This window comes from Prunus avium, chromosome 1, assembly GCF_965620075.1.
Source record: "Prunus avium chromosome 1, drPruAviu1.hap1.1, whole genome shotgun sequence".
Taxonomy (NCBI): domain Eukaryota; kingdom Viridiplantae; phylum Streptophyta; class Magnoliopsida; order Rosales; family Rosaceae; genus Prunus; species Prunus avium.
Window position 1 is genome coordinate 2,653,126 of NC_142284.1, and position 139,500 is coordinate 2,792,625.

Consider the following 139,500-nt stretch of genomic DNA (forward strand, 5'->3'; position numbering starts at 1 on the left):
AACGTAAGCCAATCTTAGAAAACCTGCAAGTTCACTGAGTTGTTCATTTTTCAGATGAAGCTACGCGTTTACCAATCTGGCAAAAATTTAAAGCTAGATTAGTGATGGAGATTGGGCCACATCTCTATGACCCAATATTGTTTAACTATTTCCTTTATTTTCACTGCTGATCTTGGGTCTCTTTGTCTTCTTCCATCTCTTTGTTTACAACTCTCTGTAATTTTTTTACCAGCTATCTGTCTGTACAATGTCTCTGTTTTCTTTGTTTCTAGTGGGAGAAGGAAAAAAAGAGACACCCATGATCAATTCAATCTACACTTTCCAAATTAATGCAACTTAAAAAAAAAAAACACACACACACACACACACGCAAGATAAAAGAGAACAGATAAACAAGGAAGAAATATCAGTGAAATCAATCTCAAGCTAGAAAATCCAGAATTTTAATATGGGAGAAAACTTGTTCTCTCTAGCTTCTTGAGCACACTTTCTCTACTGTCTTAGCCAAAGCTAAGAAAGCCACGCATATAAAAGTGAGTATGTAGCTTCATCCTTACAAAATAAAGTAGAATTAATACAACAAAAAATAAGACAAGTTTCTGCCCAAAATGTTTCAAGACCTATTTGACAGAAACTTATCTACACTACTATTACAACAAGGACATTAACATAATTTTAACAAAAGCATTATCTTCTGATATCAGCTGCCTTGGGACCACTTCTTAACCTTAGAGTTGGATACATCCTCTTATCACCTTAAAGGCTACGCACTCTTCTGCTTTTTCTCTATATTCTGGTTGATCCTCAACCACCTTTTATGATCCTAAACAAAATTAAGAAAATGTTTGCAGAAGACGATCATGAACTCGATGCTAACAGTGACCGCATGAGTGAGTTAAAAGCATTTGATGCGACAAAAGCTGGCATCAAGGGACTGCTCGATACAGGTCTCACAAAAATCCCAAGTATTTTCTACCCTTCATCACGACCAAGCTTTGACGAAAAGAAGCTGCGAAGTGATGATGTCCAGTTCAGTGTTCCAATCATTGATCTCAGAGGCATCCAAAACGACACAGTTTCACGTGCCTGTGTTGTAGAGAAAGTTCGACATGCAAGTGAGAAATGCGGTTTCTTTCAGGTGGTGAATCATGGAGTTCCTGTTGATATTTTGGATCAGATGATCGATGGCATGCCCGGATTCCATGAGCAGGACAGTGAGGTTAAAAAAGAGTTCTATCGAGGGACTTTGGGAAGAAGGTGTATCATATGTCCAACTATCATTTGTACCAATCTTCTGAAGCTAACTGGAGGGATACGTTTGTGTGTTATGTGGCTCCTGATCCACCCAAACAAGAAGAATTGCCATCCGTGTGCAGGTAAGCATGGCACTAGTCTAAGAAGACCTTTACTTTTTCCATATCTGCTTTAATTGATCATCATGCATCTAAATAGAAGATGCTACCAATTTAACTCTCATATAATATGAGGGGTGATCTCTTGGATATGAGGGATGTTAATTATTCTATCTATTTAGTGGAAAACTCATGAATTTTCTACTCGGGGAGGGAAAATACAACTTGTTGTCTACCTTGGTCTTCTTAGGCATTTCATCGAGCACATTGCCCACAATATTGAGATGATGTTTACTTATTAGGAATGAAGTTATGAATCACGAAAGTTATGAATATGGGAGAATGTAGCACAACCCAAGTTTTCTCATTAAAAAAAAATACAAAATTATACAAAATTTTACCTGCAGGGCTAATTATGTGCATTTGTAGTCTTTTACAAAGGCATGCTTTCATAACTTGATAAATGAAATTCATGAGCACTCTTGATGACTTGGGGATGCCGAGAAATAGTGAATGAGTACTCAAAGCAAGTGATGGATTTGGGGTCCACTTTGTTTGAGCTGCTTTCCGAGGCTCTTGGGCTTAACCCAAAACAACTTGAGGACATGAATTGCGGTGAGGCGTTTCTCCATCTGGGCCACTACTACCCTGAACCAGAATTGACCATGGGCTCCTTCATCACCACCATACTTTACAAGACCAAGTGGGCGGTCTCCAAGTGTTACATGAGAATCAATGGGTTAATGTTCCTCCCAAGCAAGGATCTCTAGTTGTCAACATTGGAGACCTTATGCAGGTGTGTTTTTTTAAAATATTTTTATACAACTTACAAGCGATATTGGGGAGGGGGAAATCAAGCCTAGAACCTCGAGTGTATAAATAAATACTCTTAACTACTTGAACTACACTACACTTAACGTCTTTTAATAAACTTAAAATCTTCTGTTGCTTTTGTGCAGCTAATCACAAATGACAAGTTTATTAGTGTGGATCATAGAGTTATAGCAAAGAATGTAGGTCCAACTTGGCAGCTGATCACTTGGCCAAGCTTTCTTCCTCGAGGATGCGCTCCTTTGTCTGGGTTGACCGACCCCCATCCTCTCTGACCGGCATTCTAAACAAGGATGGCCTACCATGCCCACCGCCACAAAATGGTTAGACTGATGCTGGTTGGTTTGTGACGTCTTTAGGCTTTTTGAAGCAGCGTCTCTTTCTTTCCAATCTGTATCCACAAGCTATGTTCTCTTTGATGTTTCATTTGCTTGTAGTCCCCTGTCATTGGACTCCTGCCTGTTTGTATTTGGTGCTTTTCTTGCACTCTGGTTTTATTCAAGTACCAGTTTGTCCAAAAAAAAAAAAAAAAAAAACGAGTTTCTGTGGCAAGTTTTTTCAGGCCATACGTTCTGACAGGGAATTCAAAAGTTTACGGACCAATCAAGGAATTGCTATTAGAAGCTGTTCCCCAAATTTACCGAGAAACTGATGTTAGAGATTATATGAAGCATTACCTCTCTGGATGTGGCAAGTAATAATACCATTACAATCTTCTGAAAGCTGAAATGTAAAAAATATATGATTTGCAGGTTGAAATACAAGTCATAATGACCTTTTATAGGTAATAACATAATTATAAATTTTTTTAACTAAGCATTTCATTTTAAATGGATAAAACAATAATGTTATGCAACCAACAATAGATGTGAGTTAGGTCAGTTGGTTAAGGCAGCGTGCACATTCTCTTGCACCTGAATTTGATTCCTCTCCTTGTACATTAGAGTAATTTAGAATATCGTCTTGTAAAAAAGAAAAAACAGAAGAAGTTATGCAACTAATATGATTAAAAATTCATCGCCATTTTCTCTACCTAATAAAAAGAATCTGTTGGCAGGCTGCACGCACAATAGAAGGGTCCAAGAGACTAACGACAGACCAAATAACTGGGAAATAATTTTCGTGGAACTTATTGTAAAGTTGGTTGAAAGAGAAAATTCATCTCTGACAATAACTTCTTGTCAGTTTTTCTTATAGTCCAATATCTAAGCTAGTTGGTTGAAAGAGAAAATTCATCTCTGACAATAACTTCTTGTCAGTTTTTCTTATAGTCCAATATCTAAGCTTGTGCATTTAATTTGAAGGAAAAGTCTTCAAGTTTGAGTACTGCTGGATAGCAAACTGATGCTGGCACCTTCTAATTGAATGGTCAAAGTTCCTGGTCACTGGCTGAAATTGCAATTGCCAGATTTTATAAGTGAATAATTTTATAAGATTGTTTGAAAATAAATTGCTGGGGAAAAGATTTCTTGGCACCAGGTATTGATATTTGGTTGCTGGTTTTGTTTGGTCGATATTATTATTATAACCAATAATTCTTCGAATGCGTGTATTTATCTCATGCATATCGTATCCAACACCGTATGCGATATAGGATACGGACCTAAATCGGATTGGGACTAAAGTATAAACAATTTGCAGAAGTCGGCTCTTTCATTTAGTCCTCAATCAGAAAAGGTTTTAGTTGGATAAGGCTATGTTTTTATGCTTGGATTGTTTAAGGGGTTGTCCTATCTTCTTCTTGAAAACATGGTATTGGTGCTGTAATTCGTGATCATCATGGTTGACATTTCAAATTACTCTATTTTTAGGACATTCTTCTCACCATTATTATGCCACAGAAGAATGAGACTAGGGATGACCTAAATTCCTGTCTAGTTTCCGACCCTAATGGGAGAATATTTGGAGGGAAATCTCGGAGGTAGGTATGGGAATTCCTGAATTTTAAAATTTCCCGGTCAAGGATGGGGCTGGGATGATATTGTTATCCCCATTCTTGAACCCGGCCCGATAAATAATATATTTATTTTAAAGTAATGTATAATATAAAATAATATAACCATGTGTGATTATAATATAATAAATAACTATATGGTAAAATATTTATTTTGTTTTGTCATGTTGAGATTATTTTGATTGGTTGATTTAAATTTTATAATTTAATTGAATGTAATTGAGTGGAATGATAATTTAAGGTGAAATGGAAGTGTTATATGTAAGATAATATTTTATTAAAACCAGAAATTCGTAGCTGGGTTTGGAAGGTAGCCCTAAGACAAGGATGGGGGATTCTCCGAAAATTCTTACCAGGGACGTAGACGGGGACGGGGATGGTTGCCATCCCCAGCCTCAAACCAGCTAGTTGCCATTCCTTTGAGGCACATGCATCGTTACCATCCCTAGCTATGAGCAGTCTTGGAGACCATATGAAATCAATTTAGTTAAATAAAGAAGAGCATATGGAAAAAATAGACTTAATATAAAATCGGAACAATAGGATAAATTGAAGGCCTTTTTTTTGTTAATTAATTTGCATAGAACTGTTTTTTTTTTTTTTCTCTACAGTTTTCTATTCTACAAGTTTGAAGATACAGAGAATGACGAATAACATTTCAAGTTTTCTCTTCTTTCATGATTCAAGTATGTGTTATTTCCATGAAATATGACAAAAAGTACAGCCCCCCAGATTTCCGCCGCCAAAAGAAATGTCTCTATCCATGGGAAGAGTTTGATGCGCACACGATAGGTTTCTTTTGATGACATTTCACAGAAAAGGAAAGCAGCGGAATTTCTTGTTCGTCTTATCTAGACATAAATGGTAAGATGTTAATTGTCCTCTACAAGAAGAGTCAAACATGCTGCTTATACGCGTTGGCTTGCCCTTGTTGTTATGAGTCGACATCCTGGATGAGAAAGTTTCTGGTGTCTTGAGAGTTTGGGTATGATTTTGTGTGTGTCTCCATGAGGGTTTGAACATAAAATTACTGGTCTGCAAATAAAGACCATTTTCAACTAAGCTAGACCCGTTAACGCTTTTGTGTTTGTTCTCTATTACCTTACGCTTGTGCATTCATATGTTTTGGGCATCGTTACATTCCTACGCGTATGACATAAGTTTTCCTGAAGCAATTTCACGTTAAGGTGGATGTTTCACGCAACGATTCAAGTTTCTGTAAGTACGACTAGGACTGAACATAAGAATCTTCATGTATATCAAATATTATATACCCGACACTACTTAGGCAGTTATTTTCTGAATTATGAATTGATTAACCCTTGCGTTCTGGATCTTCAACCCATTTACTATTCTACAGAGGGACTAAAGTAAGTATAAATAATTGAAGTAAATGAGTGTCGGCGCGCGATGCATGTTTTTTTGTTGACTAAAACCAGATGATCAAATAATGTTATGTTTTTCAAATTCTTAAAATATCCCTATTACTTTTTTTATTGTCTAATTTGTTGTGCTGGCTTTGTTTAACAGATTATTTTTTGCAAATCTTGGTAACTTAATTTACATAAAAATATAGGTACATTATTCTTTAAAAAAAAATACATGTACATTTACTCATACAATCCTTTTTTTTTTTTTTTGTTGGAATTTACCTATACAATCTAAGTAAATTAGTATACTTAAATTTTTTTGAAATTCGTAGGATGGACGGGTCTGTCTCTTCCTAAGAAAAAAAAAAAAAAAATCAAACTATACGTAAATGATTTACCTATACAATTTAGGTAACTTAGTGTGAATGTAGGTAAATTTGTCAAACCTATGGGTACACTAATTAAACTAGTCTAAACAATTACGAAAAATATATTGCTTTGTTGATGTGGTAAATTTACAAAGTTGCTATTGTTTTTTTGGGGTCAGAAAACTGATCAAACCAAAAAACAAATTGAAGATGTTTTCATCGCTGATCAAACTGAATGCCCATTATTAGGGATTAAGGAATAGCTAAAATGTAAGGGATTTCAAAGGCACGTGTTGTAAAACATTTATAATACATATTTGATCATTCCTGGCATTGAATTCAAACTTTGGGATGAATGACTTATCTTCTTGGGAATTCCTGTGGAGCCTATAAATACCGCTGCACATTGTTGGACAAAAGCACTAATTAGCTCCTCCTCCTATAAACTTCCTTGAGCTTTGTTCCCCATCATCCTCCTATATATCTCCTTATACTCCTCTTCTGCTTCTACTTTCTAATTAGCGAAGGGCTTTTACAGTTTTATACTTAAGAGTCTATTTGTTAATCACGTACATTGTTTTGATCCAAAAAAAAAGAAAAAAAAAAGAAAAATGGTGGCCGTAACCAGAGCAGATGAGAGGCTGGGAAGTGGTGCCAAACTCAGTATCCCAACCATTGATCTTAAGGGCATCGATAGCAACTCAGTTTTACGAACTGAAGTTGTCGAGAAAATTCGAGATGCATGTGAGAATTGGGGTTTCTTTCAAGTTCAAAACGGAATTCCTGTTGAAGTTTTGGAGAGGATGGTGGATGGGATACGTGAGTTCCATGAGAAGGAGAATGAGCTTAAGAAACAGTTGTGTTCAAACTCAAAGGATTCTGGGAACAAGGAGCAGTATATGTCCAACAATCGCTTTTTCAAATCTTCACAAGGAAACTCGAGGGATTCGTTTGTGTGCTATATGGCTCCTGATCCAACCAAACCAGCAGACGAATTACCCTTAGCGTGCAGGTATGCATGGCACTATATATGTAACTTATAATACACTCTAGTCTAACCATGCATTCAGGGTTGGAGAAATTTTCTTTTCTTTGTGGTGGTAACATGGAAACCTGAATGAATGAGGACTTTATACCTGGTACAATATTAATAATATATATATACATCACAAGACGGGTTTTGCATTTGTACGTCAAAAAATTTACGTTTGGCACCCCATATTGTTTAGAGATGGACATGTAATCCGTGATTCTGATTTACATAGTCTACCCAATCTCTACATGCAAAATAATAGATGTCTTGTGAAAATAATTTCCTTATAATACATAACTTCAAGGAAGTTGATATCCTCTTTTATACATAAACTAAAATCTGTACATGACTCCCCTTGCATGGTTAGTTTATAATTTGCACCTTCTAGTGTTTTACCATTACTTTCATCATTTGGTAAATGAAATTAATTAGTGAACTTGATGACTTCGAGTTGCAGAGATATAGTGAATGAGTACTCAAAGCTAGTGAAGGATTTGGGATTTACTTTGTTTGAGTTGCTTTCCGAGGCTCTTGGGCTTAAGCCAAACCAACTTAAGGACGCGTACATGGATTCTGTTGAAGGGCTTTCTATTATGGGTCACTACTATCCACCATGTCCTGAAACAAAATTGACTATGGGCACCGGCAAGCACACTGATGGCTGCTTCATCACCGTACTTTTACAAGATCAAATGGGTGGCCTCCAAGTTTTGTATGAGGATCAATGGATTGATGTTCGCCCCATCCGTGGAGCTCTTGTCGTCAACGTTGGAGACCTTCTGCAGGCAAGCTCATTATTACAATTAGATAGCCAAATTTTTCATTGCATGAAATCTATATCAATACCAAATAATAAAAAAGATTATATATATGAAGTTTTAATAAACTTATGTTTTGTTTTTGTGCAGCTTATCTCAAATGACAAGTTTATTAGTGTTAACCACAGAGTTATCGCGCAGAGTGTAGGCCCAAGAGTTTCTGTGCCAACCTTTTTCAGACCACATGCAGAAAATCCAAAAGCTTATGGACCAATCAAGGAGTTGTTATCAGAAGAAAATCCCCAAATCTATCGGGAAACTAATGTTAAAGATTATCTGAAGCACTATCTCTCAGAACTGGTAAAAGGGAACTCCGCATTAGATAATTTCAAGCTATGAAGGATAATAAAAGCGCTTTGCTTTTGGTTCTCGGTACCGTTGTTAGTTTCTCTGTCGTCGTGGCTCTGTTGGCTGCAGGCTGTGCCTCTGGTCCTATGGCTAGGATTTTTATTTTTCAGTGTCCTTTTGCTTTTTATGTTAGGTCCATTTGTTTGGTCGTCTTATTTGTGGTCTCAAATTCTGTCCGAGTCAATTATTGTTATGACGTGTTGCTCTTCTAATAAAAGTACTTTTGGAAACAAAGAAAGATATATAGTATATAGTACAACTTTCTTCTGGTGTGTGATGACATCAGTTTTATAATAAACACCGATGCTAAAGTTCCTTATGTGTGCCAAAAAAGTGTTGACCCCAATGTCTAAACATGCAAGGCATCGGCAGTTTTAATAGTTCTGATGCTAAATTCGGTTTACAACATCATAATTTTAGACTACAATGATGCATTTTTTGATTTACAACGTCACAAAAATCAGTAATATTGATGCTACTTCTAGTTATAGGCATCAGTTGTCTTATGAGTGATGTTGTTTTAAATTTTAAACCTTAGTTGTTTGTACAAAATTAAGGTTGTTACGAACAATATCATGGTGTGTTGCCCATTACACATCAAAAAAACATATATAAATTTAAATATATCTAACACTACAATTTTTCCAACCCCACATATGACAACAAGTTTTGTGATTTATATATAACAACATTTTTCTTCATTTATCAACCTTGAAATTTGAGTACAAAAGAGAAATATAGTCTAACAAACCAAATAAATATAAATTAAAATTATATAGCCAAATTTCTTCATTCGTGATTATTAAAATTAGATAGCCAAATTTTTCATTGCATGAAATATTCTATCAATACCAAATAATTAAAAAGATTATATATATTAAGTTTTAATAAACCTATAACTATATGCGTTGTTTTTATGCAAGCTCATCTCAAAATGACAAGTTTATTAGTGTTAATAACCACAGAGTTCTAGCGCAGAGTGTTGGCCCAAGAGTTTCTGTGCCAACCTTCTTTAGACCACATTTAGAAAATTCAAAAGTTTATGAACCAATCAAGGAGTTGTTATCGGAAGAAAATACTCAAATCTATCGAGAAACTAGTGTTAAAGATTATCTGAAGCACTTCCTCTCAGAACAGATAAATCCGCATTAGATATTTTCAAGCTATGAAGGGATAAAAGGGCTTAGCCTTGTCGCAGGTGCACTGAATTATTTCTCACTCTTTACTCTGTTCTCTATTTTCTTTCATCGTGGTCGTTGCTACCGTCAACTCTGTTGGCTGCTGGTTGTGCCTCTGACTAGGGCAAGGATTTTTTTAGCCTCCTTTTGTTTTCTATGTGGGGCCCATTTGTTTAGGCCTCTTATTTGTGGTTTGGTTTTGGTCGCGAGTTTGTGTGTTGGTCTTGGTCCTCCTCTTTTATTTTTGGGTATTTTATTATAGACTCATTTCATGTTAAAAATGTTGACAAAAATCCTTGTATTACGCTTATTCAATCGAGACCTAATTCGCATTTAATACTTTTTTTTCCATGACTATTTTGCTCTATATAATCCTTGATTTAAGACATTGTAATGGCTATATAAAAAAAAAACATAAAAACATACACACCAATTTGTAATACACATAATATAGATATAATTTACCTAAACAAAAGGTCAAAATGAAGAACACATTTATAAATGAAGAAAAAATGCACGAGTAGAAATATAAAATTAGGTTGCCTTAACAATAAGAAGATAAAAAAAAAAAATGTATATGTAATATGCATAAAACTCACACATTGAATTCCCTTTTCTTAGGTAGACTACGACACTCGAATCTATTTTGTAGGTAGTTAACATAAGGATTCGGATCCTCTGCTATATGCTTTTCTCTACCATAATCTACTTGACTTTTATTCTTCACGTGCCACTTCATTAAAATTTAATCTAAGGGTATTAAACCGGACACATTGTCCTTAAAATAAAAACCCAATAAAAAAATGAAAAAAAGGCCCTAATTGGAGTAACAGAAAACTTAATGTCCTCTAGCATTTCTTCTTCGTTTCTTTTCCCCTCATTTCTCTGCACTTCTCCCCCCAAAATCTATCGATCTCTTATCTTCTCTCTATTAGGGGCAGACAGCGCAGAGAAAGGAAGAAGAAGAAAACAAAACAAAAAGAAGAATTGCTAGAAGACGGTAAGTTTTCTGTCAGTCCAATTAGGGCATTTGTTTTCATTTTTAATTATGAGTAAATTTAGTCTTTATTTTAAGGATGATGTCCCAAGATTAAAGTAATTGGATTAAATTTTAATGAGGTGGCGTGTACTAGATAAAAGTCAAGCAGATCATGATAAAGAAAGTCATGGGTATGAAGTTCTCTCCACTACTACAAAAAACACTTTGCGCGACGAATGATTTTTGGTCGCGCAAAGGAAAATTTCGTCGCGCAAAGTTTGAGCGACGAAATTTTGGTTGCGCAAGTTTTGTCCCGCAAAACTCATAAAGAAAGGGTTTGCGCGACGGCGAAAATTCTTCGTCGCACAAAGCCATTTTGCACGACGAAGGATAACAACTTGCGCGACGAATCATGACGACTTTGCGCGACGAAAATAACAACTTTGCGCGATGAATCCTGAAAACTTTGCGCGACGGACAATAACAACTTTGCGCGACGAATATTAATTACTTTACGGGACGAATATTATATACTTTGCGCGACGAATAATATCTCCTTTGTGCGACGAAAGTTCATGTCGCGCAACTGTACTTTGCGCGACGAATGTTAACGTCGCGCAAAGGTTTGCGCGACGACATATTCATTTCTTTTAATTTTTGTTTTTTGAAAATTTTAAACTAAAATAAACTAATTTAATAGTTTGCGCAATGAAATATTTTGTCGCGCAAGGTTTTTGACATTTTTTTAATTATTATTTCTCTTATATCAATTTCATTATATTAATTTTTTTAAATTTAATTTAATTGTATGATTTTATTTTTCTTAATTACTTTAATTTAAATTGACATATTCAAAATAAAATTACATAAGAAAAATAGTGGTCAAATTATCCAATATACATAATATTCAAAATGTACACTTAAATTAACAAAGTACAATAATAAAATCTACAAGCCTCTTATACCAAATCCTCAACTTTAGCCATCAAAGCCTCAACAATTCCCTACAAAAAAAAAAAACAAATATTGTCAAATAACAAAACAATAACATAAAATAATGACAAATAATTGGCATAAACTCAAAACTAACTCCAAAAACACATATTAATGAAAAAAATTTAAAATTTACAGAGAAGTGAGTGTGAGAGAATTAGAGAAGATAGTGAGAGAGAGATGAGAGAGTGAGTGAGAGTGAGAGATGATGAAAAGAGAGATGAGAGAGTGAGTGAGAGAGAGAGAGATAGTGAAGAGAGAGATGAGAGATTAAGTGAGAGAGTGAGTGAGAGAAATGGTAGGATTTGGGGAGTGGGAAAGAGAGAAATGGTAGGATTTAGAAGACATTGAGAAAATGGTGGAGGAGTTATTTTGCTTTTAAAGAACATATCACTTTACGCGACGAAACAATATATTGGTCGCGCAAAGTGTTTAAAAAATTTTTAAAAAAAAATTCCCATTTTCGGTGCCCGCCAAATTTTTTCAGTTTTGCGCGACGAATTTCTGGTCGTCCAAACTTTTGCGTGACCAAAATATTCCCGCGTCCCATTTTTGGTGCCCTCCAAATTTTTAGAGTATACTTTGCGCGACGAATATTTATATATTGGTCGTGCAAAGTCGAAAAAAAAATTTAATTTTAAAAATCCCATTTTTGGTGCCCGCCAAATTTTTAGAGTATACTTTGCGCGACGAATATTTATATATTGGTCGTGCAAAGTCAAAAAAAAAATTTAAAAAAAAATTCCCATTTTTGGTACACGCCCAAATTTTGAGAGTATATTTTGCGCAACGAAATACCAATTGGTCGCGCAAAGTCTTAAAAAATATTTAAAGCTAGTAATAAATACATATACTATTCAATTTCTTAAGTGTTATACGTACAAAATAAATAAATTTAAAGCTACTCAACGATCCAACCGTCAAACTTGTTTGTTTATACTTCGAGATCATATACACCAAAATTTAGAAAAAATAAACATTAAGAGATCAATTAATGGGACAAAATATTTCGACGGATATAAACGAAAAATCATGATTTAACGGTTATTTCAACCCTCATTTTGATGATTTTTACCAGCTACATTCCTTGATGCTATATGAATACAATGACTGCATTCAATCGTCAATTTAAAATATTTACACTAGTAGATACCACAAAATCGTATGTTATATTTGATAAAAGTATAAATAAACTCTTATTTGTTAGTGAATATATTGTTTTCATGGCATACGCATTCTACAAAACTAGTTTCAACGATCCAACCGTCAAATTTGTTTGTTTACACTTCGAGATCATATACGCCAAAAATCGGAAAAAATAAACATTCAGAGATTAAGTAATAGGACAAAACTTTTCGACGGGTATAAACGAAAAATCACGATTTAACGGTTATTTCAACTCTGATTTTGATGATTTTTTACAGCTACACTCCTTGACCCTATATGAATACAATGGTTGCATTCGATCGTCAATTTAAAATATTTACACTAGTAGATACCACAAAATCTTATGTTATATTTAATAAAAGTATAAATAAACTCTTATTTGTTAGTGAATATATTGTTTTCATGGCATACGCATTCTACGAAACTAGTTTCAACGATTCAACCGTCAAATTTGTTTGTTTACACTTCGAGATCATATACGCCAAAAATCGGAAAAAATAAACATTCAGAGATTAAGTAATAGGACAAAACTTTTCGACGGTTATAAACGAAAAATCACGATTAAACGGTTATTTCAACTCTGATTTTGATGATTTTTTACAGCTACACTCCTTGACCCTATATGAATACAATGATTGCATTCGATCGTCAATTTAAAATATTTACACTAGTGGATACCACAAATCTTATGTTATATTTAACAAAAGTATAAATAAACTCTTAATTGTTAGTGAATATATTGTTTTAATAGCATATGTATTCTATGAAACCAGTTTCAACGATCCAACCGTCAAACTTGTTTGTTTATACTTCGAGATCGTATACCCCAAAAATCGGAAAAAATAAACATTCAGAGATCACGTAATGGGACAAAAATTTTCGATGGTTATAAACAAAAATCACGATTAAACGGTTATTTTAACTCCGATTTTGATGATTTTTTATAGCTACACTCCTTGACCCTATATGAATACAATGACTCAATTTGATCTTCAATTGAAAATATTTACACTAGTGGATACTACAAAATCTTATATTGTATTTAATGAAAGTTTATAAACTCTTAATTGTTAGTGAATATATTGTTTTGATGGCATACGCATTCTACGAAACTAGTTTCAACGATCCAACCGTCAAACTTGTTTGTTTATACTTCGAGATCATATACGCCAAAAATCGAAAAAAATAAACATTCAGAGATCAAGTAATAGGACAAAACTTTTCGATGGTTATAAACCAAAAATCATGATTTAACGGTTATTTCAATTTCGATTTTGATGATTTTTTACAGCTACATTCCTTGACCCTATATGAATACAATGAACCAATTTGATCGTCAATTTAAAATATATATTTTCTAACAAAAACCCAATCCGAACTACAATAATATATTTTTCTAACAAAATAATTTTTTTATTTTTGTATAGACTTTGCGAGACGAAGATTATTATTTCGTCGCGCAAAGTCATCCAAATTTTTTTTAATTTTTTATAAAATTTTAGTAAAGACTTTGCGAGACAAAGATTATTATTTCGTCGCGCAAAGTCATCCAAAATTTTTTTAATTTTTTAATTTAAATTTTAGTAAAGACTTTGCGAGACAAAGATTATTATTTCGTCGCGCAAAGGCATCCAAAATTTTTTTAAAATAATTTATTTATTTATTAATTTTTGTAAATACTTTGCGAGACGAATCACTATTCGTCGCGCAAAACTCTGTGCACCGAATTCTATTATTCGTCGCGCAAAGTTACTTTTCGCGACGATTCTTTGTCGTCACGCAAAGTTTTGTCGTGCAAAGTCACTTTGTGCGACAATTTGTTTTTCGTTGCGCAAAATTGAGTCGCGTAAGACTTTGAGCGACGATGATTTGTATTTGTCGCGCAAAGTGACTTTGCGCGATGAATTTTGTTTCGTCGCGCAAAGTTTGGTCGCGCAAGGGTTTTTTTTTAGTAGTGCTCTCACACACATACATAACTAAAATGTCATGGGATTCGAACCTGAGACCCCTGGTCTACAAGATCAGGCTCTTTTCTACTCGACAAGACCCCAGTGGCTTTACCGTTCATTTTGCTCTTGATTTTCTACACCCATTAATATGTTTTCTTTGGGTGATAGTATAAACTAAAGGGGATGAGATTTCTCACACACACGCACACCTAACTAAAATGCCATAGGATTCAAACTTGGGACCTCTAGTCTACAAGATCAGGCTCTTTTCCACTCGGCTCCCTATTGGCTTTACAGTTCATTTTGCTCCTGATTTTCTCCACCTAATAAAAAGAAGAATTTGTTCGCACTGCACGCACAATAGAACGTTCCAAGAGACTAACAACATACCAAAAGAATAACTCGGAAATAATTTTCTCGGATCTTATTTGAAAGTCCGTTTAAAGAAAATTCATCTCCGACAATAATAACTAAGCGTATGTAATTTTTCTTCTAGTCCAATTAAGCTTGTATATTAAATTTGAAGGAAGAGTCATAAAGTTTGAGTAGTGGCATGTAGTAACAAAATTTTCTTGGTCACAAAGTAATCAATTAGCATTACTTTTCTGGAAGTAAAACTTGGCTGTCGGATGGGGGAAAACGTTTTGACTTTGGACATATAGCAAACTGATGCTCTGGCACCTTCTAATTGGATGGTCAAGGTTTCCGTTCACTAGCTGAATTGCGACATGTTATAAGTGAATAAAGGCTTTTTATCGCAAATGGTCCTAAAGTTAGCGAAATTATCACTTTTCGTTCTTAATATTTTTTGTGACATTAATAATCTTTAACGTTACCTAGTACACATCAAAATAGTCATGCCATTAGAAATTTTGTTAAATTATTGATGTGGAAGGTAAATAGGCTCCACATCTTCAATGACGTGGTGACACATGAATAAAATAAAACATATTTTTAAAACCATTAAAAAAAATTAAAAATTCGAAACAAGTTGAATTTTTTTTCCCATCCCACTCTGCCCTCTCTCTACGCTCCCTCTCCCTCTTTTATTTTTCTCGCCCACCACCCCATCCCCACCCGCAACCCATGCCACAAATCATGATTCATAAATGGTGCCTTACAGCCTCCCATCTCAACCTTTTTCCAAATTCACACAAAACCCATAAACCAAAACATCCAAATAATTCAATCTTAGCAGAGGGAGAGGGAGAGTAGAGAGAGAGTTGACTAGATGCGTTTGGAAAAAAAAAGAAAAGAAATTTCAACTTTTTCCTAAATTGTTTTAATTTTTAATAGTTTTTCATAAATGTTTTTAATTTTTTTTTTAATCTTATCCACATATCACGACATCATTGGAGATGTAGAGCCCACTTGACCATTTGTGATAAAAAGCCGTGAATAAATTTATAAGATTGATTGAAATAAATTAGTAGGGAAAATATTGTTGGTACCAGGTATACCTAGTATTGATATTTGGTTGTTGGTTTTGTTTGGTCGATATTATTATATATTATAACCAATAATTCTTCAAATACATATAATATAGTATTTGGCTAATACTGCTAAATTTCAGAGAGATGGTCAACGGCCCACTACTAGCAACACTAATATTATCACAAAAGATCTCACTGATATTATAAATGAAACCATTCATTTTATGTTATATTTTATTTAGTAAAGTTTCTAATATGGGAATGTAACTTTATATTCTTTTCTGAACAATCACTTCTGAATATGAATTGATTATAAGGTGTTGCTTTCTAGATCTTCAATCGAATTCCTGCCTGAAGTATAAACAATTGGAGTAAATAGGGTCGGCTATATATTATTATTATATGCAGCCTGTCTTTTTCGTGATAAATAAAATTATATTTGGCTGCACAGGAAGGGATCTATGGCCTTTTTATCCTTTTTTTTTTTTCATTTTGGAATTCTTGTGCAGCCTATATTATATATATATACAGAAATTCTCTTGTACGGATGTTTGGATGTTATTATCGTGCAGACGCTATGTATTTTTTATTACACCTCTTTTCTTTTTTCCCTATTTATAATAACATCCGCATAATAATAACACCTCTTTTCTTTTCTTTTCTACTTTTTAATCACGTACGTTGTTTGATCCAAAAAAAAAATGTTGGCCACAACACGAGCAGATGAGAGGGAACTGGTGCCCAACTAAGTATCCCAACCATTGATCTTCAAGGCATGACTGAACACTAGAATCTTCCTTTATATCAAATATTATATATTATTGTACCGGATACTACTGGGTTAGGCAGTTACTTTCTGAATTATGAATTGATTAACCCTCGCTTTCTAGAACTTCAACCAAATTACTATTCGGAATAGGGACTAAAGTATAAATAATTGAAGTCAATAAGCATTGGTCCAATGACGTGCTTTCTTTGAATTACGTTTTTATTGTCTAATTTGTTGTGCTGACCTTTTTTTTACTGTCAATTTCTTTTTAATAATAATTTCAATCAAATTTTTATCTTTAATCAAAATTAGGTGTTTTGGGATATACTCATTGGTGTATAGGCAAATTTAACTACGTGATTATTTGTCAGAATTTTATTTAAATACAAGTTTTTAAGGTGCATATGCCTCTACGTATATTATGGAACTTGCGAAATTCCTAGGATGGGTGGGTCTTTGTCTTCATATTTTTTTTTAAACTTACGTTACCTATACACAATCTAGGTAAATTAGGTAACTTACCTTACCTATACACATTATGTATATATATATAGGTAATGTGTCAAACCTATACGGCTACACTAAATTTTTCTAAAAAAATAACGAAAAAAATATAATGCTTGATATGGGAACTTTTCAAAACTGATATAGTTAAGTTGTCATCGCTAAGCGAATTGAACACCCGTTATATGAGGAATAAAACAAAGGCTGAAAAGAAAGGAGAATCCTGGTCATGGGGCATGAGTCATTACAGGCATTGAATTCCAACTTTTGGTTTTTCTTGGAAGTTTAAAAAATAGGTGGCTGAATGACTTTTTTTATTTGGAATTCCTTTGCATGCAGCCTATAAATATGTTGCTAGACATTATAGGACAAAGCACTAATTAGCTCCTCCTCCTACAAACTGCCTTAGTAATATCTCCTTATACCCCTCCTCTTCTGCTTGTACTTTCTAATTAGCTAGTCTATTTGTTAATCACCTACATTGTTTGATCTGAAACCAAAAAAAAAAAAAAAAAAAACATGGTGGCAGTAACAAGAGAAGATGAGAGGCTGGGAAGTGGTGCCCTCAGTATCCCAACCATTGATCTTAAGGGCATCGATAGCAACTCAGTTTTACGAACTGAAGTTGTCGAGAAAATTCGAGATGCATGTGAGAACTGGGGTTTCTTTCAAGTTCAAAACGGAATTCCTGTTGAAGTTTTGGAGAGGATGGTGGATGGGATACGTGAGTTCCATGAGAAGGAGAATGAGCTTAAGAAACAGTTGGGTTCAAACTCGAACGATTCTGGGAACAAGGAGCAGTATATGTCCAATAATCGCTTTTTCAAATCTTCACAAGGAAACTCGAGGGATTCATTTGTGTGCTATATGGCTCCTGATCCAACCAAACCAGCAGACGAATTACCCTCAGTGTGCAGGTATGCAGGGCAAAATTTTTATTTATGTAATATTATAATACACTCTAGTATAACCATGCATTTAGGGTTGGAGAGAAATTTTCTTTGTGGTGGTAACATGGTAACATGGTGTTACCATGCATTATAACATGAATGAATGAGGACTTTATATTTGGTACAATATTAATAATATATATATACTTATTGTAATAGGGTGAATTGGTAACATCACAAGGTGGGTTTTACTTTCTTACTTTAAAAAAATCTACGTTTGGCATCCCATATTATTTAGAGAAGGATATGTAATCCGTGGATGTCCTCAGAAAAATAATTTCCTTATAATACATAACTTCAAGGAAGTTGATCCTCTTTTATACATAAACTAAAATCTGTACATGACTCCCCTTGCATGGTTAGTTTATAATCTGCACCTTTTAGTGTTTTACCATTACTTTCATCATTTGGTGAATGAAATTAATTAGTGAACTTGATGACTTCGCGTTGCAGAGATATAGTGAATGAGTACTCAAAGCTAGTGAAGGATTTGGGATTTACTTTGTTTGAGTTGCTTTCCGAGGCTCTTGGGCTTAAGCCAAACCAACTTAAGGACGCGTACATGGATTCTGTTAAAGGGCTTTCTATTATGGGTCACTACTATCCACCATGTCCTGAAACAAAATTGACAATGGGCACCGGCAAGCACACTGATGGCTGCTTCATCACCGTACTTTTACAAGATCAAGTGGGTGGCCTCCAAGTTTTGTATGAGGATCAATGGATTGATGTTCGCCCCATCCGTGGAGCTCTTGTCGTCAACGTTGGAGACCTTCTGCAGGCAAGCTCATTATTACAATTAGATAGCCAAATTTTTCATTGCATGAAATCTATATCAATACCAAATAATAAAAAAGATTATATATATGAAGTTTTAATAAACTTATGTGTTGTTTTTGTGCAGCTTATCTCAAATGACAAGTTTATTAGTGTTAACCACAGAGTTATCGCGCAGAGTGTAGGCCCAAGAGTTTCTGTGCCAACCTTTTTCAGACCACATGCAGAAAATCCAAAAGCTTATGGACCAATCAAGGAGTTGTTATCAGAAGAAAATCCCCAAATCTATCGGGAAACTAATGTTAAAGATTATCTGAAGCACTATCTCTCAGAACTGGTAAAAGGGAACTCCGCATTAGATAATTTCAAGCTATGAAGGATTATAAAAGCGCTTTGCTTTTGGTTCTCGGTACCGTTGTTAGTTTCTCTGTCATCGTGGCTCTGTTGGCTGCAGGCTGTGCCTCTGGTCCTATGACTAGGATTTTTATTTTTCAGTGTCCTTTTGCTTTTTATGTTAGGCCCATTTGTTTGGTCGTCTTATTTGTGGTCTCAAATTCTGTCTGAGTCAGTTATTGTTATGACGTGTTGCTCTTCTAATAAAAGTACTTTTGGAAACAAAGAAGATATATAGTACAACTTTCTTCTGGTGTGTGATGACATCAGTTGTCTTATGAGTGATGTTGTTTTAAATCTTAAATCTTAAATCTTAGTTGTTTGTGCAAAATTAAGGTTGTTATAAGCAATATCATGGTGTGTTGCCCATTACACATCAAAAAACATATATAAATTTAAATATATCCAACACTACAATTTTTTCCAACCCCACTTATGACAACAAGTTTTGCGATTTACATATAACAACATATTTGGCAGGCTGCACGCACAACAGAACGCTCCTAGAGACTAACGATAGACCAAAAGAATATCTATTTTCGTGGAACTTATTATTTGAAAGTTGATTGAAAGAGAAAATTCGTCTCTGACAATAACTTCTTGTCAGTTTTTCTTATAGTCCAATATCTAAGCTTGTGCATTTAATTTGAAGGAAAAGTCTTCAAGTTTGAGTAGTGACAAATTGGCTGCTGGATAGCGAACTGATGCTGGCACCCTCTAATTGAATGGTCAAAGTTCCTGGTCATCACTAGCTGAAATTCCAATTGCTGGGGAAAAGATTGTTTGAAAATAAATTATTGGAGAAAAGATTTCTTGGTACCAGGAATTGATATTTGGTTGCTGGTTTTGTTTGGTCGACCACAATAATTCTTCGAATACTCATGCATATCGTATCCAACAACGTATCCGGACCTAAATCGGATTGGGACTAAAGTATAAACAATTGGAGGAAATAAGGGTCGGCTAATATTCAATAATTATTATCATCATCATTAATAATTTTTTCACTCAGTAATCAGGATTGTATCGTATTCTATTATTGTTCGATGACATGCTATATTGCTCGTATTCAACCACAACCAGGGTATCAACGTGGGAACCCTCTTTCTCCTTATCTCTTCCTTACTGAATTGATGCTACTAGGGCAGATTGTGGTCTGGTCAATTGCATTTTTGGTCTCAGGTTTAAAAAAGAAAAACAATTTGCAGAAGTCTGCTCTTTCATTTAGTCCTCCATCAGAAAAGGTTTTATTTGGATAGGGCTCCGAAATTGCCTATGAGACACATGCATCGTTTGGACGTCTTCGGAAGTTTTTCCGTTCTTTATTTTATTTATTTTATCATCTTTCATGAGTCTCTTCCATGGGAAGAGTTTGGTCCGCACACCATAGGTTCCTTTCGATGACATTTCAAAGAAAAGGAAAGCAGCAGAATTCTTGTTCATCTTATCAAGACATAAATGGCAACATGTTAATTGTCCTATACAAGAAGAGTCAACATGCTGCTTATACGCGTTGGCTTGCCCTTGTTGTTATGCTGGATGAGAAAGTTTCTGGTGTCTTGAGAGTTTGGGTATGCTTTTGTGTGTATCTCCATGAGGATTCGAACATAAAATTACTGGTCTACAAATAAATACCATTTTCAACTAAGCCAGATCCCATTGACGTTTTGTTCTCTATTACCTTATGCTTTTGCATTCATATGTTTTGGGGATCGTTACATTCCTACGCGTATGACATAAGTTTTCCTGAAGCAATTTCATGTTAAGGATGTTTCACGCAACGATTCAATTTTCTGTAAGTACAACTAGGACTGAACACAAGAATCTTCATGCATATTAAATATTATATACCCCACACTACTTAGGCAGTTGTTTTCTGAATTATGAATTGATTAACCCTTGCGTTCTAGATCTTCAACCAATTTACTATATATATTCTACATAGGCACTAAATTAAAGTATAAATAGTTGAAGAAAACGAGTGTGGGCGCGTGATGCATGTTTTTTTGTTTTTCATTCTTTGTTTTTTTGTTGACTAAAACCTGATGATCAAATAATGTAAAGGAGTTGAGAGAAATCTTGGCAAATGCAAGGAAAGATGTCTCGGTGAATGTCTATTGGTGTATCATTACAACTGTAGCTTGCGCCCCTAACATCACCCTCCTTACTAGAGAAAGGAAGAAGAAGAAAACAAAACAAAAAGAAGAATTGCTAGAAGACGTTAAGTTTTCTGTCAGTCCAGTTAGGGCATTTGTTTTCATTTTTAATTATGAGTCAATTTAGTCTTTATTTTAAGGATGATATCCCAAGATTAAAGTAATTGGATTAAATTTTAATGAGGTGGAGTGTACTAGATAAAAGTCAAGCAGATCATGACAAAGAAAGTCATGGGTATGAAGTTCTCTCTCACACACATACATAACTAATAATGTCATGGGATTCAAACCTGAGACCCCTGGTCTACAAGATCAGGCTCTTTTCTACTCGACAAGACCCCAGTGGCTTTACCGTTCATTTTGCTCTTGATTTTCTACACCCATTAATATGTTTTCTTTGGGTGATAGTATAAACTAAAGGGGATGAGATTTCTCACACACATGCACACCTAACTAAAATGCCATAGGGTTCAAACTTGGGACCTCTAGTCTACAAGATCAGGCTCTTTTCCACTCGGCTCCCTATTGGCTTTACAGTTCATTTTGCTCCTGATTTTCTCCACCTAATAAAAAGAAGAATTTGTTCGCACTGCACGCACAATAGAACGTTCCAAGAGACTAACAACATACCAAAAGAATAACTCGGAAATAATTTTCTCGGATCTTATTTGAAAGTCCGTTTAAAGAAAATTCATCTCCGACAATAATAACTAAGCGTATGTAATTTTTCTTCTAGTCCAATTAAGCTTGTATATTTTTTTTTTTTTTTTTTTTTTTTGGATGAAAAAGGGGGCGAAGCCCAACAAACAAGCCTAAACAGGACAGACTAGCCGAGATCTAGTCACCCTTGAGGCATCATCAGCCAATAAAGAGCTCACCCAAACAGGAGGAGTCTCGAAGGCAAAAAATCCCAGGTCCACATTGTAGCTCCAAGAGGCAAGACAATCAGCCACACAGTTCTTTTCTCTATAAATGTGTTGCACCACACAATTATCAATTTTCTTCAAGAGATCCCAGCAGCCAGTAAGCAACCCAGCAAGGGGGTGGCACTCAGCCAAACTAGTCATATGAATAAGTTGGGTAGCAATGGCAGAGTCCATTTCCACGACAAGGTGAGAGCAACCCTTAGCCACAGCAGTCTTGAGCCCAAAAAATAACCCCCAAAGTTCTGCTTCCAAGATATTACCTTTACCTAAGTTCACAGTAAAGCCACCACACCAATCCCCCTCAGGATTTCTAATTACACCTCCAGCACCAATCAAGCCAGATGCAGTATTTCTAGTACCATCCACGTTCAGTTTAAGGTACCCAATCGCAGGGGGTTCCCAAGCAAGCATTACTTGGACTTTTTGGACCTTTTGCTTTGGAACATTTGATTGGATCCAATCCTTAGTCGCCGCTAGGATAATTGTCAGAAAGGGAAAAGGCAGGTCAGCATCATCCTTGAAGATATGATGGTTTCTCCACTTCCAAATGAACCAGCAAGTGAAGATAAACACTAAGTTCCAAGGGATACGCTCATGCCATTTAATTTTAGAGCTTATGTTACTTAAGAGCCAGGGTTGAAAGTCAGCAAGGAAGAACTGGGGATTCTGCAAGGGAGATAACATAGAGTTCCAAACCTCACTACCTTTCGTACAGTCCCTGAAAATATGGAGGGCATTTTCAACAGGCCACCCACAAGACTTGCAAGAAGCGTCAGTAGTTAAATGCCTCCTCGCTCTTTGGTCATTGGACAAGACCTTCCCTTGGAAAACCAACCAGAGGAAAATCTGCAATTTAGGGGGGATCTTCAGCTTCCATAGAACTTTCCAGAAAGGGTTGATCCAATCCTCACCTAGAAAGAGAAGTTGATAAGCAGACTTAACAGTAAAAATACCATTGGCAGATGGAGCCCAAATATGAGCATCAGATAAACTACTATCAAAACCAACAGGCACATTAATAATCAGCTGGACCAACTCCTCACTTAGCACACTTCTGAGTTGCTCAATATCCCACCATCCATGCTTGGAAAAAGTGGAGACAGTACAATTTATGTCATCGATGTTGATAGGATTAGTCTGCAGCCATAGAGGCTCATTGGTACACCAAGAGTCCAACCAGAATCTCACACTATTACCATTACCAATTCTCCACCTTAAGCCCTTTCTCAGCAGCTTAGACCCATGTATAGCACCTCTCCAAGTTGAAGAACAATTCTGCAACACAGTCGAGGAGATATCCATAATTGAGTGACCTTTCAGATATTTTTCCTCAAAAATCTTCGCCCATAGGCCTTGGTCATTGGAGTGAAGTCTCCACCCAATCTTGGCTAACAACGCTTGGTTCATATTGGCAGTACTCTTGAACCCCAATCCCCCTTTACTCTTAGGCTTGCAAGCAAGATTCCACTGGCAAAGATGAACCTTTTGTTTTTTCTCGCTGCCCCCCCAAAAGAAATTCCTATTAGCTTTGTCAAGGTCCTCACAAATACTGACAGGCAACTTAACAGTTTGCATGGCATAGTTAGGGATTGCAGAGGTTACTGCTTGCACCAGAGTAGCACGGCCCGCATAAGAAAGCAATTTACTTTTCCATGAGGCCAAACGTTTGTGCACTTTATCCACCAGACTGAAGTAGGTAGACTTATTAGCTCTAGTATGGAGGATAGGCATACCAAGGTACTTCCCCAAGTTATCAGTGAGGGGGGAGCCACATATAAGACTGATCTTTCTGGCCAGCTCCTTACAGGTATTAGGAGAGCAGTAGATAGCAGATTTGTCATAATTGACAGCTTGCCCAGAAGCCTGACAAAACCAATCTAAACAGTTTTTCATAATGCGAGCTTGGGGAACACTGGCTTCAGCAAATAAGATTAGATCGTCTGCAAAGAAAAGATGAGAAACAGATGGGCCAGATTGAGAAGTTTTAACAGGTTTCCAGCCTTTTCTTTTAACAGCATCAAAGATAATATGAGAGAGCTTTTCAATGCATAAGACAAAAATATAAGGAGAGAGAGGGTCTCCTTGTCTTATACCATTACTAGGAGTAAAGGCATCAGTCAGCTCGCCATTAACACACACCTGGTACTTCACAGAGGAGATGCAAGCCATGATGAAATTTGTAAGTCTAGCAGGAAACCCAACTTCCAGGAGCACACCCTGAATAAAACCCCAATTCAACCTGTCATAAGCCTTAGATAAATCGATTTTCCAAGCTATAAAGCCTTTCTTACCCTTAGACATCTTATATTTATGCATAAGCTCCTGCGCAATAAGAATGTTATCAGTTATTTGTCTCCCAGGGACAAAACTAACTTGGTTAGGGCTTATCACCTTTGTCATGATAGGCCTTAGCCTTGCAACGATGATTTTTGAGATAATCTTGTACAAAGTGCAGCACAAGCTGATAGGTCTAAATTGGGTCATAGACTGAGGTTGCTCAACTTTGGGGATTAAAGTTATCAAGGTAGCGTTGAGGTTCACAGGTAAAATACAATCATGGAAAGCCTTGTAAACCATGTCAAAGATATCCTTCGCACATACATCCCACTGATGTTGAAAAAAACCAGCTGGGAAGCCATCCACACCAGGGGCCTTGAGACTCCCAATATTAAAAAGATTATCCTTAACTTCAACAATATTAACAGGATTCACCAATTCACACAAAGTCACGGCATCCAGCCTAGGGAAGAGGTTAGGCAACACAATCCCACCGTGGGGCACATGGGGTTGGTTAAAGAGAGTGGAGAAATACTTAACCGCAAGCGATTTGATGGCATCAGCATCTTCAATCCAGACACCATCCTCATTCTTGAGGCGCTCAATTTTATTTCTTCTCCTTCTGATAATGGTGGTCATATGGAAGAATTTTGTATTTCGATCCCCATCTTGTAACCATTGAACCCTGGATTTTTGTTGCCAGAAAATGGCCTCTTGATCAAGTAATGCATTAAACTCCTTAGTTAAAGAAACATCCAGCTCGCTAAGAAACAGATTAGGCCCATGACATAACATTTTTTGGATCCCAGCAATGCGAGCAAGTAACCGAGCCTTCCTTTGCTTTAAATGCCCAAAGGTAATAATATTCCATTGCTTAAGAGGATTCACTAGGGATAAGGATTTAACAAAGGCAGAATCAGCACCTTGCCCCCAGTTTTTACAAATGAAGTTATTGAAATCCTCATGCTTCATCCACATAGCTTCAAAGCGGAAAGGCCTATGAGTAGGAGAAGGATGAAAGCAAGACTGCATGCAAATTTTAATTGGGGAATGATCAGATTTTGTTCGTGGCAGGTGCTTCACATTGGCCTCAGCAAACTTAGCTCTCCAAGATAAGTTGCAGACGGCTCTGTCAATTCTCTCAAAGATCCTTTTGTTAGTCCAGGTGTACTTAGGTCCAGAGAAACCCAAGTCAACCATAGCATGGTCATCAACCCACTTTTTAAAGCCATTAAGCCTACAAGGATTCCCTCCAATTTTATCATCAAAGTGCAACATTTCATTAAAATCCCCAGCGAGCAACCAAGGAAGATTGTGACAGTCAGCCACAAAGCTCAAGTACTCCCATAACTTCTCCCTTTTAATCCCACAAGGTTTAGCATAGATCGCGGAAAACAACCACGGGACCATACCAGGCCAAGTCACACAGGCAGTAATAACTTGATCATGGGTACCAATAATATCCACATGCACTTTAAGATCATTCCACAGAAGCCATAAACCTCCAGAGAAACCTACAGGATCAACAACCTCAGAACAAGAGAAACCCAAAGATTTAATCATAGATAAAGCCTTCACACCACCAATCCGAGGCTCACAGACAAAGACAATATCCAAATGATGGGTATGGATTAAATCCAGCATAGTAGTTCTGAACTTGGTGCAGGCAGCACCTCTAGCATTCCAACATAAAATATTCATTAAAACCACCAAGCAAAGAGCACGTTACCTCAGGGCTAACCCTTAACAATCAACAATCATGCCTCTAGCAGTATTAGAGGCATTACTGTCTATATACCTATCAGAGTCACTTGTTTGACCTTCAACAATGTCCATCTTTTCATTAGAGGCTTCTCCAAGAGTAGAAGCAGCACCTAAAGCAACAGAGGTAAGCTCAGTGCCAGGCTCCTCTCCAGGCTGCAAATCCGTATCAATTATGTTGGGTGGCTGGTGCCCAAAAATATAAGTCCCTGTCTCATTGTACGAATTCTGGCCACATACCCAATTAGATAATTGTTCATTTACAGAGACTATTTTAGCCGTTCGTTTACCGCCGATCACAGCTTTATTCCTCGTAGCCAAAGCCACATAAGTAGTCTTGAGAGGGTTAGCCTCCTTTTGAGTCACAGCATTCCTATTAGCAATCACATGGTTGCTGTTATTAGAGATGTCATTCAGGGCCTGTCTATGCCCATTGGCATTAGCCTTAGATTTAGTCCACACTTTCTTACCAACACCAGCATTAAAGCCTGAAGAACCAGCTGAAACCAGATGGTTCTTACCTGTCAGAACACCCTCGGTGTCCTCGGCATTGTCCACCAAGTCATCCAGATTTTTGAGAGCATCAAACCGTGAGCCATGAGTTTGAGGACTGCCACTTTTTCCCCCTAGATCTTTCCCAGCAAATTTAGTCTTTCTCCTGGTTGGTACATTCATCCATGGACCTCTCACATTCTCCTCAGAACCGTCAATGATTTCTTTTTCTGTAGCTGTGTCAGTGCCCATTGGCTCTACAGTACTTGTGCTCTGCGCCACCCCAGTCTGATCGGCAACTATAGTTTTCAAAGGGCAATTTTCCCTTTTGTGGCCATACCTCCCACAGAGGTAACAAATGTCAGGGAGCCCTTCATATTCTATGTTATACCACACCTGATTAATCTTCACAAAAGCATCTAACGGCTGTGTTAAATCAAGTTCAACACAGATGCGGGCAAATTTACCTCGATTTTGAGATGTGGTCAGGGTATCAATCTTCAATAATTTGCCTAAGAGGTTTCCAATTCGCTTTAGAGCCCAGATGTCAAAACACTCCAATTGCATAGCAGATACTCGAATCCATGCTGCCATACGAGAAATTTGTGCAGTGGCAGGGCAAAAACCAGACCTCCATTTTTGCATCACCAGATATTGCCCAGCAATGATCCATGGGCCACCAGTCAAAACAAAATTGAGGTCCTCTTCCAGGTCAAATTTCACCACAAAATAGTCATTCACTAAATCAATTAATTTCCATCCCCCTTTCAGACTCCATTTCTGTTGCAGTCGAGCTTGGAGATAATTATAGGTATGCGACCGGCCCAAAAGTTTTATGATTAGCGCATTCTGCCAAGGCTTGCATAACCGGGACATGGCTCGGTCTGAGAACTGGATGCACGGTCCACGTTCTTCTCTCGCTATTGTCACGTCTTCCTCATCATTAAGATCTTCATGCTTATCCTCCAGACCCGTCACATCAATACCCACATTCCTTACCAGGTTGATTTTGCTCATCAACGTATCACGAAAGCTCGTAGGTTCATGATTCAAGGCTGGGTTCATGTCAGTGTTGATTGTTGAGCTCAAAATTGGTTCTGTCACATTCTCACTCTCGTCGTCTCGACCATCCGAAGTTCGGCTGCGTTTGGAGAATCTGAAACTCTTACAGAAGATTCCAGGGGATCCCTCAGTCATCTGTGGCGAATGGATCTTCTTACGAGCAGTTCCTGTTGGTATTGGGGTCTCACAGACCCAGCGGAGTGGCCGAGAGGACCACCAGAAATGGTAGCTCCCAGACCGTGAAAACAACAGTGCAGATCTCACTGGGTTTATCAGTCCGCGCGTGGAGCGCGTTCCTTTCGATGGTATGGAATATTAAGCTTGTATATTAAATTTGAAGGAAGAGTCATAAAGTTTGAGTAGTGGCATGTAGTAACAAAATTTTCTTGGTCACAAAGTAATAAATTACATTACTTTTCTGGAAGTCAAAATTGGCTGTCGGATGGGAGAAAACGTTTTGACTTTAGAACATATAGCAAACTGATGCTGGCACCTTCTAATTGGATGGTCAAGGTTTCCGTTCACTATCTGAAATTGCAATTGCGACGTGTTACAAAGTGAATAAAGGCTTTTTATCGCAAATGGTCCCGAGGTTAGTAAAATTATCATCTTTCATTCTTAATTTTTTTTCTGTGACATTAATAGTCTTTAATGTTACCTAGTACACATCAAAATAGTCCTGCTGTTAAAAACTCTATTAAATTGCTAACATGGAAGGTAAATGGGCGCCACATCTCCAATGACGTCATGACACATGAATAAGATAAAATATATTTTTAAAACCATTATAAAAAATTAATCCTTACAGCCTCCCATCTAAACCTTTTTCCAAATTCACACAAAACCCATCAACCAAAACATCCAAATAATTCAATCTTAGCAGAGGGAGAGGGAGAGGGAGAGTAAAGAGAGAGGAGAGGGAGAGTAGATGGGGATGGAAAAAAAAAATTCAACTTTTTCTTATATTGTTTTAATTTTTAATAGTTTTTCATAAATGTTTTTAATTTTTTTTTAATCTTATCCATATGTCACGACGTCATTGGAGATGTGGAGCCCACTTGCCTTCCACGTCAGTAACTTAACAGAGTTTCTAAAGACTGGGACTATTTTGATGTGTCCTAGGTAACGTTAAGGACTATTAATGTCACAAAAAAAGATTAAGAATGAAATGTGATAATTTCGCAAAACTCAGATACCATTTGAGATAAAAAGTCATGAATAAATTTATAAGATTGATTGAAAATAAATTAGTAGGGAAAATATTGTTGGTACCAGGTATACCTATTATTGATATTTGGTGGTTGGTTTTGTTTGGTCGATATTATTATTATTATAACCTATAATTCTTCAAATACATATAATATAGTATCCGGCCAATACTGTTAAATTTCAGAGAGATGGTCAACAGCTAGCTCACTACTAGCAACACTGATATTATCACAAAAGATCTCAATGATATTATATTAGTAATGGAACCATTCATTTTATGTTATATTTTATTTAGTTAAGTTTGTAAATGTAACTTATATTTTTCAACAGATACTTCTGAACAACACTTTCTGAATATGGCTTGATTATAAGGTGTTGCTTTCTAGATCTTCAATCGAATTCCTGCCTGAAGTATAAACAATTGGAGTAAATAGGGTCGGCTGTATATTATTATATGCAGCCTGTCTTTTTCGTGATAAATAAAATTATTTTTGGCTGCACAGGAAGAGATCTATGTCCTTTTTATCTTTCTTTTTTTATCATTTTGGAATTCTTATGCAGCTTATTTTATATATACAGAAATTCCCTTATACGGATGTCTGAATGTTATTATCATGCGGACACCACGTATTTTTTTATTACGCCTTTTTTCTTTCTTTCCTGTATATTTACAACGTGTGGACATCTATATATATAGCTCTACTTATTAATCACGTACGTTGTTTGATCCAAAAAAGAAAAAACGTTGGCCACAACACGAGCAGATGAGGGGGAGGGAACTGGTGGCCAACTAAGTATCCCAACCATTGATCTGAACACTAGAATCTTCCTTTATATCAAATATGATATATTATTGTACCAGATACTACTGGGGTAGGCAGTTACTTTCTGAATTATGAATTGATTAACCCTTGCTTTCTAGAACTTCAAGCAAATTACCATTCGGAATAGGGACTAAAGTATAAATAATTGAAGTCAATAAGCTTTGGTCCAATGACGTTTTTATTGTCTAATTTGTTGTGCTGACCTTTCTTTTAACAGATTGTTTGCAATTTTGCCAATGTAATGCTCATTACTGTCAATTTTTTTTAATAATAATTTCAGTCAAATTTTTATCTTTAATCAAAATTAGGTGTTTTGGGATATACTCATTGGTGTATAGGCAAATTTAACTACGTGATTATTTGTCAGAATTTTATTTAAATACATGTTTTTAAGGTGCATATGCCTCTACGTAGATTATGGAACTTGTGAAATTCGAAGGATGGGTGGGTCTTTGTCTTCATATTTTTTTAAAACTTACCTTACCTATACACAATCTAGGTAAATTAGGTAACGTACCTTACCTATACACATTATATAGGTAATGTGTCAAACCTATACGGCTACACTAAATTTTTCTAAAAAAATAACGAAAAAATATAATGCTTGATATGGGAACTTGTCAAAACTGATATAGTTAAGTTGTCATCGCTGAGCTAATTGAACACCCGTTATATGAGGAATAAAAGAAAGGCTGAAAAAGAAAGGAGAATCCTGGTCATAGGGCATGAGTTGTAAAAAATTAAAAATACATATTTTGTCATTACAGGCATTGAATTCAAACTTTTGGATTTTGTTTGAATTTTAAAAATAGGTGGATGAATGAATTTTTTGATTTGGAATTCCTGTGCATGCAGCCTATAAATATGTTGCTAGACATTATAGGACAAAGCACTAATTAGCTCCTCCTCCTACAAACTGCCTTAGTAATATCTCCTTTACCCCTCCTCTTCTGCTTGTACTTTCATATAGCTTGTCTACTTGTTAATCACCTACATTGTTTGATCTAAAACCCAAAAAAAAAAAAAAAAAATGGTGGCCGTAACAAGAGAAGATGAGAGGCTGGGAAGTGGTGCCCTCAGTATCCCAACCATTGATCTTAAGGGCATCGATACCAACTCAGTTTTACGAACTGAAGTTGTCGAGAAAATTCGAGATGCATGTGAGAACTGGGGTTTCTTTCAAGTCCAAAACGGAATTCCTGTTGAAGTTTTGGAGAGGATGGTGGATGGGATACGTGAGTTCCATGAGAAGGAGAAGGAGCTTAAGAAACAGTTGGGTTCAAACTCAAACGATTCTGGGAACAAGGAGCAGTATATGTCCAATAATCGCTTTTTCAAATCTTCACAAGGAAACTCGAGGGATTCATTTGTGTGCTATATGGCTCCTGATCCAACCAAACCAGCAGACGAATTACCCTCAGTGTGCAGGTATGCAGGGCAAATTTTTATTTATGTAATATTATAATACACTCTAGTCTAACCATGCATTTAGGGTTGGAGAGAAATTTTCTTTGTGGTGGTAACATGGTAACATGGTGTTACCATGCATTATAACATGAATGAATGAGGACTTTATACTTGGTACAATATTAATAATATATATATACTTATTGTAATAGGGTGAATTGGTAACATCACAAGGCGGGTTTTACATTCGTACATTAAAAAAATCTACGTTTGGCATCCCATATTATTTAGAGAAGGATATGTAATCTGTGGATGTTCTCAGAAAAATAATTTCCTTATAATACATAACTTCAAGGAAGTTGATCCTCTTTTATACATAAACTAAAATATGTACATGACTCCCCTTGCATGGTTAGTTTATAATTTGAACCTTTTATTGTTTTACCATTACTTTCATCATTTGGTAAATGAAATTAATTAGTGAACTTGATGACTTCGAGTTGCAGAGATATAGTGAATGAGTTCTCAAAGCTAGTGAAGGATTTGGGATTTACTTTGTTTGAGTTGCTTTCCGAGGCTCTTGGGCTTAAGCCAAACCAACTTAAGGACGCGTACATGGATTCTGTTGAAGGGCTTTCTATTATGGGTCACTACTATCCACCATGTCCTGAAACAAAATTGACTATGGGCACCGGCAAGCATACTGATGGCAGCTTCATCACCGTACTTTTACAAGATCAAGTGGGTGGCCTCCAAGTTTTGTATGAGGATCAATGGATTGATGTTCGCCCTGTCCGTGGAGCTCTTGTCGTCAACGTTGGAGACCTTCTGCAGGCAAGTTCATTATTACAATTAGATAGCCAAATTTTTTCATTGTATGAAATCTACGTACTAATACCAAACAATAACAAAGATTCTGTATGAATGAAGTTTTAATAAACTGATAATTATGTGTTGTTTTTGTGCAGCTCATCTCAAATGACAAGTTTATTAGTGTTAACCACAGAGTTATCTCGCAGAGTGTAGGCCCAAGAGTTTCTGTGCCAACCTTTTTCAGACCACATGCAGAAAATGCAAAAGCTTATGGACCAATCAAGGAGTTGTTATCAGAAGAAAATCCCCAAATCTATCGGGAAACTAATGTTAAAGATTATCTGAAGCACTACCTCTCAGAACTAGTAAAAGGGAACTCCGCATTAGAACATTTCAAGCTATGAAGGGACAAAAGGGCTTTGCTTTTTGGTTTTGGCTACAATTGTTTGTTGCTCTGTTAGTTTCTCTGTCATCGTTGTCGTTGGTGCCCTCGACTCTGTTGGCTGCAGGCTGTGCCTCTCATCCTACGGCTTGGAGTTTTTAGTGTCATTTTACTTTCTATGTTGGGCCCATTTATTTGGGCGTCTTATTTGTGGTCTAGTTTTGTTGTTGCTTGGTGACGAGTTTGTATGTTGTTGGTGTTGGTCCTCTCTGATTTTTACAGCAGCTTGTGCTTCTCTCTTGTGGTCTCAAACTGTCTGTCTGAGTCAGTTCTTCTTGTTACGTGTATGCCCTTCTAATAAAAGTACTTTTGAAAAGAGAAAAGATATTTGTGAAGTTGATGCCACATATAGTACAACTTTCTTGTAGTGTGTGATGGTTTGGTTTGGTTAATAGGGAAACAAAGAGTATGGCCTATCATTTGAAAAATTGGAATATTTTTTGCTCACCACGTTAATTCAATGTGTACTCTTATCACCCTTCTTAATACGTGACACATGTTCATTGACATAACCATATAGTTAACTCTTTGCTTTGTATTTTTGGAACCATAGTTATACTTATGGACAAGTGTCAAGTGTTGAGAAGAGTGATGATTGTATAACTTGAATTAAAGTGGTGAGCAAAATACTCTCTTAAAAAACAAGGGAATAATGGGCGGATGAAAGAAAAAAAAAGATGATAAAATGATACACTAAAAAAAAGAAGTTCCCAAAATCTACCGGGAAGCTGATTTTTAAGAGTATATGATGCATCATTCCTAAGAAAGATCAAAAGGAACCTGCCGACTATTATAGTACATTTCAAGATATGATGATGCTATCTATTTGTATGTGAAAGTCCAGCATAAAATTTGCTATAAAATAAAATAAAAGACTTTGTTAGTCACCCTTTCAAACTTAAGCTCATCTAAAATCTATTAAAATCTCAACTGAATATATGATGTAGAACATATGGCAAAAGCATTTGAAGATAAGTTGGAGCGTCGTGTGCACAAGGAGACAATCGCGAAGCTGTAGGTTTAGGCCCCGAGCTCATAATCGGGCCCATGACCCATCGTTTCGAAGAGAACATCACAAGTAAAATTCATCGCTTTTCCATCTTTTTCGAGCGTTTGACGTCGCTTAATTAGTAGCCCAAAAAAACATTTTAGTTTTTGAGCTAATTTTTTGAATTTTCCTTCTTCTTCTTTTTTTTCCTTTTTAGATTCCTAGGGTTTCTAATAACTTGAGGTAGTATTTCAACAAACTCTGGCTAAGTTGTTTGGGGTTGTTATTCCTATTATCATTCAATAAATTTGAAATTTTCTAAATTCTGGTGGATTTCAGACTTTGATTCTCTTTGGCTAATCGTTTAATTGTCTTTCGTATTATCATTAACTTAACTTAAAAACAATCTTGATGAAAGAGATATACCTTGAAATAATCAAATCATAATTAACATAAAAATCTCAAAATAATATTTTTCTTTCTAATACTATAAGAGGTGCTACATTCGATTTCCACCCCCTAATTCCTTTGAAAAAAAACCTGAAAATTTAAATAATCAGTGCTAACATACAGTCTTCAAGTTCATTTGTTATCTTTAGTTGCGAATCTATGAATTTTCTTCCGAAGGTTGCCGTGTAAAAGTTCTAAAAACACCTGTCAAATAAAACTAGAAAAGAAAACCACCCATAGCAATGAAATAATGCTATTATCATTCATAATTTATGAATGGAAGAACATTTTTTTATTAATTTAAAAAGTCACTGACGCTATGTATTTTTTATATTATAATAATATAGCGTCATTTATATATTTAATATTTGCCTATATATTTTAGTGTTTCCTTTTGACTGGGTGGTGCTGCTGGCCGTTGTGGCGTTGGAATGGAATGGAAGCGGGGCTGCCGCTTCCGTCTGTTTAAAAAGAATAAAAAATTTAAACCTGGCCAAAACGATAAAGATTTGCTGCCTTGCTGGCCTTCATTCAGAGTTTTCCACAAACAGGTGGCGGGCGTTCCAGCACCAAGTGGTCAAGATGACTGACTTTTGAGGTATAGTGCGGAGGTGGCGTTCGCTTCTCGAGGATTCAACACGTCAAACTTAGGACTCAGCACACTAATTTGAGGTGTTATCCAAAGGGATGAATTGACCCCGCCGTTTTCCCCAACGTGGGTCTTCCTCTGACGATGGCTAATTAATCAGCAAATAACAATAACAAAGTGTCATTTATTATATACCAAGATTTTGTTTCGTGCTAGCTAGTAGTAATAACTTGAACGTAGCTCATCTCTTATGTGTGAAGATGGCTGTGGAATTAATTGGTCAGTCATTCATGCCGGCCACTGAAATGGAAAATGATCTGTAATTTGCCAAAGGGAGGTTTCCTGGTCCAAACTTGAAGATTTGAAGTTTTAGAAAGTTGAGGCTTCCAGTTCGGGATGACATATGTTTGTTGGATGTACTCAGTTGGTATTCGTGATGACATATGTTTTGGGATGTACAAATTCGACTACGTAGTTATTTAATTGTTTTAAAGTTGAAATTAGTGGGTCAAGTTTGTCGATTTTTATCCTATTTTCAAATTTCATAATTTCATGGTTTGAAATTAATTTGTTCAATTCAACCAAAAAAACATTATAATTCTTAATCTCTATAGCTCCCTAATACAAACTATATGTAAATGATTTACCTATACAATCTAGGTAAATTAGTATGAATGCAGTTGAATTGTCAAACCTATACTGGTCTATGAACTTTTCACAAGTCCTCATTTGAGTCCTCAAACTTTCAAATCAATCAGTGTGATCTTTAATCTGTTGGTCCACACATTAGTTTGGTCTCTCTAATTTAAAGTCTCCGATAAATTTTATCATCTGACCAACTTTGAAGGGGTATTACATAAAATACAACTATCTACTGATGAAACAAAGTAAATCTCACATATTTTGCTCAACAATGCTATATGCTCTCCTTGATGAATCCCAATGTGGTACCCTAATTGTAGAGAATATGGCCTTGTGAAGCAAAAATGTGAGTTTGAGGGCTAAAATGACATATATGTAAATGTGGATTAGGCCAGTTGCCTAAGGCAATGTTGACGCCCTCTTGCACCCAAGTTCGATCCCCCTCTCCATACATTAAATTGGTTTAGAATCGTTTTGTACAAAAAGAGGCTAAAATGACCTATATTTAGATGACAACATACCTTTAAATTGAGTCTCCCAATGACATGTGAATTTTAACGGAAGTTTTGTCAAAATGCAACAACAGAGACCAAATTGATGTGCAGGCCAAAATATGAAGGACCACATTGACTGATTTGGGAGTTTGATGACTAAAATGAGAACTTTTAAAAAGTTTAGGATCACTTGTGATAAAAGAAAGACCAAGAAATATATGAATAGAATGCCCATTAAAATATGAGTTAAATAAGTTAAAAGGGAAAGTCTTAAGAGATATTTAGTAGGGTTAATTACTGTAGACGTCCTTGAACTATGTCCCCAGTTGCAATTGGGTCTGTGAACTAATTTTTGTGGCAATGACATCCTTTAATTAGACAATAAGTTGCAATTAGGTCCTGCCGTCCAACTCTGTCAATTTGTCCGTCAAAATGAGGGGTAAAAGCATCCTTTCGAGTCTGAAGAGAAAAACTGAAAAAAGTGAAAAAATAAATAAATTAAAAAAATAAACTTAAAAATATATAATAAAAATAAGAATCCCTCTCTCTTTCCCTCTCTCTCCCTCTCTCTCGCAACCCAACCCCCACCTCCTAAACCCATCTCAATCTTCATCTATAACGTCCAGAAAATCAATTACCCAACAAATATCAAACTTGAAATTTCAATACCCACATCAAATCTCAGCCCCAAATAGCTGAAACTTTATACTTTCAACCAAATCAAATACACCCATAATGGCTACAATTTCAGATCTCAAATAACCATAAACTCTTGGGCAACACATGACAACCTTTGAGATTTGGGGTTGAGAGAGGCCATGGCTTCTCAGAAAGGCCAAAACAGAGTCTGCTATGTCTGGGGATTTCAACTTGACCACCCTGAAATTGCATCTTCTGGGGACAACCCACATGAGTTTATGAGGTAAGTGACTGTGAAATTGTTTTGGGTTGGTGAGATTTCGGTGGTGATGTGAGGGTTTTAGGTCCCCAACCACAAAGCTTCTAGTTTTGCAAGCCAAGTGTGACTCGGTGTCGGGTCGGATCTCGGCGGTGGCGTTAGGGCTATGCATGGTGTTGGCATGCCAGCCGAGGTTGTTTGTGGCGGATGTGGGATTGGGGGCGGCCATGTGCCTGTAGGGGCTGTGCGTGTTGCAGACGGGGCTATCGCTGTACGTGGAGGCGTTCATCCCGGAGGGCTGCCAGAGGCTGCTGGATGTGGTGAACAACAAGTTGATTTTGTTGGGTTTTTTGGTGAGAAAAAAAAAAACCCATTATTCAAAATCAAAATTTGGATTTTTTTTTCTTTTTAATTAGAAAAGGAGGTTAAAGAACCCCAATCTGCAAATGAATGTTTACTATGAGGTTGCGCACCATCCGATCTGCAAATGAAGCTGGCCATCGTGAGGTTTACAACAAGACACAGAGCTGACCATCGTGAAAACTCCAATATACCCCTCACAACAAGAGCACGTGCCGTTCACATGGTCAAACTCGACTGATTCTGTTACGGTAGGACCTAATTGCAACTGATTGTCTAATTAAAGGATGTCATTGCCACAAAAATTAGTTCACAGACCCAATTGCAACTGAGGCCATAGTTCAAGGACGGTTACAGTAATTAACCCTATTTAGTAATATACCCTTTCTTAGCATTGAAACTATAAATAAACCCTATACCATTTAATTTCTATAAACAAACCAAAAAAAAACCCAAAAAATGATAGCTGACCCTATTGAATTTAATTTTGATTATTAAATTACTTTGATACCCTATTGAGTGTTTTGGGCTTTTTTATGAGGCTTTGGGGTTGGGTTTGTTTTAAGAAATTAATGGCAGTTTTGTAATTTAAAAGAAGTTAAAAGCATTTTTGTTATGTTGTAAATGGGCTTTGGGTGTGATTCTAAAGTCCATTTAATATAGGTTTTTTTTAATATAATTTGGGCTCCTATATTGGGTATAATAGTGAATCTCCCAAGTCTTAAAGCATTTACAAATAGGTTTCCTAAACTACAACTTCAAAGATGCTTCCTATTTACATTCTAAAATATAAAGACTGGGAGCTCTTAGTGTCTCCATATAATTAATATTGCTTTATTTTAATAATTTATACATTTATTTAATATTGGCTATTATTTGTTATTATATCACTTTATGTAGATAGGGAGCAATTATGATCAATTAAAAAAGAAACGTCCCCTCAGTTGTAACACAATATTAATTGGTTGCAAAGGCTTATAGCTCAAGTGTTTAAGAGCAGTTACATCTACATCCGACATCTTTTGTTTGAATCTCCCCTAGGTCTATGCCAATATTGATCGCTTGTATTTATATATATATATATATAAATTAAAGCTTTTATGACTCCCTAAATTAGAGAGTATGATTATAGTTAAAATTTTGAATGAGGACATTTATAAATGATATATGGAAATTAATGTTCTAGAATTTGTAAAATTTCTTGTTTAGCTAATCTAAAACTATAATGGATTTAAACAGACAATTTAACGTTTGGTAGTGGTTATATTGGTGGTGGGTTTCTAGTGGTAAGGAGGATTTGTGTCTAGACTTTTTTAATTTTTTAATATTTTGTTGTCAAAAGATAAGAATTTCATCTACAGTAAGAATATTGAAAACCTGGGGCGTCCCACAGAAGAACCTCCCTGTTCGTCCACTCGCAAAAGAGGCTGCCGCGGGCAGCCTTGAATGACCATTTTTTAAGTTGAAAGGGTCTAAATCTGAATCACCATTTTTTATTATTTGGGAATTCCGGTGCAGGGTATATATATATTGCTGTACATTGTTAAACAAAGCACTAATTAGCTCCTCTTACAAACTGCCTTATATTCTTCCTCTTCTGCTTGTATTTTCTAACCAGCGAAAGGCTTTTACTTGTTAATCACGTACGTTGTTTAATCCAAAACCAAAAAAAGAAAATGATGGCCACAACAAGAGCAGATGAGAGGCAGGGAAGTGTTTCCCAGCTCAGTATCCCAACCATTGACCTTAAAGGCATCCATAGCAACTCAGTTTTACGAACTGAAATCGTCGAGCAAATTCGAGATGCATGTGAGAAATGGGGTTTCTTTCAAGTTCAAAACGGAATTCCTGTTGAAATTTTGGATAGGATGCTGCATGGAATACGTGAGTTCCATGAGCAGGATAGTGATCTTAAGAAACAGTTGTGTTCAAAGGATGCTGGGAACAAGGAGCAGTATATGTCCAATAATCGCTTTTTCAAATCTTCACAAGGAAACTCGAGGGATACGTTTGTGTGCTATATGGCTCCTGATCCAACCAAACCAGCAGACGAATTACCCTCAGTGTGCAGGTATACATGGCACCACAAATTAATTAAATTTTTATATATGTAACATTTTATACAGTCTAGTCTTACCATGCATTTAGTGTTGGACAAATTTTCGTACATCAAAAAATTTACGTTTACCCGGTCATTACATGCAAGATAATAGATTTCATGAGAAAATTTATTTCCTTATAATACATAACTTCAAGGAAGTTGATCCTTTTTTATACATAAACTAAAATCTGTACATGACTTTATTCCTGCATGGTTAGTTTATAATTTACCCCTTTCAGTCTTTAACCATTACTTTCATCATTCGGTAAATGAAATTCATGAGTGAACTTGATGACTTCGAGTTGCAGAGATATAGTGAATGAGTACTCAAAGCTAGTGATGGATTTGGGATTTACTTTGTTTGAGTTGCTTTCTGAGGCTCTTGGGCTCAATCCAAACCAACTTAAAGACGCGTACATGGATTGTGCTGAGGGGCTTTCTATTATGGGTCACTACTATCCACCATGTCCTGAAACAAAATTGACTATGGGCACCAACAAGCACACTGATGGCAGCTTCATCACCCTACTCTTACAAGATCAAGTGGGTGGCCTCCAAGTTTTGTATGAGAATCAATGGATTGATGTTCCTCCCACGCATGGAGCTCTTGTTGTCAACGTTGGAGATCTTCTGCAGGCAAGTTCATTATTATAATTATATATATAGCCAACTTTTCATTGTACTAAATCTATCAATACCAAATTATAACTTTGCGTTGTTTTTGTGCAGCTCATCTCAAATGACAAGTTTATTAGTGTTAACCACAGAGTTCTAGCGCAGAGTGTGGGCCCAAGAGTCTCTGTGCCAACCTTTTTTAGACCACATGCAGAAAATCCAAAAGTTTATGGACCAATCAAGGAGTTGTTGTCAGAAGAAAATCCTCAAATCTATCGAGAAACTAGTGTTAAAGATTATCTGAAGTACTACCTCTCAGAACTCGTAAAAGGGAACTCCGCATTAGAACATTTCAAGCTATGAAGGGATGAAAAGGGTTATGCAGGATGTGGGGTCCATTTGTTTGGACCTCTTATCTGTGTTTTAGTTTTGTTGTTGGTTGGTGGTGATTCTGTATTTTGAGTCAATAATCCTCTCCGAGGGTCTCAAATTGTCTGTCAATAATCCTTGTTATTAGCTAATAAAAGTACTTCTTCAAGAAAAATAAATACAGTCGTCAGTCGTGAAGTTGATGCCATAGCACAACTATCTAGTAATTTGTGATTTGGTTGATAGGGAAAGTTACCGCATAAAAATTGCTTATAAAACAAAAGTCCATTTCATGATGATTGTATATTGACTCTTAGATTAGCATACCCAAAAAAATAAAAAATTTCATTTTATTGAAATATAATTAATGCATATGCTTTTGACGCTAACTTAGATCCCGTTTCGGATTATTTTTTTTCACCAAACATTGACTTCACTTTATATTAACTCAGTAATATCGCACTCAAAACCTTACAACCTTAAAACTTCAGTCGCTTTTGGATTGTTCTGTTTCACCAAACATTAGCTTCACTTTATATTAGTTTGATAATGTCGCACTCAAAACCTTGGAACTACAGTCGCTGTCATTTGGTCATGCCAAGGTTCATTAAGATATTTGTAAAGTGGACTAAGGATTTTATTTTATTTTTCAGTGAAAGGAAATGAAAATTTTCATAACCAAATTAAAGAGCATACGACTAATCATGGGAGTCCAATTACAAATTCAGCATAAAATCCAGGGATCAACTAAAACAAAATAAAAACCCAAACAAAACATAAAGGTTCCAGGCCCAACAACAAACAAGGCATTCGATTATTGTTTAATTAACAGTAACCTCTGGGTGTTCAACAATTACTGTAGAGCTTTCTCTATAATCTGGTTGATCCTCACGTTGACTTCAAAAAAGTTTTATAGAGAAAATGGAGGCCACAATAAGCGCAGAATGAACTTGCAACTGGGCTACTTACAGCGACCGCGCAAGTGAGTTAAAACCATTCGAGGATACAAAAGCTGGTGGTGTCAAGGGATTGCTCGATACAAAAATCCCACGTATTTTCTACTCTGCATCACAACATGAGACGGAGGCAAGTGATCATGCCCAGTTCAGTATCCCAATTATTGATCTCAAGGCATCTCCCAAAACGATGCAGTTTTACGCGCTGGCTGAAGTCATCGGGGGAGTTGTGTGAGAATGTGAAGGTGAATTTTTCCTATTAGAAAGTTGAGAAACCTAATAGGGACTGTTTATAAGGAGTTTGTCTACTTCCCCCATTGCTAATTGGTTTTGGGGTGGAACCTCAACTTTTTTAATGATATCAGAGTGGGTTAGGCCGCATGTGAAAGTCCAACGGCCACAGGTGCTCCACGTCACCTAATATGTGTTATTCATGTGTTAGGTTTGAAAATTCGCCACACATACGGGGGCGTATGAGAATGTGAAGGTAAAAAGTCTCACACTAAAAAGTTAGAAAACCTTGCAAAGATTTATAAGGAGTTGGGCTACTCCCCCATTGCCAATTGATTTTGAGTTGGAACCTCAACTTCCTTCAAGTTAGAGATGCAAGTGAGAAATGGGGTTTCTTTCAGATTGTAAATCATGAGATTGCTGTTAATGTTTTGGATAGGATGATCCATTGGATACGTGAGTTCCATGAGCAGGAGACTGAGCTTAAGAAAGGATTTTATTCAAGGGAGTTTGGGGAAGAAGGTGTTTTATATGTCCAATAATAATGATTTGTACCAGTCTTCAGAAATTAACTGGAAGGATACGCTTGCATGTTATGTGGGTCTTGATCCCCCCAAACCAGAAGAATTGCCCTTAATTTGCTGGTAATTAAGCAAGGTAATAGTCCTTTACTTTTGTATGATAAATTCATTTATCACTATAAAGAGTAGCGCTAAATATTTATATTGTCATACTGTGAAATGCATTCGTACAAGAATGATCAATAGTAAAATCATGAAAAAAAAATCTTAGAAACTCCCCAATGATAAAAATCAATGTTTTTAAAACTGCGCCTCAGAAGCGCCTTGAGGGCCGCTTTAGAGCAAGGCGATGGTGCTTCAAGCCATTGAGAGCCTTGACTTTTGCACAACAAGCTTATCCCTGAAGCATACGCTTTTCTTCAAAGCATGCGCTTTTTTCATGAGGCATGTGCCTTTTCAAATTTTGTATTTTAAATTTAAAAAAAAGGATTGAGGAAGAAGAGAGAAGGTGGGTGAGCGAGAAAGGGGCTAGGAATGAGAGGCCTTCTTCTCGGCATCTGTGAGGAAGCCAACAAAGAGATGAGGATTGAGGAAGAAGAGAAGGTGGGTGAGCGAGAGGGGGCTTGGAATGAGAGGCGGCTCCTGTTAGGCCTAGGGTTTGAGAAGAAAAATTGTATTTATATGTCGATGAAAAAAGGAGAGCTGGGCTTTCGATTGGGCTTGTTGGGCTTGGGCTTAAAACACTGATACAACCAAATATCACTAAAGGGAACACGGAGTTTTTCCTTCACTTCAATTTATTTTAATTACCGAAAAAAAGATATAACATTGAACCACCTACATCTTTTCCTTTCGCTGCACCCACTCCTACATCTAGAGGTGTCAAACGGGCTGTGTCGGGCCGGCCTGTCCCATTTAAACTCGTGCTTTTAACATTTTCGTGTCGTGTAGGGCCGGCCCATTCAATTTACCAGGTCGTGCCGTGCTGGCCCATTTAATAAAATCATTGATCCCAGCCCGGCTCAAAGCCCATGTCCATATTGAAACGGGCCGGGCCGGGCCGGGCTCATGCTGTGCCCGTGCTCGTGCTCGTGCCATACTCGGGGCCAAGAACCAACCCATTTAATTTGAATTTTTTTCACTTGATTTTTTTTTTCCACTAGATAATTCAAATTATAAACTTTGAGAATATAATTAGAGGCAATAAATGATGAACTATTTGAAAACATTAATCAATCAAACATCCAAACAATTTGAAGGGGCGGAGGGCAAAAAGTGTCCAACTCCACAAAGTCCTCTTCAACTTTTCATCTTTAAACAACTTGTAATTTTATATGTGAAGAAATGTCTTGCTTTGATTATAAGAGAAGCGTATATGTCATATGTATTGATTAGATATCAAGTCCAATGTTGTTTAATTAATTTGTAGTTGATATGTTTAATTAATTAAGAATCCAAGTAATTTCCCTAAAATGAAAGACATCAAATATATGTTTATAATTATTAAAAAAAAAAAACATATAAACAATGACATTAGATGTCAAATTATTGCATTTTGACTTTTTTGAGAAGGAAAAAAAAAAGCTAAATGGGCCGAGCTTGGGCTCGTGCCGTGCTTGAAGTGAGCTCGGGCCAAGCCCGGCCCATATCGAGCCATGGCCTGGCTCGGTCCATTGGACCTATTTTTTGATCCCGGCCCAGCCCAAGTTTTCTTGCTGTGCCGAGCACGACTCATTAATATTCGTGCTTGTGCCGTGTCGTGCCTCATTTAAACGGGTTGAGCTTGTGCCGTGCTGGACCGGCCCGTCCCGTTTGACACCTCTAGGCTACATCTACATACCAATAACATGATTTCACATATTCACCCTCTTCATCAAGTTCTATTCCTAACAATACAACACCTCATTTCTCTATATCTGAAATTAATAATCATTCCACCCCATCACATATTATAACACCATTGACTATGAACAATAACACGACACCACCTGCCCATCCAACCACTAATCCTCCCATTCATTCGCCGACTTCTCCAGCAGTTGATCTTGCACGTATACATCGACCACCCATCAAGCTCCTCGACTACCACTGTTACAATGCCCATGTCAATCCATCTTCTTCTCCTATGGTTAACAAAGGTACCCGTTACATTATCTCTCATTACCTCACTTATTCTAATATTTCTCACCCTCACAATATTTTTTTAGCATATATCTCTACTGTAGAGGAACTCCATGCTCTCGAATCAAATTCCACTTGGTGTGATGCTATGCATGATGAACTCCACTCTCTCGAATCAAATTCCACTTGGTCACTTGTTTCTCTCCCTGCCAACAAACACCTCATTGGTTGTAAATGGGTATACAAAGTCAAACGAAATTCGGATGGTACTATTACGCGATTTAAGGCTCACCTAGTTGCTAAAGGTTACACTCAACTCGAGGGTGTTGATTACAAAGAAACTCTTTCCCGTTGCAAAATTGTTCACTGTTCGGGTTCTCCTTACAATTACAGCCTCCAAGGATTGGACCCTTCATCAATTAGATGTCAACAATGCTTTTTTGCATGATGACTTACATGAAGACGTCTATATGCAGCCTCCACCTGATTATATCCGTAAGGGGGAGAATCTTGTTTACAAGTTACATAAATCGCTCTATGGACTTAAGTAGGCTTTTAGGCAATGGTTTGCCAAATTTTCACTGGCCATTTTTAACACTGGTTACATTCAATCCAAAGCCGACTACTCTCTATTTTATAAACAAAGGTACCTCCTCAGTGTTTATACTAGTGTATGTCAATGATGTAATTATCACAGGTTCAGATGCAAATGAGATTTCCAAGCTTAAGAACTTCCTACATCAGCGATTCAAGCTAAAATACTTAGGCAATCTAAAATATTTCCTTGGGCTTGAGGTGTCAAGATCACGAAGAGGCACTTGTTTGAACCAACGACAATATGCTTTGGATATTATCAAAGACACAATTTTATTGGGAGCTAAACCTAATCCTTTTCCCATGGAAGAAAATCTAAAGCCCAACAATACTGATGGCAATCTACTTAATAATCTAGCCTCATACTGTCGCTTGATTGGAAGACTTATTTATCTAACTGTTACAAGACCGTGTATTCTTTTTGCAGTTAATATCCTCAGCCAATTCATGCACCAACCACATATGAAAGCTGCCACACGTTTAGTTCATTACTTAAAGGGATCACTTGGTCCAAGTATTCTGTTATCCTATCATAATAAATTAAAATTGTGAGCTTTATGTGACTCAAATTGGGCAAGTTGCCCTATGACAAGAAGGTCAACAACAGGTTATTGTGTGTTTCTCGGAACAAGTCCAATTTCATGGAAAATCAAAAAACACCCCCTTGTATTTAGGTCCTCATCAGAAGCCGAGTATATGGCAATGGCAGTAGCTACATGTGAGCTACAATGGCTACGATATCTTTTACAAGATCTTGGTATATCACATTCTTTTCCTAGTACACTTTATTGCGACAACAAGGCTGCCATATATATAGCAGCAAGTTGAAAGAGCAAGTTGAATCTTTTAGACATACATGCTCCAACTTGAGGGAGAGTATTAGAAATCAAGGCTTAATTGAAAGAAGACTTTAGATTAAAGTTAACGCTGTATAGATGTCTTACTTGGACATAAATTATTTTCCTTTTCTATGTAATTACCTTAGACATAGGATCTAGAGATTTCTTTCCTTTTGTATTCCTTAAGCTTTGTTATATATTTGTAATCTTTGTACAATGATCAATACAGAAAACATTCACCATATTTTCTTATATTTTTCTTGATCGATTTTTCTTTTTAATCTTTTTTACGGTAAAGCTCATTCTAATGCACCTCTAGTTTCTGTTTTTCTGGTTGTAACATATGATTTGAGTTGAGCTTATTTATTTTAATAAAAAAATAACTAGTTAAAAGATATAACACCAACAAGTTAAGGGCGGAACTATGTTTGGGCTGAGATGGGCTCTAGCCCAGTGCTATGTTTAGTTTAGAGTAGAGGCTTAAGGGGCTTAATTATACAAGCCAAATCTATGTAAATAAAAAATTAGCCCACCGTCTTCTCTAGAAATAAGCCTACCTCCATGTAAATTCATCAAGTATACTCCCTTCCCAACCATTGGATTGACTTTGGAGTCCTTGTTTCGAGAACCATCAAACGGACCAGACCCAGGTCTTTTGGCAGTGACACAACTATCCAAGTGATACTTTCTTGTTTTTCTGTCATATCTACGTGAAGCTTTCCAAATTTTAAAAGTGTAGGATATTAATTTAATTCAAATCTTTAAAGCTTTCCTTTTCATTCTCTCTTCTCTGAGTTCTTCATTTAATTTTGCTTTCATCATTTTTCCTCATTCTCTTTCCTCCTCCAAAAGATGGCAAGAATTAATTTGTTTCTTCACGGAAACATCAGAGCTTTCATCATTTTTCCTCATTCTCTTATCTCTTTCTTTTTCCTTCACTTCTTCACTCTCTTCTCTGTGTTCTTTGTTGTTGTTTGTTTGCTAATTAAATGACTTCCATTTTTATTTCTACTGATTTGTGTTTTTTTGGGGTGGTTTGTTGTACTTACTTTTGTTGCCCCGCCCCCGCCTACCAACAAAAAATTCTAGACATGATATTTGCAGAAATGGTCCCTCAATTATACCCATATTTACAATTTGATCACTCAATTCAATTATTAGTTGCACAGCTAAAGAAAAGGTACAAAACACTGACACCTTAATTGGCATTGGGACCACTACAAAAGGAACAAAGCACTGACACATTTGTTTGCTCTAACCCTTTCCTAATCTTATCTTTCAACTGTGATATCCCTTCAGTCCACACGAGATACATAGCTGCAAAAAATGGTAGTGACAAGCTCCAAAGGCAGTGAAGCTGTTGGCGTTGGATCCAACTATGACAGGACAAGTGAATTAAAGGCCTTCGATGACTCAAAAGCTGGAGTGAAGGGACTTGTAGATGCTGGTTTGGCTAAAGTCCCAAGAATTTTCATTCATGACCAAAAAATGATCATCAACAACGAACCAATTAGCCCCAATGAGGGCTCCGGGTTCGGCATCCCAGTCATAAGCTTAGAAGGCATCGCCAAAGATGCAGGTCAACGTGCCCAGGTCATAAACCAAGTTAGACAAGCTTCTGAGAAGTGGGGGTTTTTCCAGGTGGTCAACCATGAGATTCCAGTCCAGGATCTGGAGGAGATGATTGATGGGATAAGAAGGTTTCATGAGCAAGAGCAAGCAGTGAAGGAGGAGATTTATTCGCGCGATTATACCAAGAAGGTTTTGTATAATACCAATTTTGATCTTTATCATGCACCAGCTGCTAACTGGAGGGACACCTTGTCTTGTGTTTTGGCTCCTCAGGCTCCCAACCTTGAAGAATTACCTTCAATCTGCAGGTATTTATGCGAGGAAATTGTTCTTATGCCATGCTGCCAATTTTTTAAAATTCTCTTTTTTTAATTTGTGTTTCAAATTAACATTTTTTTTTTTTGCATTTTATACAAACGATCATTAAGTTATTCTAAATTATTCTAATTTACTTGTAAACCAATGATTTTATGTTCGAACCATAGCATTTTGTAGTGTTTAACTCTCATTCCTTTGTAGTTTATACGCTTGTATGGAAATATATATATATATATATATATATTTCTGATTTTACAACTTAATTTATAAGAGAACTCAGTTGCAATAATTAGATCATACATCCTTAACTTTCTTGACCGAGGGCTTTGTCTTGTAATTTCTTTTTCCGTATGATTATAAAAATAAAAAAAATAAAAAACTTTCTTTGAGATATTTTAACGATAGCAAATGACCAATTTGCAGGGATGTAGTGGTTAATTACTCGGAGAAAGTAAAGAGTTTAGGGGCCACTTTGTTTGAATTGTTGTCTGAAGTGCTTGGGCTAAAACCCAACCACCTAAAGGACTTGGGCTGTGCTGAGGGACTATTTTTTCTGGGTCATTACTACCCAGCATGTCCTGAACCAGAATTGACGATGGGCACAAGTCAACATTCTGACAGTAGCTTCCTCACAGTTCTCCTACAAGACCAAATTGGTGGCCTGCAAGTCCTCCATGAAAATCAGTGGGTGGATGTTAAACCAATTCATGGAGCTCTAGTCATTAATCTTGGAGACATGTTGCAGGCAAGTTAAATTAAACCAAATTCTAATGTGTACTTATTATGTACGTTGATAATTTCTAATGTGTTTTTTTGGTGCAGCTAATCTCAAACGACAAGTTCATAAGTGTGAATCACAGAGTCTTGGCCAAAAATGTAGGTCCAAGAATTTCTGTGGCATGTTTTTTCAGGCAGCATCTTCCACCGGAAAATTCTTCAAGACTGTATGGACCAATTAAGGAGTTGTTATCAGAAGAAAATCCTCCAATTTATCAGGAAACTACGATGAAAGATTTTGTTGCGCATTACTACACGAAAGGGCTGAACGGGGTCCCTGCACTGGAATATTTTAAGATATGAAGCTAGGCCATGGATATATATGTAGGGTCTAATTAAGTTTATGCAGCAATGAATCTATATATGCTCTTGTTAAAAAGGAATGCAATAAAGTTTTCTTATGGATCAGAATATTAGGGCACATTTGATATCCATTTTATTTTTAGTTTTTAGTTTACATTTTTTATGTAGTATAAAGGAAAATGATAGGGAGAATGGAATTGAGGATGAGATTAAGAGAAAGGATGAGAGGGGATGATGGAAGGAAGAAGTAATAAAAGTGAAAACAAAAACTTGAAATGAAAACAATTTCAAATAGATTTCAGTTTTTAAATTTTATTTTCATTTTTGTTACTCCTCCCTCTCATCTTCCCCTCTCATCTTCTCTCTCAAATTGTGGGAAGATGAGAAAATTGTGGGAAGTCTCATGTATTTGACTTCAACTAGGCTGAATATTATGCATGTTGTGAGTCTTATTAATTGTTTTATGGAGAATCCTATAGAGCTTCATCTTGCAACAGCAAAAAGAATTTTTCGCTATTTAAAAGGTACGATTGATTTTGGTGTTTTCTATAAGAAGGAAGCAAAGTTTGATCTGTTTGGTTTTACAGACAGTGACTATGCGGGAGATCAAGATGATCAAAGGAGCACTTCAGGATATGTGTTTATGACAGGTTCAGGGGCAATTGCCTGGTCATCTAAGAAGCAGCCGACTATGACTTTATCAACAACCGAAGCTGAATTTGTTGCAGCAACATCCTGTGCATGCCAAGCCATTTGGCTAAGAAGGTTAATTGAAGAACTTCATTACATACAGCAAGGTCCAACGTTAATATATTGTGATAATGTTTATGCTATTAAGCTTCATCCAGTTTTGCATGGATGAAGCAAACATATTGATGTGAGATATCATTTTCTTCGTGATCTCTACAAGGATGATGTTATTGATCTAATTTATTGTAAAAGTGAGGACCAAATTGCTAATATTTTTACCAAGCCTCTCAAGCTGCATGTGTTCGGGAAATTGAGAAATTTTTTGGGAGTTAATTCTTTGAAGGATGTTGCTAGTTGCTCCTGATGGTTGAAGAATTGAAGTTTTACCTTTAAACTGATTGATTGCAGAACATTTAATTTAAGGGAGGATGTTAAGAATATTTATTATTCTATTTATTACGTTTATGATTTGATTGGCCCGCCCTTTTGACGGTAACTACCATCATTGGTTTTGGGTAGGGGTGGGCTCAGTTTGGTTTGGTTCGGTTTTGAGGCCAAACCGTGCGCCAAACCATGAACTCCGGTTTGGAGAAAATTCAAACCGTGCGCCGAACCAATGTACCGGTTAAGCGATCATCTCGGTTAACCGGTTAGCTCGGTTTGGTTTGGTTTGGTTTGGTGAAAACCTGCTTGGAAACATGTAGACTCTAAATTCATTCAAACTCAAACATTCATTCACCATTCACATTACAACATATTCAAATTCATTCATTCAATCAATCTTTTCAATTCAAACTAAAACATATGCATCGTTCATCATTCACATCCATCCAAAGTTTCAAAGTAAACCATATGCATCATTCACCATTATATAAAAATATTGACTAAGTATGAAAAATGGGTTTTCGGAATAATCATTTTCTCAAGATAATTTTTGGCGGCTTTTATTCCTCACACATCAAATAAGAAAACTTGATTTTTTGGAATTTTAGTATGAAGTATATATTGACTTAATGAGCCATCATTTTTAGCCTAAATCGTATTTTGCACTAAAATCGATTTTTCATAATTTGATTTGGTTGGAATTTGATTTTCTAGTATTTTTATTTGAATCCAAATGGGGGGTACTTCCTTATTTACATTGTAAACTTAAGTAAATGGAGTAATATAAAAATAAATAAAAGTAAAATGACAAAGACATTTACTTAAATGTTGAAAATGGAAATAAGGTTGTATTATAATTATTTAATTACATATAATTTAACATACCTGGTTCGGTCCGGTTCACCGATGGTTTCTGAAATTGAAAACCAAATGCCAAACCGTGAAGGCCGGTTCGGTCTGATTCATGCACCGTTGGCCAAAAAAAGAAAAAAAAACGAAACCAAACCAGACCGACCGGTTTGGTTCGGCCGGTTTGGCCGGTTTTCGGTCCCATATGCCCAGCTCTAGTTTTGGGTTAATTTTCAAAAAATATTTAAGAAATACTATTAGAAATATTATTGCGGTTCGTTTCTTGCTTAACTCAGATAATGTAATGTGAAACCTACAATATAAAAAGTATTATTATTATTTTTTAAATGTCATTGTAACATTTGTAATATCTAGATTTGGCTATGATTCGATGGGAATTTGCCAACCAATAGTTTCGACAAATAGTCATCGTCTATGAGTATGACAAATAGTCATCATCAACCAATAGATTCATAATTCAAACTAGTTGCCTGCCACGTGATTGACTCTAGTATGATTTACGTGATTGACTCTAGGTTTTTACTTTTCGTTGGTTGCTGGTCTTTCTAGATTTTTCTGTAAAGCAATTATTATGAAGCTAGCTTATATGTAAGTCCTATTCTTTGTGGAACTTCACATGTTTCCTTATTTTCTACATCTGATGGCCAAACATTATTGACTTTAGTAAGTCCATTAACATAAGCTAGCATATGTAAATTTTCATATATATGATGCAATTGCAATAGCCTTCAGGCAAAGCTTCTCTTCTGCATTTAAAGCACTATAAGTTACCTGATTTAATGGTGTCCGGGAACTCAAGAAACCAAGACCGTCTTCAACAGCTAAAGGCCTTTGACGATTCTAAAGCTGGTGTCAAAGGGATAGTCGATGGTGGCATCACAAAAATCCCACCAATTTTCGTCCGGCCAACGGAAGATTCCGCAGGCGACGGCCCAAGTTCCGGCCAACCAACCCAAACCCAATTCAGTATTCCGGTTGTGGACCTCGGTGACACTGCCGGCAGGCATGATGACGTAGTTGCCAGAGTCCGGCGGGCTGCGGAGACCGTTGGGTTCTTCCAGGTTGTGAACCATGGAATACCCAAGAGAGTGTTGGAGGAGATGTTGAAGGCCGCGCGTGATTTCCACGAGCTGCCAAGGGAGGTGAAGGCTGAGTACTATAGGAGGGAGCCGGGCGTGACGGTCAAGTTTGTGAGTAACTTTGATTTGTATAAGTCAAGGTTTGCTAATTGGAGGGACAGTCTGCTTTGTGCTATGGGTCCTGATCCTATTGATCCTCAAGAATTGCCTGTGGTTTGCAGGTACATTGAATGAACATATAATTGGTGAATAAATTTGATGCCTCTACATGATTGATTCAATTGATTGTATACTAATAGTTTGTTAACATAACATGCCATATCGAGTGTGTGTCTAATAGATTAATAGTTTGACAACATATTTTTATATCGAGTGTGTGTCTAATAGATTAATAGTTTGACAACATATTTTTATATCGAGTGTGTGTCTAATAGATTAATAGTTTGATAACATATTTTTACCGAGGAATACTATATTTAGTGTTATGTATATTCTAGCTTTAAAAAGTAGTATGATTTTTAGATATGTTATAAATACGGAACATTGATTTATGATTATTTTTTTTGGTTTAATTTGCAGAGACATAACTATGGAGTACTCCGAACAAGTTGACAAACTAGGTGTGACTTTGTTTGAATTGCTATCAGAGGCACTTGGGCTCAAATCTGAGCACCTTATAGGCATGGATTGTGCAAAAGGGCCTCTTATTGCTAGCCACTACTATCCTCCATGCCCTGAGCCTGAGCTGACAATGGGAACTAGCCAACACTCAGATCCTTCTTTTCTCACCATCCTACTTCAAGACCATGTTGGGGGGCTCCAGGTTCTGTGTGAAAACCAGTGGATTGATGTTCCTCCTGTGGCTGAAGCTCTTGTAGTGAACATTGGAGATCTTTTGCAGGCAAGGCAACCACCCTAATATATTTCTCAGCTTACAAATGAATTGTGACATTGAATTTAGCATTCTATTTTGAAAATATAGTTTCTAATGCTTCTGTTTTGGTGCAGCTAATCTCAAACGACAAGTTCATAAGCGTCAACCACAGAGTCTTGGCTAAAAATGAAGGACCAAGAATTTCTGTGGGATGTTTTTTCAGACATTTTTCACTCGAGAATTCGTCGTCAAGTAAACTTTACGAGCCAATCAAGGAGTTGACATCAGAAGAAAATCCCCCAATTTACAGACAAACCACTTTGTATGATTTTCTTATGTACTACTACAAGAAAGGCCTCAATGGGGTCTCTGCACTTGACTATTTCAAGCTCTGAATTAGGCCATGTATATATAATATATGTTTATGCAATAATTATTAATCAGTCTCTTATGTATCACAAATGTGTGCTTGAGTTGAAAGGTCTAGTACGTTTTAGTTTTCAATGTTACAAATAATACAATACACTTTCCTCATAAATCTGAATATTAATTCATGGACTTTGGAAATTTAGCTTCTTTTTTACAAGAAATATTTGTTAATTCTAAAAATACAAATATTCAACCGAAGGAAAAAAGAAAAGAGACTAATATTTTTTGAGTACAAGTGAAAGTGATAGTCTAAATTAGAGACAGAGGGATTTCACATACAACTAAAATGCCGTGGAGATCTCATTGGCGAAAGAGACTAATATTAGGAAAACAAGAAAGGTGCTTTTCTATACATTCAATTCAACATCACCAACCAATTCCAATTGCTTCATTTAACATCATTGTGACTTTATCTTGACAGCAACATTCCAATTTTTTCAGAAAGTGAGCATAATGAGAGCAAAGACTAACGTAAATTGCAAAGTTCATATGTGGCACAAAATAACTGAGGAAATGACATGATCAAATCCAATCAAAGACTAATATGTGGCACAAAATACAATCAAACACGTGTCCTTGCCTTAAAGAAAAGCCTCCGCATTTCCAACCAAGTGCTAAAAAAGTTTGCAAGATTTTATATCAGGAAAAATAGGCGCATGAAAATGATCTCCGGGTACACAGCAAACGGAGACCGTCTGCAACAGCTAAAAGCCTTTGACGAGTCCAAATCTGGTGTCAAGGGAATCGTCGACAAAGGCATCACAAAAATCCCACCAATTTTCGTTCGGCCGCCGGAATTTTCTGGCGGCGACAAACCAAGTTCCGGCCATCGAACTCGAACCCAGTTCAGTGTTCCTGTTGTGGACCTCGCCGACACAGTCGGCCGGCGTGCTGACGTGGTTGCCGGAGTTCGGCGTGCCGCAGAGACTGTTGGGTTCTTCCAGGTGGTGAACCATGGGATACCCAAGAGAGTGTTGGATGAGATGTTGGCGGCGGCGAGTGGGTTCCACGAGCTGCAGAGGGAGGTGAAGTCTGAGTACTACAGTAGGGAGCTGCTGAGGAAAGTCAAGTTTGGAAGTAACTTTGATCTGTATCAGTCAAGGTTTGCTAATTGGAGGGACAGTTTGCTTTGTGTCATGGGTCCTGAGCCTCTTGATCCTCAAGAATTGCCTCTGATTTGCAGGTATGTCCTTAAGAGTATTGGGAAAAGTTCAAATTTTGGTAAAGTAAAATGGATGGCAATTTATTCTCATCCCACTTGGTACATGTTGTTTTTTCTTTTCTTTTTTGAAAAATCTAATTTGCAGAGACATAACTATGGAGTACTCTGAAAATGTTCACAAAATGGGTGTCACATTGTTTGAATTGCTATCGGAGGCACTTGGGCTCAAACCTGACCACCTTATTGAGTTGGATTGTGCAAAGGGGCATCTTATTATTAGTCACTACTATCCACCATGCCCTGAGCCTGAACTCACAATGGGCACCAGCAAACACTCAGATCCTGACTTTCTCACCATCCTACTCCAGGACCAAATTGGTGGCCTCCAAGTTTTGTCTGAGAACCAGTGGATTGATGTTCCTCCTGTGCCTGGAGCTCTTGTAGTCAACATTGGAGATCTCTTGCAGGCAAGCCCTCTAATAATTCCTCTAACAACTATGTGAAAACCGATTTTCTTTTTCTTTCACAAAGCTATATATTGTGGAACTGTTCTAATATATGGGGAGGGAGATCGAACTTGAGTGCAGGGGCTGCACACTAATTTGGACAACTGGCCTAATCCGCGTATGGAAAATCGATATTTTTTATAGTTGTGACCAAATTCCGTGAAATGATTGTTGCGTTGTAATTATTGCAGCTTGTGTCGAATGACAGATTTAAGAGCGTAGAACATCAGGTGCTTGCAAACCATGCAGGGCCAAGAGTATCCATTGCCTGCTTTTTTACTCTGCATCTTCACCCGTCGACAAGGTTGTACGGCCCCATAAAGGAGTTGTTGTCAGAAGATTGTCCGCCTGTTTACAAAGAAACCTCACTGAAAGACTTCATTGCCTACTACGATGAGAAAGGGCTTGATGGAAACTCTGCACTAACACATTTCAAGTGCCAAAGGTAACAAACAATGAATTAGGAAACTCATGCTATATTGTTCACTCTTGGATTGATGAGTTCAGATTACTAGTAGTAGGCTACTTAGATTTGGAATAACAGTTCAATTTGTACGAATTGGATACGAATGGCCACCGTATACGGAATCCATTGAAATTAGGCACATAATGCATTGAATTTGTTGCTGTTTGCATATTTTCCTTTTATCTTTTTTTGGTGGTGTGGTTTGTAAGTACCAAATGTGGTGAAGATGTTATATAGGCTTTTACCATGTGCTTTTTGCAGAACGCACCACAAAACAAAACCAATTATATGATACCATGCATCTTTTTCAATTTAAGACACATGTGTAAATTTGGGTTTAAACAGTATACAAGACGAAGACCAAAAAAACAGAGAAGGAAACGGACAAGTTTTCAATCCGATATGTGTTTGTAGACTATATAAAATTGGAAAACAAAAACATACATGTTCAAGGTCAGGCAATAAAGAAATCACATTCACATACGAAAGAGAAAATTAGTAAAAACAATAATTCTTGCTAAGACCATGTATTAGCTAGCTCAATCCAACTATTTTTTTTATGTAAGCCATACCTCACACTCCCTCCCAAAAACAGAGCTTCTTTTTGTATTTTCAGTCCAAACCTTATTATGAGATTCTTGATAAAGTCCAGAAAAAGCTCTCTTCCTGGAAGAGTCACACTCTGTCATCTATGGCTGACAGAATTACCTTAGTGCAATATGTTACTTCAGCCATCCCTATTTACACTTTGCAAACTGCCCAATTGCCTATGTCGTTGTATAACAAGCTTGATCAGTTGAACCGGAATTTTCTTTGGGGCCATACTGATGATAAGGCCAAGGTTCACTTGGTCAATTGGAAGACGGTTTCTAAACCAAAAGCCACTGGTGGTTTGGGTCTAAAAAATGCTGTTTTGATGAATAAGGCCTTACTGGCTAAAACTGGTTGGAGGCTGCACCAAGAAGATCATTGTCTTTGGGCTCAAGTGTTGAAAGCCAAATATCTCAAGGATTGTGATATTCTTTCTACCAACGATAACCATACTTCTTGTAGCTCTAGTGCTTGGAGGGGTATCCTTTATAGTGCTCAGATTATTCCTCATGGTACCAAATGGAGGGTGGGTTCTGGTGATAATGTCAGATTTTGGACTGATAATTGGCTTAGTTGTGGGCCTTTGGACCAATATGCTACTATTGACATTTCTGAGGATATGCTGCAATTAAAGGATAGTGACTACTTTGCAGATGACACCTGGAATGTTAATTGCTTACTGGAGTGTCTGCCTACTTATATTGTGCACTAGATTCTTTGTGTTCATGCTGGATTTCAAGAGAGTGGGTCTGATAGATGCATCTGGAAACTCACTGCTAATGGTAAGTTTTCTGTTAAGACTGCATATGGTATTTCCTCCATTAATGATCCTTTGATGTGGTCTTGGAGCTTTATTTGGAAACTTCATGTGCCTATTAGGATTAAGACCTTTCTTTGGGTTCTTTGTCATAAGAAACTCCTTACCAATGTGCAAAGACAGAAGATGGGGTTTAGTCAAGACACTTCCTGTCTCAGTTAATTGGAAAGGATTTTTGGGAGGATGATGAGGTTCCTAATATTTCTGTGATTGATTTTGATTCTTGGCTACTTAAGAATTTAAAATCTCATGTCACCTTGCATGGTATTCCATGGCCGTTGGTCTTTGCAGTCTCTTTGGTTTGTGTGGAAATGGCGATGTAAGGTAGTCTTTGAGTAGAATTTCTCGACTCCTGCTATCTCTCTTCAAATAATCATGAATTATGCTATGGATTGGTTTACTATCTGTAATCATACTCCTGATCTTGTTGCGAAGCAGCTGGTCCATTTGCATTGGATTGCTCCCAAGTTTGGGATTTGTAAAATCAATACTGATGGTAGCAGAAAAACTGAAACTGGGTGTATCGGTGCTGGTGGTATCTTGAGAGACTCCGCTGGCAAGTGGTTAAATGGATTTTCTGTGAATCTTGGTGCTGGGACCATCCTTGAGGCTGAGTTGTGGGGTGTTTTTTGGGGTCTCAAATTGGCATGGGATACAGGTTACAGAAGTGTGGAGGTGGAATGTGATGCTAGTTCCGTGGTGGCAGAATGCTCCTATGTCTGATCATCCTCTCTTTAGTCTCATAAACTGCTGCCATCTGAAGCTTCATGATGATTGGGTTTATTCTCTTACCCATGTTTATCGCGAGCAAAATCATGCTGCTGACTTATTGGCTGCCAAGAGCTATGATTTCCCTCTTGGACCCCATGTTTTTGCCTCGGAGCCTGCCTTTCTTTGTACTGTTCTTGCTGCTGATGCTAGCAATGTGGCTAGTCCTCGTCTAATTCCTATGTAATTTTTGTTTCTTTTTTGGGCTCTAGCCCTCCTTAGCACCAAAAAAAAGAAGTACAACAAAATGGTCGCACTCAAACAAACAAAGACTTCAAGAACTAAAGTCCCCCTTATTATTATTATTATTTTTTATGATAAATACTACGAGGTGTCTCTACATCCCAAAGATAGGATTAATCTCAGTTCGGGATTCGGTTTGCCTTTGGCCACCAAGTGCTTCTAATGAATTTCGAACCCCTGTCATTGAGGCATCAGGTAGTTTTCCAGCTGGAGATGACAGTTTACCAACCGCACCGCTGTGTATAGTTCCCCCTATTTCTTTTGATGATGAATAAAGTCTTCATACTGTCGAGGTTTTCTATAAATAAATAAAAAAGGCTGGTGTCAAAAGGATCCGGACAAAGGCATCACCACCAAACATTATTGAATAGTATATTGTAAACTGCCGACCAAAACACATTATTGGATTTGAGTAATATTTAATAAAAGCATGCAAACATTTCCTAATGAAGCCTTAACCAAAGTTTCATTTTGATTTCAAAATCAAGTACAAGAACATGGTGTCCCCGAATTCAACAAACCAAGCCCGTCTCCAACAGCTAAAGGACTTTGACGAATCAAAAGCTGGTGTCAAAGGGATCGTTGACAAAGGCATCACAAAAATCCCATCAATTTTTGTCCGGTCACCGGAATATTCCGCCGCCGGCGACCCAAGTTCCAGCCAACCAACCCGAACCCAGTTCAGTATCCCTATCGTGGATCTCGCTAACACTACCGGCCTGCATGATGACGTGGTCGCTGGAGTCCGGCAGGCAGCTGAGACTGTCGGGTTCTTCCAGGTGATGAACCATGGGATACCCAAGAGAGTGTTGGAGGAGATGTTGGCGGCGGCGCGTGGGTTTCACGAGCTGCTGACGGAGGTGAAGGCTGAGTACTATAGTAGGGAGCAGATGAGGAAGGTCAAGTTCAGGAGTAACTTTGATTTGTATCAGACAAAGTTTGCTAGTTGAAGGGACAGTTTGTTTTGTGTCATGGGTCCTGAACCTCTTGATCCTCAAGAATTGCCTGACGTTTGCAGGTATATATGATTCTTCATAATCCTGTAGTTTTTTTCTTTCCTCTTTTGGTAATTTATAGAATCCTATAGGCTGCATATCTCAGTAATGTACTATGTGTAATGCTAAGATAACGAAACATTTTTGTTGTTCTGACATGATATGTTGTTAAATTAACAGTTTTTATAACGTAAGTAACGTGTGTATATAGAGAATGGTTTGTGGACCAAACTCTCTAACTTGTACAAGTAATTATGGTTTTCATACATATGTTAAGAAGCGGAGCATTGATTTGTGGAAAGTTGAAATTTGGATCTAGTTAAATGTGTGACAAATGATTCTCAATCCAGTTGGTGCATGGTTTTTTCTTGTCTCTCTGTTGATCTAATATGCAGAGACGCAACCATGGAGTACTCAGACCATGTTCACAAATTAGGTGTCACATTGTTTGAATTGCTATCTGAGGCACTTGGGCTGAAATCGGACCACCTTTTAGGCTTGGATTGTGCAAAGGGGCATGTAATTCTTAGCCACTACTATCCGCCATGCCCCGAGCCTGAACTGACTATGGGAACTACCACACTCAGATCCTTCTTTTCTCACCATACTACTTCAGGACCAAATTGGTGGCCTCCAGGTTCTGTATGAAAACCAGTGGGTTGATGTTCCTCCTGTTCCTGGAGCTCTAGTTGTGAACATTGGAGATCTCTTGCAGGCAAGCCCCTTTCTGTGTTTCAGCATGGTTCTTTACTAATGATCCTCTAATTGCTCTGATGTGTATAGTATAGTATTTGTTTTTTTTTTTTCCAGCTATTTCAGGAAATTCTGTCTTCTATAAGATTGTTCTGTTGTGTCCTTTTTACTTTGTGTTGATAAATTGTTCTATTTAATGTTCTTGCAGCTTGTATCCAATGACAGGTTTAAGAGTGTGGAGCATCAAGTGCTTGCTAACCATGCAGGACCAAGAGTATCTGTTGCTTGTTTTTTCACCCTGAATCTTTACCCAGCAACAAGGTTGTACGGCCCCATAAAGGAATTGTTGTCCGAAGATCATCCGCCTCTATACCGGGAAACCTCACTGCAAAACTTCAGTGCTCACTACGACGGAAAAGGGCTTGATGGGAACTCTGCACTAACACGTTTCAAGTGGCAGAGGCAACAATGAAATAAGTCACTTGTGCTGTAGATTAGTGGCTGTGAACATATGTTAAGAGTTCCTTCAAGTGGCAAAGGTCACAATGAAATAAGGCACCTATACCATATGCCTAAACTTTGCATTATGTTACAAACAAACCACTTATGTTTGATAATGCAATGCCCCAATTGATGCTTGTAGTTTGTAAAGGCTGAAGCAGATTTGCTTGCACAAATGGATCACCATTTTAATCTTTTGCACAATTTTGCTCACTAAAGTCTGTGGCACTCTCTCTCTATCTCTTTCTCTCGCATCTTCTTCTTCATCTGTAAAACACCCCTTTTCTGCAACCCCTTTTTGGTTCCAGGGGCTTCCCTGGAACTAACCCCTTCGGCTAATAAACTGGGCGTGTCTCTAACCCGTCAAGTTGTAGAGAGGTTTCCCCCCCAGTTTTTGCTGGGCTTTTGACTTTCTTGCAGTTGAAGCATCTGGTGGGATCTACTATCTTATGGTGGTGTGGGATCGTGTGTGGTGCTAGAGATGCTATGACTTTTATCTAAAGGTCAAGGTGGAATTTGAGTGGTAAATGCTCTTTCACTTTATGGTGTTTTCAGATCCAAAAATGGATGAGAGTTGGTTCTCTGACATGATCTCTCAGTACTGCCACTGGTTGCAGAGTTCCTATTGATCCTGTCATCTTCCTCTCTGAGTAAGCTTGGTTTAAAATGTCAGTGGAGTTTTGCTCACTGTTCTTGCTTAAAATGTATTGTCTTGCTTAATTGTTTGGTTTATTGTTTGCAAGAACCCTCCTCTAGGGCAGTGTTCTTCATGTATATTTTGTAATTGCCTCTATTATGAATGGATCTGGTTATTTCTCAACAAAAAATAATAATAATTTGAACCATTCAAATGATTTAAATATCATCCCAGACGTAAGCCATGAGATAATCGAACGTGCTTTCGTTGACTGCCGATAGATTTGCTTCACCTTTTTTCTCAAGATTACGTAGTTTTTCCTTTCCTTCAAATCTTAAGCAAACCATTTTGACCAGACTAGAATATTGTTATTAGTATATTTGACCATCTTCAGATCCAGCATTTGCACACCATCGCAATCTTTTCGTATAGACTACATTACAAGACAGGGAAAAGAGAAAGGAAAATGACAAGTTTACCTTCTTTATTGGTTGGTTGCCTCATTAAGAGAAAAAAACCTTACTTGTAACGGAATAGTAAAATAGTATTATTTCCGAGAGTTTCTCCCGTTATAGGTAAGTTTTTTTGCCATTAAAGAGAGATAGAGAGCAGAGAGGTTGGTGGATTGTGTAGTTGGATGTAAATCCCAAACACAAAAACACAAATTTTTAAACAAATCAGACTTTGTGGGCCAAATTGCATTAGCAATTGGCCTAACTTAAGCCACCTCAACAGAGATGAAAGTACGACCATATTTTGTAACTTAATCTGAAAGATCAACGCTTTATCAAGTTTTCTTGTATCGAGCAGATAATGGATACCTCAGTTCTTGGCCACAGAACATCATCACATGATGAAAACCAGTCTAAATACGACCGAGCCAAAGAGCTAAAAGCTTTTGATGACACAAAGGCTGGTGTGAAAGGCCTAGTTGATGCAGGCACGCTTCATGTACCCAAGATATTCATAGGGCCACCCAATGAGCTCATCACTCACTTTCCCACATGTCACCAACCCAACCTGCAAGTTCCTGTCATTGATCTCCAAGGCATCAACGGTGATCTCCAAAAGCAGATTGTAGATGAAGTTAGGGCCGCGTCCAAAACATGGGGCTTTTTCCAAGTGGTCAACCATGAAGTCCCATTGACTGTGCTGGAAAATATGATCCAAGGAGTGCACAAGTTTCATGAGCAAGATCTCGATGTGAAGAAAGAGTTCTATACCCGTGATCTAGAAAGAACCGTCAGATTCAATAGCAACTTTGATCTCTACCAATCAAGAGCAGTTAATTGGAGGGATACTCTGGCTTTTGCAAGTGCTGCTGTTGATCAGGACCCCAAACAACTCCCTTCGGTTTGTAGGTATTTGCTCAAAATCCCTTTCAATTTCATTGCTTGTGTTCTCGATTGCTGTTGTATTATTTTTTGGTGGTCTAATTTAAACAGATTAACTTGGTGATTTTAACTGATTGGCTTGTCTCCCAATAATTAAAAATTGCTCCTTCTGGGAACTGTGTTCATATGTGTTCTCACATCACAAATATATTCTACTAATTAAATTGTAATGTTTCCTTTGAGTCAATGGGGTCTAGTCAAGTGGAAATTAAAGTGCCTTGGTTTGCAGATCAGTGGTCTCAGGTTCGAACCCTATGGCACCTTAGTAGGGTGTGTTTGAGAAACTCCCCTCTCCTTGTAGTTTAGACTATCGCTTGTATTAAAAATAAAATATAAAAACCCAACTTTTCAGCTTCTTTTTACACATTTGTTCACTCCAAATTGCAGAGATGCAGTAATTGAATACACAAAGCATGTCAAAAGTTTGGGAGACCAACTCTTTGGATTGTTATCAGAGGCTCTTGGTCTCAAGCCTGACCACCTAAGGGAATTAGAATGTGCTAAAGATTATACCCTTGTGTGCCACTACTATCCAGCATGCCCAGAACCAGAACTTACACTGGGAAGTAGCAAGCACTCAGATCCTTCTTTCCTCATAATTCTTCTTCAAGACCAAATTGGTGGCCTCCAAGTTCTTCATGACAATCAATGGGTTAATGTTCACTCTATTTCAGGTGGCTTAGTAGTAAATATTGCTGACTTCCTTCAGGTTTGTTACCAATGCCAAGCTCATTTTCATTTTTTCTGCAATTCACCAATTTTTTTCTAAGGCTTCCTAAATTTGTCCAGGCTATATCTAATGACAAGCTTCAGAGTGTTCAACATAGAGTGCTTGCAAACCGGGCCGGTCCAAGAGTTTCCATAGCTTGCTTTTTCACAGGACAGAGAACTAGAGCACTTGCCAAGTCCTATGGTCCAATCAAAGAGCTTATATCAGAAGAGAACCCTCCTCTGTATAGACATTTCTTGATAAGTGAATATTATGCCAAGTTCTTTTCTCAGGGGCTTGATGAGAAGTCTGGTCTTGACCATTTCAGGCTTTGAAGCCAACAATTTCAACTGGTTGACACTTTCAAGATGTAATAGTTATGGCTGAATTATGTTGTCTGATTACCACATTGTGAAGTTTCATGTACAACAAACAGTGATTGCTTTGTTAAAATAATTTCTGCCTAACTTCATTTCTTTTCCTTTTGTTAAAGTCTACAGCAGCTACAGATCCTCCTACATTGCAAAAATTAAAGCTGTCACTTTTGTGGATTTCAGTGCTTGGTTTCTTTCTGGTCTATGACAAATTTATTTTTCAGCTCATTGTCGTGTGGACAAGGAAATAATAATGACAACGGCCTCCAACTACCTAATTTCTTGTACGCCTAAATGATAGGATCACATCTGTATAAATTGCAATATCACACTAATGAAAACTCATTCTGCCAGAACTATTCTTTCATTCATATCCTACCTTATTTTACACTTTTATCTAAAGGTCAAGGTGGAATTTGAGTGGTAAATGCTCTTTCACTTTATGGTGTTTTCAGATCCAAAAATGGATGAGAGTTGGTTCTCTGACATGATCTCTCAGTACTGGTTGCAGAGTTCCTATTGATCCTGTCATCTTCCTCTTTGAGTAAGCTTGGTTTAAAATGTCAGTGGAGTTTTGCTCACTGTTCTTGCTTAAAATGTGTTGTCTTGCTTAATTGTTTGGTTTATTGTTTGCAAGAACCCTCCTCTAGGGCAGTGTTCTTCATGTATATTTTGTAATTGCCTCTATTATGAATGGATCTGGTTATTTCTCAACCAAAAAAATAATAATTTGAACCATTCAAATGATTTAAATATCATCCCAGACGTAAGCCATAGATAATCGAACATGCTTCCATTAACTGCCGATAGATTTGCTTCACCTTTTTTCTCAAGATTACGTAGTTTTTCCTTTCCTTCAAATCTTAAGAAAACCATTTTGACCAGACTAGAATATTGTTATTAGTATATTTGACCATCTTCAGATCCAGCATTTGCACACCATCGCAATCTTTTCGTATAGACTACAATACAAGACAGGGAAAAGAGAAAGGAAAATGACAAGTTTACAGATACCTTCTTTATTTGTTGGTTGCCTCATTAAGAGTAAAAAACCTTAGTAAAATAGTACTATTTCCGAGAGTTTCTCCCCATCAAAGAGAGGTAGAGAGCAGAGAGGTTGGTGGGTTGTGTAGTTGGTTGTAAATCCCAAAGAAAAAAACACAAAAAATTAAATAAATAAAAAAATCAGACTTTGTGGGCCAAATTGCATTAGCAATTGGCCTAACTTAAGCCACCTCAACAGAGGTGAAAGTACGACCATATTTTGTAACTTAAATCTGAAAGATCAACACTTTATCAAGTTTTCTTGTATTGAGCAGGTCATGGATACCTCAGTTCTTGGCCACAGAACATCATCACATGATGAAAACCAGTCTAAATACGACCGAGCCAAAGAGCTAAAAGCTTTTGATGACACAAAGGCTGGTGTGAAAGGTCTAGTTGATGCCGGCACACTTCATGTACCCAAGATATTCATAAGGCCAGCCAATGAGCTCATCACTGACTTCCCCACATGTCACCAACCCAACCTGCAAGTTCCTGTCATTGATCTCCAAGGCATCAACGGTGATCTCCACAAGCAGATTGTAGATGAAGTTAGGGCCGCGTCCAAAACATGGGGCTTTTTCCAAGTGGTCAACCATGAAGTCCCATTGACTGTGTTGGAAAATATGATCCAAGGAGTGCTCAAGTTTCATGAGCAAGATCTTGATGTGAAGAAAGAGTTCTATTCCCGCGATCGAGAAATAACTGTCAGATTCAATAGCAACTTTGATCTGTACAAATCAAGAGCAGCTAATTGGAGGGACACTCTGGCTTTTGCAAGTGCTGTTGTTGATCAGGACCCCAAACAACTCCCTTCAGTTTGTAGGTATTTGCTCAGAAACCCTTTCAATTTCATTACTTGTGTTCTTGATTTTGTTTTATTATTTTTTATGTTATTGGTGGTCTAATTTAGACTGATTAACTTGGTGATTTTTACTGATTGGCTTGTCCCCCAATAATTAAAAATTGCTCCTTCTGGGAACTGTGTTCATATGTGGTCTCACATCACAAATGTATTCTACTAATTCAACTGTAATGTTTCTTTGGAGCCAATGGGTCTAGCCCAGTAGAGACCCATTGAAAATTAAAGGATATTGGCTTGCAGATGAGTGGCTTCATGTTCAAACCCATACTGGCACCTTAGTAGGGCGTGTTTGAGAAACTTCCATCCCCTTATATTTTAGATTATCGCTTGTATTAAAAAAAAGAAACCCCAACTTTTCAGATACTTTTTACACATTTGTTCACTCCAAAATGCAGAGATGCGGTAATTGAATACACAAAGCATGTCAAAAGTTTGGGAGACCAACTCTTTGGATTGTTATCAGAGGCTCTTGGTCTCAAGCCTGACCACCTAAGGGAATTAGAATGTGCTAAAGATTATGCCTTTGTGTGCCACTACTATCCAGCATGCCCGGAACCAGAACTTACACTGGGAAGTAGCAAGCACTCAGATCCTTCCTTCCTCACAATTCTTCTTCAAGACCAAATTGGTGGCCTCCAAGTACTTCATGACAATCAATGGGTTAATGTTAACCCTATTTCAGGTGGCTTAGTAGTAAATATTGCTGACTTTCTTCAGGTTTGTTTACCCAATGCCAAGCACATTTTCATTTTTTCTGCTATTCACCAATTTTTCTAAGGCTTCCCAAATTTGTCCAGGCTATATCTAATGACAAGCTTCAGAGTGTTCAACATAGAGTGCTTGCAAACCGGGCCGGTCCAAGAGTTTCCATAGCTTGCTTTTTCACAGGAGAGAAAACTGGAGCACTTGCCAAGTCCTATGGTCCAATCAAAGAGCTTATATCAGAAGAGAACCTTCCTCTGTATAGACATTTCTTGATAAGTGAATATTATGGCAAGTTCTTTTCTCAGGGGCTTGATGAGAAGTCTGGTCTTGACCATTTCAGGCTTTGAAAGCAACAATTTCCACTGGTTGACACTTTCAAGATGTAATAGCTATGGCTGAATTATGTTGTCTGATTACCACACTGTGAAGTTTCATGTACAACAAACAGTGATTGCTTTGTTAAAATAATTTCTGCCTAACTTCATTTCTTTTCCTTTTGTTAAAGTCTACAGCAGCTACAGATCCTCCTCCATTGCAAAAATTAAAGCTGTCACTTTTGTGGATTTTAGTGCTTGGTTTCTTTCTGGTCTTAGGAGTATGACAAATTTATTTTTCAGCTCATTGTCGTGCGGACAAGGAAATAATGACAACGGCCTCTAACTTCAGCTCGAACTAGACTCTTGGCTTTACCAAAAAAAGAAAAAGAATAACCTAATTTCTTTAGCACAATTTTTCAGCTCATTTATACTCTAATCTAAATAAGGAAATAATGGCAACTATTTGTTCAATCTTAGTTAATGCAATCAGTAGTCTAAACTACAAGGGAATGGGGATTATCAACAAACACTACCAAAATGTCATGGGAGTTTGAACTTAAGACCACTAATGTACAAGTCAAGGAAATTCCATTTTTCACTGGACTAGACCCCATTGACCTTTATTAACAAAAAAAGTATTGCAACATTGAGGATTTCTCCATATACTATGTAACCATTTTCCTCCATAATACAATTCTCCCTTAGTATTTATGCAACTCATGTCAAATTATAAGCTTCAAAGTGTTAAACTGAGAATTCCTCTAGCATGTGTCTTCAATGGATGTCACCATCCAGAGCTCCATATAACGGTCCAATCAAGGAACTTGTATAAATTCAAACTTCATCAAAATTTGTCCTTTTCACAGTTTGAAAAATGCTACTTTCATTCAACCAATATCAACTATTATTTCACCAAATAATGTTCACTGATTCTTTTTTTTTTTTTTTCTTTCTTTCTAATCACGGATAAATATATGTATCCCTATATAACCGAAAACGACTAAAGATAGGTATTTTAAGGTCCGATAGAACTCCAAAATGTTAAACCCCCAACGTTAGCCGAAGCCAAATAGGCCCATGTTACTAGAGGGACAGGCTTGGGCCTAACTCTTGTGACCAGGTCCCATCGCGACCCGATCCATCATTTTTGACACAAGCAATATTGAGGAGGAGGATTTGAATATAAGATCTCTAAAGCATAAGTAATTGCTCTTAACTACTTGAATTACAAACCCCTTCGAGCACTTCCAGCAGTAAGGGTTGCCCAAGCAAAAGGTCCCCTGGCTTCCCAAAACCCATCTCAGCGATGCAAAATTGTCAGGGCAGATGTGGCCCATACCCAAGCCTGGGCAAGCCCAAAGGCGAGACTTGTCTGGGCTGCTGTTTAGGCAAGCTGATCTCATGCTGATGTCACATGATGTCAGCATCCAAATTAAATACCAAAAAATTTGAGAAAAAAAAAAAAAGAGAAGAAGGAAAAATACCAAAAATTCCAAAAAAAAATTTATATACATACGTAGCCATATTCTTCACTTCCCACGCCAAAACTCTATACAAATTTCTCTCCTCATATCTCATATGAATAGTGATTGCCCTTGAGTTGCCATGGCGATGGGTGAGAATGCATCAAAAAAATTACTATGACAGTCACTATTTACATGAACAGTAATTGCTCTTGCCTCCCTTTGCCTTTTACCATAACAAATGGGTAGAAGTGCTCTTACAACTTTTACAATCTGTTGACGTAAATAAATTTCTTGAGAGAGAGAAAAAATGATAATATCCAAATAGGCTGGAACGCCAAGGATGTTAAATTGTTAATAATACGCAGGTCCAATTGCTCTCCAGGTCCTATGTTGCACGGACACGGACACGGGGACACGGAAACGCGACACGGCGACACGAAAAATCTCAAAAAACTAGGACACGGATACGGCTAGGACACGGCAATTAAAATAATAATAAATCCGAATATACTTACTAGTTATATATATTTTTAAAAATAATTGACCAATTACTCAATACTTTAATGTCACAAGTTATATACTATTTTTAAAAATAGTCCAGCCAAAATGATGTGCTCTGCTATGAAGGAACAAAGAAACAAAAAATCAAACAGCAGTTCATAATAAAACTGAGAAAAAAATTTAAAAAATAAATCAGAGCCTCACCTCCTTCACTAGCAGTTCGTAGAGAAGAAAATAAGAGATAGAGGGAGAGAAGGAGAAAATCACGAAGAAGAGATAGAGGGAGAGAAATAGAGAATAAGAGATAGAGATAGAGGGGGAGAGAGGCCAGCACACGAAGAATAGATTAGAACTTTAGAAGATGCGGCTTCTCTTCTCCTGCTGCTGGCTGTAGAAAGACAGGTTTAGCCCACTTTTCAATTTACATTTTTAGCCCATTTAAATAAATTGTTTCAAATATGTCAACATATGTTTCAATAATTATGTTTGGACCCACATTTTTATTTTAAATTTTCAAATGGGTCCCTGCCGTGTCTTTGACTTCCATTGACCCGTGTCCAAAAGTGTCTTGACCGTGTCCAAAACGTGTCTTGACCGTGTCTTGACCGTTGACCCGTGTCCAAGCCGTGTCCGAGGCGTGTCCGGGGCGTGTCCGCGTGTCCGCGTGTCCGACACTCCGACACTTCAGCCTGATGGAGTGTCCGTGCTACATAGTCCAGGTCCATTAGGTGGGTCTGAACTCGGAGCTGGGTCATACTCATTTTATTTGCTCTGCTGATCCGTTGACTGATTGGAGATTCGACGGGTTGGGTCGAATAGTCCGACGGCATCATGCGGGGATTAAACATACGCGCCTAGTGGCGCGTAGGGAGGAAGAAAACAGTTCGATTATTCATTTCATGTTATGGGTGAAGCATGCCAGATTTGCCCACGCTATTTGACTGTAGGCATATTGGTTGAGAGAGAAAGAGAGCTTTAGAATCCCAGTTTTGGTTTGGCTGATATTATCTTGATTAATTAAGCTTAGCAACTCTCTCTCTCTCTCTCTCCCTTGTAAATTGCAGTCCAAGTTCTCTTCTTTTCACAATAATCAAACTTCCCAGTTGTATACCAAGTCTTTTCTGGGTTAACTGATTTTTGGGTTCTCTGTGTACTTTTATTCTGAAAGCAATAGTGGGTTGGTGAGGTTTGTGATTTTTAGTTTGTGGGTGATGTGGTTTGCGTTTCAATGTTAAGGAAAGATGGGTGCTTTCTCTGACCCATTAAGAATCTGATACTTTTTTTGGGTTTGGAGAGAACAAGGAAATGAAGGATTTTCCTGGGACACCTGGGACTTTGACAGGGCTTCTTCTCAGGATTTCCCAATGCGTCTTTGCTGCTGGGTCTATTGCTTCCATGGCTACCACTGCCAGCTTCTTCAATTTCACAGCTTTCTGGTATTGCTTTCCTTTCCCAACTCACTGATTTGTTTCCAATATTTTGATTACAGAAGGAAGAATAGATGGGATTGAAACACTTTTGATTCTTGAAATTTTCCTAAATAAAATGTAAGCAGAAGGAATTTAGAAGTTCCTCTGCATCACTAGAGAACCAAAACTTGAATGCAAATTAGAATTAGATGTACCAAATGTTCTGGGCAGTGTTCTTCTTTGGCCTTGTTTTGTTTATTATCAGCTCAATTTTGTGTAACTTGATTCTGTAGGCTTATGGGGCAGATTTCAGCATCTCTTGATGCATCACATGCCATTCCTGTCCCGAAAAAAAATTGTAATATTTGTTTAAGGCAATGCTCATTTTGCAGCTACCTGATTGCTTCAATGGGTCTGCAAGTCATCTGGAGTTTAGTGCTGGCATTGCTAGATGCATATTCCTTAGTGAAAAAGAAGGTCCTCCACAACCCTGTATTGGTTAGCCTCTTTGTAGTTGGAGACTGGGTCAGACTCTACAAATCCTTGACTTCCTTAGATGAAAATCTTGTGTGTCCATATAGTGCTTGTCATTTAACAGCTTACTCTTTTCCTTTTCCAACAGGTTACAGCAACACTGTCTCTTGCAGCAGCTTCTGCTTCAGCTGGCATAACTGTGTTGTACTTTAGTGACTTGAGCCACTGCAATTTTGGAGAGGAATGCCAAAAATACCAGATGGCAGTTGCATTGGCGTACCTGAGTTGGGTAACAATTGCAATTTCTTCTCTAATTATGCTCTGGCTATTGGCAACATGTTAGACGACTTGTTTGTATAGGCCATAGGATTTGTTTCATCTCATTGTAGCCCTTCTCTGTCATTTATATTTCTTTTTTTTTTCTTCAGAACAGAAACAAGAAATTGCAGTGTTAATAGAAAAGGAAACAAACTGGATATAACATAGCAGTACAATATTAAAAACTTACTCTCATTATGTTGTCTTTCCACTGGAAGAAGTGGGATTAGAGTTGGGAAACAGTTGTATCAAACTGGAATTATAAAATGGATATACATTTACTTGTAAAGTTGAAGGATTAGCAAAAGAAATTACTACTTTTTCTGACGAATTTGTCCAAATTGATGATGATGTAAATTGGTTAGTGGCTAAAAGATCCTCATGAGTTTGTAATATTATTGAGGAGAAAGGCAGAGAGTGTATGCTTTTTTCCTTCCAGTTTTCCACTATGAGTTAGCTAACAATGATTTTGCATACAATCTGTATTGTTGGTGCGGCATCTTGCCACTACACCTTCATTTTCTTTTCTAATACAAAAACAATAGCTTGCATGCTTCCAGTGAACATTATTCTAAATCAGAGGGATGGGGTTCTTTTTCTTTCAAAATAACAACTTGCAACAGTGAGCAAATTGCCATCTAAGTTCAGTGGTCCTCACACCTCATGTGTCTACTTGATGCATTTTGTTCGAATCCCACTGGAAGTATGCTATTTTATACAAAAAGCTACAGGAACCCATGGCTTGCTGGAAACTGTCGTTTTATTATATCAGTTTTATTAAAGAAGTGTGCTTTAATCTTGCTTATGTTTGAGCAAGACACTTGCTTTGTGTCATTCGTATTTGTAATATTTTGGTAGGTATGTGTGTTTGTGGAATGTGGTGTTGGCATAGGTCTGCAGCAAATTAAACCTTCTGTGTCTTTCAAAGCAGTCTTCTTTGAAATTGATGGACCATCATATTGTGGGATAAGTGGCAGCAAGCAAGGCTGCAAGAGAAGTGTGTCTGTCTACCAACAAAAGTAAGTGGAAGCAGACAATGTTGGGTTAGTGGTTAGTGAGGGCCCACTGGCAGGTGAAAGTCAGAGAATCCCAATAACCTATCAGGCACTACTTTAGACACATTTTCATCACTTATCATAACCCATTTGTCTCTCTAAAACTAAATTTAGAAGAAAAACACTAGAGTGCAACTAAAAAAAACTTATGTGAAAATAGGGATAACATTATTTTGTTATTCCCAACCAATCAAAGATTGTCATGTTGGAAAGTTATTAAGGGTGGCATACTGCAATTGGCCGGTGATAGTAAAATAGTGTTATCTCAATTTTACACAAGTGTTTCTCATGTGGAACGGGAATAGCACTGTTTTACTATTCTCGACCAATTAGGGTATGTCATATGTGATAATATTTCCACTTGTCATACCATGATTGGCCGGAAATAGCCCTGTTTCACACAAGTTCTTCCGAATTTAGAGAGGCTCTAATAATCATGACCTGTACAACTCCTTAACAAAATGATTCCCACATGGGAAAGTATTTTGAAAATCTGAAAGATGAATGTTTGAAGTGATGTCTCTTTCCAGTGTGGTCCTGGAAAATAGTGAATAGGAAGTTGTGTCTTTGATACCAGATCCATATATTGAGGGTTGGGTTGAGCTCAGCAGAAGCTAATTCTTTCAAGGTGTGGTGGTGGAAGTTTGCTTTATGAAAAGCCTTCCTTAGACATCTGATTTTTCTGATTGCAGTTTTATAAGTATAGCACACGATGTTTTTTTCTTCTGATTTTTCTGATTTTTGGAATGGTTCCCTAATAATATCATTAATGCAAAAGTCATATTCCAAATGGATGTAATGACATAAACGATTCTTATATTCAGAATGTAGAACAAACTCCATAAGCAGACAATTTGCTTCCTTTCATGGCAATGGACCAGCACATAATAACTTCTTAAAAAATCCATAAAAGTATGTTCTAGTTAGAATTCCCATATAATCTTCAATCAGGGTATCAGAATTTTGGATTAATTGATCAGGGCCATGCATGGTATCTTCTACTATTCCACTATCTATTATATAAAATGAAGTCAGGAAATTGTTAGCACATCAGAGGAACTTAATCAAGAACCTGATACTGTCAACATGAAACAAGAGCCAAGACTCAAACTATTCCACCATCCTCTATATGAACACTTGCATGATGTGCTCGTCCAGCTTTGTCAAGAATTGAAATAGGAGAAGGAAGAAAGGGCACCAACCAGAGGAGGTTATGGCACAGGAAGCATGTAATGATCTTGGGGGAATTTACAAGAAGTTCAAGCCACACCTCCTCATGGTTTTAGCTCAGATGGGCTATACATTTCTGTATTTTATCACAGAAGCTTCCTTCAATCATGGGATGAACCCTCATGTCTACATAACTTATCGACATATTGTGGCCGGTGTTGTGATGTTCCCTTTTGCCTATGTTCTTGAAAGGTATAATAGGGCAACATTCTTTTGTCAAACATCTGGCATGTTATGTTATATTAAATCTACCACCATACGTTAAACTGTGTTTCCATTCAATCAATTATCTAGCAAGATCAACAGTCTAGAAACATAACATGTCAGACGATCTGGTAAGAGAATATTTTTCTATGCATAACTTTTAACATTTCTACATGCATTTTTTCATTTAAGTTATGCGTTTAACTATTAATCTTTGATTCTCCTCCTGCAGAAAAGACAGACCAAAGCTCACATTAGCTCTTTTCTTGGAACTCTTTGTTCTTTCACTTCTGGGGTAAGGACATACAGAACCCATATATGTTTCTGGATAAAGGCAAAAATAAAGAGCCAGCTAATTCAACGTCTTTGTCAATGGTTGCAGGGTGGGTTTGACTTTAAACATGTACTTTGCAAGCTTAAGATATACCTCTCCTACCTTCCTTGCATCAATGGTCAACACCATAGCTTCCGTAACTTTTGTAATTGCGATTGTACTCAGGTTAGTGAACCTCTTAATTAATCCAGAAATCCAAAGCATCAAGTCATGTTTTACCCTTGATAAATTACCTTTGAATTCAGGTTGGAGGTTCTTAATCTTCGAAATCCTCGTGGGTTAGCGAAAGTTTTGGGAACCCTTGTCTCCTTAGCTGGTGTAATGACCATGACATTGTACAAGGGGCCTATTGTGAGAAATTTATGGCATCCATTAATCCATGTTGAAGGAAAATCCTCCATCCATGAGAACTGGTTGAAGGGTTCAATTCTTACTGTTGCAAGCTGCATAACATGGTCTATCTGGTACATTATGCAGGTTTTAGCCCCTACTCAAACCTATATTGTACATTGTGAAACATACACAACTATTACATATATGTGACACTAAAGATGGAATTTCTGATAATTCATAAGGTGATCTTGAAATAATTTTCTGATAAAAAAATGTAGGCAATCACATTGAAAAGATATCCTGCACAACTGTCACTGACTACATGGATGAGCTTTATAGGGGCAGCACAATCAGCTGTCTTCACAGTGTGTATAGAACATAGACGAGCTGCTTGGACAATTGGATTCAACATTGACCTCTGGTCCATATTATATGCTGTAAGTCTAATAAGAAAGTATGAAATGTTGCTTTACAGTAAGATTGATTGTTCTAATGTGGGTGGTGCATGGCAGGGAGTAGTGTGCTCTGGTCTTATAATATTCATTCAACTATGGTGCACAGAAGAGAAGGGGCCAGTTTTCGTGACCATGTTTAATCCCGTTTCAACAATATTGGTGGCTGTTCTAGCATACTTTGTCCTCGGTGAAAGACTTTATACCGGCAGGTAACATTTTGCATTATTCACCCTAATGCGCATTTACGGGTAGTTGCATGTATCTAGAGTTTAACTAAGGCATTGCATGTATGCAGGGTTTCCTCATTGTCCAAAATGGAAACTTTGTATAATGCATCAATACAAGCAGTTTCCAGTTACTACTTTCAAGTAGTGGTTGCATATGCGCATCCAATTTGGTAGACGGATCACATTTTCATGCCACAGAAGTGAATTGCATTATGTGACACGTAGGATCCATTTGTTATACTTTAATTATTATTACCAATTAGTAATTGAAACTTAACAAATCACATAATTTGATTCACTAATGAGGTCTAAAGATATGATTATTCGCTAATGCGGTCCAAATGTATGATTGTTTTAGCATTAATATATCCAATTTTAACTGCGAGAGTGGGTTAAAAGTAGAGGGAGGTAGTGGCTTGGATGTTCTAACCGTTCATATGTGGTTTGTTGATCAGCATACTAGGGGCATTTATTGTCATCCTTGGCCTGTACTTGCTGTTGTGGGGAAAAGAAGGGGATGAAGTATACATCAAGTCAGAAGAGTCCTCTTATCAGACAACATATGAAGAGCACAAGGATAATAACATACAGAAAATCACTTCAGCTAAGAAGGATGTGCTACATGGTGAACCCTAAAGGTTAGATTGGATCATTCCCTAGAATCCATTGAGAGGGAATCGAAAACCAATAAAACCGTGAACAAGAAGAAGATGGTGAAAGTGACAAGAAAAGTTGAACGAGCAAACATGGGAGGAAGAGAACGGAAGTCTGCTTTAAACTTGCTCATACAAAAGCTGCAGGAACCCGTGGCTCGCTCGAAAAAGTGTCCATTGATTAATGCATCATTTTTCCTAAAGAAGTCTACTTTAAACTTCCTTATGTTTGAGCAGGACACTTTCTGTGTCATTTGTAATATTTTGTTAGCTCTTGTATTTATGGAATGCGATCTTGGCATAGGGTCTGCAGCAGCAAGAGAAGTGTTATTTACAATTGTGTCAACAACAAATGGTTACCAAAATAAGTCAGTGGAAGCAGAGAGATGTTGGCTTAGTGTTTGGTTACTGGCAGGTGAAAGTTAGAGAACCCCAATATGCCTTCTTTAAACACATTGTCATCACTTATTATAACCCATTAATTTGTCTCCTTAACTAAATTTAGAGGCTATTAATCATGACCTGCAGAAACTCCTTAACCAAAATGATTCCCACTTGGGAAAGTAAGTATTTTCTTAATCTATGCATGTTTGAGTTGTTGTCTGTTTTCAGTGTGGTCCTGGAAATAGTGAGTGGGAAGTTGTGTGCTCAGCAGAAGCTTCTCTTTCAATGTGTGGTGTGGTGGGCGTTATTGCTTTCTTAAAACTAAAAAGCCTAGCTTCTTCAGACATCTGATTTTTCTTTCTCTTTTTTTTGGTATATAGGCATCTGATTTTTCATATTGCAGTTTGTTAAGTACTGCACACAATGTGACCCTATGCTTTCATGAAAATATAAAAAAATTGAAGTAGTGGGAAAAAATAATTTATTATTTAAGAAGGTGTTATCCGCACTCTCGCAATGTATTTAAAAAAGCGTTATTCGTACTACTGTAGTATTCTACAATCACTCATGTCGAAGGATGTTTTAGTGCATAAACCAAATTTATGGATGCATGATTTTCACTCGCATCAATAATAAAGTCTTCAGTTGTAATAAGATTCTCGAATAATTCCTCGAAATCATATTCTAAATTACATACCCAATATTATTATATTGAGCAATTTAATCAAGAACCTGATACTGTCAACATGAAACAAGAATCAAGACTCAACTATTCTATTACCCCTCTATACGAAGAAAACATGCATGATGTGCTCCTCCATCTTATCAAGAATTGAAATTCGAGAAGGACGAAAGGGACCAACCAGTGGAGGTTATGGCACAGGAGGCATGTAGTAACCTTGGGGGAGTTTACAGGAAGTTCAAGCCACACCTCCTCATGATTTTAGCTCAGGTGGCCTTTACATTTCTATATTTTCTCACAGAAGCTTCTTTCAATCATGGGATGAACCCTCATGTCTGCATAACTTATCGACATATTGTGTCCGGCCTAGTGATGTTCCCTTTTGCCTATGTTCTTGAAAGGTAAATATATGCATAAAGTTGCCTTTGTACTTATAGGGTAACCTTCTTTTGCAAGATATTTGGTGTCATCAATTTAGCACTGAACGGTTAAACTAAGAGTCTATCCAATCAATATTGATCTAGCTAGATTTATCGTCTAGCAACATAACATGTCAAACTGTTCGATAAGAGAACATTTTTCTATGTCAATCATGACAACTCCAATAATTTTACCTATTTTGTCATAGGTTTAAATATTGATCTTTAATTCTCCTCCTGCAGAAAAGAGAGACCAAAGCTCACAATTGCTCTTTTCTCGGAACTTTTTGTTCTTTCTCTTCTTGGGTAAGCACATATAGAAACCATACACACTTCTGATAAAGGAACGGTTTCCCTCTTTTCAGCCGGGTAGGCGAATTGAAGGAGTTTTTGGTCCTTCTTCTTTTTTGAGTGTGGGGCGTGCCATCACCAAGCCCCGAATTTGGGCTTGAATAGAATGTGAGTAGATGAATGTGTTGCGTCCGAGATCTAGCTTTAATCAAACGATTGTTCGGCCGAGCAAGGAACCTCCTCACGTCTTAGGTTCTTTCACTACCTCGGAGTCAAGGCTTTATGTGAGCAACCAAATGATGTGGAGTGGGTGGAGATGAAGATTGAAGGTGAAATGTAATGAAACGAAGAACACGTGCGTAAAGTAAAAGGTGCTTGAATTTAAATATAATTAAAAGACAAGTGCGAAAAGTAAAGTGCTTAAAAATAAATAATTTAAAGACGAGTGCGTAATTTAAAGTGCGTAAAATAAAGAATGTAAAGACGATTGCGTAATATAAATTGCATAAATTAAGTAATTGAAATGCGAGTGCGTAAAGTAAATTGCATAAATTAAATAATTGAAATGCGAGTGCATAAAGTAAAGGGCGGAAAGTAAACTAGATTACGAAGAACAGTGAAGATAACATGAATTGAAATTATTGTAATTGAAATAGAATTGAAAAACAAGAACAAGAACATAAAGGCATAATTGAAATCTTCGGAAACTAGAGCGGAAAAAATAAGAACTAGGCTATGGCTACATTATGCTACTCCTAGGATAGAAATTGAAGAGAATGTAAAATGACAAGTTGTGTGTTGGGTCGGGGGTCCTTTCTCTCTTCCATAAGCTTGGTATTTATAGGGGCTTCGGTGCGTCTCAATTTGGTCGGTCGTTAATTGGCCTTCAAATCAATCATAATTGCTCCAGAATATCTTCAATCCCTTGTCTCATGCATGTGATTTAATATGAGTAATAATATTTGATTTGATTTTCCTTCCATCTTGAGCTCTCCCACAATAACTTCGGTTGACCATCAATCTGGCATAATTCCTTCTATATTTGAATTGTAACCTATGAGAAAATCCCCCTACGGATTATCTCTCTCCTTATTTAAACATTGGCTGATTTCACGTATTCGGCCGCTTTTAGTCATTCGATCGTATCTACACTTTCGGCCGCATATAGGCTTTCGACCACTTTTATGCTCTTGACCGTATTGATATGCTCGGCCAGATTAATGTATGCAGCCACATGTAGATTTTCTACAACATGTAGATATTCGGCCACCTTTATGATTTTGGGCTTCTATCCGACCTTATTGATTAGGCCCACTGATTGGGCTCAATGTTAATTTAATTGTCGGATCTCAGACCTGACCCGGTCAAATTTCAACCAGGCCCAAACAGGAACAAAATAAATGGCTAATTAAGTGTCTTTTCCAATGGTTGCAGGGTGTGTTTGACTTTAAACATGTACTTTGCAAGCTTAAGATACACCTCTCCGACCTTCATTGCATCAATGGTGAACACCATAGCTTCCCTAATCTTTGTAATTGCAGTTGTACTCAGGTTAGTATACCTTTTAATCCATAAATCCAATAAATCCAAAGAATTAATTCGCATTTTATCCTTAATAAATTACTTTTTAATTCAGGTTGGAGGTTCTTGATCTTCGAAGTCCTCGAGGGTTAGTGAAAGTTTTGGGAACCCTCGTCTCCTTAGCCAGTGTAATGACCATGACATTGTACAAGGGGCCTATGGTGAGAAATTTATGGCGTCCATTTATCCATATTCAAGGGAAATCCTATCCATGAGAACTGGTTGAAGGGTTCAATTCTAACTGTTGCAAGCTGCATAACATGGTCTATATGCAGGTTCAATTCTAACTGTTGCAAGCTGCATAATATGGTACATTATGCAGGTTTTAGCCCCTCACTCAACTATATTGCACCTACTGAGGTGTACACAACTATTACAAATGCGTATACATGTAGCAAGATCTCATACTCACCGATTAACTGTAAATTAGAAAAAGCTCAAATAATCGACCACCATCTTCACCCACGCATTGACCATCTCGACCACATATTATTCACCATATAATGACACTTTTTTTTCTTTCTTTTTTTTTCTTTTTTTCTGATTTGCAGTTAACTATGTGAGATTTTAGATAGAATTTCTGATAATTGTTATGGGTGATGCTGGTATATGATGCATGCGAATATTTTCTATAAAATAAAATAAAAAAATGCAGGCAATCACATTGAAAAGATATCCTGCTCAACTGTCACTGACAACATGGATGGGCTTCATAGGGGCAGCACAATCAGCTGTCTTCATAGTGTGCATAGAACATAGACGGGCAGCTTGGGCAATTGGATTCAACATTGACCTCTGGTCCATATTATTTTCTGTGAGTATAATAAGTTGTAAATATGAAATGTTGCATTAAAAAAGGGAATCATAAGATTCTTCTAATGCGGGGACCTATATGGCAGGGAGCTGTGTGCTCCGGTCTAATAATCTTCGTTCAACTATGGTGCACACACAGAAAAGAAAGGACCAGTTTTTGTGGCCATGTTTGATCCCATTTCAACAGTATTTGTGGCTCTTCTAGCTTACTTTGTCCTCAGTGAAAGACTTTATACGGGCAGGTAATTTTTTGCGTTATAATGCATTTACAAGTAATTGCACGTATCTAGAGTTTAACTAATGCATTTACGAGTAATTGCATGTATCTAGAGTTTAACTAAGACATCGTACCCAATAAAGGCTCTGTATGCAAAACAAAAACTTTGTAAAATGCATCCAATTGGGTTGAGGGATTACATTTTCAATCCACATTGTGTGACAAGTACGAGCCATATGTTACATTAATTTTCCTTGCCAATTAGTCACATAATTTGGTGTGGAAGGAGGTAATTCTAAAACTTCATGTGTGGTTTGTTCAGCATAGTAGGGGCATTTAGTGTCATCCTTGGCCGATACTTGCTATTGTGGGGTAAAGAAGGTGATGAAGTTTACATAAAGTCAGAAGAGCACAAGGATAAAAACATACAGAAAATCACTTCAGCTAAGACCGATGTGCTGCATGATGAACCATAAAGATTAGATTGGATCCTTCCCTGGAATCCATTGAGAGGGAATTCAGAAATCTAAATTCAAAAGCAATCAAACCTAAAAGAAGAAGATGAAGGCAGCAGGAAAAGTTGAGTGAGCAAATATGGGAGCAAGAGAAAGAAACTGTACACTACTAATTTCTGCTACAAATTCCAAATTGATTAAAGATATCAAATTCACCTTTCCACAAAATTCCTTCTATTGTTTTGCTTGTTATATTTATTTGTTTGGATCTTATGTATTCAAGCAATCTTCAAATTTCATCAACTTCAATATATGCACAATGCAGTTAGAAACATCAGAAAGTTAAAAACCAACACTGGATCATCTTACAGGAAAATATGGTGAACACTGGACATTACTAATTGTTTTAATCCCAAAATGCCTTCTAGCTACATTTAACAATTCTGACACAGACTTGATACCAGCCAAATTAAATCAGGCAATTGAAACAGTGCTGACAAATAGATTGCCAACAAGCAAAAAGATTGACAGTAAATGTAAATGAAGGCATCTAAATTATCCAAATACTTGATTGAACATCTAAGCAGCAGGGGGCCGAAGTTCATGATCACGAGATGTATCACGGACCGATGGAGGTAAATAATGCCACATTGGAACCAGACTATAGCTAGGATACATTGCCATCTTGCTTGCCCCAGGATGATATGCAGCTGGGACTGCTGGGTGGGTTGGAACAAACCCAGAAGGTGAAATTGCAATACCTTTCAACTGCTGCTCCAACCTTTCTTTATCTGCTTTCAGTACAAGTTTCTCCTCACGGAGTTCATTCTTCTCTGCCTGTTATAGGCAAGACCAGTCAACAAAGTGAGTACTCAAAACTTCTGAGGTAGTAAAACTGAAATATAGGGAGAGTTTGAACCATCTAAAAACCACCCTGATTATAAATTCCAAATTGTACCTCAAGAGTTCAAAATAACCTTATGTTTCATTTGAAATTGAGGAATTTTAGTCTAAATTGATCAAACCCTACCAATACATAAATATTTGAATCAGTGGGGGAAGAAAGCAACAAAAGTTTCTCTTTCTCTGAAATGTATTTTGTACACGGATTTTAAATGATGCATTGTACAAAGTGATTTCAAATTCAAAATATTGCATTAGTCATTTTGAACATGTTGTACTTTTTTTTTATGAATACTCCAACAAATGTAGACTTAATCTTGAAATTTCAATCTTGTGTCTTAATCTGTGCATCCGAATGCACCTTTAAGTAATTCATGCCTCTGATTAAAAACAAAAGATTGAAAACCAGTCTGTCATCGCAATACAATGGGAGAGAAGTCAAAGTCAAAGAAAGAACCTGACCTAATGTTATGATGGATGGATGAATGAAAGCTTACAAGAAAGTTATATAGGGATTCTACGCACTTGAAATCTACTTGTTTGAACTGGGAATAAATTTATCTAAACTCATTATGTGGTAATGCATTAGATTACAGTCCAGCATACTAACAGGGCAGAGATACTAATAATACAACATCTGAAGCAAGGGGTATCTTGAATAGTTACGACTGTAAATTATGATAATAAGGGATAAGTTTTTGGTGGAACGAATCTTTTATAGAATCAACTTATATATGGTACAAATTAGGTCATTGTTGAAATAGATTTATTGTATAATCTCCAGCTGAGAGGAGCTTGTCCAAGGTATCAAGTGCAGCAAAAGGGATGCTTGGAATTTTACCCGAGTTTACCACAAACCACATGGAAACAAATAATACTTTAAAATCAATCATAAAAGCCTATCATAACTTTAAGATCATCTGAAGCAATTTTCTGTTCATTTTCAATCAACTAAAGCTAAGGTCAAATAAGTTTGAAATACTAGATTGCAGAGATGGCTCAAAAGGATTAGCTGAAATGAAAAGAATATTGCTTTCAAACTCAGTGTTATTTGTCTTCTCCAACACTATAATTGAATGAATAAAGATGATCTATAGCCTGTCATGGCTACTTTCATTCTGGAGGTTCATACCTTCATCTAAAATCTATATATGAACATGATCATAACTTTTATTGACATGTTCTCAACCCTGCCAGGGAGGCAAAGATTAAAAATACCCAGATATGTTTTTGACAAACTCTGTGCCAGCTACCAAATGGTCCAAATCTCATAATATAACTTTTATTTAAAAGAAAACAAAAATATTTTAAGTAAATGAGCTAGGAAATGATGAACCTTTAAACTTTTTACTTCTTCAAGTAACTTTTCATTTGTTTCTTTGAGCTCCTGAGCTTCAGCTCTCAGCTGGGTCAAAACCCTTATGGCATCATCAAGAATAGCAGGCTTGTCAGATTTGGGCGGTCTCCCAGGTTCTAAAACAGCGCTCAACTCCACAAACCTGCAAGAAGAATCAAAACCAACATGTTTCCAATAAAAAATAAATAAATAAATAAAAATAATAACATCTACTCATCTGATCAATACAAATTAACCTAATTCAACAAAAAAACAAAAAAGAAAAAGAAAAGACAGAAAAATGAGATTGGATGCATGCCTGTCATTCAATCTCTCCCTCCTCAACTTCTCACGGCAGGCTTTCGCTCCAGACCCAGAGCAAGAAGAATCGGTTCGTCCCCTGTTTCATGATCAAACCCAACAACCAAAACACCATTAAAATGACAAAAAGCTTGGCACTTTCAGAACACGGAAAGCAATTACATTACTGTAGATTCACGGGAAAATGAAAAAAACAAGAAAGTACCTTTTGCGAGGGCACTCTTTTTCCGGTGAGAAGGCAGCAGGAACATCAACAGCAGAGAATTCGAATTCCCTAAATGAAGGAGTGTCATTAGGCCAAAGGAAATCGCTGGGCTGGGTCGTCTCGTCGATGTAATCAAGATACTCTATCCATTCCTCCATCAGAGAATACATGAGAGACTGAGTCCTATTCTATTAATATGATTCCAAAGACTTTTGATGCACAATTTAATTAATTAATTTTTTTATATATAAAATAAGCCCACACAAAACAAATTGAGCATGTAGTTTATTCCTTTAGTTTGTTTTTTTTTTCTTGAATTATAAAACCCGAATTAGGAAAAAATTAGTGTCTGTGACAGAGAGATTAGGTGGCCTTCTCACTGGTATTATCAATTCACATACATTTTCACAACCTAGAATTTTACTATTTAAGATATAAAATTTGGATAATAGGACCATATAAATTTAATTTACATGGATAAATTGGTCTGTTTGGTGATGTTTCCTTAGCACCGAAATTTTGGCATGGGTTTCCAAATCCTTTCCAACTACTTTGTATTTTGCATCAATTAAACTCTTGTTAATTATATACACTCTAACAAATATTCTTTTTGTTTTCACGAGAGGTTATTGAGGTAGGATCACAACGGGTGACTAATGGAAGTGCTAGTAATCGGATGGACTCAGCCCAATGTTATTCGAATCAGTCAGGTCTCAAATTGCCTAATTTTGTTCGATTTAGGTCTCAAACTGCTTAATTTTATTCGATTTAAGTCTCAAACTGCAACCAAATCAATGTCAACAGCAATAGTTCGGTGAGGTTTATATAGTGTGGTCATACAACAACCCTACATGAATGATAAATATGTTAACCTTACTAAATAACCATACGTTGGAACAATGCATGTTTAATCCCAAATGCAATGAATAATTAAGATGAATCTAATAGGTACTTTGAATTAGGCTGCTGTTAATGAAGATGAAAGAACCATGTGATAAATGATCTATGAACTCTCGCGTTGTTTGGTTCACGGAACGAATTTGATGAGAAATTATTTTTCATGGCATTTCCCAATAGATGAGAAATGGAAGATTCATTTCCCACATTTGGTAATGTCATGAAAGTAACCAGGAGATATTACTTTATTTCATTTCCCATGTTTGTTTTGAGTAGAAATGGAAAACAAAGTTTGTATAATTTTCCAATTATACCCATATTACATCAAATAAAAAAAGAATGCATGTAATGATATATTGTAATTCTAAATTGTTAATAGAGACAAAATAGTCATGAAAAATGTGTATTTAATGTTGGCTCATTTTCCCAAACTTTCCCAAGATGAGGGAAAACAAAACCCAAGTTGGGAGGATGGCTTCACTTTCCCCCAATACTTTTCTATGTATCAGGCAACCGTTTTCCATGTTTGGACTTACCAAACATGGAAAAGCAATTGATTTCTCTCATCCCTAAGTCTCCTTTCTCATGAACCAAATGCAGCCTTAATATTTTACCAAAATATCGCACAGCTCCTTTCATAAATAATTAACTAAATATCTTATGTTCTCTTATATAACATTAAAGCAAACTTCATACTATAAATTGAACGAAGACTTTTAGCATAAGAGAAGTTTTGAGAGAGATAAATGTATAAGATGTAACACAACAGTAAACGAAAATGATAACAGATAAATATGTGGTTTGATTGGGGTTAGAGAATTTCAAATAAACCAAATTGAACCCAATAAAATTAAGTATTGCTTGTTTCAAATCGGTCCTATAAAGATTGGTTTAGTGTAACCGGTTTCAACGGTTTGGGTGGTGTTTTACTTACCTACCCCTAGACAGAAGAAATCAATCAGGTTTAATAATTGGTCTTTACAGGCCTCATAAAAGAAACCATTTTCTAATACATTATAATAAAGTGTGGATACATATGTCACAGTTTTTGATTTAAAGGAAAAAAAAACCATGTCACAGTCACTCCAAAGCCTAGAACAGCAGCTAATAGAAAATAAACCATTTTATTGTCAATGATCAAATGATGATGTGCGCAGCCTTAATAAAACAAAATCATTGCCACAAACGAAAAGAGAAATACTAGCTACCTTCCCTATTGCCATGTCTATCATATTTGTCAAGCTATCAATTTAAACTACACACCACCCATGAATCAACAGGAAGATAAATTATAAGAATGTGAAAAAATGCATAACATGCCAAAAGAGCATTTGAACTTTGTTCTATGCCTCTCCATTCTTCTGTTTTCATGTCATAATGGATCAAGAATAAGCATCTCCAAGAATAATGGTACTGACTCAATTTAGGAGGCATCATATACTACATCAAGTTTTGATTTGCCTGTCAGAGCCTGGGAAGGTATCAGGAGGAGCCACCAAATTTGCATGGATTCATAACTTTGTAGACAGCAACACAAGCATCACTACAGATCTTGAATTTCTTTAACACCAAAGAGCTTCTTTGCCCACCTGAACAACTTATAATTATAAGTCCATAATTAACCACTCATAGAATATGCTCTGCAAAGATGCATGGGTGCTCAAGTATGGTCATTTTCAGTAGGCCATAGAATGATTAAGATCTTATTAAGCTTTGGATTAAATTAAAGAAAACACATATTATTGAACTGGAAGATCACTTTCAGAGTTGAAATTTCTCTATCTTTGAGTTCACATACAATGGCAGTTACCATTCCTTAGAAGCAACAGCTTGATCAGCACACAGCTTTGAAGCAAAACAGTGAAAGAAAAATTAAATCACATGGGCTTCGTTCTTAAGCTTGTCAATCAACTCGTCCACAGAAGAAAGGATGACCCCTGCTTTTCTTTTGGGAGGTTCGGTGACTTGAACCTCCTCTATATCGGATTTGATTTCCACATTCAGATCCTCTGGAGTAAATTTCTTTATGGCCTTTGATTTCGCTTTCATGATGTTGGGGAGAGTTGCATACCTTGGTTGGTTCAGCCTCAAATCAGTGCTGCAAGAGGGCCACGGAAACAACTATTAATTTAGAATTTTCACCAAAGATCAGGTTTAGACAATATTCCTCCTCCTTCCCTGCATTCATGTGTGTATGTGATGATCTTTTGGCCGGTTTTCAGTCCATCACTTTAATTGATGTTTCAAATTTTCTAATATAAAATATCTAAAGTTGAACCCTTCAAACTATAGTGACATCACCAAGTAACAAGTTTTCTTAAAATATTATCAAAATTATGTCATTATCACACTTTTTTCACATTTGTCAATTTAAAGATAGACCATTTTAGACTTTTAGTATCATTTTACGTGGCAAGACTGTTTGTCTATATTTTATTTTAATACGTGATTGATCACTTTTTTTCTTTTAAGGAGAGAGGGGGGTGGTGGGTGCTTATCTTTCTGAATCATATTCTTATTTTACGCATGCTGTCCATGTTAAGAAAATAAATTGTTTTTGGAAACTAATTTGATACTGATACATAGACAAAGTAGTAAAGAAGTAATAATTATATAAGTTCAGCAATTCTAGGATTACCCTACCTAACTTAATTGAACACTTGAGCTTTTATTGTCTCAGCCTTACTTCTTACACTTCTCTGTTTTTGATGGCCTAGCCAATTGGTTTGAAGCTAATCCAAGGTGTAGCAATCCTAGGCAGCTTGGTCTGGCTTGGAATTTAATCTTTACTGTCACTTGTTGGTTTCTGTGGGTGTGTTGTTATGTGTTCGATTCTGATTTTCAAATTTCTTGAGAACCAAGTAATTGTATCCTTCGACTGGCTCAAGGTTAAACAGGTCCTTAGTTGCAGACCTCTTCGTGCCCAAGCTTTATTGGTTTGGTAACCCCCTTCGTCAAGGTTACTTGAAGCTGAATGTGGATGGTTCTAGATTAGGGCCCAACGATTATCTAGATGCTGGGGGCTAATCCGAGACTGGAAGGTTTAAGGGCTAACATCAGCTCAGGTGATATCATTCCAGCTGAACTTTGGGCTTTATACCATGGTCTTAAGAAGGCTTGGGATAAAAAAAATTCCAATCTGTTGGTTGAAGTTGATTCAGCAATTATTCTTCATCTGATTTTAGGATCTGTCAGCACCACCCATCCTTTCATTGGTCTCGCCATTGAGTGTATATGTTTAAGCAGAGGTGGTTTCCATTGCTTAGTGTCTGTCCCATGTTCATCGGGAACTCAATTTTGGCAGCTGATAGTTGAATTTCACCAGCAGGGTTGGGAAAGAAATTTTTGCTTAGTGTGGGTTGTCTAGTGTTTTGGGTTTAGGCCCTCCATACAGGAGTATATATGTTATAACTAAACCAAGTAAATGGGCCAGCTGAACCATTCATATTTTTCAATTTTATGATATTTCTCCGTCCAATTAATCCAGTGTGTGTGTACAAATAAGCATGGTGCAACATTTTTGTCTTTGAAGTGCTTTGAAATTTGGGTGAGGATGGAGATGGAGATAGATGCATCCAAGTGTCCAAAAACGAATGCATGAGAAGATCTGATACTTACGTGATCACTGCTGGCATATCTAGACACAAAGTCTCGAGACCACCATCTACCTCTCTGTCCACTGTCACTACTTGCTTCTCCTTATCCAGCACAACCTACTGGAAATATTTAGTCATATGAAGAAATTCATAAAAAGTTTTGTCCGAAAATCAGAATAGAACAAAATGCACTATCAACGCATGTCATTATCTTTGAAATTCTGTTCAATGTTAACTCAGAGAGACAACTAAAAATATGCAAATAAGTAACAGTAGAGAAAAACATATTACTTCTACAAATCATCTACATTGCTATATATGTATAGATTTTAAAATGGACATGTCTTCTCATGAATACAAAACTGAAAGGACAACGTATTTGTTTCAGCTGAGAGGATAATGTCTTTGTGACGGAGTAAAGAGAAGGCAAATACGATTCTTTTTTTAAGAAAATAAATGAAATTTAGGAATAACAGGGATTTAAGGATGAGAAATAGAAGTAAGTTTTAGTAGAAACAGAACCACATCTCTCCAAAAAAAACCAGGTACTTCAAATACCAGAGGTCCATGACCCATTATGTTGTCTGATGTTACTGAATTTAAACAAAGACTGGCCATAAACAAAAGAACTTAAGGTAAGCATATTGACCAAGAGAGCAACTAGATTCTCAGATTGTCAAAACTCAAGATAACTAACATGTGACAAGATCGGTATATATGCTTCTAAGGCTCTAACTATACCTCTCAACCACCTCAATTAATGTTCTTTACACCCTTGTTTCACTTTAGAGAGCCTTTCATCTGCAATTCTTCCTTGTGGCACGCCTAATTTCAGAATTCACTTTCATCAGGGCAAACAAACTCTTGAAAAGCAGCATCCTATTTTCCACTAGTTATTGCCTATGCTATAAGGGCCCTCAGAAGCCATAAGGTATCCAGGTCAATAGGGATATCTGCAGAATAGATGTATCTCGAAGGCATAGAGAGAGGAACACCTCCCAAACCTTAACTTCCTGATTTTAATTTCTTCAGAAGTCTCCCTGCTGCAGGAATATTATACTATGGAGTGAAACTACAAAACGGGGTAGTGCTTCTAGCCAGCCAGCTAAGCTTTATATTTATTGACTATAATACCAAAACAAAGTCATTTGTGCCTCCTGGCCACTACAATTAAAAGGAACGTAAACAAAATCCTTTGCTCAGCCCTTAAAAACAAACGAGAAATTAGAAACTGATAATCAGCAGCATCAACAAACTAATATTAACTACTACGCTTTGAGGCTAGACGGTTTGAATTCTTAAATTACCGATTAAAAGTCCCAAAAACGACATCTGGATTTCAAACATAGTCTCATATTCGCCTACATTTAAAACTTCAACTTATAATGCATGAACACATTAATGATCATATTCCTCAATTACTTAATGGTGTGAAACAAATACCACAAGGAAGCAAGCAATGTAAGTATGCAAGTTGTAAGCAGCATATTTCTTCTCTACTTGAATGAATTAGGGCCTTTCTCTTTTTTAATGAGTGAACAGAGAAATAAATAACTAACCTTTGAAGCAAAGGTCCCTTGAGGCCAGTTCAGCAGCCCTGCCACCATTTGCCCCGTTTGATTGCAATCATCGTCAATAGCCTACACATTTACTCAATATATGTCTAAAGGATAATACTTTCACTTCTTTAAACCAAAACCAACAATGCAAACACTCAAAACCCAAATCTTAAAACTAAAAGAAAATAGATTTAAGAAAAACCTGCTTGCCAAGAATGAGAAGGCCAGGCTTCTCAACCTCCACGAGAGCTCTCAAAAGCTTAGCAACAGACAAAGGGTACAGAGGACCACTAGTCTCCACATGAATGCCCCTATCAGCTCCCATAGCAAGGCCTGTCCTGAGCGTATCGACGCACTGCTTTAGACCCATGGTGACGGCCACGACCTCCGAGGCCATGCCCGCCTCTTTGATCCGAAGGGCCTCCTCCAAAGCAATCTCGCAGAATGGGTTCATCGACATCTTCACGTTCTGGGTCTCCACGCCGCTCTGGAAACAAAACGAAATGAAACTGTTCGATTAGAAAGACATGATTTTGAACTGAAATACGAACTGGGTTCTGTGTTGGATTGGCCTTGCCTTATCGGATTTGACTCGGATTTTGACGGCGTAGTCGACGACCCGCTTTATCGCCACCATTATCTTCATGGTTTCTTTCTTCTGCTCGGTCTGCTTGCCAAGAATGGTGATTGGAATTGGATAATCCGGTGTGATAAGGGTGAGGAGAGAGAGTTGGAAACGGCATTGGCATTTGCTGAGCTAGCAGCTACTACTAGTAGATAAATGGTGCCCGCAACTTTCCTAGTATAATAAGCTCTCATTTTTTTATGTGGCCAAATAAATAAATAAAAAGCTCTCATTTTGTATTTTCTTTTGTTTTCTTCTTCACTATTTGAATCCGAAGACAAATGGAAAATCCATACGTATTAATTTTTTCTTTTGTCGAAAAATTCTCATGCATTATAACAGAAAAAAATCCCGACCAGAAAAATATAATACAATAAAATATGTGCTATCATAAATACTACATACTCGGCTAATTGAGTGTAAGGAGGCGGGCTCATTGTCATGACCAACTGATCTAATTCACATATGCGCGTAAGTAATTTATTTAAATTGAACTTGATGGTGTTTTAGGTGGTGCTCATGTTGCCCTATTTAATAATTATGTTGTAACTAGATATCTAAGGTCTAGACTCTTTACTTTTTATGGTTCATTCATGTGTGTGCCCGGTCTTAAATAGACTAAACTTACAATTTTATTTTTATTTTTATTTTCCTTTCATGTTTCAAAATGATCTTATATTATTTTTCATCACTAGAAATGTTAAATTTGTTTGTTGAAATATTTGTGAAAATAAATATTAAAAAAATCAATATAAACGCAAGTGCGGAGTTGGGAATTTTCAATGGGGAGGGTAATCTTATTTTCTGTGTGATTGGACTATTTTTTAGGAGAATGCTAAGCTTACCACATTTTTATACCACATTGTGTATCACCTCTCTAATCTAGCATTACTCTTTTTTCTAATACAAGCGATTGGGGGGAGGAGAATTTACACAAATATTCATCGGGTGTCTAGGGGTTTCAAAACCTCTGCCCACATGTATGAAGGTGGAAGAGCTTAACTAATTGAGTTATACCCCACTGGCAAGTTTAGTGTTACTGCGTTCAATTTGGGTGAGCTACAAGATTTTATTTGAGTAAGTTACACTTCAAATAAGTAAAAATAGGTCAACAAAATCTAGCTTAGTGGAAAAGGGTCTCAATTTGCAAACCAGTGGTCTCAAGTTCGAATCTCTATATCACATTGACAGTGTGTGTAATCCGTTATCACTTGTCTAAAAAAAAAAAGTAAAATAGAGTAATTTTAGTGTAGTACTAAAGTACAACCGCGTGATACAACAATTTATCAAAAGTTGCGGGTCGTGCCTAGCTCAAGCTCATGTCATTTCTTGAATGTTTCATGTTCGTGTTGTCGGCCTAAGCCCGAGCCCATTTACTTGTGCTGTCGGCCTCATCCTAAGCCTAAGCCCATTTACTTGTGTCCATGTTGTGTTTGAGCCTGTGTTGATCACCCCTCTCTTTATAATTTCTAATCACAGACAAATGTAATGAAGCCCCAGACATGCCTGATATTCACAGGCAATAGATCCAAACCCATACACACAGAACATGGCTCTTATGAAAGTGTCGTTGTTGTCGACCATCAATCTTTTTTTAGTATAGAAAAGTTTAGAGGTGGGGAGGCTACCCATCTCAAGGACATGGCATATTAAGGTCTTTTCGAGGATTTACAAAGGGAATTTTAGCTCTTTTTTAGGTTTTACAGATTATCCACTCAAAAGGATTGTTGACAACAAGATTTGAACTTAAGCATGAATCGCGAAGAAAATGATTCTTACCAACTCAACCAACCTGTGAGTGACCATCACTCTTTTCACGGGCATAGTGCCTACTATTTTTTGATTCTATTCTATTCTAACTCTACAGAAAACTAGTCTTTTTGTTTTTGCCAGCTGATGGAAAAGCTCTATACTCGGTCAGAAACCAACAGTGGATTTCAGGGACGTGAACCCAAAATACAGCTTTATGAAACTTTTGTTTGGAGCATATTCGAAGGCAGTTAGACATCAAAACCTGTTTTTGACACCTTACCCAACCCAACCTCTTGCAACAGTCTTGCACATTAATTAGAGAACTATGCAGGATTTTGATATAAGATTTGACTTCTGTAGCAACTATTTTTTTTTTGGTAACTCTGTAGCAACTATTGATTGTCGAGAAAATCAGAATGCACTGACTCAAAGGGGAAGGATAAAATAATTAATTCAGGATGAACTGTGAGTAAAAAATTGTAGTATTTGGCGCAGTCCATCCAATGAAAACAAACTGTAGTATTTATTTATAGAGTTTGTCCGTGACTCAAATTGTATGCCAGATGACACAAACCACAAATATATAAACATAGTTGTCAGAATAGTAATAGTAAGTAGCTAACTACTGTTCCTGCATATCAAATTGGACCAATCCCAATAGCCCTCACTTGAATGAACTCTGTGGCTTTCCTTTTTGCTAAAGGAATTGACCCTTGCTTCGTAGAAAACTTCTCTATCACCTGTATACAAAGTGATTATTTCCTGTTAATCATGTAATGAGAGATATCCGTCACGACTTACACTTATTTTCTCATTTATTTAACTTTATAAGTTGAGATTGAACTTTGGCAAAGCAAAAGTGATGATAAGACAATTATATACATTAGTTTTATTTGTCTCACAATTAGAGCTATTACGTGCCACTAATCTCGCCTCACTGAAGATTTTCTCATCACAAAAGTGCAATGTATTGATTTAGTGAATATTCTGACACGAACCTAATTTCAAAAAAAGAAATCACTATCTCATTTTTGTGTATGATTGGAGATATCATTTGATTTCTTGGTAAGTAGGTTAATATTCCAGACTGGAAAATAGTTGGCATCATGGAGGGGAGAACCTCACCAAACCATACATATGAACAAACCATATATACCTCCCTTGTACCAGCATTAGCATTATTGATTATCACACATGAAGGCACTTAATTATATGATTGTTTCAAATTGAAGAGGACCCATATCTGCCAACATAATCAAATGGAAAAGGACCTTCCCCCTTTTACACGCTTTGTAATCTTTGGATTCTGCTAGTTGGTCTACACAAAGGGGCCTCCTCCATGCTAAATTCCTTTTTCTTTCCTTTAAAAATAATTTGATTCTTGAGGTTGGTCTGTCTTTCTCTGATCAACAACAATGAAATTCACAATTATTCAATTCAATATAGGTGGGTAGGAAAAAGGATCATTTGAAAAGAAAAAAAATTGAGAAAAAAGGGAATAAAAAGTGGTAATTTCAGCAATGATGCCCAATCCCACCACATAAACCAAAAAGAAATTCCAGTAGAGCGCTATGGTTTCAAATTTCAATTGAATATGGCTATATGACATTAACAAATCCTTTAACCTCTCAATAATACATCTAAAATCTCTATCTCCCAAAAAACACTAAAAACTTGCAAAATCCCAAGAAGAAAATAAGAAGGCAGACTAGAAAGGAAAAAAAACTTGGCCTATGTCTCCAAATAGACAGGAAGAATTGCACTTCTAGATCCTCTACCATTTCCAAAAGAAAAGAAAGATCTTCTAACCCTACCACTACTACTACAACCTTCAATGGGACTCATCTCACTGACTTGCCTGTGCTGCTGCTGCTGCTGCACAGCCTCTTGAACTGCCAAATAGAGCTGCCTATCAGCTGAAGAGTCCATTGAGAAAGACCTCCTTATGGGTTGGATTGAGAACTGCTCATCTTTGCCTCTAATGTCAATACATTCATCCCCCATGCTTGTAACCTTGTTGTGAAACTTTCTTGCTAATTTCTTGGGCACACTTCTGTTTTCCAATTTCCTTGGTGAAGGGCTAATAGAAATCACTGATGCCTCCCCTGAATTCAGTCTTTCTTGCCTCCCAAGCATTGTTTGCTCCATCGAATTATCGTTACTCAATTCGATCACCACGTAGTCTTCATCACCGCCACTTAGGCTACCTGCATATGGACTTGGATCTTGGGGTGAAGAGCTTGGAGCAACAATTCGATCGAATGGAAACCGGGTTGTGGTCGAAATGCTTGTTCTGCAAAGTGGGCAATTGGCATTGCTTTGAAGCCAAACATCAATGCAATCAATGTGAAAAATGTGGCTGCAATTTGGTATGATCCTCAGCTTCTCATCTTCTTGGAACTCATTCAAGCAAACTGCACACTCACAAAAGCTTCCCTCTCCAAATCCTCTGTTCCTATCTTTCTTGAATTGCAACAATGGGATTGATCTGATCACAGCCTCATCAAGCCCTCGAGTCTCTAACCCGGGAGAGTAGGCCATTAGCTGGTCTTCATCGCGCCTATTTCGCGATAATGAGAATCGTCTGAGAAGATCAACACGGTGCCAATTGAGGCAGCATTTGATCACAAAGATGTAGTAGCTCACAAGCAAGAAAGCTGTGGCTATAATTCCTATTATGGCAATGGCTATAATGGGGAAACTTGTGTCTGAATGATGAAGAGGAGCGCCAAAGATTGTCCTTCCTGGACTTGTTGTTGGAGGAAGAGCTTGTGACAAATGGATCAAGTAGCTTTTGCTTACAAGATCCATGAAAATGGAGGCTCCTATGACCAATAAAAACTACTTGGGTTTTCTTAGATCTTGAAACTTGTTTAACAAAAATATGCAGACAGAGAGAAAATACACAAAACCATCAAACTCACAAGAAGTGAGATGAATTAATGCTTGATTAGCAAAGATCTATACTAGAGAGAAAACCCAGTTTGGACTCTGAGTTGGAGAAGGTAGATTTGGAAAGGTGGATATGAAATCAAATGGAAGAATGAGCTAGAAGCATTGAGAAGAGAGAAAAAGAAGGAAAACCCAGGTGGGAATTAATGGAAGTGATGTTGAGAGGGACATGAAAGGGGCTTGAAATTCAATGAAAATGTGCTCTGCTCAACTTTTTCTTTTTAAGTCTGAGTCTTTGGTTCAGAGTGCTTACGTAGTTGGTGAATTTAGAAAATTGCTTAAGTGTCAAGTGTCTCTCGATAATTGTACATTTTATTATTTAATTAATGTTACAGAAACGTATGGCAGTATGGTTATTATATAATTATATATATAAAGGAGGTTGTATAGAATGGGCAGTTCCCCACCATGACTCACATAAGGGCTTTGCATTTTTTTTCTTTGATACAAGCGACGTTAAGGAGAGGTGAGTTGAACACTGAACCTCAGGACATTTTAGTTGTGTGCGTGTGTGTGAGAAACACCCTTCCCTATAATTTAGACTATCACTTGCAATAAAAAAAAAATTGAGTTTGAGGATAGGAAATTACTTATTAAATAAAAACCAAAAAAGAAAAAGAAAGGAAAGAAGGGCAAAACCTTGACTTTCAACATTGTCATCCATAATCAATCATAATCAATCATAAAACAAAAAGTCTCATACCCACATGCAACCCACCATTGAATTTGTTGACCAGAGGCCTAGGCCGTTTGATTAAAGGGCAATCAAGTAGATTCCATGCATGTCTGAGTTTGCTTCCACACTGTATATGTTTCACCCCGCTATACCAATTTGAAAAAGCTTTCTACAAAAGTAGTATAGGCTAAGAAAGCTTTTTTTTTTTTCCTTTCAATAAAGATATTTTATCTTCTTCTTTACATGGAGAAGTCAAATCCATGTACAGTAACAGAGAGACCAAGAAAACAAGATAAAAAACAGACCCGACACCTTCCATGCTTGCAGTGTTGACAAAACTGTAGCCTCTAGTCAAGAAAGAGGGAAGCAAGAGGCGCTCTTTTTTCAAAAAGTGCTTCTTCATAGTCAAAGGTTGAGACATCTGCCAAAGAAACTTGCCCAACTGTTCTCCCAAATTTTCCAAACAATGCCAACCTATTGTTCACATCAAGATCACGATCACCTAACGTTTTAATTAGAAATTCTAAAGCCAAAAGCCAAAAGCTACAAGCCTCTATATTTCATAGTAACGGCCAAATCTATGTACATTTTGTCAACCAATCGTTCAAACGAGTTGATGAACCAATGGTTCATTGGTGACTGTGTTGTATTTCATTGGCTCAGGCTGTTAATTTTAGAAGATTTTGCAGCATTTATTTTTGGTGAAGTCCAAGCAGCATTTATTGCATTTGACGATCGAATTGATTGGAAATATACCAGCTTCCAACTTTCAAGCCCTAGATGCAAAAGACCAGGGTGCACTCAACTCATCATGTACCTCGACATCACAAATCTGGAAGTGAGTGTTTTCGTATTTTGTAGGAAAATTAAATGCTGGTTACCAATGCATCAAACTTGTATTTGTGTAGGGAAAGATACATAGATTCCAAATGATTCTTTTCAACTCACAATATCACACCGTATTTAGAGCATTTCCAGCAGTTGCCCCTTGCTATGGGGAGGGGGGGTTATGGCAGCCACTATTCACGTGAATAGTGGCTGCCCTTGCAAAAAGCAATGTTGGTTTCCAACGGTTGCCCTAGTTTAGGGCAAATACTATTCATTTTTGTGTTTTTTTACAAATTTGTTTACTTAAATAATTAATTTGGACAATATTTTCAGATAAGATTTTTGGTGTGGGAAGTGAAAAATATGACTAAGTATTTATTTTTAAAAATTCTGAATTTTTTTGTATTTTTTAAAGATTTTTTCGATTTTTTTTTTAAAAAAATTTGTTGTTGACGTCAGCCCCCTCATTTTGTATCTCAGGCTAGACCTGCCCTAGGGCCAGCCCTTCTTCGTGGCCCCCACAAGCAACTCGGGCCAGCCCTTGCTGCTGGAGCCCGTTTTTCTCCCAAAACCCCCCCAGCCCGAGTCCAGCCTTAGCTACTGGACTTGCTCTTAGTCGTTTCGAAAACATTGCATTTAGTATTTTTATGATATTTCGAACAAAAATGCAATTATATTGTCAAATTCAAATCCACTTTAAAAATCCTTTCGTTCTCACGGTTCTAATAATTTTATTTATTTCGGCATTCAAGATTATTTGCTCTTAGTACTTATAGCTCACACGAAACATATTAATAGTAAAAATTGAACACGAGAAGAGCAGTAAACTTATTACACGTTTTCATCTACACGACGAAAAAGTGGGTGGTAAGTTTTCCTCGATGTGGAAAACAAAAATTCACTATACGTTATGTTTGTTTCTCATATCATCCAATTGTGAACCAATAATATCAACTTCTTATTTCTCACGATCGAGGAGCTCGTGATGTTGTGCACTATTCTAGTTTCCTTTCATTTAACTGATCTGAAATGTGTCAACTTGGAAGTTATAGCTTGGTCTCCAAGTTTGCTGGCCTAGATTTGACCATCAAACAGTGTTGTACAACGTACGAATACAAATACACAGTTGAACAGTTCATTTCCTACCTAAAAGCCTTATTAAACGATCAAATGGTTGGCATAAGCATACATGGTAGTTGGCAATTATTGGACCGTTGATGAAGCATACCTAAATTATATTCTACAATTCAAATAAATAAAAATAAATGTGCCCCCCAATTTGTTGTGATATTTCAATAAATGTACATTGTACGAATTAAAAAATAAAATAAAACTGGGGAAAAATAATTGAAATAAGTCACACATCAGTCAAAAGCACATGGAACTTGGGAGATGGCAACAGCTGCTGATAAAAGCAGTTTTTCTTGGAGAGTGAGTAATAGACGTCAGGAGCAGGAGTGGTCAGGGAGAAAATAGTTCAGGAGATGTGAAAAATCCTTAATGTTTTCAGTGCTTGTCTGTTGCCCCAGCCTCAGTCTCTTCTCTTCTGTTCAAATCAAATGGTTTCATATATTTATTTGTCACAATTTATTTCATATAGTAGGGTATGAATTATACAAATAATTTATCGTTTAACTCGCATACATTTTTAGCAATTAAAAAAAGAAAACAATGGCTTAAGGTGTTGTAATACTACTTGTTCAAGCAAATAGGCTTGTCATCATATGGACAGTTGTATTAAACTTATTTTAATAGTTCTAGAAGGATCGATTATTTTGGTATCTTCTCTTTGTTATTAGAAACTGCATGTAGGATGTAGGAATTGTTCGCATCTCATTTTTCGTAGATTAGATTAATTTAGAGATTATTGCTTGTATTAAAAATAGAAGTTATACATGTAGGAATTAATTCTTTTTTGTATAGGAATTAGGAAGAAGCTAAAAATCGTTTTTTGGTCGAAAGAAGCTGAAAAGGCTAGGGATTGCAACATAAAATGTTCAACAGTTAGAAAAACGTACGTAAAACGTTGAAATTTGGGGATGCATTTTTCTTCTTTATACTTTGTTCGGCTTTTACTTCTACTCTTGTCCTACACAAGGAAGAAGAAAAAGAAACAGTGTCATGTGGGTTTTGTTAGGGGAAAAAAAGAAAAGGAAGAAGAAGCAGAAGAAGAATTCAAGAAGAAGAAGAAAATTGGTAAATTAACTTGGTGTATGATATGATATCTGAGTTTTCTATCACATGGGTGCAATCACGTGACTGCACGAGGCTCTGTAGTTTTTTCTTACATTTCCACACCAAAGATTATACAAAGGCATTTACTACAAAACAAAAACAAAACAAAAGATTAAACCCTATGTTGTGCACGTGTCAACACGTGCTTTGGAACCGTCCAATCAAAAAATAGACAAAATTCAGCATCTTCGTTCTGGTGTGAAAATCTTGGTGTAGTTTTATTTGAATATTTATTTATTTTGGATGAACTTGAACTGCATATATAAGCAGAGCAGGCTTAAATTAATTATTGAAATAGATTGACTGACTTTGTTAATTACAATAGTACATCTCTCAGCAGCACAATCCTGGTCAAATGTTGACAAGATTCATTCAGCATGTTCCTTCTCCAGTGAAAACTTATATTTATAGGTTTACTTTTTTTCATTATTTTTTTGGGATGAATTGCGTAGACTAGAACTGTTGAACTGATTGACTAACTTTGTTAATTTCAATATCTAGGAGACTCTTCTTGGTTATTTGTAATTAACTAACAATCATCAAGTGTAATAAGAGGGGCTTTGACTAATCATAGTCTAGAGTTCTGATTTTGGTGAGCAAATTTGTTGAGTCGGGGTCATGTGTGTTGTCCTCCCGTTGTAATTCTTCGTTTTATTAATAAAGTTTCTCTCGTTCCATCGAAGTTCTCTGAAAAAATAATAATAAGAGGGGCTTTGACTAATCATAGTATAGAGTTCTGATTTTGGTGAGCAAATTTGTATATGAATTACCAAAACAACAAATTTTATAGTATAATTAGTATGCATTGAGATAATAATTGGAGTTTTCAAAAATGAACTCATATGATTAACAGAATGAGGTTCATTAATTATTCTACTAAAACCAATTATGGAGAGGGAAAGGGGGTACGCAAAAAGATAGATAACTGTGACATTGTTTTGTCCGTTCTCTGTTGGTAGTTGGCTTGGTACCACATTCCCTCGTCTTTGTATAATTTTTGTGGGTCAATGAATGTTGTATTTGAATCCTAAGTCCCTTGGGTAGATCTGAGCTCAGCCCAATTTTAACACTTGGGCATCCTGGAAACGAAGCCCAAAATAAAGCCCAGATCCACAGCCATAGAAAATCACAATGGCCTTTAGCTTCCAATGTGGGGATAGTAAGCTGGAGATTCCGTAGTGGGGCAAAATAGTAACAGTGAAACTTACATATATTGGGTTGATATAATAGTTGTGTTTACAACACTTGTCCAGCGATTAGGTTAAGTGTTTTGTACATGCTAACAAAATGTAGCATAATGGAAAAAGGGCATTGACTTGTAAATTAATGGTCTCAGGTTCAAATCCTCATAGCACTTTGGTAGTATGTGTGTGTGAGAAACTCCTCTCTTCTTGACTTGCAGACCAATGATCGTCTCAGGTCCTAAACCCTGAACTGCTAGTTTTTCATTCTAGATGCCAAAGTGAAGGGAAAATTGGGTGTAAGGATTTCTAAAGTCTCATAAAGCTATGAAAGAACAAATCATACAGTCTATGCATATCATATATGAAATCAAATAAAGCGGAAGCAAGAAAATAGCTAGAAATTCATACTAGTCTCCACTTACATCCCAATCTTTATAGGTCTATGAAAGTTTGCACTATTGACACCAATATCACATATTAAAGAGAAGGTAGAAAGAGAGGTTACCTTTGGAGCGTATCTTGAATCCCAAAATGGTATTCAAGTAGAGGGAGTTGTCCCTTAGTTGTTGATTCTCCATCTTGGTCTCCAAATAGGTACAAAAGAGGTTATGCCTCCCTAAAGTATTTTCACCAAGGTAGAATGAGAATGAGAGAATAAGGAACCAAGAGAAGAAAGTGGGTGCTTCTTCTCTATGGTGGCTGGCCTAGGGAGACTAGGGAGGATGCTTAATGTCTTCCTCGCTTCCTAAATGCCTAACTTGAAACCCTATGAAGGTTTGATGCTATGTGTATGAATATATTGAGATATTTTGTCACACATGTATCCCCGAAAACCCCCATGTACCGCACCCTCCCTCTTCTTGGCTTTTTTGGGCTACTTTGGTCCACCACATTAATCCCTTAATGTGTCATACTTTGCCTAAGTCCATAAGGCCATCTCCAATCATAGGGATAAATGTAGTCCAATGCTATAAATTTAGCTCTCCAAAATATTTATTTTTTAAAGAATAGTGTAGAGCTAAAGTTTTCCGTCTCCAGCCATGCAGGTCTATATTTTAGGGTCCTTCATATTTTATTATTTTGAGAAAAACTATGATACAACACTCATACATTCCACAACTATGTATTGTTTAATTTAATTAAACTACTATTTAGAGACAATATTCCATATATGACACGTATACGTTGATAACATTTAAAAAAAAATCCTAATGATTAGCTGACATCATTGATGACGTCAACACGCCTTTAATATTGGCTGTTGGATAAGCATTTGCACTAGATGTTTCATGTTCTTGCCACACTTGATAATTTATCTTCTTGAAAAGCACATGCATAGAGCCCACCAAAACAAATTGGCCTAGGCAGTTTAATTGATTTGGATTTTTTTTGTTTTTTTGGTAAGAAGTTTAATTGATTTGATGACTTAACAAATTAAATCATTATCTTGTCTAACAAGCATTGGTCCTAGACTGCTTTCCGTTCTTATCTTTATCCATTGACTTCTAGAGCGTATATCTAACACTAAGACCAGACTAGGTCGGCCAGTTCAATCCAATTAACTGTTGAAATTCAAAAAAATAAAAGAAAAAATTAAACTAAACTTCTTAAACTGGTCCGATTCGGTCAGTTTGGTTAGGTTTTCGTTATAAATGCCCAATCCTAATAAAAGGTGTACACTCCTAAATATACAGAAAAAAGGTGTACGGACCACAATAATTATGTTTACTAGACTGGATTTTGTCATTTGCCTATTCATAAGTTATGATTGATTTTGCCATCCAAATTACCCTAACCCTAAATGTCCCAAACATTACTATTCTTATATTTTCTTTTTCTGATGGAAAAGCAAAAGCAAAAGCAAAAGCAGTTAGATATAAAAGACTTTGCTACTATATATGTGGCCGTTTAACAACATAATTTCTCTCTCTTTTCCTAACAGTGCACACTCACTCAGTACCATATACATTGTCCAAGTGCTGATCATAATCTGAGTGGAAACAACAGTAAATCTAGATAAAGAATTCGTCAAAAGCAAACACCTAGAGATATTCTACAAATGCCTTTTTCTTTCGAGTAATAAAATTTCTCCCGTGAGCTGAAGTTCACAAAAAGAAATATGAAAAAGATGCAACGGGATTTGCATAATTTTCCTGTTGCAAAGTCACATTTTAATTAAACCTCTGTGTTTTTTTTTCTTCTGGTCATGAGTGTAGGATATTAAATACACAGAAAATTTGGCAGGCGAATAGCCACAGAAATTAACAGACAAACAAAAAGACACAAGCGAATTCAGAAACATCATGATTGAAATCTAAAATTGCATGATGATGAAATGAAAACGAAGGGCGGATGTCTTCTGTTGTTTTGTGCCAACGTGTGCAGTCACAAGCATTGTATTTTCAGTCAGTGTTGCTTCGAGAGGATGATATAATATTTAAATGGCCATCGGATCGATACGATGCTTTTCTTTGCATGGCTTATTAACCCATTTGGTCCCCTTCTTCTCTTTACCCTTAATGGAATTTGGACAGAAATTCTGATGCTACACTGAGAAAGAATCAAATCCGAAACGCAAAAATAGGAATTTGGAGAACTTTGCATTGAAGTCAATGTTTGGCAAAGCACCAGCGACAATATTTAATATCAATGGCAAATCTAATCCCGGCCAACAAATCAAATATGAGTGCTGCTAAATGAACCCTAAAATTAACTGAGTACACCCTACTACTAAACTATTTATTGAATGACTAATTTACCCTAATATAAAATTACCAAAAAGGATATATTGAATTGTGAAACAAATATAATTTTAATAAGTACACCCTACTCACCCATATCCAACCCTAATCAAACGTATTCGTACCACTTGATGTTGACGACAGTGAGCATTGGGGGTGGTGCAAAGAGGTATTGTTGAATGTTCGTTCCTTTGCTCCTTCCTTTACCGACCAACAGCCCTCCATTGCTGCCCAACAACTCCTCCATTAGAGATGAAAGTTAAGGGAATTATTAAGAGACCAAATCTGAAAGTGGAAGACCATCTAACTATTCATAACAATCATTGAAGATATTAGTTGGATCTAAAGTTCAAATATAAGAAGGCATTTGGGAATTAGTTTTCATTTGAATCAAGTTTGAAGTAGCTATTAGACCCATATGGCTTGCTGTCGAACCAATTTGAACAAATTCGTTATTTGAAGACTAAATCAAAACCCCATTGAGATGAGAACAAAAAAAATATATATAGGAATTTGCAGAACAAAAAAAAACCAGATTTGTTCAAATTGACTCCTTTTAATGTGAAGAACAAAAGCTTTAGAAGAAATTAAAATATGACGTGGCAAATGAGATGTGATATAGTTTATTAGGGTGTACCAAGGGTATTTTGTGTAGTTAAATAGGGTGTATTTAGTTAATTTTACATTTTGATTTAAATATTAGGGTGTACTTAGTTAATTTTAGGGTTCATTTAGCATCACTCTTGACTAAATCCTTTTTAACTAATGAAGCTATACCAAAATAATTTAGAAAATTAAAATTATGACTTATTTGGAAATGCATAAACACTCCTATTCATAAGTACTTTTTTAGAGGTGCTTCTATTAGAAGAAAGTCAAAAAAAATTAGGGAGATTACCCATTATTAGGGGCCCAAATTATAAAAATACCCTATATGAAACGGACTTTAGAATCACACCCAAAACTTATTTACAACATAACAAAGAGGCTTTTAACTTCTTATAAATTACAAAACTGTCATCGATTTCTTAAAACAAGCCCAACCCCAAAAGCTCATAAAAACCCAAAACACTCAATAGGGCATAAAAGTAATTTAATAATCAAAATTAAATTAAATAGAGTCAGTTGTTATTTTTTGGGTTTATTTATAGAAATTAAATGTTGTATAATTTATTTATATTTTTTATGCTAAGAATGAGTATATGACTAAATATCTCAAAAATTTATTTAAACTACAAGTGAGCAATTGGAAGTGATTTGGGGAAGCATTGAAAAGTGATTCCTAAATAAGCACATGCCTCTTCAAAAAATGCTTTTGTGGTCCATGGCACTTATAAATTTACATCGCGCACATCGTTTCTTTGTAGGGATATTGTTGTTTGCACACCAAAAGAAGCCACTTGCATTGCATAAATGCACGGAGAAGTACATCAAACTATCATATCCTTGCATGAATTCTTTTTTTAGTGCTTTTAGTGGACATTTCTAAATAATAAGCTCTAGTTGTGGTGGAACATGACAAAATGATACTCTAGTTGGACCTAAGCCAAATACCTCACCATTACATCACCATACTCATTTACCAAGTGTTTCATACGTGTGATATTGAAGCACCAATGGGGCGGATCTGGAATGGTGTAAGTGGCGCCACCACACTGGGCCCCCGATTTTTGAGGGCCCTCAAAATTTTGTTTTCTTTGTATCATACATTATTAATATTATAACGATCGTATATATACTCTAACGTGCTACATATTGATAGAAAAGCATTTGTAGCGGAGTAGGCTTATAGCTCGTGTGGCTCGGCTTTGAGTCTCATTGAAGCCATACAAGTTTTTTTTTTTTTTTTTTTTGCAAAACAATAAAATTTAAATAACTATAATTTAAAAAAAAAAAAAAACACGTGAAAAAAGGGAAATATCAAACTTTAACTAACCAACAACAATTTATATCCCCCAAAATGATTTCTCCTCCCTCCCAGCATGCTAATTCATCATAGATTAGCACGATAGAGTATATATATGATCGTTATAATTATTAGGCTTAATATCACAAAACGTCCCTAAGGTTTACGAAATTATCATATTGCATCTTTAATATTTTTTTGTGTCATTCGTGGCCCTCAATGTTAGTATGTGTGATCACAAATGGTCCTTACCATTAGATTCCGTACAAAATTCCGTTAGTTTGCTGACGTGGCATATATATATATATCACAAAACATCTTTGAGGTTCACACACCTATCACAAATGGTCCCTGTGAAAATTTTTAATTTTTTTTCATTTAAAATTCATAAAATTTTGGTTTTCTTTTTTAAATTTAAAATATATATTATATTTTAAATACACGTGACACTATATTTTTGAAGATGTGTGTTCCACATATATGCCACATCAACAAACTCATGAAGTTTTTTTTTAAAATAATTTAAAAAAAAAAATCATTTATAGAAGATTTTAACCTTGAGGACCATTTATGAACCATAAACCCTCGGTTTTTTCATTTTTAAATTTTATGAATTTTAAATTATTAAAAAAAAAACTCCATTACTTTGTTGATGTGGCATATATGTGGAGCCTACATCTCCAATAATATAGTGTCACGTGTATTTAAAATACAATATATATTTTTAAATAATTTAAAATTCATAAAATTCAAAAAAGAAAACCAAAATTTAATGAATTTTAAATTAAGATTTTTTGCAGGTCCAATTTGTGATAGGTGCGTGAACTTACCACATTAGCAAACTAACGGAGTTTTTGACAAAACCTAATGACGGGACCATTTGTGATCACACATACTAACCTTGAGGACCACGAATGACACGAAAAAACATTAATGATGCAATCTGATAGTTTTGTAAACCTTAGGGACGTTTTGTGATATTATTAAACCTAATTATTATATATGATCGTTTTGGGGTTATATAACGATCATTTTTATAATAAAAAAAATTTGATTTCTGATTTTCATTACATGCTAATTTATGATGAATTTTAGTCATAAAAAAATTATTTTATGACATTAGGTTATGAATTTTTTATTTAAAGTAGTTTCATATTTAAGTTTCGCACACGGCTCTTTTTACGTTTCTTTTACTTTTCTTTTGGGATGTAAATATACGTACCGACCTATATTAATCCCCTTTGCCCTTTCTTGTCCTAATCGCATTATTAAGGCTTTGATGAATGAAACCACCACAAACAAAACCAAAAGTTTGAGAATACAGAAAAAGGACTCCTTGACTCTAAAGCCATCACCTTGACCATCCGGATACATTGGATTCATGGCTAATATATGCATGGTCATTATGGAAGCTTCCGTCAACACGTGGGAACAATTTCTCAGCCAGAATTTTTGACACGTGGCTATTTGTGGCCCCTCCTTAAATTTCATAATAAAAGCCTACATATGCTTTTTTGAACCCATATAAAATGCTGTTGCCCAACACTTAGTTTGGCCATGCAAAACTATGGACTCCAGAGGAAAGGTCATGGAAGAGAAGGAAGGCGGAGAGGTTCGATACCGGGGTGTGCGGAAGCGGCCGTGGGGCAAGTATGCCGCGGAGATTCGCGACTCAAACAGGCACGGTGCGAGGGTTTGGCTTGGGACTTTTAACACGGCTGAAGAGGCAGCTAGAGCTTATGATCGAGCTGCTTATGCCATGAGGGGTGGCTTGGCCATTTTGAATTTTCCTAATGAGTACCCTTCAGCAAGTGGTGGCTCTTCCTCTTCATCGTCTTCGGCTAATTTTCCATCTTCAGTGGCTGGGACTACGCAGGAGAGAGGTCGTGGGGAGCATGGAAATGAAGTTCTTGAGTTAGAGTACTTGGATGATAAGCTGCTAGAGGAACTGCTTGATTGTGATCACCAAAAGAAGAACAAAAAATAGTGAGATTGGTATCCCTTTTTGGCGTAATAAGCAGCTGTCCACCGTCTATTTCTGCAAGGCACATCGCAAGGTCAATGATGCCTCTTATCTTTTTTTGTTGATATATAACTAGATTCTGATCATCACCTTTTGCATGCATTTGTTTTTTCAATGAAGAATCTAGCAAAACTGTTGTGTGTTGTCAAGCTTTTTAAGATATGGTGATTTTCATTCTACAAAAGTATGATATGCGCACAACGCAGAAAATACATTGTGAGTAGTTGTATGTAAGCACCTTTAACTTTCAGGGGTTGGTAATTTTTGACACTGACTCCAATTTAATAAGTAGTTGACGATGATTACTGGATTTGACACAATTCACTAACACGAATAATAGACTTTTCAAGTTATTAACTCTGCTTAACTTGTTTTATATGAGGAAAAATAATGATTTTCTCATTTGTTTTTATACATCACATATATAAGAGCCTCACAAAATAGGATTACTTTCATGGTTTTCTCTAGATTGACTTTATGAAATGTTTAGCTTTAGACTTTTAGTCCACAATTTACTTAATTAAACTTGAATATGACACATAAATGAGTTAAGTTACGTACTATCGAACCATGTACAATGATAATTACATAAATCATGAAAATGTTGACAAGTATTCCACACGAGATTTTGAAGAATGTTGAAGTTTCACCCGTGGACGGAACTACACTATGGCTAGAGTAGGCTCTAGCCTAGTTCAAAGTTTTGGAAAAAAGAAATTTAATTCTAATTTTAGGCACTACACCTCATTTTATAAAAATTAGCCCAATCCATCCAAGAAAAAATTAGCATGTCCTATTCAAACAGATCTCTAGTTAGTATCAAGTTTTCTCCTATGATAAAATAAATGGAATTTTATTTAGATCTTTACCCATATAAGAAATAATAGCCCACCCCTATAAAAATTTCTGGTTCCGTTCTTGGTTTCACCTGAGGGTGCAATTTGGATTGGAAAATCCGATTCCAATCGATTATGTTATGACAATTTCCGATTTTGGCGAGTCCAAATCAATTTTGACCTCTGAAAATTCTGATAAAAAATTGGATTGGAATTGGAATGTATCTAGAGATTTGTGAAAATTTTCGAATTCCGAAATATATTGGGGGTTTCAAGCTTAGATTACACACAATTACTAATTTCTTGTTGAACTAAATATAATTTGACGACCAAAATAGATATAGACAAGTTATTTCATAAAGGATAACAACATCTAAGTACTAGCATATAATAGTTTTTCAGGCTTACGTTATAAGTTTTCAATTTTGAGTCAATTTTAATCCTTCAAATGGTTAGGCATATGTTTAGAATTTTGAACTAGTTTATGAAATTTTTCAAAAAATTTCGAAATATGTAAGTTCCGAAAATTTCCAAAAATTATGAGTTTTCCTAATGGGAATGGATATAGAAATTCCCAAATTTTTTGGAACGGAATTGGAATAGAATTTTCATTCTGAATTTTTTGGATTGGAATTGGAATCCCTTGATTCCGATCTGATCCGTCCGAAAATCAACCCCACCACTCCCAAAACCAACTGGCAATGGGGGGAGTAGGCCAAACCCAAGCTAGGTCCCTTAATTTTTCAATGTGGGACAAACATTTTCAACACGTCCCCGCACGTGTGGTGAACTTTTAAGCCTAACACGTAGTCAACACATATTCGGTGATGTGGGAGCATATGTGGCTATTAGGCCCAACACGTGAAGCCTTGCTTTGATACCATGAAAGAAGTTGAGATTCCACCACAAAACCAATACTGTTAGAGTAATGTTCTCTTACCAAATTTGTAATATACCCTCATTTTAACTAGGGTAGTACCTACAAATATGAAGGCACCTACCTATTATATCTTTCAAGTAGTATATGTATGTAATTAAGTGTCTAAAATCAAAATCCAGTCTAACACCAGACTTTAATCTACCAAGCATCTTAATTATCTAAAGATTACAATTTAATTTCCTCACATAAGAAGGGTCCTTCAATTTCGATTTTTCACCTCTTTGATTGGGGTAATGTTCTCGAATTTTCACCCTTTTTTGTAAATACTAGGGACTATTTGCATCTGTTTGGCTCTCTTGTTGTTCTTACTCTCAATTGTATGTGGTTTATTTTTGTAGCACTCCCCTGTACTTTGGTTAGGCTGTTTTGCCTCCAATCTTTAGATAATAATATTTACATTGTAAATAAAAAATAAAAAAAACTTTGTCCCACACCTCTGAACAAATTGACAGTGATGGACTGTTTTTTTCTTGTCCTCTGAATTTGTGGCTGAAATGGATGTTATATAAGTTATAACAAGGTTCAACAATTGTTAATTATATAATAGTCCACTTTAGTGATCTCTAGGCGCACCACAAATATGCATATATTTATAAAAACCCAGAAAACGTAGCCGCCAGTCCTTTCATTGGAATTTGGCCAACTTTATTTTTCACTTGCATAATGTCTTTTTATTTTGTCGCAATCAAGCGAAAAAGTACAATTAATTAAGAAAAAAGTAACAAAAATACAAAAAGAAAAGGCAAAGGTGAGAGATTCCAAGCAAAGAAATGTAAGGTGTGGTCAAAAGCTACACATTAATTCTTGGGTTTTACCAGAAAAGCTACAGATTGGCGCTTGCATGGCAGTCTGCTGTTTCTGTTAGGCGTTTTTTTCGGTTGCAAAATTCCATGTTAGGCCTCAACAAGTTTCGGTGGCCATGACTTGTGCTGGCTTTAAGAGCAATTGTGAATTGAACTGGTTGCAAGCTAGTATTGGGCTCAGTTATTGAATACATAAAGACCTCAACTGAGGCCTGCTACCTGCATACAGTCTCTGTTTTGTTGAAAAAATTGTGAGTTCAAATGTCATGAACGACAATTGTTTTTTATTTTTTTATCTTTAATACAAGTGATAGGCTAAATTATAAGAGGAGAAGAGTTCTCTCACACACGCATTATTAAGTAGTTAGGAGGGTTAGAATTTGATAACACTGATCTTCAAGTTATGGCTATTTTCCAATAACTAGACCCTGTTTGTGTTGTTGAATGAAATAATAATAATAATAATAATTTGCTCGAGCCATTCTGAAGACGAGTTTTGGTTAAAGGTGGACTTCAATGAACTATAGGCTACAAATCTAATAACAGAGATATGGAAAACGAAATTTTTTTCCTCCTTCGCAATTGTTCCTCTCATGTTAAACACAAAACATGCATGCTCATTCATTCTCTCTCCGATCTTGACCATTTTTAATTTGTTGGGCTTTTATTTGTGGTGGTTGTGTTATTCGAATTTGTTATCTCCTGCTTGCCTGGACTTGTTCGTGTCAATTGTCAACTACTAGTACTACGAATCCCAGCATTACTTTGACCAGTAAAGTACTTGTGTTTGGGACAAATTTGTCTGTCGTCAGCAGTGGTGTGTATATATATTCTTAACCTTTATATCCTTGTCCAAATTGCTCTTCTAAATTAATCATTTCTTTCTTGGGTTGGGACTAAGTATGATATCCTGGCTTCATCTTAAATTCTTAATGGATGAGAAAAGAATTTCATGAAACAAAGATTCTCTGTTTGTGTTTGGAAACAAGGTTCTCTATTTTCCTGTTGCGTGATTCTAAAGTTTGTCAGTGGTGGTACAATATGACTAAGCAAGTCCTGTATTGTCTCTTCTTCAATCTTTATTATGCCTTTCACCAAGGAGACCAAAATATAATCTAGATAGTGATCCAACTTTCTACTTTTTTCAGGAAATCAAAAATCAGGAGATTGTTTTTTGTACTTTTCAAGCACCTCTTGCACTTTTCTAGCGAAGTCTAAATAACAATTTTTAAATTTGTTTTTATCAAAGACTTGAGCCCATCAAACTAACACCTCATTGGTAGCACTATAATTCCTGAAAGGATTCATTTTCCACAACCAAAAAATAAATAAAAATTATGAGTATACCCTCAATATAAGAAAGGTAAGAATTACAGTGTCGTCATAGCCCATATTGCAATAGCGGTATTTATATTTCTAATATTAGAAGATATCTCAAGTTATTTTTTAATGTTAGAAGGCGTCTCTAATTCAAATCCCCTTTTCATGTTGATAATAATAACATATTATTAGAGAAACCGTACACATACATGTGCATATGTGTATATCATACTAAAACAAAATATGACATGAAAAATGTGCTTGCTAAACTATGGTTGAACAACATATATTATTTTATAGAAGGGAAATGTGTTCAACTCACTAAACAACAAGGGAAGAAAAAGGTTACACAAACACAACTCAATTTCTTTGCCCAAAAAAAAACACAACTCAATTTCACTTCCATTTGTTTTTCTCCTCTTGAGAATCAAGAAGGTCCTCCAACACCTTGTCATCCAAATACTCAATCTCAAAGACTTGCCTTCCTTGCCCAGTAGATGAACTTCCACTAGGAGCAGCAGCAGCAGCAGCAGCAGCAGCAGCAGAAGAAGAAGAAGATGAAGAAGAAGAAGAAGAAGAAGAAGAAAATGATGATGAGAATCTAGGAGGATGAGGAGGAGAGCCCATAACTTGAGAATAATACTCATTTGGAAAGTTGAGTATGGCAAGATGGCCCCTTAAATTAAAAGCAGCTCTGTCATAAGCCCTTGCAGCTTCTTCAGCCGTATCAAATGTACCAAGCCACAGACGAGCACCTTGCCTTGAAGGGTCTCTTATCTCAGAAGCAAACTTCCCCCATGGCCTCCTTCGGACTCCCCGATAACGCACTTCTTCACTTCCCTTCTCTTCCATTCCTTGCTTCTGTAGATCCTTTCCTCTACGAGGGTCTTCCATATTTTCTAGCTTGATTCTTTGAATAATTTCAGTGGTCGTTAATTTTGACAAGCCTTTCTGTTTTTGGTTTCAAATATGGTGGCATATAATGTATCTCATTGATGTATTTATAGGTGTTTGATTTTGGGACAAATGGGGTCATATCACATATGACTTAGAATTATGTACTGTGATTGTGAGAGTCCACATGAACGTGGATTGACCAAGCGTAAATGGATGTTTCTTGGAAGGTTCTTCATCTTCTTGTATATTAATTATTATCATCTAGGGCTATAATAGAGGTGCAAAAATTCGATTCTTCGACTCCTTCTATGATCAAATTCAAAAAGGGTTTGTAAATCTCTTTTCTTGATAGGCATTTTCTTTCAAATGGGCTTCGAATTCTATCTTTTCATGTTCATATTATGTGAGAATAATAGATTGTGTTGGTTGGTAATAGTTTTTTTCTTTCTTTCACTGAACCATTGAACTGTATTGTCACTTTACACAGAATATGTAGAGATTGATTCCCATATCACAAAGATTGGAGGAATTGGACCCACAGTCACAGAATATGAATGCGTAAGTGATTTCATCCTAATAACTAAGAATATTACAAGTATGCATTAGCCATACAATTTTGGTTGATGGCAAAAATAGGAAACTCAGAAAAAGCAAGATAAGGTCTCAAGGGGTATAATTTCCCTATTTGGTGGAACAGTCGACTGCTATTTATATATTGTCCCCTTGCACTACTCCCTCGTGATATGCTTTGATCATTGTAGGGATTTCGGATATGAGATTTTTCAAATCATATCAAATTATTCATATTTTATTTTATTTGATATGAAGCATATAGAATATGAAAATATTTTTGCTCACTACTTTAACCCTATGTGTACTCTCACCATCATTCTCAACACTTGATAGGTGTTCATAGGCATAACCATAAATAACTCTTTGCTTTGTATTTGTGGAACCATAGTTATGCCCATGGACACATGTCAAGTGTTGAGAAAGGTGGTGATGGCAGTGGTGGAGCCAGAAATTTAAGTAAGAAAGGGCACCCTTAAAAATTCAAACACTTTCTTTTATGACAAATCAACCTAGTTTTTAAGAAATCCCTAATTTTATCACTTTTTTCTATTTCTTTTTCTTTACTTTTTGTATGAATAACCTATCACTCTTTTATGATAACAAAATACATGCAATTCAAAAGAAATTTAGACATGAAAATAAAAGAGATCAAAGAAAATAGTGGCCATTTAAGAATTTTTGAGGAATTTTATGATATTTGTACAATATACTAACATAAAATTGTATATACAACAATATTTGAGAGGGGGCCCGTGCCAACCCTGGGCATGCATTGGCTCCGCCAGTGGATGATGGTACACATTGGGTTAAAATAGTGAGCAAGAATGCTTCGTATAGAATAGCGTTCAAGCGTTAACGACTCATTTTGGCTCACTCCACACTATAATTCTTTGATCAAAGTTATTCATTCGGCATTCCATGATCGTGGTTGCATATATACACTCAAATCGAAAAAAACATAAATTTCGACACAATGATATTTTAAACCACTCTAATGTATATGGAGGGGAACAAACTCAAATACAAGGGGGCGAGTACACTGTCTTGTCTTGGCCAATGGCCATAACCCACACCTGCTCAAGTTGAAAATCTTTGATTATTTGTGAATATTTTCATTATATATCATAATGTGTTCATCTATTTATTTTATCACAATTAAAATAACTAAATGATTTTTTTTATTTTTTATTTTTATAGAAATGATCTTTCAATGAGTACCTAAAATTGAACGGTTCAAATCATATAATATATTATGGAGTGGACCTGGCGATTAATTAATGTAATGTTGTCAATCAATATGGTCATAAAATGTGATCCCTTTACCTTTAGTTGTAAAAAGTGCTACTATTTCCACTCTCTGTCCTATTTTCGCACCCACCTTACCTTTCCACCTACCATGTAAATTAAAAAAAAATACAATCCTATCTTTCCACCCATCATTATTCCTAAAATACCCTTAATTATTAATTCAAGCAAATTCTCTTTGCTAATAATTAGTAGTTGAGATATGGAGAGGATCAAGTTGTGTTTGATGGACTGGATAAATGTTTCAGCAATTGAGGAGTCGTACCCTTTCTTCTTCTTTATTTTTTCTTTTTGTCAAACGATAGAATAGGTGGGTAACATGAGTTGAGATTTTTTTTCCCAAAGTCCTTAGAAGTCATTACAAAGGGAAAAATTTATCTTTAAAATTTTGAAAATAAAATAGGTAGAAAAATAGGACATGGGGTGGAAATAACAACACTCTTTATAAAACTAAACATAAAAAGAGAATATATAAGAATAACCAAATGATCTTAAGTACATCATATATTCTTCTATCCCAACAATCGAAAAATTCCTAAAGTATTAAAGAGTGGCATAGGATTAAAGTAAAATTCAGACCCTCCCTCTTCCAAAAATAAAACCAAGACACTCTCGTCGTTAAGAAACATGTTCTTAAATACCACTATTCTTGTTGATATTGTCTCATTATTTCCATAGCAAATAGTAATTTCAGTGATATCACATAAATAAAATATCAATCTTCTGTCTATATTATCGATATTGTTGATTTACTATAGTAATTCTGATATTCAAGAGCATTTCTCTTGAAAGATGGCAAATCAAATAACCTTTTTCTTTTCTTTTCCAAATGGGATAAAATATAAGTTTTGGTAGACCTTGAAGACAAATTATATGTCGTTAACTACCAAATCAATAACTCGTCCATAAAAAAGAAGTGAAAACCTAAGGGCCGTTTGATAACCATTTCAATTTTAGTTTTTAGTTTTTATTTTTCATTTTTTTTGCTAGAGCATAGAGGAAAAAGAGGGAGAATGGAAGTGAGAATGAGAGTAAAGATGAGATTGAGAGGGAATATGAGAGAGGAGGATGGGAGGAAAGAGTAATAAAATTGAAAACAAAAACTAAAAACTGAAATCTATTTGAAATTGTTTTCACTTTCAAGTTTTTGTTTTCACTTTTGTTACTACTCCCTCCCATCCTTCCCTTTTATCATCTCTCTCAATCTCATCCTTATTCCCATTCTCACTCTCATTTTCCTCTATACTGTAGCACAAAAAATGAAAAATGAAAACTAAAATTAAAATGGTTATCAAATGGGGCCTAAGTTACCTAACCTAATAATTTTTTTTTTCTTTCGAAAACCTAACCTAATATATATTTTTTCTTTCGAAAACCTAACCTAATAAATTTCTTGGAGGTAAAAAAATTAGGCGCTATATCTATCAATTGGAAAACAAGAAGTCGATGGGACTCCTGGTGGAGTTTCATTTCTTTTGTTTTTGTTTCCTTTCTCTTTCGTTTTCCCCAAGCATTTTGTGATCACTGATTACGTCGTTAAAAACAGTGGGACATACATAACCAATGGGCTGTGCCCGCTTGGATAGTGAATCCCAAAAAGATTTTGTTATTTGTCTTATATTATTTGGCTTGCTTATTTATTTATTTATTTATTATTTATTATATTTATAAAACAAAGAACGCTTGCTCGAAGTATGGGCAAAAGAAGAAGAATTGAGGGTTTCTTTTGTTTCATGATTAGAGAAAACGTACTAATGGGAATTGTCAAAGCTTGCATACGTTAGGCCATACGCACAAGGGAACATGATGAGCTTCAGCAGATTAGGATTTTTTATAGGTTCATCCAGGACAGAATCTTTATAGGATCAGAAGCTATAGAAAATGGTCCAATTCGTCTAAACGAAAGCTTTGACATTGCCATGATATTCAAAAGGAGCTCCTCACTAACTCCAATTTAGTATTAATTTAAAAAACAAAAAGGTAAGCAAAGAACTAAGAAACAAAACCAAAATAATAATAATAATTAAAGCAAAGAAAACTGAGAGAATTTGGTTTGAATGTCCTAGAACATGGAGACCAGATCATCCCTAGCTACTTTAAACTGTTAATGAAGCTTTGTATTCAGGCAGATTTAGTCTTGGATCAATTTATAAAGATGAAGGAATTGCATTCTTATTTGCCAACACCTTTCCAATTTTATTAATTACAACTCCTTAATTATGGTTGTTTGACCCTCTAAATTCCTAATCCTTTGAATATTTTAGCACGCACTTTTTTCAAATGTTAGATATATGTGGTTGTTGTTTGAAAATGGAAACATGATCAAGCGAAAACTTAGCACAAAGAGCCAAAATTTGTAAGCATCTTGAATGGAAAATAATATTGACAAGATGCATATAGCTTTATATGGGCATCTATGCCTTTTTAACAAAGAGTGGAGAAACCGTGTGAACCTAATTCTCGGTGAGGAAAAGCTGTTTCAGAATCTAAATCTCTCAAATGAAAATTGGGAATAGTGGGGATAGCGGTGTTTTGTCTAGGTAACATAGAATGCAAAAAAACTTTTGACAATGTCAAGGTATAAACCTTGTGAACCTAAGAACCTTTTGACAATGCCAAGGTATCATAGAATGCAAAAAAACTTACTTGTAATGGGGATAGTGGTGTTTTGCTATCCCCGGCCAATAACACAATGACACGTGAAAAAGTTATTCTACGTGTCATTGTATTATTGACCGGGAATAGCAAAACACCGCTATCACTGTTGCATGAGAGTTTTTCTCCATAAAATGAAGCTACAAGTTGAGCGTGGATTGGATGCTCTATAATACATTTTATGCTCGCATTGGCCCATCAATAATGCATGAGGTGCTGGGTTTATCATTTGAAAGTTATACAATTTGTTACACACATGGAACTCTAGATAACACAATTTGAAGCCCAGGCCACATTCCAAATTGCAACACTGTTTTTAGTTGTACCCAAATTTGTTCTTTAAAAAAAACTCCTGATTTTGGGAGGAACATCCCCTCCTAAGGCCTTAACATGGTTTGCAAATGCTAAGGAAAGATTTCAGGCCCATTTTAGTTGACCCAGGTAGATTTCTTCAGGTTTAAAGAATCATAATGAGATGGAACAAAATGAAAATGTATAATCTAATCCTTTAGCGGTGTTAATACACCTGGAGGCGGCGATAAGATCCTTAATTCACAATCTAATTTAGGTTGATTTTTTAGCGATCGACTATACAACAAATTTCATATGTTTTGTTACTGATGAATCAAAACAAGGATGATAAAGACGTACTAGTTTGGATGAGATCCACATAGAAAGAAGAAAAGGCTCTGCCAGTCAAATTCAATCACCAAAATGCAGATGCATTGAGCCTAGCCATAAAAAAACCAATGCCACCAAAAAAAATAAATATATATTTGGAGGCTAATTGATGAAATGAAGCACCTTTCGCATTCCTAGGCTTGCATGTTTATAATGTGAACCGGGGTTGAGGTCGTAAAATGATGAGTGAGAGTTTGCTGTGGGAGTGAAAAAATCATGGGGACCCAGATGACCTAACAACTCATTACCTGAGCACCTAGATTTGACTACATTAAGGTTTATAAAAACCTGGGAAATATTCTGCAATCAATTACTTTGTCATTTTTCACAACATCAGTACTAATATTATAATCCTTAGTTTGATAAGGTATGTACAGATTCATGTACCATTTACATCTTTTTAAACAGAAATGGTTCATCCCTTTATCCAGCTTTCATCTTTGATGATGATATCAGACTTATCTTTTGGTTCGTTTCTTCTTAATTTCAAAGAGTTTGGCATATCGGATTTTTGGATCAGAATTGTTAATTAGATAACATTATATACGCCATTGTCATCTTATGACAACATAAAATGCTAGATATCTAGTAACTCATCGTTCATATCTTTAATTTTTGCTATTTCCACATTATTACTTAAGAAAATCCTGATTTAAGGATGATTTTAATATCCTTTGTTTCCTTTACACAACCAATTAATACGGCTCTACCTATGGATTGGATGTCCTATAATATAATAATGTCTATTTTTTTCGCGAAAGTATAATATAATAATGTTGGGAATCATAAAGATGAAGGGAACAGATAATAATAAAAATTACTGGGGGATCATATCAACTTTTTAACTTTTTTAGCAGTGAAAAAGGAAAAAAGTAATGATTTGTAACTCAAGCTGTTAACAATGGTTATTTCAACTCACGAGATCATGTGCTCGAATTCCCTTTCCTTCAATATCACTTGTAATAGAAATCAAAGTTTCTTCAAATCTTCATTAACTAATAGTGATTTATAACAAGGACTACTAATCCTTAACTTTTTGAGGAATCATTCATCAATATTTGTGAATGACTAATTTTTCTCAATCTTTTTTTTTTACCTTGGTTCATTTCTTCAGTTTTCCAGAATTACTCTCATAGAAAAATAAACACTAAAAGTTTTTAAAGACAAAAATAGTGTAGTTTTAATTTATAATGTGGGTTATTTGGTAATAAAATGTGCCATAAATGCATTCCTAAATCATTGAAAAGCATACCAATATGTGGATTTGATCGGTGCCAGATTAGACATGCTAACTTTTAGTCGTATCACAAAGTCAATAAATTTAGAAAACCAGCGGAGCTCCAGGTTTCACTTTCACTCATTCATAAGAAATGTAACATGTAAGAGATTTCACATTCCCAAAAAGGTGCTCACCAAACATAGGAGACTATTCTTGCCTTATGATAATGGCTAGTGTTAATATCCTTAAACGCATGCTCATTTTTAATGCAGAAACTCGTGGTCCAATTTTTAATATATGTATTGCCACTCGGCATTACTACGTGGATCGAAAGAATTTTTCTTATAGATACTAATACCTATTTTCATTTGGCACTGATAATAACAGTACAACTAAAAAGATTGTTCTCAAAGGAAATCATTGGCATGTACATGGTAATCAAACGAAAATGAAAAGAATTACTTGTTATAGTATTAACTAAGGGGCGCAGTCTTGGCCTTGAAGATTTTTGGAAATATTAAGATGGTCCTAAGTGCACGGGAGGGTGGGGCATATGAAAGTGGCAAGTTAAATGTGAAAAATACATGAATGGACCATATACCATGAATCTGTAGGCATCATTGCTGGCCTAACTGGTTAGTCAAAATAATAGTGATGAATTTGGCTTTTTGGAATCTTCCTCAATTTTGTTTTAATTTCAGTACAAGAAAAAAATGGTTTAATTTTAAATTTATATAAACCCTTGGATGGTGGTGGTGATAGGGAGTGGTGAGCAAGACTATCTCATCAGACCATTTTAGCACACGTGACAAATAGATGCTTGTAATTCGTTTTTTTTATAAAAAAAATTCCAAATTTTCCTCATATATATATATCTATTTTTCTAGAAAAGAAGAAAGAAAGTAGTTGTTTGACAAAAGAAAAAGAAATTGAAAGAAAGTAGTTCAAGTTGGAATAGAAATTACCCTGCAGTTTCCTTGTGTTTTTTATTTTATATTTTATTTTTTGCTTATTCTCTTACTTTTCAATATCCATTTCCTTTAATTATTTTTGTAAATATGTTTATGATAAATAAATAAATAAGCAATCCAAGTTGGATTAGTCTTACCTGATCGACTGGTGACATGGGCACTAGTTGCAATCTGCACCCTTGTCCCCCTTTCAAGAGATCGGTTGGAATGGCAGCAAAAGTCATTCAAGACCAAATTTGCATCAAACAATTTGGACCACAAGTTTGCCACCACGTCCCCATATATATGGTAAAAACAAAAACAAAACAAAACAAAAAAATCAAATTTGGTATTTTGGTTTGAAGGTTACAATAGTGGTATAAAATCGTGGGAACATTTTTGTTTACCACTTTAACTCAAGATGTATGCTAATCACGTTTCACAACACACGTGTCCATAAGCATAATTATAGTTACAAAAATCAAAGTAAAAAGTTAACCATAGTTATACATATGAACACGTGTCAAGTATTAAAAATAGTGGTGAGTATACACCTTGGATAAAAGTGATGCGCAAAAATATTTCCCTAAAATTGTGGGTGGGTGGTAGTGGAAAATATTTACCTTATTTCATCTCATGATGGAGACCTGAAAAAGGAATGATCCCAAAAGGGCATTTTCCTAGAAGCTCCATCCATGTACATGAAAACATTTCAAAGATGCTTAACTTGGGCTACCTCTAATATTATCTTTTACTGCAGCTGACTTGTCTCTTTCCTTCTCTTGTATCCATTCTTTCCGGAGGACTTTCAAAGTTGAACCAAAAAAAAGATATCCTAGTTTTGATGACTTTGAAACTAACAATAGGGATGAGGTTTCAAGGGGGCGTGCATCTAGACCTTTCAAACATTAATTTCCTAATGCCGACTGATGAGATAATAGGATAATAATTATTTATTTATTTATGTGTATATACATAAATATCACAATCACCAAAACAAGTCCCAAGGAGAAAATTTAACCCAACTTGTTGCTTCATACAAAAAAGGTCATCCTCATTCGGGTGCTGATGAGCTTGAGCAAAGTGAGCACGTCCAGAGAGCAGCAAATTAGGATTTTGGCTAATCATTTCACATGAATCCCGATGTTTTATGCAATATGGAGAGACGTGAAGAAAACCTACCTAGGCTACCTAAGCTAGCTGCCTAAACCACAGTCAAACAATTAGTCCCCTATTTCTCTTTCTATTTTTACTTTCTTTCTCTGTGTTCATAAAATGTATGTGTTCAATCTTGTCCCATCATCCTTGGGTTTTTTGAAAACTTTGTTTTTATTTGAATTTTTTTTTTGACTGAGTGCTTTCAAAAGGTTACCAAAGAAAATTGACCACCGCCTTTTTATTTTTTTTAAGTTTTAAAAGTTATGATTCAATGTCAAATCAACATGATACTTAACTTACGTGTGTGAATCACTCGTATATATTTAAGCGTATCAAACACTACAAATTAAAGTGAATAAAGTCTGAACACATTTATATATATGCAATGCAACATGAATATGAAATGAAACATATATCTTAAAATGTAATCTAGTATGGAAATGAAGAGTGGAATCTCATTTAATTAACATCTATAGCTCACCATTGAGCAATGAGTCCATGACCTTGTAAGTCTCTAGTTTCTAGGGGTCATTTTCTTTTACATGGAAAATCGAAGTCCACTACTTACACCAAATGGGTCAAGTTTTAAGTTAGTGATGGATTGGTATGAGTGGAAACCGTAGCCAAGTGATCCACGGGTGATTTACTTTTGTTATTGCAATTTAGAGATGTAATCTTCTTCTTCCCTAATGAGTGAAATTGATGATAAAGTGACAAGTAATAATATAAAACGTATTGCTCAAGTTTTATTTGTAAATCCAAAGCCATAAGACCCTTGACTTCTTTTTTCCAACCCTCGTTTCCTCGAACATTCGCAAAACCATGACCTCTTTCTTCCCAAATAAATATTTTGGGCTCCAAGCCATCCAAGCAATGTCAAATTTTTTTTTTTTTTTTAATTTCTTTCAAAATCCTAGACAACTTTGAAAGCGAAAATACATGGACAATCCAACGGTGGTCCTTGAAGTGGTAAAAAATTGAACTCACCATCTCCAACGGCCATTCAACTACCACGCAATCTGTGAATAGTAGTACCATTCATCTGACAGAGGAATCCACATGCTGACACGTGGGCAAGCTCCTATGCGACAAAAGGACACTGATATCATAAGCTGCTGAGGTCAGCACAAGTTTCTCTCTGACCTGGCCGCCATGCTTCAATTGACCCATGTGTTAAAATTCATCCCAACTTGCGTAGGATCCCACAATAAATACAAATAAAATACAGCCAACCACATCTTATATTAATATGATCCACCTGGCTACTTTTACCTTTTCACCCTTACCCATTCATTTTTAACTTGGGGGCCCCATTGGCCCCTATTGGTCCAAATCGGTCCTGTGGGACCCATTGGAACTGGGTATAAAAATGGGAGTAGGCTCCAAGTATTAGCTTAACCACAATGTATAGCTACACTAGCACAAACACAATATTCCAAGAAGAAAACAGAGACACCACCCCAATTCTTCAAATGAATTACTCAATCTTCCACTCCCCAATTTCAGATTTGTCACCTGAATCTTCATTCGGATCATCATTTTCTTGGGATGATCACAAATTTGGCAACAACTCACTTCCCTTCAACGAAAACGACTCCGAAGAAATGCTTCTATATGGCCTAATTTCCAACGCCACCCAAGAAATAACATCAAGAGAAACAGAGACACTCTCTGTTTCTGCAAACCCAATCAAGGAAGAGGAAGTGAGCTCCACGTCCGACTCGGAGAACCCGAAAAGGGAAAAGTCCTACAGAGGGGTGAGGAGGCGGCCATGGGGCAAGTTTGCTGCGGAAATTAGAGACTCCACCAGGCATGGCATAAGGGTGTGGCTAGGCACATTTGACAGTGCCGAAGCTGCAGCCTTGGCCTATGATCAGGCCGCCTTTTCGATGCGTGGCTCCACGGCGATTCTCAACTTTCCGGTGGAGAGAGTCCGAGAATCGCTTAAAGAAATCAACTATGTCGCTTCGGATTTGGACGGGGACTCGCCGGTTGTGGCGCTCAAAAGAAAGCACTCTATGAGAAGGAAAATCGGGAACAAGAAGAGCAAAGTGGAGAGAGATGTGAGGATAGAAAATGTGGTGGTGTTTGAAGATTTAGGCGCAGATTACTTGGAAGAATTGTTAAATTCATCTGAGAGCACAAGTGCCACTGCCACACCTAATCGTTGATTCAAAAACATTAATTCAACTTTCTTGTATTCTTTTTCTTTTTTTTTTTATTTTCTTTTTTTGTAATTTTATGAACCATCATCACTTTGAAATCTTTCATCTGTCTCATCTCCAATCCTTTCTTTTTGCTGTAAGTTGCCAAAAAACGATATGGAGTTACGTATTTATGTATCCTGGTGTCTCATTTGGGGCGCTCAATTAATTGAACCTTAAAGTGATTAGATTTAATATTCTACCAGTCAACTAATATGGCTGGTCACTCATATCATACACAAAATGACATTGCCACATGCACGCGTGCTGTACGAACTCCAAGTTAAACCACACTTAATAGTAGTACTTCAATCCTCACATCTTTTTGCATTTGGCTGGTTTTTCATGGCCGGGAGATTCTTGTGTTTGTCGTCATGCATTGCGTTAGACTCTTATACATAACGCATGATATTTGAATTATGTATACATTCTGCGTGCGCTTCTAATGCATTAGTTAGACTTTTACGTATCGTGCGTGAAACTTGGATATATACCACTTACATAAACAACAAGTTTTCTTTCTTCAACGAGGCTACAAAATTAATATTTTCCTTCATAGAAATATCATATACATAATACATTGGTTGATGAGCAGGAGTGTGAATATTGTTATTATTATCCTCCAATGCCAAAGGGGCCAGGCTATGAAAATATCAAGGATATATTCATATGATATGCCCCACGTGCCATGACCAAAGAGCTGCAACTTGCTTGGTTAGTCCTCAGTTTCAATCGAATTAATTTTGGTTTTAAACGGCAGTTTTGTCTTTAAGCACTAAGCACTTGTAAGTGTGGACACCTGTATAAACCTAATATTCAAGCAATTAGCTCGAGCATTATGCAAACCATATCAACTAATTAAGCTTAATTAGTTCTCCAAGTAAGTAGTTGTGTGGAGAAGGGGAAAAAAGAGTGAGGTAAGCACGGACCCAAACTTGAACACTGTTTTGGTCCAATTTCAAAGCAAAGAAGCTTCTGCGAGCAATTCAGTCTTAGTACAATATCTGCCACTTGCGACTTATCTAATTACTTCATCGTGTCATCACATATAATAATAACAGATTTAATTCATTTGAATATATATTATCTTCACGTGGGGTCTAATTTGATTCTTCTATAAAACTATCATAAAATTGTGATCCTCCTTCCTCCGCTTCTTTTTAAAGTATTTTTCTTTGGACCAGATGATTTGCTTTCGATATCACGTATAAAGTTTATTTTTATCATTATTATATCAATATTTAAAAGAGATTTCAAATTCGAATTCTCTTTTTCTTTTCAATAAAAAAGAATACCGATATCATATTGTTAGCCACATACTATAGTAATTGGTACAATATGATATGTAACACCATAATTACATGATCATGCAACGACTTAAGTATTTTTTTTAAACACAACTAATGATAATCCATGGGCTGGTAGTACATGAATATTAATCTTTAATTAAATTTTAAAAAAAATTTAATTTACATTATTCATTCACAAAAGACGCAAGTAGCAATATTGTAATTTGCATGAATGTTGATAACCATAAATTTTGTCACGTGATTCTCAATTGCAACCAGTAAAATTGAGGGTCAAAGTCCTGGCAGTCAAAATCCAACCAAGTCATTCAAGCCGCTTCCACGTCCTCTAGGAAACCTAATTAAGCATAATATTCAATGGAAAATCATGATTAAAATTGATTAAGTGAGGTGTTTTAGTACGTATGATATGGTGAGCTCAACTTGGCCAACTTTCAAGAACAGATGTAATGAGAATATTAGAAATTCGATCAGATTCTCATTTAACTGGACTTTTTTTTCAAGAAGGACCTGAATTCTTTTTTAGGTTATCATGATCATTGAAATTTTACTGGTTCCTGCAAGTATTGCACTGATCATGGAAAAGATATTGGGATGACATCGAAGGGTTTCCACCCTTAGGCTTAGGTCTAATCTAACGGAGGTAGGATTTGTGAAATTATGCTTTCTTGACTACAAGAGAAAAGATAGATTCATCCAACACACTGCATTTCAGACATCCATCTAATCTGATGACAAAAAGATAGATTCTTATTTAAAGACTTCAATGAGAATAACTCATGATTAAAAGTTCGGAAGTTTCTGCTCAAATACTCAGCATATTAATTCAAGTATTAATGCAATGATGCAAATGGATAATTTATTTATTTATTTATACGTTTTTGTGGCTAAACAGAGTTTGAAACTATCTCCGGCTACTGTTTTATACAATAGGAGGAGCTATTGGTGACTTGGTCCATGCATGCTTTGTTTTTGTACCATGACGGAGAAAACAGAAACAGAGCAATTTAAGTGTGGGAGCAAAAATTAAGTCCCAATTAACAAGCCACTTCCTATGAACCCTAAATTTAGGGAGTGGAGGGATCAAATAACATGATATCCACTACCATTGAGCATGGAGATAAATGTTGGCCACCCGAAGGTGCATGTTTTAAATTTATAAAACTCGCAAGCGCACGAATCGTTTGTATAATAAGCGTGTGTAAGTGCGAGGTCGTACCCACAGGGAGTGCGTGAAAAAGATGGAAAACAAACCCAACCCAAGTTAATTCAAAGTTGAAAAAAGAAAAAGAAATAAAGCAAAGAATTGAAAATGCAAATAACTAAAATAAGGGAAAAACTAAGGTTTTAGATTCCATACCATTATTCCATAAACTCTAACAATTCCCACGGAGTAGCAATCAAGAAATCAATCTACTACTTTCTCAAGATATATCAATTAAGCATGCGTTTTTATGAATCTTATGTAAATTCCCATTCCCTTCATAATTACAAATTCTAAGCCATCCTATGTGAAAAATATTGTTTAACTACAAAGGATCAAAGAAAATTGTATATTAGTAATACAAAACCAAGGATGCATTAATAGATTAACTTGTATTCCTAATTACCACAAATACATGATAGAAGTGGTGAAAAGAAAATTAACCTATTAATCATGTGAAGGTGAAATTATAAACATTGAAGAATATAATAGTTGGGAATTGAAAGTTAAGAACTAGAACTTCATTTCATAATGGTATTTCATCATTAACAAAGTTTAACTAGACATAAATAAAATAACAACACAAGATAAGAATTAAGAACAAAGAGGAGAAGGAAAAATTGCATCATCAACCCCTTAGTTCCTTGCCTCATGGCTCCCCAAGGTTCTCTCCAATTATATTGCCATTTTCCCTCTCCCTTTGGTGCCTAAGAATTGCACAAAATCTGCACTCTATTCTACTAAAATCTGCTCTACAATTCTCTACCCATTCTCTTTGCATTACCTTCTATTTATAGAGGAAGGAAAGCAACTAAAGCATCAACATAATCATCATCTTCAAATGTTGGCAGCTGCACACATGGTGCTGCCCACTCTTCTTTTGCTGTACATGTGGTTGCTGTCTAAAGTTGCTGCTATCTTTCTAATGTAATTCCTCACATGCACACATGATGGGCTTCCATCATGTATTCTTTGCTTCTTGTCCTTTCCTTTATGTCTTGGTGCGGCACTTCACTCTTCTTTTCAATATCCACTAGTAATTGCTGCACTTATTTATTAACTTGCTGCAAATCTCACCAAGAGCCTACAAAGAAAAAGTAGTAATTTTAATTTCCAATACTTTTATTAGCATAATGCCCAAATTTATAAAAACCAATCTTTAGCCTAAATAGCTCAAAATCAAATAAATTACAACACTAACAAATATATATTTAGGGATAAAACTTGTAATAATTATGTGCTTATCAATAAATAAGGGATATGAGACTTGGAGTCCAAGGGTTCAATGCCTATAAAAGGCTATGAGATTATTTTGACTATACGCAATATTCTTAAACGAACACTGACTTGAGCGTCGGAGTGTTTTCTTGCAGGTACTCCCCTCTCATTGGTGGCAATTGAAGAGGGTGTCCGGCTTCTCAACATTAATTATGAGATTACTTGTTAGAGGACCCGAAATTTTATGCTCCAACAGATGGGGCCGTCTGTGGGAACCGCACAAAAAGTCATGATGAGAAGCCATGGATACATTCTTGCCTTGGATGCTACAATGGGAGCATGAATTAAAACCCCCAATCAGAGAAGAATTTCTTACTCTATCTCTTGTAATTTAAAGATGGATGAAAATATTGCATTCTATGATTGCCCTTCATCGTACACAATTCAAAAAGTCTTATATGGGCGTTGTTAACATTGCTTATTGAATTATGTGACAAACGAATTGAATATATTGGGGGTATGGGGCTGAATGCTTTAAACCTTGATATTTTTCTCTATGTCGTCTGACCAGAGAGCAAAAGAGCATATATACCATGTTTATTTTGGGGCTGCCCTTGAGTTCAATTATCTCTTTTATTATTCATGCCAATCCATCTATTATGTTTCTTATGCCTATTATGGGGCTGTCACATGGATTTCTCTGATTTTCTCTCTATTGCTGCCAGGCATAGTACACAAATGAAGCATTCAAGTTTTCAAAAATAATTCGACGAGCACAAGTTTGAAATTCTAACGCATATGATTTTTATTACTTTTGGTTTGAACTTCTATTATAAAGAAAAATCAGGATCCTTTTGCAAAGACGCAAAGAGGCGTTGGCACCATCCCGACAGAACTCGTGTCTGCCCACAATCATCTAGGACCAAATTGGTATCAAATGGGATATGCAGTGACATGACCACGGCAAATGATGCAAACCAAATATTAGCAAGAAAGAGAAGAAAGATGCTCAGAGAAAAGAAAAGGCAAAGGGCAAAGAACAGCAGAGCACAAACTGCATTTCTTGAAAACAATCAGCTGGAACAGACAAATTTATACTTGGATGGAGTATACAGATAAGAACTATCTCATAATTCATTTTGATTAGTTTAGAATTAAATGCAAAACTTAATTTCTTCTTGATAAATAAGGAAATAGGACATTGAGCCACTACACTTATATGGTGCATCGATTCTGGATGTGCATTAACAAATGCATTTTGCATTAGATGTGAGCATCATGGATTTTATTGGCATACACTACATTGATGTACATGTGAGAATTGTTTGTAAAGCCTGTATGTGAATAACAGACTTATATGCCTATATCACAAGTTGCATTGGATTTGCTAAAGTAATCCATGTAATCGCATTAGGAGATGTGCCCCTGCCATACACTAACAAGCCACACAAGTATATGCTTATGATGGCACGGTGGGTGTGGGTTGGGGGCATCTATGCCTTAGTAGAAATGTCAATATTTAAAATCGCACACCTGTCATATCTTTCTTGCTTATGAGAACAATATGTTCGCATTTGGAATTGCTCAAGTATCGTGTCCTCTGAAATCCTTACTTGCACATGATGATTTTGTATACTTACACTCATTGATTGATTGAATGCTCATAAGAGGAGTTTTTCAAAGATAATGTTTTGCTCAGAGGCTCTTGTTGAGAAATGGTTGATCGTTGGCAAAGAATTATATCGAGAAGGTAGAATGCAAAAGATGAAGATTTTTTGTGGATTTCGTCATTATGCACGAGGAAGTAAAGACACATATTTGTAAAGACGACGCTTTTACTCAAAACCGTCGTCTATTATATGCAAATAGACGACACTTTTACTCAAAACCGTCGTCTATTATGAAGTAAAGACGACCCTTTTTATATGAAAATGGTCGTCTATTATGAAGTAAAGACGACCCTTTTTATATAAAAACCGTCGTCTATTATATGTAAAGACGACTCTTTTTATAAAAAAACCGTCGTCTATTATATGTAAAGACGACGGTTTTTTTTTATAAAAAAGGTCGTCTATTATGAAGTAAAGACGACCATTTTTATATGAAAATGGTCGTCTATTATGAAGTAAAGACGACCATTTTCATATAAAAAGGGTCGTCTATTATATGTAAAGACGACGGTTTTTTTATATAAAAAGGGTCGTCTATTATTAAGTAAAGAACTATGTTTTATTATATCCAAAGACGTCGGTTTTGTTAAAAAGCCACCATCTATTAAATGTGAAGACGACGATTTCTTGAAATTCTGTCGTCTATTAACTCTAAGACAACGATTTTTTAGTAAAACCGTCGTTGATTGTATATAAAAAGACGTTATGGTGTTAAAAGAGGTCATGTACAGATGACGGTTTTTCCAATAAAACCATCGTTTTATTATCTTTAGTTTTTTGAAGAGTCAATAGTTATTACATAGTCAACCAATCTTTATTCTATTACATACATACTTCCTACCTATAATTAGAAATAACGGAGCTCACAAATTCTACTAATTTGATTTTAACTTCATCAATTTGTTCTTGGGTTGACTTAGCTCTGCCTTCTTGCACATTTTCCAAGTTGTTGGTGTCGGAAAAGGAAAGACCTGCACGAAAGAGACCCCAATACTCTTAAACATAAACCTATTTAGCAGTAACCTTAGCAAAAAGATCTATGCAACTCTAGAATGACAGCAGAACACAATTGGCATAATTGGCAAAGTACCTGTTCTTGTGGTGGCACCCTAACCTGTTCTTGTGGTGGCACCATAACAAATGAAAAATCAGAGATTCAGAAAATTAACAATGAAATTCCAAAATAATTAAAGTAAACAACAAAAACAAAAAGTATTTTGGACCTGATGATGTTGTCGGTCCAAAAACAAACGGATCTAGTGAGGGATGGGTATGTTTTGCCTCATCTTCTTCGTCAGCTTCTTCTTGATTACGAAGGCCTTGTGGGACGGCTGTGCATATTTATAAAAAACCCAAATGAGAAACTCACTTAAATCCCACGAAATTAGCACAATACATGAACAAACACACACACACACACACACACACACACACACACACACACACACATATATATATATATATATATATAGACCGATTTCCATAAGTCTTTCTAGATTGAGTCGCTGAGTTTGATGAGCGAGTTGAGTGCCTGAGAGCGAGATCTTCTTTGAAGAAAGTGAAGGTCGAGATCTTTCAAATCAAACCTTTCAACCAGCTTTGATTCTCAAATACAGAACCTCCCTCTACATCTTATGGATCTGCGAAGACCTCAATCTCTCAACTCCTTCATTGATATCGATTTTTTGATGATTTTGTAGAGAGTTTCATGAGGGTGTTTTAGAGAGTGCAGGAGGGTTTCAAGGAGGGAGAGATAAGGTTTTCATAGACGGGGGAAAATCTGAAAATTTGTCGAGCGCGAATTCACTTAAGTAGCCTTTTTTAGCGTGTTTTAAAAGACGACGCTTGTTAATGAGAGATAAGGTTTTCAAAGATGGGTGAAAATTTGAAAATTTGTCTAGCGCGAATTCACTTAAGCGGCCATTTTTTAGCGTGTTTTAAAAGACGACGCTTTTAAAAAAAAACCTTCATCTTAACATATAATAGACGACCCTTTTTATATAAAAAGGGTCGTCTTTACTTCATAATAGACGACCTTTTTCATATAAAAAGGTTCGTCTTTACTTCATAATAGACGACCCTTATTATATAAAAAGGGTCGTCTTTACTTCATAATAGACGACCATTTTCATATAACAAGAGTCGTTCTTACATATAATAGACGACAATTTTTATATAAAAAGGGTCGTCTTTACTTCATAATAGACGACCATTTTCATATAAAATGGTCATCTTTACTTCATAATAGACGACCCTTTTTTTTAAAAACCGTCATCTTTACTTCACAATAGACGACCTTTTTTTTAAAAAAAGCGTCATCTTTACTTCATAATAGACGACCCTTTTTTTTAAAAAACCGTCATCTTTACTTCACAATAGACGACCTTTTTTATTTATACTTTCATTAAATACAACATAAGATTTTGTGGTATCCACTAGTGTAAATATTTTAAATTGAAGATCAAATTGAGTCATTGTATTCATATAGGGTCAAGGAGTGTAGCTGTAAAAAATCATCAAAATCGGAGTTAAAATAACCGTTAAATCTTGATTTTTCGTTTATAACCGTCGAAATGTTTTGTCTCGTTACTTGATCTCTGATTTATTTTTTTTTCCGATTTTTGGCGTATATGATCTCGATGTGTAAACAAACAAGTTTGACGGTTGGATCGTTGAAATTAGTTTTGTAGAATGCGTATGCCATCAAAACAATATATTTACTAACAATTAAGAGTTTATTTATACTTTTATTAAATATAACATAAGATTTTGTGGTATCCACTAGTGTAAATATTTTAAATTGACGATCGAATTGGTTCATTGTATTCATATAGGGTCAAGGAGTGTAGCTGTAAAAAATCATCAAAATCAGAGTTGAAATAACCGTTAAATCGTGATTTTTCGTTTATAACCGTCGAAAAGTTTTGTCCTATTACTTAATCTCTGAATGTTTATTTTTTCCGATTTTTGGCGTATATGATCTCGAAGTGTTAACAAACAAATTTGACGGTTGGATCGTTGAAACTAGTTTCGTAGAATGCGTATGCCATCAAAACAATATATTCACTAACAATCAAGAGTTTATTTATACTTTTATTAAATATAACATAAGATTTTGTGGTATCCACTAGTGTAAATATTTTAAATTGACGATCGAATGCAGTCATTGTATTCATATAGGGTCAAGGAGTGTAGCTGTAAAAAATCATCAAAATCAGAGTTGAAATAACCGTTAAATCTTGATTTTTCGTTTATAACCGTCGAAATGTTTTGTCCCGTTACTTGATCTCTGATTTTTTTTTTTCCGATTTTTGGCGTATATGATCTCGAAGTGTAAACAAACAAATTTGACGGTTGGATCGTTGAAACTAGTTTCGTAGAATGCGTATGCCATCAAAACAACATATTCACTAACAATTAAGAGTTTATTTATACTTTCATTAAATATAACATAAGATTTTGTGGTATCCACTAGTGTAAATATTTTAAATTGACGATCGAATGCAGTCATTGTATTCATATAGGGTCAAAAAGTGTAGCTGTAAAAAATCATCAAAATCAGAGTTGAAATAACCGTTAAATCTTGTTTTTAAAAAACCGTCATCTTTACTTCACAATAGACGACCCTTTTTAAAAACAAACCGTCATCTTTTCATATAATAGACAACCCTTTTTAAAAAAAAACCGTCATCTTTACTTCATAATAGACGACCCTTTTAAAAAAAAAACCGTCATCTTTACTTCATAATAGACGACCCTTTTTAAAAAAAACCGTCATCTTTACTTCATAATAGACGACCCTTTTTTAAAAAAAACCGTTATCTTTACTTCATAATAGACGACCCTTTTTATAAAAAAAACCGTCGTCTTTACATATAATAGACGACCCTTTTTATAAAAAAACCGTCGTCTTTAAATATAATAGACGACCCTTTTTATATAAAAACCGTCGTCTTTACATATAATAGACGACCTTTTTATATAAAAAGGGTCGTCTTTACTTCATAATAGACGACCATTTTCATATAAAAAGGGTCGTCTTTACTTCATAATAGACGACCCTTTTTATAAAAAAAACAGTCGTCTTTACATATAATAGACGACAGTTCTTTCAAAACAACCATGTCTTTACCCAAAAAAGGACACTTGATTTTTAAAAGACGACGCTTGTCATACATGCTGTCGTTATTTTTTGGTCAGATTTTAACTCTGAAGAAAAGCTTTTTAATAAGACGACGCTTTTTTATTTGTGTGCGTCGTTATAAAAAAATTCTCAACAGTATCTCCATTTTTTAGTTGTTTAAGTCACTTATCCACGACGGTTTTTTATTACCGTCGTCTTTTTAAAAATAACGACGGTTTTTTGTTCTACTGTCGTCTTTTTCTGGTCATCTTTTGCCCTTTTTGTAGTAGTGAAGAGAGCCATTTGTGATGGTTGTACCGTGCATGTACGTCACAGGGTTGTAGAGATGGCAACAGTCACAACTGCACCTAAGAAGGCATATTTATCAAGGGCAGCGAAGGTGACTGGCACAATGTCCTTTGAGCTCAAACATTGCCGCTGTCGAAATTCAGCAACGAATTGCAACAAGCCAATAGCGAAGCTATTAGCATTTGAGTGATAAAGAGTGATGATCCTAGTCTTATGACTCATGAGCTTATGGTATGTCTAGTGCAATTTTACAACAGCTAATTTTTTTTATTGTTGGTGAAGCCATGGTCTGAAAGGCGTATGATCAGAAGCTTTTAAATTGATTATATATATATGACATATGCCAAGGTATTTTACTTATTCCTCTTACATTTAGGAGATGAGAATAGTTTCATTCATGACTCTACAAAATGCTTGAATTTGAATCCAGTCATATGCTGCTCAATAGCTAAATGCTACTAACCCTACGTATTGATTCATACATAGGTGAAACTTTAGAGTACATTGAAAATGATTTTTGTTGATGAAATTAACTTTATATTCTTGTATGGTTAGAATTGGTTGACAGCCTGTTAAAAATGACCGCATGAAGGCCAACATGCACCTCTTGACTGCATATGCTAAATAACTTTGTGTGGTGGGGCAACCATTGCACCACTCAGGATATATGGCAAATTATGAAGTTAGCAAACGTGCACTCTAAACTAACGGGGGCATGCCAATACTCAACTTATGGTTGAAGACCACTCTTGGCGAAGGCTAAATTCATGGCGAAGATAAAACATGGCTGAATGCAAAATTCATGTCGAAGACAAAACTTGGCCGAAGGCAAAATTCATGTCGAAGAAAAAACCTGGATGAAGGCATAATTCAAAAACATGGTCGAAGACCATGCTCGTTGCTGAAAGTCGAATACATGATCGAAGATCATACTTATGGTTGAAAACCATATTCACGAAACTCCACATGCTTGTGATCGAAGATCGTACAAGTCAACTCACAAAATTTTACACACAGTGAATTCCCACAAAGAAAATTTTCTCTCTCTACACCCGAGACATATGTCCAGAGAGAGAAAAAGGGGCAGATGTGGGAGCAAAAATTAAGGCTCAATTAACAAGCCACTTCCCATGAACCCTAAATTTAGGGAGTGGAGGGATCAAATAACATGATATCCACTACCATTGAGCATGTAGATAAATAAGGGATATGGGACTTGGAGTCCAAGGGTTCAATGCCTATAAAAGGCTAACTAATCCCCTAGCATAAGGGGAGAGAGGTATGAGATTATTTTGATTATACGTAATATTCTTGAACGAACACTGACTTGAGCGTCGGAGTGTTTTCTTGCAGGTACTCCCCTCTCATTGGTGGCAATTGAAGAAGGTGTCCAGCTTCTCAACATTAATTACGAGATTACTTGTTGGAGGACCCGAAATTTCATGCTCCAACATTAAGCATTAATATTGTACTTTTCGTATAACTTTCTTCAAAGATTTATTTAAATGACACTCTTAAATAGTAATTAGACAGAGAATTAACTCACCCCACATTCTCTATGGGGTTAACAAAAACTGTTGATGTCAAAATTGGATCAACAATAGGTAAACAATAAAACACACAATCACAAAGAACACGAGTGTTTACTTTTGGTTCATCCAAATCAAAGAGTTCCAAGTTACTTCCACAATTGCTTAGTTTGTATTTCACTATAGTAATAGTATTACAAGTACAAGAGGTTTGGGGTGGATTCTAGCAATTCTAACATGGTATCAAATGATGTGGAATCATGAGTTTATGGATCGATAAACGTCTAAACCTGAAAAGATAAACTGAAATCCATCAGCGACTAGAATCCACCAGACAATAGAGAATTTGATTAATAATATGATAAAACTGATTAATACAACACCATGAGTTGGCTTAAATAGAAAACAAAAGAAACTCTAAAACCATATAATATTCTTAAAACTTAACTAATAAGAAAATAATTTAAATTTTAATTAAAATCATATTAGGAAAATAATATCCTGATCGATAACTTATTTTAGAAATATAAATATAATATAGACCTTCTCAAGAAATCAAGCAACCTGAAAATCCCAACGATGCTCCTTCCTTCTTTCCTAGTGCCATAATTGATGCTCAAGCATGATTTTCTATATTTGAAGCCCAATTTTCTGATTTTGAAATTTCCCACTTTTCAAACTTCCTTCGTAGGAACAAACGCATGATTTGTCCTACATTAGACCCCTTCAATTGTAAAGAACTCGCCTCGAGTTCTCCTTGAATTGAACTTGGGTAGACATAGAATTTGATGTGTGAATAAACTCTTCAATTCTTGGAGTCCAAACTTGCTTATACTTGGATGGAATAATCGTACAATTAATTCCATAAACAAGATTAGAATATGCCAGTTGATAATCAAACTCCTTGAATAAATGTGTTTCCTCCTCAAATTCGGATTTATTCATACCTTCAATTTTCCCTCCGTCTTGTGGGTTAAGGGATCATCAATTAATTCAACCCATTACAATTTCTTCTTCTTTGTCCTCTTCCTCCACCTTTTCTTCGCTCGCTATAATTTTGGGTTGATCAATCTTGTAACAATTCCTTGACAATTATATATCATATTCAAAAGGAAAGAATTTTTCCACAAGATGTCTCTTCATCCTACGCCAAGAAGCAATAGGATTTTTTTGTTGTTGCTTCATAGATTTTAGCATTTGATCCCACCAAGAAGCGATATCGCCTCTTAAACGGGACACAACAATTTTCACCATCTTCTCTTCTGAAATTGCTATTGTATCAAATATTTCCTCTACACCTGCAACCCATTCGAGGAACCCTTCAATGCAGTCACTTCCCACAAAGTATGGAAAATCTGCAACATAGGATTGATGAGGTTGGCTTCGGGCAAATCCACCAGCACGTTCCTCTTCAATATTTGATATTTCCCCACGACCATTGTCAATGAGGTTTGCGTACCTCCCATCACAACTCATTATTGAGAAGACAAATCTTTACTTTGAATGATAACCTGACTTTGATACCATTTGATGCATCATGGAAGCATGGGTTTACGAATCGGCAAACGTCTAAACCCGAAAAGATAAACTGAAATCCATCAGCAATTGGAATCCACTAGAAAATAAAGAAAATCTCTAAATTTGATTAATAATATGATAAAATTGAATAATACAACGCCATGAGTTAGCTTAAATAGAAAACAAAGAAACCCTAAAACCGTAGGAAACCCTAGGTTCCATAATATTCCTAAAACTTAACTAATAAGAAAATAATTAAAATCTTAATTAAAATCATATGAGGAAAATAATATCCTGATTGATAACTTATTCTAGAAATATAAATATAATATAGATCTTCTCAAAAAATCAAGCAACCTGAAAATCCCAACGATACGCATTCTTTCTGTTCCTAGCGCCATAATTGAGCTCAAGCATGATTTTCCATATTTGAAGCCCAATTTTCTGATTTTAAAATTTCCCCCTTTTTAAAATTTCCTTCATAAGAACAAACCCATGATTTGTCGTGCATCATCAGACCATGCTATTCACGTGGTGAGCCCAATAGCCACTACCATATCACAAAATGTTGTTGTTCTAGAGTTTGGTTTAAGGCACGCCACATGTAGGCATGTTGTCAGTGTAAATCCCACATCAGGGAAGTAAAGTTTGGTTACAAATTTAAAGGATCTTGGTTATCTCCATCGATTGCCAATTGTTTTTTTAGTTGAATACTCACACTAACAATCTAACCATCTTAAATATGTAAATTTTCAATACCCTTTTATCGATGATAAAGTTGGACATTAAGTTTATCTTAAATTTCCTGATTTGTTATATGTTTTCTAGCCAATACTTTGAATGTGGTGAAAACATTATTGTAAACTTTAGCTTGATGGGTTTAAAACAATATACATTCTCAATAAGGGTACTTGCACATCATAAAACTAACCAGTATATTACTTAGTTGGGATTTGATATTACATAAGTATGGATACGAGAAAATTTTGAACATGCTCAATCAGCTATAAGAGACGAAACAACTACTTGTCCATACATATTGACATGAGCAATAATTTCTTACTAATATTGTAGTATGATATACTACAAGCTGCAGCAAAATGAGTTGCTAAAAACTCTTATTTATAGCAATTAGCTCATACTGAACAAGTTTACACGAACAGTTTATGATGGTCGTGTGATGGCGGTCAACTTCTTGGAAGGAGAGGTGGCAGACTTCTTGGAGGTGGTGGTGGCAGACTTCTTGGAGGTGGTGGTGGCAGACTTCTTGGAGGTAGAGGTGGCGGACTTCTTAAAAGGGGGACGTGGTGGACTTCTTGGAGGGGGACGTGGTGGACTTCTTGGAAGGGGACGTGGCGAACTTCTTGGAAAGGGATGTGGTGGACTTCTTGGAATTGGTGGTGGTTGACTTCTTCGAGGTGGTTGTGGTTGACTTCTTGGAGGTGGTGGTCGCGGACTTCTTGGAGGGGAATGTGGCGGACTTCTTGGAGGTGGTGGGGGTTGACTTCTTGGAGGGGGTGGTGGCGGACTTCTTGGTGGTGGTGGTGGCGGACTTCTTGGTGGTGGTGGTGGCGGACTTCTTAGAGGTGGTGGGGGTTGACTTCTTGGAGGGGGTGGTGGCGGACTTCTTGGTGGTGGTGGTGGCAGACTTCTTGGAGGTGGTGGTGGTTGACTTCTTGGAGGGGGTGGTGATGGACTTCTTGGAGGTGGTGGTGGTTGACTTCTTGGAGGGGGTGGTGATGGACTTCTTGGAGGTGGTGGTGGTTGACTTCTTGGAGAGGGTTGTGGCGGACTTCTTGGAGGGGGAGGTGGCGGACTTCTTGTTGGGGGAGGTGGCAGACTTCTTAGAGGTGGTGGCGGCGGACTTCTTGGAGGTGGTGGTGGTGGTGAATTTCCTAGTGATGGCGGTGGTGGACTTCTAGGAGGTGGTGGTGGTGGAGGAGGATTGTTTGGTGGTGGGGGTGGTGGAGGATTGTTTAGTGGTGGGGGTGGTGGATTACTTGGAAAGGGTGGAGGCGATTTGTTGGGTGGTGACGGATTGTTTGGTGGGGGTGGTGGTGGTGGAGGACTTGTTGGAGGTGGAGGTGAATTTTTGGGTAGTGGGGGTGGCGGATTTGTTGTTGGTGGTGGCGGAGGCAGATTATTGGGTGGTGGTGGTGGTGGTGGCGAATTTTTGGGTGGTGGTGGATTAGTTGGTGGTGGATGACTAATTGGTGGTGAGGGTGGTAGATTACTTGGAGGGGGTGGAGGGGATTTGTTGGGTGGTGGTGGTGGCGGATTCTTTGGTGGTGGGGGTGGTGGAGGATTGTTTAGTGGTGGGGGTGGTGGATTACTTGGAGGGGGTGGAGGCGATTTGTTCGGTGGTGGCGGTGGCGGATTGTTTGGTGGTGGGGGTGGTGGATTACTTGGAGGGGGTGGAGGTGATTTGTTCGGTGGTGGCGGTGGCGGATTGTTTGGTGGGGTTGGGGGTGGATTCTTTGGTGGTGGGGGTGGTGGAGGACTTGTTGGAGGTGGAGGTGAATTTTTGGGTGGTGGGGGTGGCGGATTTTTTGGTGGTGGCGGAGGAGGCGGATTGTTGGGTGGTGGTGGTGGTGGATGACTAATTGGTGGTGGGGGTGGTGGATTACTTGGAGGTGGGGAAGGCGATTTGTTAGGTGGTGGCGGTGGCAGATTGTTTGGTGGGGGTGGATTTTTTGGTGGTGGGGGTGGTGGAGGACTGTTTAGTGGTGGGGGTGGTGGATTACTTGGAGGGGGTGGAGGCGATTTGTTGGGTGGTGGCGGTGGCGGATTGTTTGGCGGGGGTGGGGGTGGATTCTTTGGTGGTAGGGGTGGTGGAGGACTTGTTGGAGGTGGAGGTGAATTTTTGGGTGGTGGGGGTGGCGGATTTGTTGGTGGTGGCGGCGAAGGCGGATTGTTGGGTGGTGGTGGTGGTGGCCAATTGTTGGGTGGTGGTGGATGACTAATTGGCGGTGGGGGTGGTGGATTACTTGGAGGGGGTGGAGACGATTTGTTGGGTGGTGGTGGTGGCAGATTCTTTGGTGAGGGTGGATTCTTTGGTGGTGGGGATGGTGGAGGATTGTTTAGTGGTGGGGGTGGTGGATTACTTGGAGGGGGTGGAGGCGATTTGTTGGGTGGTGGCGGTGGCGGATTGTTTGGTGGGGGTGGGGGTGGATTCTTTGGTGGTGGGGGTGGGGGTGGATTCTTTGGTGGTGGGGGTGGTGGAGGACTTGTTGGAGGTGGAGGTGAATTTTTGGGTGGTGGGGGTGTTGGATTACTTGGAGGGGGTGGAGGCGATTTGTTGGGTGGTGGCGGTGGCAGATTGTTTGGTGGGGGTGGATTCTTTGGTGGTGGGGGTGGTGGAGGACTTGTTGGAGGTGGAGGCGAATTTTTGGGTGGTGGGGGTGGCGGATTTGTTGGTGGTGACGGCAGAGGCGATTTGTTGGGTGGCGGCGGGGGTAGTATCAATGTAATAGGACTATTAGGTATAGTACTAGTAGGTGGCTTGAGATGCTCATGGTGTTCTTCAGCAAGAGATGAATTGATGAGAACCACCACTCCAAGCAATAGCACAAGAAATTTTAAGTAACTCATCTTTGAGCTTCTGAAGTTACAAAGATCATATGGAGCATCATTTTATAGTGGTATGGGTGATTGGTAATTGTGTTTATAATTTTGCTAAATAGGGTGGTTGGTGATTGTTATAGATTAGAGTTCCATCCAGCATTAATTGAGATCATAAGTTGGAGAATTTGGGCAGTTGCTTGTTTGATATATGCTAGAGAACGTTCAAAATGTAATGCATATTGGTTTTTATTTTTAGTATAAGTGATAGTATAAATTACAGGAGAAGGAGATTTCTCTCATATACATACAACTACGATGCAGGGTTTAAATAGAAAAACTCATACTCTTATCTTGAGCTATGAACTAGTTGGCGGATATTAAATCTTACTTGTGTCAAAAGAGTTTAGGCTAATTGCCCACTCGGAAAATGAATGAGAATGATAAGAGATAAAATTGTCATAAAAGGACGGAACAAAATAATACATAAGTTTTCTAAAAATAATAATACATAATTTTTTAACAAATATAGCAATTTTTCAAAACGGGCACCCTTTTTTTTCTTCTTTGGTTTGGTCCTCCCGTTCTATTCACGGCAATACCACTGAGGTAATTGAGGCATAGGCATTGACAATAATACATAAATTTAAAGTCTAAACTCAGCTTAGCTTAGGGTTTAGTATCCAATATTAAAGTCTATGTCTTCCCTTGTGCTGCTGGTAGTATTCATCCACTCTTCAAAATATAGGAGGTAGAGTTGGGGGTTTGGCATGATGAGGTGGTGGTCTCACTATAGGGGTTGTGTGGTCATCAAAACCCTTTTAATTTCCACCAAAACCCTGAGATTGACTTGACTGCCCTTCAAAAAGAAGATTTCTCTGTAATCCATGTGATATTTGTGTGATCAACTAACTCTTAGTAGTATTTCTTTTCCTAATTAATACAAAAAGATGTGTCGAATCGAAACCGTTTTCCACTTAATTTCCCCCACAAACAGTTTGAGGGTAAAGTTAGTCTTATGATATTATGACTGTAGAGAGCTAGAACAAGGCAAAACATTTTGTTTATCTTTTTCTGTTTCTGGGTTTTAGGTTTGAGCCTTGCTTTTTTGTTTGTTAGGCTCTTGGTTTCCTTTTATTTTTTGGCAGGCCGATGGATTTGAATGTTATAGACCCAACACGTTACACATTTTCTGATAGGAATTTTATGAACTAAAATTGAGGGATTGTTTTGTTTTGATATTCTGTTGGTCATAGTTATTCATGGTTAGAGCCCTTCTGTTGTTCTTTGCGCGTAGTTTATTTACTTATTTTTGGCTATTTATGACTTTTTGGGTCCCTTTCAATTGAAGGGTCACTCTCAAATAGAACACATTATTGCTGGAAATAGTTTTGCTCCTTTTGAAAAATAAAGAAATTCGGTTTGCTGGAAATAGCCATTGACAATAATACATTTTAAAGTCTTAAACTCTAAACTTAGCTTTCGGTTAAGTATTCCATTAATGGCAGAATGTTAAGGCTAAAAGTGTAGGAATGCCAGCCAAAGGGTATTATTAACTGTGTCCAAAAAGCATACTAACATCTTCTTTATACATATGTGAATCATTAGTGAATCTTAATTGGTATCATGCTTTATGCATGGTTACTTTGACATTTAAGGAGTAGAAGAAATAAATTTATTGTGGTGTGGTAATTTAAATCATGAATATATATATATATATATATATATATTCATTGAGTTTCGAGGGATTCCTTAAATAAGCTTTTTTGAGATACACCCTTGTAGGGCCCACCATATATTGTATTTCATTAATCCAAATCATCTATTTGGTAGATATTCATTCAAAAATCATCTTTGAAAAAAATCACTTGAATCCGATATCATTTGATCACTCAATTAAATTATTGAAATTTTAGTACTTTCTGTCGACGCACCGTGTTCATTGATTTTGTATGACGCAATTAGATGTCTAAATGGTTTTTGATTTATGCAATTTTTTGCAAAGACGATCTATAAATGAAGACTTCAAAAATAGATGGTTTGGATTGTTGGAAAAATATTCGCTGGATACCCTAAAGGTTCTATCTGAAATAAAATTATTTGAGGGATCTCTCAATAGAAGGGGATTATGTATATATACATAATTGAAACACCTTATTGCTCCCTGCTCTTGTACGGAGTCACCACTTTGGCCAGCACTTTACCTCTTATGGGCCGACCCGGTGTGAGCGGGGATTAGTCTGGGTTGTGGTTAAGGCTTAAAGGTGCCACCCATAGTTGGGGCCCATCCAGGACCACCTCGTGGTTCAGACAAAAAAAAAAAAACACCTTATTGCACTATCTCTGGAGATATTTGCAAGACTATTACAACTTGTTAATTCAAATTCAATAGATTTACGCTATCTGTAAAAATCAACCATAATTATGTATGTAACTCACTATATACATAATTGTAATCGTAATCATATGATTCAAATTTGAAACCTCATTCAACTAAGTGAATACAACTACCCATATAATCATTAACTAGTTGATACCATAATTATTTAATATAAACAAATTTTGAATCCGTATTTTTTGTTTAGTACCGGGCCTTTATGCTGCTTGGTTCATATATACTTGTAGTCTGCTAGTAATGAAAAGGTTTGAGATTAAATTTATTGAAGATTTCCTGATTTTGCTAGTTCTGTTTGCCAACCGATTATAATTCTTTGTATGTTCTGAAAACTTTGTTCAACATGGTGGGTTTTTGTAATTTAGAATAGAAGCTTAAATTTTATGAATAAAACTTACTCAATTGGGAAATAATTGTTTTTTAAACAAAGAGAATCTGAACATATGCTCCCTCGGATACAAAGCAAATTAGAACACCAACTTGTCCAAACATAATGATG

General features: G+C 36.5%; 19 protein-coding genes and 3 pseudogenes across 23 annotated transcripts; 16 read left to right on the forward strand and 6 right to left on the reverse strand.

Moving 5' to 3' along the window:
* Positions 1 to 841: 841 nt before the first annotated feature.
* On the forward strand, positions 842 to 2,122 carry LOC110751429 (1-aminocyclopropane-1-carboxylate oxidase homolog 1 pseudogene; annotated as a pseudogene).
* A 4,165-nt stretch (positions 2,123 to 6,287) lies between these two features.
* On the forward strand, positions 6,288 to 8,388 carry LOC110751261 (1-aminocyclopropane-1-carboxylate oxidase homolog 1-like). Its single transcript, XM_021951701.2, has 3 exons — positions 6,288 to 6,887; positions 7,366 to 7,693; positions 7,817 to 8,388. Exons 1-3 carry the CDS (start codon positions 6,487 to 6,489, stop codon positions 8,063 to 8,065), a joined length of 978 nt encoding a protein of 325 aa, XP_021807393.1. The 5' UTR covers positions 6,288 to 6,486; the 3' UTR covers positions 8,066 to 8,388.
* A 9,030-nt stretch (positions 8,389 to 17,418) lies between these two features.
* Positions 17,419 to 19,424, forward strand: LOC110751343 (1-aminocyclopropane-1-carboxylate oxidase homolog 1-like). Its single transcript, XM_021951797.2, has 3 exons — positions 17,419 to 17,963; positions 18,450 to 18,777; positions 18,901 to 19,424. Exons 1-3 carry the CDS (start codon positions 17,566 to 17,568, stop codon positions 19,147 to 19,149), a joined length of 975 nt encoding a protein of 324 aa, XP_021807489.2. The 5' UTR covers positions 17,419 to 17,565; the 3' UTR covers positions 19,150 to 19,424.
* A 2,710-nt stretch (positions 19,425 to 22,134) lies between these two features.
* LOC148297145 (uncharacterized) lies at positions 22,135 to 27,975 on the reverse strand. The gene is made up of 2 exons (XM_088247071.1): positions 26,324 to 27,975; positions 22,135 to 26,200 (listed from the first exon to the last, which is right to left on the reverse strand). Exons 1-2 carry the CDS (start codon positions 27,973 to 27,975, stop codon positions 22,135 to 22,137), a joined length of 5,718 nt encoding a protein of 1,905 aa, XP_088103197.1.
* Positions 27,976 to 30,761: 2,786 nt separating this feature from the next.
* On the forward strand, positions 30,762 to 32,858 carry LOC110751252 (1-aminocyclopropane-1-carboxylate oxidase homolog 1-like). The gene is made up of 3 exons (XM_021951688.2): positions 30,762 to 31,301; positions 31,787 to 32,114; positions 32,249 to 32,858. Exons 1-3 carry the CDS (start codon positions 30,904 to 30,906, stop codon positions 32,495 to 32,497), a joined length of 975 nt encoding a protein of 324 aa, XP_021807380.1. The 5' UTR covers positions 30,762 to 30,903; the 3' UTR covers positions 32,498 to 32,858.
* A 5,684-nt stretch (positions 32,859 to 38,542) lies between these two features.
* LOC110751333 (1-aminocyclopropane-1-carboxylate oxidase homolog 1-like) lies at positions 38,543 to 40,193 on the forward strand. Its single transcript, XM_088247137.1, has 3 exons — positions 38,543 to 39,021; positions 39,360 to 39,693; positions 39,787 to 40,193. The coding sequence occupies exons 1-3, from the start codon at positions 38,633 to 38,635 to the stop codon at positions 40,033 to 40,035; spliced, it is 972 nt and encodes a 323-aa protein (XP_088103263.1). The 5' UTR covers positions 38,543 to 38,632; the 3' UTR covers positions 40,036 to 40,193.
* Positions 40,194 to 46,533: 6,340 nt separating this feature from the next.
* On the forward strand, positions 46,534 to 48,400 carry LOC110748981 (1-aminocyclopropane-1-carboxylate oxidase homolog 1). Its single transcript, XM_021948970.2, has 3 exons — positions 46,534 to 47,183; positions 47,617 to 47,938; positions 48,016 to 48,400. The coding sequence occupies exons 1-3, from the start codon at positions 46,630 to 46,632 to the stop codon at positions 48,271 to 48,273; spliced, it is 1,134 nt and encodes a 377-aa protein (XP_021804662.2). The 5' UTR covers positions 46,534 to 46,629; the 3' UTR covers positions 48,274 to 48,400.
* A 2,428-nt stretch (positions 48,401 to 50,828) lies between these two features.
* LOC110751242 (1-aminocyclopropane-1-carboxylate oxidase homolog 1-like) lies at positions 50,829 to 52,708 on the forward strand. The gene is made up of 3 exons (XM_088255451.1): positions 50,829 to 51,517; positions 51,876 to 52,197; positions 52,305 to 52,708. Exons 1-3 carry the CDS (start codon positions 50,997 to 50,999, stop codon positions 52,563 to 52,565), a joined length of 1,104 nt encoding a protein of 367 aa, XP_088111577.1. The 5' UTR covers positions 50,829 to 50,996; the 3' UTR covers positions 52,566 to 52,708.
* Positions 52,709 to 53,188: 480 nt separating this feature from the next.
* On the forward strand, positions 53,189 to 57,224 carry LOC110748947 (1-aminocyclopropane-1-carboxylate oxidase homolog 1). Its single transcript, XM_021948928.2, has 3 exons — positions 53,189 to 53,782; positions 53,907 to 54,228; positions 54,459 to 57,224. The coding sequence occupies exons 1-3, from the start codon at positions 53,256 to 53,258 to the stop codon at positions 54,714 to 54,716; spliced, it is 1,107 nt and encodes a 368-aa protein (XP_021804620.2). The 5' UTR covers positions 53,189 to 53,255; the 3' UTR covers positions 54,717 to 57,224.
* Positions 57,225 to 57,649: 425 nt separating this feature from the next.
* Positions 57,650 to 59,559, forward strand: LOC110748983 (1-aminocyclopropane-1-carboxylate oxidase homolog 1-like; annotated as a pseudogene). Its single transcript, XR_002525544.2, has 3 exons — positions 57,650 to 58,170; positions 58,543 to 58,862; positions 59,049 to 59,559. The product of XR_002525544.2 is annotated as a 1-aminocyclopropane-1-carboxylate oxidase homolog 1-like (transcript).
* Positions 59,560 to 60,591: 1,032 nt separating this feature from the next.
* On the forward strand, positions 60,592 to 62,637 carry LOC110748982 (1-aminocyclopropane-1-carboxylate oxidase homolog 12-like). The gene is made up of 3 exons (XM_021948971.2): positions 60,592 to 61,339; positions 61,760 to 62,081; positions 62,162 to 62,637. The coding sequence occupies exons 1-3, from the start codon at positions 60,792 to 60,794 to the stop codon at positions 62,414 to 62,416; spliced, it is 1,125 nt and encodes a 374-aa protein (XP_021804663.2). The 5' UTR covers positions 60,592 to 60,791; the 3' UTR covers positions 62,417 to 62,637.
* Positions 62,638 to 63,711: 1,074 nt separating this feature from the next.
* On the forward strand, positions 63,712 to 65,562 carry LOC110748957 (1-aminocyclopropane-1-carboxylate oxidase homolog 12-like). Its single transcript, XM_021948938.2, has 3 exons — positions 63,712 to 64,325; positions 64,760 to 65,081; positions 65,162 to 65,562. Exons 1-3 carry the CDS (start codon positions 63,778 to 63,780, stop codon positions 65,414 to 65,416), a joined length of 1,125 nt encoding a protein of 374 aa, XP_021804630.1. The 5' UTR covers positions 63,712 to 63,777; the 3' UTR covers positions 65,417 to 65,562.
* A 2,527-nt stretch (positions 65,563 to 68,089) lies between these two features.
* Positions 68,090 to 69,843, forward strand: LOC110748954 (CASP-like protein 5B3). Of its 2 annotated transcripts, none has more exons than XM_088247686.1 (3): positions 68,090 to 68,789; positions 69,056 to 69,287; positions 69,385 to 69,843. In XM_088247686.1, exons 1-3 carry the CDS (start codon positions 68,659 to 68,661, stop codon positions 69,577 to 69,579), a joined length of 558 nt encoding a protein of 185 aa, XP_088103812.1. In that variant the 5' UTR covers positions 68,090 to 68,658; the 3' UTR covers positions 69,580 to 69,843. The 2 variants fall into 2 exon arrangements, with proteins under 2 accessions (XP_088103812.1, XP_021804626.1); XM_021948934.2 differs by having other exon boundaries at positions 68,099 to 68,789; positions 69,155 to 69,287.
* A 134-nt stretch (positions 69,844 to 69,977) lies between these two features.
* On the forward strand, positions 69,978 to 74,360 carry LOC110748987 (WAT1-related protein At4g08300-like). The gene is made up of 7 exons (XM_021948978.2): positions 69,978 to 72,031; positions 72,276 to 72,338; positions 72,426 to 72,542; positions 72,623 to 72,854; positions 72,989 to 73,147; positions 73,223 to 73,374; positions 73,848 to 74,360. Exons 1-7 carry the CDS (start codon positions 71,823 to 71,825, stop codon positions 74,026 to 74,028), a joined length of 1,113 nt encoding a protein of 370 aa, XP_021804670.1. The 5' UTR covers positions 69,978 to 71,822; the 3' UTR covers positions 74,029 to 74,360.
* Positions 74,361 to 75,233: 873 nt separating this feature from the next.
* On the forward strand, positions 75,234 to 79,009 carry LOC110748969 (WAT1-related protein At4g08300-like; annotated as a pseudogene).
* Positions 79,010 to 79,252: 243 nt separating this feature from the next.
* On the reverse strand, positions 79,253 to 81,858 carry LOC110748994 (transcription factor bHLH104). The gene is made up of 4 exons (XM_021948990.2): positions 81,653 to 81,858; positions 81,446 to 81,526; positions 81,127 to 81,289; positions 79,253 to 79,724 (listed from the first exon to the last, which is right to left on the reverse strand). The coding sequence occupies exons 1-4, from the start codon at positions 81,820 to 81,822 to the stop codon at positions 79,467 to 79,469; spliced, it is 672 nt and encodes a 223-aa protein (XP_021804682.1). The 5' UTR covers positions 81,823 to 81,858; the 3' UTR covers positions 79,253 to 79,466.
* A 1,960-nt stretch (positions 81,859 to 83,818) lies between these two features.
* Positions 83,819 to 88,464, reverse strand: ETFBETA (electron transfer flavoprotein beta). 3 transcript variants are annotated; one of them, XR_002525543.2, is made up of 6 exons: positions 88,282 to 88,464; positions 87,907 to 88,191; positions 87,705 to 87,785; positions 86,168 to 86,262; positions 84,360 to 84,647; positions 83,819 to 84,138 (listed from the first exon to the last, which is right to left on the reverse strand). XR_002525543.2 is itself a non-coding variant. In XM_021948969.2 (5 exons), exons 1-5 carry the CDS (start codon positions 88,348 to 88,350, stop codon positions 84,422 to 84,424), a joined length of 756 nt encoding a protein of 251 aa, XP_021804661.1. In that variant the 5' UTR covers positions 88,351 to 88,464; the 3' UTR covers positions 84,268 to 84,421. The 3 variants fall into 3 exon arrangements, 1 of the variants encoding a protein (XP_021804661.1); XR_002525542.2 differs by having other exon boundaries at positions 84,348 to 84,647; XM_021948969.2 differs by lacking the exon at positions 83,819 to 84,138 and having other exon boundaries at positions 84,268 to 84,647.
* Positions 88,465 to 91,651: 3,187 nt separating this feature from the next.
* LOC110748984 (RING/U-box superfamily protein) lies at positions 91,652 to 93,283 on the reverse strand. Its single transcript, XM_021948974.2, has one exon. It carries the CDS (start codon positions 92,890 to 92,892, stop codon positions 91,813 to 91,815), a length of 1,080 nt encoding a protein of 359 aa, XP_021804666.1. The 5' UTR covers positions 92,893 to 93,283; the 3' UTR covers positions 91,652 to 91,812.
* A 10,869-nt stretch (positions 93,284 to 104,152) lies between these two features.
* On the forward strand, positions 104,153 to 104,758 carry LOC110748992 (ethylene-responsive transcription factor ERF096-like). The gene has a single exon (XM_021948984.2). The coding sequence runs from the start codon at positions 104,171 to 104,173 to the stop codon at positions 104,588 to 104,590; it is 420 nt and encodes a 139-aa protein (XP_021804676.1). The 5' UTR covers positions 104,153 to 104,170; the 3' UTR covers positions 104,591 to 104,758.
* A 4,004-nt stretch (positions 104,759 to 108,762) lies between these two features.
* Positions 108,763 to 109,610, reverse strand: LOC110748988 (ethylene-responsive transcription factor ERF098-like). The gene has a single exon (XM_021948979.2). The coding sequence runs from the start codon at positions 109,417 to 109,419 to the stop codon at positions 108,922 to 108,924; it is 498 nt and encodes a 165-aa protein (XP_021804671.1). The 5' UTR covers positions 109,420 to 109,610; the 3' UTR covers positions 108,763 to 108,921.
* Positions 109,611 to 119,336: 9,726 nt separating this feature from the next.
* Positions 119,337 to 120,341, forward strand: ERF1 (ethylene response factor 1). The gene has a single exon (XM_021948967.2). It carries the CDS (start codon positions 119,367 to 119,369, stop codon positions 120,132 to 120,134), a length of 768 nt encoding a protein of 255 aa, XP_021804659.1. The 5' UTR covers positions 119,337 to 119,366; the 3' UTR covers positions 120,135 to 120,341.
* Positions 120,342 to 133,938: 13,597 nt separating this feature from the next.
* On the reverse strand, positions 133,939 to 136,657 carry LOC148297146 (uncharacterized). Its single transcript, XM_088253672.1, has one exon. The coding sequence runs from the start codon at positions 136,634 to 136,636 to the stop codon at positions 134,210 to 134,212; it is 2,427 nt and encodes an 808-aa protein (XP_088109798.1). The 5' UTR covers positions 136,637 to 136,657; the 3' UTR covers positions 133,939 to 134,209.
* Positions 136,658 to 139,500: the final 2,843 nt, after the last annotated feature.

Excerpts from the sequence above, each read along its gene's own strand:
- ETFBETA (XM_021948969.2), bottom strand. The coding sequence starts at position 88,350 with ATGAAGATAATGGTGGCGATAAAGCGGGTCGTCGACTACGCCGTCAAA. Across the intron at positions 88,192-88,281 it reads TCCGAGTCAAATCCGATAAG|AGCGGCGTGGAGACCCAGAA; the intron begins GCAAGGCCAATC and ends TTTTGTTTCCAG. Across the intron at positions 86,263-87,704 it reads AAGGGACCTTTGCTTCAAAG|GTTGTGCTGGATAAGGAGAA; the intron begins GTTAGTTATTTA and ends TATTTCCAGTAG.
- LOC110748954 (XM_088247686.1), top strand. The coding sequence starts at position 68,659 with ATGAAGGATTTTCCTGGGACACCTGGGACTTTGACAGGGCTTCTTCTC. Across the intron at positions 68,790-69,055 it reads TTCAATTTCACAGCTTTCTG|GCTTATGGGGCAGATTTCAG; the intron begins GTATTGCTTTCC and ends TTGATTCTGTAG. Across the intron at positions 69,288-69,384 it reads TCTTTGTAGTTGGAGACTGG|GTTACAGCAACACTGTCTCT; the intron begins GTCAGACTCTAC and ends CTTTTCCAACAG.
- LOC110751242 (XM_088255451.1), top strand. The coding sequence starts at position 50,997 with ATGGTGTCCGGGAACTCAAGAAACCAAGACCGTCTTCAACAGCTAAAG. Across the intron at positions 51,518-51,875 it reads GAATTGCCTGTGGTTTGCAG|AGACATAACTATGGAGTACT; the intron begins GTACATTGAATG and ends TTTAATTTGCAG. Across the intron at positions 52,198-52,304 it reads ACATTGGAGATCTTTTGCAG|CTAATCTCAAACGACAAGTT; the intron begins GCAAGGCAACCA and ends GTTTTGGTGCAG.
- LOC110748947 (XM_021948928.2), top strand. The coding sequence starts at position 53,256 with ATGAAAATGATCTCCGGGTACACAGCAAACGGAGACCGTCTGCAACAG. Across the intron at positions 53,783-53,906 it reads GAATTGCCTCTGATTTGCAG|AGACATAACTATGGAGTACT; the intron begins GTATGTCCTTAA and ends TCTAATTTGCAG. Across the intron at positions 54,229-54,458 it reads ACATTGGAGATCTCTTGCAG|CTTGTGTCGAATGACAGATT; the intron begins GCAAGCCCTCTA and ends TAATTATTGCAG.
- LOC110748982 (XM_021948971.2), top strand. The coding sequence starts at position 60,792 with ATGGATACCTCAGTTCTTGGCCACAGAACATCATCACATGATGAAAAC. Across the intron at positions 61,340-61,759 it reads CAACTCCCTTCGGTTTGTAG|AGATGCAGTAATTGAATACA; the intron begins GTATTTGCTCAA and ends TCCAAATTGCAG. Across the intron at positions 62,082-62,161 it reads ATATTGCTGACTTCCTTCAG|GCTATATCTAATGACAAGCT; the intron begins GTTTGTTACCAA and ends AAATTTGTCCAG.
- LOC110751252 (XM_021951688.2), top strand. The coding sequence starts at position 30,904 with ATGGTGGCCGTAACAAGAGAAGATGAGAGGCTGGGAAGTGGTGCCCTC. Across the intron at positions 31,302-31,786 it reads GAATTACCCTCAGTGTGCAG|AGATATAGTGAATGAGTTCT; the intron begins GTATGCAGGGCA and ends TTCGAGTTGCAG. Across the intron at positions 32,115-32,248 it reads ACGTTGGAGACCTTCTGCAG|CTCATCTCAAATGACAAGTT; the intron begins GCAAGTTCATTA and ends GTTTTTGTGCAG.
- LOC110751333 (XM_088247137.1), top strand. The coding sequence starts at position 38,633 with ATGATGGCCACAACAAGAGCAGATGAGAGGCAGGGAAGTGTTTCCCAG. Across the intron at positions 39,022-39,359 it reads GCAGACGAATTACCCTCAGT|TTGCAGAGATATAGTGAATG; the intron begins GTGCAGGTATAC and ends GATGACTTCGAG. Across the intron at positions 39,694-39,786 it reads ACGTTGGAGATCTTCTGCAG|CTCATCTCAAATGACAAGTT; the intron begins GCAAGTTCATTA and ends GTTTTTGTGCAG.
- LOC110751343 (XM_021951797.2), top strand. The coding sequence starts at position 17,566 with ATGGTGGCAGTAACAAGAGAAGATGAGAGGCTGGGAAGTGGTGCCCTC. Across the intron at positions 17,964-18,449 it reads GAATTACCCTCAGTGTGCAG|AGATATAGTGAATGAGTACT; the intron begins GTATGCAGGGCA and ends TTCGCGTTGCAG. Across the intron at positions 18,778-18,900 it reads ACGTTGGAGACCTTCTGCAG|CTTATCTCAAATGACAAGTT; the intron begins GCAAGCTCATTA and ends GTTTTTGTGCAG.
- LOC110748992 (XM_021948984.2), top strand. The coding sequence starts at position 104,171 with ATGGACTCCAGAGGAAAGGTCATGGAAGAGAAGGAAGGCGGAGAGGTT.
- LOC148297145 (XM_088247071.1), bottom strand. The coding sequence starts at position 27,975 with ATGACTGAGGGATCCCCTGGAATCTTCTGTAAGAGTTTCAGATTCTCC. Across the intron at positions 26,201-26,323 it reads CAAACAAGTGACTCTGATAG|AGGTGCTGCCTGCACCAAGT; the intron begins GTATATAGACAG and ends TTGGAATGCTAG.
- ERF1 (XM_021948967.2), top strand. The coding sequence starts at position 119,367 with ATGTATAGCTACACTAGCACAAACACAATATTCCAAGAAGAAAACAGA.
- LOC110748984 (XM_021948974.2), bottom strand. The coding sequence starts at position 92,892 with ATGGATCTTGTAAGCAAAAGCTACTTGATCCATTTGTCACAAGCTCTT.
- LOC148297146 (XM_088253672.1), bottom strand. The coding sequence starts at position 136,636 with ATGAGTTACTTAAAATTTCTTGTGCTATTGCTTGGAGTGGTGGTTCTC.
- LOC110751261 (XM_021951701.2), top strand. The coding sequence starts at position 6,487 with ATGGTGGCCGTAACCAGAGCAGATGAGAGGCTGGGAAGTGGTGCCAAA. Across the intron at positions 6,888-7,365 it reads GAATTACCCTTAGCGTGCAG|AGATATAGTGAATGAGTACT; the intron begins GTATGCATGGCA and ends TTCGAGTTGCAG. Across the intron at positions 7,694-7,816 it reads ACGTTGGAGACCTTCTGCAG|CTTATCTCAAATGACAAGTT; the intron begins GCAAGCTCATTA and ends GTTTTTGTGCAG.
- LOC110748987 (XM_021948978.2), top strand. The coding sequence starts at position 71,823 with ATGGCACAGGAAGCATGTAATGATCTTGGGGGAATTTACAAGAAGTTC. Across the intron at positions 72,543-72,622 it reads GTAATTGCGATTGTACTCAG|GTTGGAGGTTCTTAATCTTC; the intron begins GTTAGTGAACCT and ends CTTTGAATTCAG. Across the intron at positions 72,855-72,988 it reads CTATCTGGTACATTATGCAG|GCAATCACATTGAAAAGATA; the intron begins GTTTTAGCCCCT and ends AAAAAAATGTAG.
- LOC110748981 (XM_021948970.2), top strand. The coding sequence starts at position 46,630 with ATGGTAGTGACAAGCTCCAAAGGCAGTGAAGCTGTTGGCGTTGGATCC. Across the intron at positions 47,184-47,616 it reads GAATTACCTTCAATCTGCAG|GGATGTAGTGGTTAATTACT; the intron begins GTATTTATGCGA and ends ACCAATTTGCAG. Across the intron at positions 47,939-48,015 it reads ATCTTGGAGACATGTTGCAG|CTAATCTCAAACGACAAGTT; the intron begins GCAAGTTAAATT and ends TTTTTGGTGCAG.
- LOC110748988 (XM_021948979.2), bottom strand. The coding sequence starts at position 109,419 with ATGGAAGACCCTCGTAGAGGAAAGGATCTACAGAAGCAAGGAATGGAA.
- LOC110748957 (XM_021948938.2), top strand. The coding sequence starts at position 63,778 with ATGGATACCTCAGTTCTTGGCCACAGAACATCATCACATGATGAAAAC. Across the intron at positions 64,326-64,759 it reads CAACTCCCTTCAGTTTGTAG|AGATGCGGTAATTGAATACA; the intron begins GTATTTGCTCAG and ends TCCAAAATGCAG. Across the intron at positions 65,082-65,161 it reads ATATTGCTGACTTTCTTCAG|GCTATATCTAATGACAAGCT; the intron begins GTTTGTTTACCC and ends AAATTTGTCCAG.
- LOC110748994 (XM_021948990.2), bottom strand. The coding sequence starts at position 81,822 with ATGTATTCTCTGATGGAGGAATGGATAGAGTATCTTGATTACATCGAC. Across the intron at positions 81,290-81,445 it reads AGGGAGAGATTGAATGACAG|GTTTGTGGAGTTGAGCGCTG; the intron begins GCATGCATCCAA and ends TTCTTCTTGCAG. Across the intron at positions 79,725-81,126 it reads AAGAAGTAAAAAGTTTAAAG|GCAGAGAAGAATGAACTCCG; the intron begins GTTCATCATTTC and ends TGCCTATAACAG.